The 136550-nt window shown below is 40.0% G+C and overlaps 1 long non-coding RNA gene across 2 annotated transcripts; it reads left to right on the plus strand.

The window, feature by feature from the left end:
- Positions 1-24632: 24632 nt before the first annotated feature.
- LOC133217029 (uncharacterized) lies at positions 24633-75526 on the plus strand. Of its 2 annotated transcripts, XR_009726796.1 has the most exons (7): positions 24633-24711; positions 27213-27329; positions 39082-39224; positions 45656-46569; positions 64799-64841; positions 65874-66042; positions 75208-75526. It is a non-coding gene; the product is annotated as an uncharacterized LOC133217029 (long non-coding RNA). The 2 variants fall into 2 exon arrangements; XR_009726795.1 differs by lacking the exons at positions 64799-64841; positions 65874-66042; positions 75208-75526 and adding an exon at positions 50881-51780.
- Positions 75527-136550: the final 61024 nt, after the last annotated feature.

Genomic DNA, 136550 nt, shown 5'->3' on the forward strand with positions numbered 1-136550 from the left:
TTCAATCTTGGGGCCCCATTTATGTGAAACTCTATATTAGCAATAGCACTGTTGAGTCAGACTAAGAAATCCCAAGCTGAAATCGTGCTAAGTATTGTACAAATATATTGCAGTGATCGCTGGCTGGAAGAATTTATATTATAAGTAGTTCAGATGGACAAATGGTTAAGATAGGTAGGAGAGAGGAAGGATTACTTGCCCAAATACATCAGATGAGAAACTGAAGTGTGCCATGATCCAAGAACAGATTTAGGTATGTAGAAAGTTGAGTTAGGAACCTGAAGGTCTTCGCTGTTCTGGTCCTTGTGAGGATTTACCTACCTTGCACGTGTAGCCTTGCTCAGGGTGCTGGTCAGTGAAAGCAGAATTTCTTAGAGCCTACTGCAGTGCTTCCAACCAGAAAACCGTGGGTCAGGTTTTTTTGTTTGCTTTTGTGTTAGCAGTGACTTCTGTAGATCTGTGGTCTGGCTCCCTAAAAACAGACAATGATTTCCTCATTAATCAAACTTGTATTAAACCTAGAAGGAACCCATGTCACCAGGCAGCCTTCCAGACCATTTTGAAAGCTGAATACTATCAAGATATATTATGCCCCTCTGCTTCAGTCTCTTTCTTGGAGTACTGAATGTAGCATTTAACTTTCTTTGATTATTCAGGCTATTTGCTCTTCATATTTTACATTTCTGTAAAAGACAGAAAAGACCCCACATTTTCATAAAGACCACTATGCAAAAGGCAGCTTTTTTGAACCATTGCTAGGAATACAAAGGAATTAGTAAGTAGGAAAGGTTATTTTTCTGACTAATTGGCGAAATCAAGTCCAAAGATTTATCTGTTTAAGATCTTCACAAACAGCTAGTAACTGACCAAGAGTCAGTGGACAGATGCCTTCAGTTAGGTGCAGGATTTGGCCTAGTGGGTCCATGCACACAGCAGAGTAAGTTTAACTGGTCAGCAGGGAAAGGGAAATCCTCACTGGCTTAGTTGAAAGTTCCTGGAGCTATCTGTCTGCATCCACATGAAAGTAAGTCCTTCATGATAAATCAACTCTAAAAAGGCAGGTGGGGACAAAACTAACCAAATGTAGTTTACAAATCTCATTTAAGGGTTTTGGACTGGGTTTGTCACTTGAATGCTTTATTTTAACAACATCCCCAAAACCATAGGAGTAAATAGCAAATTGGTCGCTTTTCTTCTGATTCGTGTAGGGCTTTTGGAATTCAGAAGCAGATGTCTAAATGAATATATGTATGTGTTCCTTGTATTAACAATCCCATTAAACTGTGCTGCCCTTCCCACCCACCCCCTTTTCCAGAAATATATCCTATCATTAGCTGCTATCTGGAATTGACAGCGAAGTAATTTGAACTCTGGCTCCCAAGGGCCTCCTCCTTTACTTCCTGCTCTAGGAATAAGGTGTGTATTGATTAGATATCAGACTGTAATTGGGCTCCAATCTCTCTGCTTCAAGATATATGATGGAGATGACAGGAAACAGATACTCTGTTGCTACTTGTAAATAGTCTGGTTGAACAAAATGGTTTGTAACCACTTCAGTGCCATAGTCTGTTATTACCAGAATGGGGCTGCTTTATCACTTGTTTTGATGGCTTTTCAAAGGGAAATAATATCTTTCTTTCCAAAGGAGCTACAATAATTTTAAATAAATTGAATCCCCCTTTTGAGGACCAAAAATAATTATCTAATAGTGCACAGCTTGGTGTAATTACACAGTGAGCATGTCACAGACATGAAACTAATTCAGTCCACAAACCCAACCTGGCAGCCACTCACTAATTTACAAGAGAAAAAAAATATGGTGTTCAGAATGAGGATGACAAAGGAAGGTGCTTGTGGTAGTTGAAGATCTGGAATTATTTATGGCTATCTGTATAGGACAAAATATCTTGGAACAACAAACTGTACCACGCTAAATATGAATCTATTGAAAACAAAAGTGCAGAATAGTGCAAATGTCTTGCTTCGGTAGGTCACAAAAGCAAGTTCGTAAATACTGGTTTAAGGGAAGGTGTGCACAGTCCATCTAAACTTCAAATGAGACCCAAGCTTGTAATCTTAAAAGTATATTCTGATTGTTGGGTGACTGTCCCACAGCTTGAACAAAATGCAGCTTCCACTGTTCATACTGAAGGCTTGGAAAAAGATAAATCCAAAATACATAGACTGAGGGTGAAAACTCATGGCCTTTTGAGAAGTAACAGACTTGGGTTTGTTTTCTGAACTTATCTTTTGGGCTTTTTTTAAATCCCACAAAGACAATCCAGAATAGACAATCAGTTTATCCTGATCAGTGATTTATCTGTGGGATTCCTGAGGCCTTGCGTGAAGGTTTCAAAGCTGTGGACCAAAGTAACTAATGTGTTGCAATAATATATTTAGCGCATGATTAGGCAAACCACAGAGAAAATAGAGGGAAGTGGAGTAAAAAAAAAACCACATTCCCTGGCTGAGAAGTTATTCAAAGTTTAAAGCTTGGGAACAGATAATTTAGGGAGAAGTAGATTTCAATGACTTCCACTCTGTAAATAAATTGCGAAATCTAATGCTCTAGTACTTCATTTCTGTCTTTCAAGCGTATTTTGGATGGCATTTGTATCACATTTATACCCCAAACATAGTTTGATTTTGCATACAAGACATTTATATTCTGCTGCTCCTCAGAGTGACCTTAATGTGATTTATTGACAAAGGGAGGTAGAGCTATTCTATTTTTTGAGCAATAGCAGAAGGGAGAAGAAAATATTTGTTTTTAATAAGATCTACCATGCATACATATATTATCTATTATGAGTATTTCATGCATCTCTGTTGTTATTGAAGGTGTAATTTTCAGTTTCCTTTCCTGCAATGCCTGAATGTCTTTTTAATTGCCCCAGTATTGTAGCAGTGGAACTCCACATGCTTCATCTGACTTCTTACTAGCTTTAACAGTGCAGAGATGGGAAGGTTTTGTCCCTTCCCTCTCCCACCTGCATATCTTTGCTACTGACACATTACACTTAAATCATATAATAAGTCTCCTAACCGAACCCCTGAAAATCCAAGTTCTTTGGCTGTCAGTCAAAAAAGAAGCAAGAAATAACTTTCACAGTGACTGATCTATAGTGGTGTTAGCCCTGTTTATGAAAAGTCAGAAAGCAGTCCTATGAGTTCAGCATTCTGCTTTTAGACCTGAGGAGTTAGAATAAGAAAATCAATATGAGCAACACTGAAGCAGGAAGTAATGAACGGAAGGGAAAGCTTTTAACAGTAATCTGCTTGGATCTCAAAACTAGGTGTCTAACCACAGCAAGGTAGCAAGTCTGCAGAGCTTGACACACACGGACATGCTGAGCAGATGCTGTCACCTACCAGCTTTTGACGTTCTCCTACTTTGTCTCAGATGGTCCACTCTGAGTTGCAATCCAATGAAGATGTGTTAGACTGTCCTTTTAGATGAACTGAGCATCCTGACTCCTATTTGCAGATGAGCTGGTGGAGATGCTCTATCAAGTAATTCCTGCCCTCTGTGTCTCTGTGCACCCTGATGCCTTCCTGGAAGTTGCTGCCTAAGTGCAATGTGTAATGAACAAATAACTTTTTAGTTTCAATCATCAGGGTTTCAGACCTGTGCATTTCAACCATTTAGGCTGTACCCTGGTCTCCCTCCCTCTGCTGCTCCCCACAAAAATTCCAACAGAAATCCATCAGAGAAGGTTTGGCTGGGGCACTACTTTAATTTTGTATGTTTATAGCACTGTCAAACAAAAATGAAGCAAGATGAGATCCACTTCATCACATAGCTAACCATAAAAGGTTAACATTTCATACTCATTCATGATGTACTTGTGTGCCTGAAGCAGGGACCAGGGAGTGAACCATCTTGTGGGCTCATATGGGCTCGATGGCTTTCCTCCTAACAATTCATCAGGATTGATTTGTGATAATGTTTTTTTTACTTATTAGGACTAAGTAGAAGGGGCAGTGCAACTGTATTAAACACTCACATGCATGCAAACAGATCCAGGCAAGAACTGATACATGTATTCCTCAGAGAAAGCAGAAAGAAGACGTTGTACTTTATCAAACTGCTGGTGTCAGCACAGTATCTTCAAAATCCTGTTTGGACCACAGAAAGGGTAGGGCAGAAGATCTATGGAAAGAAAATATTAGGAAACTTGGATCATGGGAATTTATGGATGTCAAGGTTAATTTCCAGGGTTATAAATTATGGAAATTGTGGTAAATACAGCTTTGTTTAAAAAAAAAGAAAAAGTCCTAAATTTCTGGTTTGAGTTGTGGGATTTGACATTTTCGCTTGCTCCTCTGCCTGATGCTAACAGTATTTCTAGATGGCAGTAGCTGTGTTGCATTTTATTAGTATAATTACTCTTAAAGTAATTTGTCCCATTCCATTTCTGTGTCTCCAGGCAATTTGAGACAGTCAGCAGGCCAGTCAACTACAGACCAGTAGAATACACATTTTATTATGAAGGATCAACTAAAAGCTGTCAATATGGGATGTGCTTACCCTTTAGAACATGTCTACACAGTCAGATGCTGTCACAGGTTAGCTTCAAGCCACTTGAGCATGAGCCAGCTTTGGTCAGGAAGTCATTTAGATGCATTAGAGTGTGAATGTGTCTACAGTAAAAATTTTGCCTTTCTGGTGGATTTATCAGCATCTTCACATGGCATGTGCCTTTCAGACTAGAGATGACTGAGGCTTTGGTGATTTGGAGTCTGGGCAGTTCTTAATGTGTGCCTGTTTATGTGTGGCTGTAGGCTAACTGTAATTCTCTTGCAAAATGTTCTCCAAGAGTAGGTCTGTTGGCTTGATCTCTTCTTGTCATGCAAATCAAGCTGAAATCAGCAGAATTAGGTAAAAGTAGATGAGATGAGTAAGCCAGCACTCTTAATCCATTAGGACTGCTCACTTGATTAGGATGATAGATATGAGACAAGATTTGCAAGATAAGGCAAATCATTAGAAATCCACATGGAAAAATCTGGTTAATCTGGAAGTCTCCCAGGGAACTGGCTGAATAGCCAGTGATTCTAAATAGCTTTGATTCTTAATGGGGACAGTGATTCTGTTTAATGGGAATATCTTCAGATGATTTAATGTTGCTTTGGGCATTTTATGTATCTTGGTCTTATGCTGGTCTTGTTTGTTTGTTTCCTTTTCTACTAGGAGCATTTGATGGTTTTAATGCTATGATATATGCAGGAGTGTGTTGGGGCACCCCTGCCAGTTCCTAGCTGTAGGCTAGCTCCTTTCATACCAATTACACATGTTGGGTTGCCTTAATAGCAACTTTGCTGCACTTAGTGGCTTTGGAATGCAGAAGTCTGCATTTTTGCATCTGTGGAGAAAGTAACTTCACCTAACTGCGTCACCCCCAGCGCATCACCAGTGAAAGCATTGTGGAGTGGGTACTTTCTCGTCATGGGAAGATGCACAGCTCTGTGTCGGGTGTTTTGCCATGTCAAACATTGTTGATAAATCAACAAAAGGGAAGTAGAATGGTGTTTGGATAAGGACATGCTGGGTATCCCTAAGGAAATGGGCTTTTCCACAACATATCACAGGTATTGAGCCGTGTGCATCTGTCAAAAGCCAGCTGTGTCAGAATAGATCAGAAGAAAATAGACCAGTGCAAAGAGGAGCAAGCAGTCCAGGTAAGTATGAAACTCAGTAGACTTACCGTCTTAGAAAATCACATTTGGTGCTCATCACCACTGCTCTGAAGATGAGCTTTCTGTGTGAGATTTGGCTGTGAATTTGCAGATGCCCCAGCCTTTCTTAAATACTGGGTGAAACAAAAATCCTGGAGATGCTTTGATTTTGCAGATGCTCTGATATATCGTGAAGCACAAAGCTCAACTTCCCCCACTGTCACCAAATTTCCATAGTTTATTATCTTCTAGTGCAAGTGCTAGATTTGCTAATGAAAGTAAAATGCAACTGAAGGATAAAAAAAAAAAAAAAAAAAAAGTTTATTGCCTTTCATCCTTTCCCTGCTGTCAATTTCTTAATATAAGAACTACTGCTTGTGTCCATTATTGCACTCTATTTCTTCAGGATGTAACGATGGGAAGGAAGAGCCTAAAGGATAGGACAGTTTGATAAAGTTCCTCTGTTGGATGCCAGGTTTTGGCTGGGATTCTTGGAAAATTTTGGTCTATTAACTGGTGTGTAATTCAGAGCTGGGAGATATTGTGTGCTGGTTTCTGACCTTTGTAAATACTAAATCATGAAAATATCTAATTTATTAAATTTCTCCTCCCTTCCCAAAATCTTGCCAAATTGGTCATGACCACAGTAAGTGAACTGAAGTGACTTTGGTATTTGTATCATATATAAAATGTTTATTTTGGGACATAGTTTGTGAAAATATTAATGCAGGATAGTTTTGGCCAGAATGAAGCTTATAAAGAAATAACATTTAATCATTAGAGACTAAATTGCACTCAGGCTGAACAGTGGTGTTCAGGATGACTTCTTGAATCAATTTATTCTATTTCTGTATTAAGCTTCAACCTGGCAGAGTCCTAGGGTTGTCCATAATTCTGTAGATGGTACTGTGTCAGTGTGCTCCTAAGTGCTGTCTGTAGCATTGGATTTATTAGAATGTTACTATTCTTAAAAAAATACGGATTTTTTTGTTCTCTCTTGGCTTGAATAGGCAATAGCATATTTTAGAAGAATGATACAGGTCTTTCTGTTCTGCACCAGGCCATTAGCTCATTTTTTTTAATACCAAATACCTATGAAGACGGTAGAAACTTGAATTAGAATATTATGAATTAACCTCTCTGTGGAGTAAAGTCCATCTGAGTCTTCATCACGTATACTTTGGCCTTATAAGACATGAACTATTCTGGTGACAGCTAGACCTATATATAAAATGTACTTAGTTTTAAACATATGTACAATTCTGCTAACAGACCTGTTGTGCCAGAGAATGGCGTATGGACTTAACACATGAATTTTCATCTTCCTTTTCAAAAGAAAATATATACTGAAATTGTAATCTGATTTCTTTTTTATGTACTTGTGTAGATAGACATGCAAAGCATGCAGAGAGCTTAGAACCCTAATAAATGAAATGATAGCACTATTCATACATTTGCTTCTCTTTTGCTATCAAATGAATTCCAAAGGCAAATTTAGAACGGTTTGTTTGGGTTTCAATTAAATTTTGAAAGTTTTGCTTCTGAAGTTGTTCATTTCTGTAGTCCCTCCTAACATGTACATCTTCCCTGTGATCTATTTGCATGTTTGTGCTGTTCTACAGCAAAAGCAGCTTTTTGGTCATTCAGAGCAGGAGGAGACTGGACCAAGTAATCAGTGCGTAGTGCTGCAGGCTGGCACCCAACCCTAACAAGAACCTTGACAAGTTGCTTTGAGTACCATGGAATAGGAATTGTCATCTTACGTGTTTGGGGAAGTTTTGGATTTGGTAAATGGAAACTGGGGAGGGGATGTAGTATTTGTTTATAGGTCAGGTAAGGTTATGCATTGCCTGGAGTGACTTTGTTTTGCACAAGCCTTGGATCATCCATATTCTGAGGCTTAGCTCTTCTTTTTTACCCTAAAAAACCTCTCTCGGTTAGCCCTTTGGAAAATGATAACGTCAGTGAGGTCATTGCGGAATTAGATGTTAGGCAAACCACTGGATATTTTGTTAAATAAAATGGTCCTTGCCAATATTTTGCAATCAGTACTTTAAGTTTAAACCACATTTTAAGTTAAAATGTGTCTGTATCTATGGATAGATAAACTTGAGTATGTATACAGTGAGTCCTAAACCCTTCATTAATTATAGTTCTTTTTTTCATTGCAAAGGTCTTTAAAATAGATAAACAGCAGTTCTGAAATCTGAACTGTAGGATGAAACACTTGTAATGGTTTTAAGACACTTAGAAGGAGACATATACAAGGAGTTGGCTATTTCTTAGCAAGAAAAATACCTTTGAAAATCTTTCCATAGTCCAGGTATCATCTTCAAAACCACATCTGATAGGGATCTAATCTCTATATTCAATACCATCATCGTTAAACATTAACACGTCACAAGATGCTTATCATTTTAACATTACTTTTCAGGATCAGTTTTAAATCATGGTCTGTAAAAACAGCGTATGTTCTGTTCTTTGTCTTTTTTATGTTTTTTTGAAGAAAGATGTGTTTTTTTCCTATAAGATGAGTATCTAATACCAAGTGAGAAGATTAATTTCAAATGGTCTTTGTTGGCTTTAACACTTAGCAGTGATGGATCTGATAGGAGAAAAAAGCTGCATGATTAAGGGACAAACAAAAAAAGATGCACAGTTAACAGCAATCTGAAATAGATGACACTACATTTCATACAAGCTGTTACTTATTGCGGGAGAGAAAAGGGCTTTGGTTCACAAATGCTCTGCATATATTTTTCTCCGTTTCTGATCACAATAGGCCATATTAAAACTTGCATCCAAGCAGGCCTGTATGCAACTTCTGTGACTTCCTCAATTCTTGGACTTAAAATGAGAGCTTTAGATTTCTAGAACATATGAAAAATAGTTCAGCAAGAAGTTTTTAAAACACTTAAAAAAAAATCCTTCAATTTAATTCTTCAGCTGCTGATTTTAATTATTTATTTATAGAAGCTTGCAGGTATCTTTTCAGCCTCAGTTCAGCCACTCCCTGTAATGAAACTCTTTTAAGCAACTAACGCAGGGCTGCAGAGCCTGCAGTGTTTTCACCTACTTATTCTTGATCTGTGTGTTGGTTATGTAATGGATTATAAAAGTAAACACAAAATTTCACAGCATTTGTAGCAATTAAATTCTCTGAATTCATCTATAGAAGCTGACATAAATACACAGGTGTACAGGGTTCTGTTCAGGGTTACACCCATTGCACATAGCTTGTCCATGCATGATCTCAGAAAGATCTCAGATTTGAGAGGGTTTCAAGGCTTTTGCTTCCTCTGAAAAATAGAAATGTCCTTATGTGAGTACCAGGCCTTAAAAACACATTTCAAAATGAGGCTTCAAAAATAATGATTAATTTCTGGCTGTTTTGGTCACACGTTTCTTCATTTAGACAAAGGAAACCCTTCTGAAGAAGGTCTGAGGATCATCAAGGTCCGGGCAAGTGAGGTCTTGTCAAACTTTTATAAACAAATGTTCTTAAAATTGAATAGCTTGTTTAGTGGCAAGAACCATTATTTCTTTATCTCTGCTTGTTCCTTTCTTTCTTTACTAAGATACTGCTTTCCTGTGTCCTGTTAAATCCCTCATCCTGTTAGGAGAGGGGGAGAAAAAAGGAGAGAAATATTGTACTGAACTGCACAGACGTATTGTCATTGTGGTTTCCTATTAACTTTTTTCTGATTCCTGCTAACTTATCATGTGCTTTAATGTTCTGTTACACTTTCCAGCAGCAGTGTGTCTCTAGTGCTTTGTCTCTGAAGCACTAAAACTTGCTGTTTGCTGTTTTGCTGTTGTCTTCATGTAAAATAGCCTCCTTAGGATCATAAGAACAACGGGGCCAGTTCTTTTTATCAAATGATGTTTTTCAGGATCTGGAAAGGTTGCAATATCAGCCTCTGCTCTGACCCCTAAAACAAAATCACTTCCATTCACATTATCTTTGGTGTGTGGGAAACAGCCAGAGTCTGAATATTCTTTTTATCCTCACTCCATATTTTTTTCTTTTCTTTTTTCCACATTTGCTCGGTTCCTGTTGAAAATGCATCTAACCTATAAACGAACAGCCTCCTCTGTGTTCATTCCCCAGCATTCTCCAAATATTCACATTCTTAAAATGCCACCTTCTTCCTTATTTTCTCAATTCTGTATTTGTTTATACTCAAAAGCTTCTTTGTAGCTGCCTACACTGAGCTGGGAAAACATATAGTCTAGTCTCCTTTATTTAAATGTACAGTGGATTGTTAATGTCTTTGTTACCAGATTCTGGCAAGCTTTATTGAAGACAAATCCATATGCCAGTGAAATTGTACATGAATGTTCCCAAATGTATGTGATGTTCTTCAGATTAATTAGATTCCATGGAAAATATTCCCATCACAATGCTTAAAGGATTTAAACATATAACTCCCATTAATGTTAATGGGAGTTGCATGCTTAAATCCCAGCATTTCTAGACAGGAATGGCATTGCTTTAAATAAAAACAGTGTCCACCTTAGTGTAAATTATTACAAATTATGACTACAGTTTTCTTCTATAGATGGGAAGGGAACACGTGCTACCAGATCACCTATTTAAAACACTTTGTACTTTCTAACATTGCTGGACAAGTAACCTGAACTTAACTTCATTACTTGCTACTGGAAATTTTGCTCTGTCACATTAAAAAGGTAGTCCAGCAATTGGCCTTAAAGAAATAGAAATGTGTATAAAGCAACATTCTCTTCAGCAGAAGAATCATCATCTTTCTTGGTAGCATATATGTTGTTTTCATGAATTTGAAATTATATGTATACGTAACTGGAACATCCACTCACCAGTAAGAAACTTATTGCTTCTCAACATGGCCTGTTTAATTACATTTTTCCTATACCAGAATGATACTTTTGTCGGCAGTTTTGTTTCTAGGCATTATTTTACAGTAGTTAGTAATACAGTTTTTTTAACAGTGCTGGAAAGGCAGCAGACTTGCAATTATCCAAATGAACAAAATCACTTACTGTGGACCATAAATAGATAAGTAGAGAAATTGCACTCTGGGATTGTTAAGGAAGTTTTGGATTACTTTACATCAGTCTTCTCAAATTTATTTAGCAGCTGCATGTTTATCAGAGTAGACTAGTCATTAAGGGAACAGGTAACAATTTCTTCTGAGATACAGTGCAAGTAGGGTAGACTAGTGTTTTAGGTGAACATCTTTGTGTCTTCCTGGAGTCTGCATGAGGAAAGTGTTCAAACCAGCATTTGTTCTAATGATTCTTGTGCCCATGAGCAGCTGTGCCTTTGAAATCCTGCTATGGAGTAGGGAGACCAGATTTCTGACATCACATAGATTCCCATAGAAACTGATTTTTTAGTCTCCAGGGCAGGATTATGTTTTACTTGCAACAGGATGCAAGGATGGCCATGGAAGTAGAAACCGTTTATATAGCAAGAAGCAAATGTAGCTGCTAATGAAAATGACAGCCTTTTCTCTATTCTTCACTTGCTCCTGCATGAAAATATGGCTGTAATGTTATGTAATCTTAGGATAGGTTTTATATTCCTAAACCAACAAAGCCACAAACAGAAGGGACAGAAAGGGGATAATTCTGTGTAACATAATTACATATGGCAGTGAGCCAGATTGATTCTCTACTGGTAAAATCCCAAATCCTGTGTATGAAAGATTACTATGGGAAGGAAAAGCAACGTTGTTGCTTGGTTTACATGGCATAATGTGTCGGAGAGGCTGAGGAGCAGAGCGCAAAATGCATCTGGTGTTCTCAAAAATGTCCTTGATTGTCTCAGAAGAAACACTTGCCCTCCTAATTCTTTCTTCTGTCAAATGTGTAGGGAAATATGGTTTATCTAATACACCCATGAGCTGGGGTTGTTGAGCGGGTAATCTAGGGGAGGAAGCCTTTAATCCTGAAAAGTATTTCATCTGATTGTCCAAATTTGGGTCTCTTTTGGTTAGTAATGAACTTTTTCCAACTACTCTATTTCATCCTCCAACATCATAGTTTTTGGTCCATTCCTCTGGTGCTGTCAGTCTCCTGTTCCACAGAACAGCACCACTCGGACAAGTAGTAGGTCTGCTGGTTTGTACAATCGTAAGTACAGGGAAGCATTCAGAGGCTGGGAGATGGCTATCACTGATCACGTGTCAACATCTTCAAAACTCATCTAGGTATGAGCAAACTGTTGCTCAAATAAAGTGCAGTTCCTTCCTGATTATTCAGTGCTTTGCTTATTATACTAATTTGCAAGCTTTCTGACTGCAGCATCATCTCCTATAGCTTCCTTACAATCTTCTGATTCATTTGCATCTCAAAACACCCATTTCTGTTGCTTGAGTATCTGAGACGCTAATTTAACCTCAACACTTGTGGAAACTGGAGGTATTACATAGTCTTCAGCTTTCTCCTACCATTCCATCAGACATTTTACTTATTTCTGCTTCTACTACTTCTGTGCTTGGAAAAGGTGGAAACTTTTTTTTCCTCCCCCATCTTTTCTCATGATGTCACTGCATCTTATCGCTGATTGATTTGCATTGCATGAGTCATGGCAAAAATGGAATGCCTCATCTCCTAAACCAACCACTTCCACCTCCACTTTCTGTCCTGTCTCCCAGTCCTGCCATGTGAGTTGTCATGCTTGATTCATCTCTCTTATTTATGTTTCTTCATCACATGAGTGGTCAAAAGTCCTGCTGAAACATTTACGTTGACTCGTGATTAAGTTGATAGATAAGAGGTTCACTGGTACTTTCCATTAGGTTAGACTGTTCCAAGAACTAAATCCTTCAGCATCCATCAGATAGTATATCTAGCTAGTGTTAAACTGGGAAGAGATTAATTGCGGTGGTTTGAATGATTTACCGGGGGGCTGGGAAGGACAGTCTACAGAGCCATATTGTGCCAGAGTGTTGTTTGAGTGGAAGCAAAGGCACCAAATTATTTTTCTTCCCTTCACTGGTTTGACATACAGTGTCCCAGAATGAGTGTGTCCTTGTAGTCCAGCCAGATAGAGAAATTGTTCCCTCTGAGCATCCTTCTGCAGACTGCAAGCAAAGACATCAGGAAGAGCAGGGGTGGACTTCTGGTGGTTATATAGGTACAGTTCTCAGGAGTGGAGTTAGTGCTTCTGGATATTTTAAGGTAATGTATTAGTCTAATTTATCAGTTGTGTGTATGGCTGGAGTCTAAAATGAAAGGAGATATGTGAACATCAACCAGCCCTCAGTAAGCAAAACCTGGACAAAAAAGTCTGTGTTCTTGGTCATAGCTTGCTAAAGAATTTTATTCTTATTCTGATTGGCACTGACCAACACTCTTACCTAATTTAAAAAAGCATAACAAAATGCATTTCCAACTTAGCGGAAGTAAGTTCAGTAAGAGGATTGGTTGTATTACAAAAGCTTTGTAAAACAATGTTTGTTTGGCTAAGATGGGCTGGGCAACACATCCTGTGTGATTTTGCATCACTCTTAACTGCAAAATGGTATTTTCTTTTCTGATTTGCTCAAGATAGACAACTCAGTGCAAGACACTTGAAATCGCAACAGGCAGGATGAGAAGGAAGTCCCCAACCTAAATTCTCCTATACAAAGTCGTGGTTGGATTTGCACAGTCATAAGAGCAGAATCCACCTCACCACTGTGAAAGTATCTGTTGAGTCCTGCTGACACTTACGTGCCTCCCAGCTCTTAGGAGATGCCCAAGGCCCATTGGTTTTGGTTACTGAGACAGCAGAGCATGGGATATGCACTGAGGAGTGTTGCAGGAGTGTGAAAGGAGGCTGGTCAGCAGATGATACAGAGGATCTATTGGGAGAGGGAATGGGATAAACAGCATGGTGTCTTTTTTTGAGACATACAGAGGAAGAGAGCAGGGGTATAACTTTCTCCTGGCTTATTGTTTGTTCTGTTTTCTCGTTTGATTCCCTTATTGATAAAAGCATTAAATAAATATAAAATTGATATTATTGATAATGGCATTATATAAATATAAAATTACATGGGAAAGCTGTGAAACACCTGACTAAGGTGTTCCCATCTAAGCATCCCTTTGTATGTGGGTAAAACATTTTAAAGTTACAGTGGAGCAAGGCAGAGGATTGATGCTCTTTATTTGGTATGGATGCTCTTTATTTGGTATGGCTCTTTAACACTTTCTTTGGACTTTCACATTCCCTCAGATAACATTGATGGAAAACCTATTTATGGAGAAATGTTGACCATAATACTGAAGGATGCGTCATCTTTATTCCTTCTAATCTGCTGTTGTCTGAGTGCCTTCCACTGTATTACAGCTCTCATTGTTCGTCATTATACTTGGGAAAAGTGCTTGCTTGTTTAAAGAGAGGGGAAGAAAGAGAGGTGGAGAAAGAAGGGCTTGTGAGCCTATGGTGAACTTAATTAACATCACTGGAGGGACAGCAATAAAGTACTTAACAGGGCTACAGTAAACCTCGCAAGACGTGAACAAGTCAAAATATTATTGACGTTTTCAATTATTTGCAGTTGTGGGGGTTTCGTTTTCTCTGATGACTCCTCAAAATAATAAAGCACTTTAAAGTTCTGCTCTCACTTGGCTGACCTGGCGCTCCTGCAGCAGCACAGCGTGTTACCCCGGGAGGGAGCTGAGCCGGAGCCAGTGTGGGGCAAGGAGCGCTGAGAAAGCAGTACATGAAGTCCCTCAGGAGGGGAGCAGCTCACATTCATCTCTAGGGGCTCTTCCTGCCTGCCCTGTATTATTTATTTTACTATTATTAGCATTTCTGAGACACCAATCGCTATGGTAACTGGGTGCCCGTAATAACTTTGCATTTATGTAATTCTTTTCACCAACAGTTTCTCTGTACTTCACAGTTACTAATTACTTTCACCCTGCACACATGGCCCATTGCACTTTCTAGGTTATTAAACCTGAAGATTTCTTATAGATGGGAAGACTGAGGTGCAGAGGATTTAAGGGCTAAGTGTTAATGGGTCTACTCACTCCTGGACCTGCCTCTCCTGCGTTTCAGCTTCTTTTCTTGGCTTCCCAGAGGAGTGTTGTAACAGGGACTTTAAACCAACAACCCTATAGGTTTCATCTTTAAATTGTATCCATTGCTTTCCTTCTGTTTGCTGAACCTTTGAAACCTAGTGATAGGAACCACCGAAGGCTTGGGCTGAGTGATCTTGATGCAGGTATTCCACACAGCAATTCAAGAGTGCATTTTGCATCCAGCCTTGCGCAGACATAGTGAGCATCATGACCCCATGGCAAGTGTAAAGGACTATGGGAATACCTCAGTGATTGCACAGCTCAGCTGTGCCCCCTGTCAGCTTCAGAGATGCAGCCACACAGTATTCAGCATCAGAGACATTCGTTGGGGGGTAACTGCTATGATGCACAGAAACTTACTGGCAGATTAGCTTGATACACCTCAGAGGAGAGATCCCACACACAGTGGGATTGCAGGGCAGCAGCCTCATCCCTGCATTTTGCCTCAGTTTTCATCAGCACTTGGGACTCTGTGGTTGCAGTCACCCACTGGCTCAGTAGTGTCATTTTAAATCCTTTTAATATTTCTCTTTTCAAGATCAACTTAGCTCGGGGGCCACATGGAGGCTGAATGGCAGGAAGCCTGTAAACTCTGGGGTTGCACAGGGGAAAGGCGCAGTCTGCAGCAGTACCACTATGCACATCACTGGAAGAATTATGGTTGATTTTCACATATATCTGTAATATCTGTGTGGCTAATAAAATTGACGGAGTTTGTCATAATCAGCCTGTACTCTCCAGTCAGAGAATTATGTCTGAGCATTTGGAAATCTCATGCACAGGCAGTTACTGAGGGAATATGCTGTGAAGATTAAGTTGTTTCTCCGTGGCAATGGATGTTCACACAGAAATGCAGTGCCACTTCTGCCCCCACAGCAGGTCTCTCAGAAAGAGGATATTGTTAAGTGGGACACAGGTATTAGCTAAAAACATACGTATGTGCATGCACCCACTGTAATAAGTGTGTGCACTCACACAGATGCACTAGAGTAGCATATTTCCAGTGCATCCAAAACTAATCCCAGAAATGTTGCACTGAACAGCCCAGTCCCTTAGTCTGGGTGGCAAAAGGAAAGCCCCGCAGGAAGAACAGCATTAAAGATATTGCTCTGATTTCCTACCAAACCCTCACCTGCTGGCATGCCTCACATTGCCTGTGCCTCAGAGTTGGCTCCCAGAAAGTTGTAAGCTCTGGACTGGCTCTCTTGTGGGGTGTTGTGCTAGGCTGTCTGGTCACTTCCACGCTGGTGTTTTCTGAAGTCCAGCACAGAAAAATAACAGGGGTTGGTAAAATCCATGTTCTGTTGCTGGATTTAATGTAAAATCAACTGATAGCTGTCAGGTTTCTGGGAAAAAATGGACAAATAATGCTGTGATGACAAATTCTGATCACATTCATTTTATAAACATTGATAGTCGAAAAACAGTACTCAAGAGAGATTCATACATTCTATATTTATTTACTGCATTTTGCTGGCTATGGACTTAAACAAAATTCATTTTGCATCCAAAATGTAACACCATGAGCACAAGAAGGCACACGACCACAGGTCATTTGGGCATCCAGTTCCTTTGCATGTGCATGTAACCATTTCTTCTTAAAATATCAGGGTGGGAGACATTTAGGAGTTTCCTAAAAATGCAGGCTCTGATTTTTTAAGAGGATGACTTGATTTGGTACAAGTCTGGAAATCATTTATTTTTGACTGTGCCAGTTCTGTGTGTCCTGCCTCTTTCTAGCCCTCTCAGTGCTGTGACTTGAAAAGCCTCCTGGAGCACCATGTGGTATTGCTCATTTAAGTTCAGAAAGAATCTAAACTAAGAGAACCTCTTCTGTAGCTCCCCTGTCTTTCTGGAATAGACATAGACATTCCTGCTCCACCTTTTGAGAGAGTTTTGGGGCCTGACCCAGAACACAAGTTTCTGAGGATGTTGGATCAAACCCACGTTGCTGTAAGAAGTGAGCACAGAACTGCCATTTAAAAGTGAGTTCAAGTCTTTTATCGTTTCAGATCCAATGAAAATAAAGACAAATGCATTGGGTTAATAATGCTTCTACCTTCAAATTTAATTTAAAATCCCTTGTAATGTAATCACATTTGGGTGTGCCATTACCCAGATGGAGAGAAATTTGTTTTGTTGAGAAATTACTTTAGCATAAGAATGACTTGTGTTTATTAACAGGGAGAAAACATGACTCCCCTCCCCAACCACTCCCTGTGCATTCCAAAAATAAGAAACTCATTTCAACATGAACATTACTGGTTAAAAAATAATTACACATAATGAAATGTCATATTTCACACATACTCCCTGCAAACCACGCTTCTTAGTCTTCCCCAAAACACTGCAGGGTGTAACCAGCTCTTTCTTCCTCCTTCATGAAAAGAATATTTCACAATGGAATTGTGCGATGACAAAAAAAAGAAGAAGAAAAAAAAATGATGCTGGAAGAGCATCACTACCCAGTGACATAAGGAATTGCCACAGGCCACTGCGTGTAATCCCACACAATATTAAGTAGTCATTGTATCTCTTTCCAAGGCTTCATTCTTCTTTTGTGACCTACAGCCTCAGTGAGAGTTTTTACAGAAATAGAGCACTATGGAATGGCAAATTTGGGAACCCTGTCATTTGACAGAAGTTTGGCTTAGAATGTTGTTTTATTTTAAACATATCTTTCAGTTGCTGTCATTAAAATTGTTAAATAGCATTAGAAACGTGTTTTGTCAATTACCTTGGGGACAAGTATAAAAGACCTGTCTGTTAAGTGTGTGCCACAGAAAATAAGACTGCCCAATGCTAACACTGCATGAAGAACTACTTCAGGTTGGTGTTTGCAGGGCCGGACAAGCGTCAGCACACCTCACCCTCCTTATGGAGCATTTCCCTGTGGGGACAACTCTGATTAATTGTGATTAGATATTCACAGACCAAGAACATGCTTTCCATAAGTGTTTGTTTGCATTTAAAGCAGATTTCTGCAAAGATTCTGGTGCTGACAGTTTCGGTCCAGGAGTGGTTGCAGAGCACAGGTGCAATACCCAGATGTGCACAATGTGTGCAACCTATGGTGTTCATTTACCAGATAAAATTTGGATTGTTTCTTCAAGTAGGACTTTGCTGGCACTGGTATCTATTTTGTTAAATAAATTTAGAATGTGAAAAAAAGTGTACATTGTTCTGCATAAAACTGAATTGCACAAATTTTGTGCTGAATAGCAAGAGTATTCAATATACATTAATGCTAACTAATTTCTAATCACGTGTTTATTAATATGGGCAATACTGCTTATTTCTGGAGACACATATTGCAGTTCTGTGAGGTTAGGTTTGGGTGGATAAAATTATATTGTTCCTACAATATTCTCTTTTAAAGAAATATATATAAAATAAGCTTGCGACATTACTAGGGGAAGAGACTGCTAAAGATTATAATTACCGTAACTTCTGTAGACTGGGATAGTGGTGCTGAGTTAAAGTTCCTGTTGCAAGATTTTTGCATACTCCAGGCTGGCAAGAGGGAAAACAAAGACACTTGTTTTCTTAACTCCTTAGTGTTCCATCCTGAACTAAAATAGGTAGAAATGTTGGAAGAAATGAAAGAAAAACAAAGCAGGCAAGTGAGAAACTGATTGGAAATCACAAGAACAACATAAAGATAGGGAAAGAAATTTAACAAAGTTTTTTTTTTTTTTAATTTTTCTCCTTGAATGAAACAGTTAAGAGGGGGGAAGGAACGCTCACTTAAAAAAAAATGAAATTTTAAATATCCTCTGAGTGTAATGCCCATCCTTTTCCTTCCTATAATTAGAAGCACCCAACGGTAGCTCTTATTTACCCTGGTAACATTTTGTTTAAAGAAATATTTCGTAAAATTGCAGTCTGGATTTTATTGCTGTGCTTTGCTGGATGTCTGGGAGAGGTTATACAGCCACCCCTAACCCACTCCATCCTCAAATCCAAGCGTGCTTTAAATTCAGAGCTTTGAAAACCAGCTAAATTTACACCCAGCTTGCTCTGGAAATAAATCTGCTCATTTAGATGAGGTCTCATTTGAAATGGCTTAGCCCAATAATTAATCATTTCATTCTCTTTATATATTTGTGGGTATTTGAAAGAAGTTTGATTAGTTACCAGTGATTACACTTCCTAACACCCTGCAAAGGAAATAATAAAATAAAACCCATCAGGCTTTTAGAAAAGATTGCTTGGGCTCGATTTGGGCTGAATTTAATAGTGACTTACTAACTGGCAATTATTTGTCTGCCTTTAACAGGAACTCTCTAATGAAAGAGATTATCATCCAAGAGTTATACCAAGTTTCTTTTTAAACCCTGTCATGGGAAGATAGGAACAAAGCAGTGATGGCTTTTCAGTTTCCCCCTAGGCAGGGATGGCACAAGGTGCTGTTTCAGGTCACATAAGCACAGGTACCCACCAACCCCCTGTCTGGCCCCCTGGGATGCTCAGCCTCCTCCTGCTCAATCATTTGGGCTAGTTCAATACATGCAAGAAAACAGGCAAGCTTCCAGTTGCTGATTTGTTGTTTCTAAATGCGCTAAATTGCTTTAAGGAGTCTTGAGATTCAGGTTTAAAGATGTTTGCCTAATCCCATGGTGTTTTGCTTATAAGGAGCCGCAGAGGGGAAAGATCATGTCAGTCTGTGTAGGCATTGCACATCTAATACAGCCTGTCATTTCTTATCGATATTGTGGCCACAGTGGATGAATGTCAGAGTTCAACATAGCCATGCTGTTTAACCTGGTGCTATTATCACAATGACCTTAACCAGCTAGGCAGTTCACAGAGCAGGCACTAAACAGAGCATGAGATGAATTTAATGGATTACTAGGGAGTATGTTATTGCAAGGAGAAGCACCTGTGGAGCAACATATTTACCTCAGTTCCACTGAATGAGCATGTTGAAAGTGAATTGGCACAGCTTTCTGCTTTATGAAAGGAAGTATATTGTCATTCTTCATGCTTTCATTAAGAGGATTTAAGGCAGAGGATGCTGAAATGGTTCTGTGTTGGCACCAAAAAAAATCACAGATTAATAAGTGAAGCTTGAAAATAGTAAAGCATCTGATTTTTGCTTTTTCATCAACAAGCTTAATAAACCAGGATGAAACTATTAACATACAAATAGACAACCTTCTGATTAAAACAGCAGCAGCCAGCTCAGCCTGAAAAAGACCTCTTCAGGCAGAAAGCAATTATGATGGCGAATGTTGCCTGATTCACTTCCATTTACAACAAACCTAGAAAATCAAAATGTAACCAATCATAATTTTACAGAAAACACTGGTTTTATTAAAAAATCAAGATGCTCTTGATTTTTATGCTCATGATTGGCATTTTAAAAGCCTCCAAATCTACTACAAGGTTTTACTTCTTTGAATTTCTACTGTAGATGTATACTATAAAGAAAAGTAAGCCTTTGGGATAAAGTATTGTGGGAAACCTTCCCAGAGTAAAGGCAGAAATTATCCTAGATTGTATTACTATAGTATGTTTACTTTCCTTTCCTGCATCTCCCCTAAGATGATTTTCTGTGGGACGAATCTACTTTCTGGCTAACCATCACTTAACAATCTACCTCCTGACAATGACAATCTAGTGGAAAGAAGTTTCCTGATTTTAAAGTCAAGACATGACAACTGATACCACTAAACTATTTCAGCTTTTGCATAAAAGAAATTTTGATTTGTGATGAAATAAATGACTGGTAGAGGAGAATTTTTCCTTGTGACAAAGCAAACCCGGTTTCCTGTTTGCGTGGACTGAGCACAAGCCATCGTGAAAGCCTGTCCAGAAATATGCTTGCTCCTTTGAGCAGGGAGGCTTTCCAGAATGCTGTGCTGCCTAATTCCAGTTTATGCAAGCGGAGTATAAGTGGTACCAAGCCCTACTGAATTTCCTCTTGCCCCCATTCCAAAAGGGTGTAAATACGTGCCTAAACCACTCCTCATTCAGGATAGTGCAGAGGCTCATCTGTAGCTTAAAGCATGTGTTTAAGTGGTTTGCAAGGTGAACACATGCATATATTGAGATATATTTTTAACATATTTTTAACATATCTTGGACCTCAACGTATCCTGCTCCTCCTGGAGGAAGGAGTCAAGATGAATTTTTCCAGATGGAAATAGGAGTGCCTATAGAATTATCTGAGGAATCCCCTTCATTCCACCTGCGAGAAGCATTTCTCTTCGATATTTTGAAAAGAAGTCTTTACATGGTTAGCTCTGAAATGTTGACACTTTTTGGTATCTGCACTATGTTTGATATTGAGGCAAGTATGCATTTAATGTGTCTATGAGCTTACCCTCCAGTTTCCTTTTAATTTCATAAAACTTATTTTGAATATTCTTTTTGAGCAGGACATAAAGCTGCTTATGTCTCACTTATTTAGGTGGTCAGAAACCAGATCATCATGCATTATAAAAGATTTCAAGGTTGGAGCATGGTGGTATATGATTTCTGCACCAGAGAGAGTTAGAAACCTAATTAGACAGCTAAAGTAGCCTCCAAATGTGCAGACGCTCTTTTACACTCCAAAATAGTTGCATCAGCTGTCAAAACAAGTGGACAAATGATGCAGACAAGCAACCGAGGGTTTTCATTTGTGAGTAACATTAATTGTGGGTGTAAAATGAAAGATATAGTAAGTGATGAAAGTACCACTCAGTAGCTGGATGAAACTCTTTCTAAAGGGGGAGTTACAAATGGGACACTTTTATAAGCAAATCAAATTTCAGCTCTGGACTGACCCTTTTATGTTCTTGAAAAAATATATAACAGTGCCCACTGATTCTTGTTCTCCTTGATTTTGGTTTTCTAGCAGGGTATTCTGGCTCAGTGTTCATTAATCTGCAGTAATTGGGCTGGGAGAGCAGTGTTCAGACCTCAGTTCGATATGCAAGGCAAATAAATTATGCAATTATCTGATACAGAGTCACAGAGTAGCATCAAATGGAAAGTAATGGTGCCAAATCAAGACCACATGTTTTTAAGAGGATTATGAACTTAAGTGATATGCAGCTAAATGTCATCTATTCGCAAAGAATTGACGAATTTGAAAAAAATCCTTTTGAAGATTCTAGTGAATATAGTAATTGTAAAAACACTTGCCAGGATTTTTCTGAAGTCAGTGTCAAGAAGTCTGAAATTCAGACAGAAATTACTCTGTTCCTGATAATCCCTTCTGAATGGCTCTCCTGATTGCTCTTCTCTAGGGTCTGATCATTTCCCCAAGGAAGAGTGGACATCTGAACCAGATTTCAAGCAGTGATTGACCTCACAAGTTTTCAGAAGTTTAAGTTTCTATAGAATGGACCATTCTTCATTTGCAAGGATTTAAAAGCTAAAGATCTAAATGAGATGCTTTCTGCTTCCTTTTTTTTTTTTTTAATAGTGGCATTTATGGCACTTAATGCCCTAAGTTTGCTGTGTCTTGGCAAAAGACCTTTATATTTTCCCTATCTAGATACTGAGCTCTTCACCTCACGTCTGTCACTGAGGTCTACATGCGGTTGCTAAGCCTCCACTATCACATACAAGGGTGGAGACAGGGTAGCAGTTTTCCCTGGAAAAGAGACAGATAATCATGCCAAGTTGCATAGAAGTATTGGCAATAGCTTTCCTGGGGAGAGATTGAGACAGATTTTGACAGGAGCCAACACCCATTTTCAGATGAGAAACGTTCATCCCACCATCTAACTCCTTAGACTCTTCTCCAGCAGATACTTCTCTGGGAAAACACCCACTGCTGCATGTCTGAGGCCGGTGGAGATCCTGTGACTTGCTCTGCTGTTCCTAAATCTGATGTACCTACTCTGCCTGTGCTCATGCTCTCTACTGCATTTTTGCCTGCATAAAATACTATGAACAACCGATTAGCTACTTTTAAATGTAAGGATGTGAGCAAAACTGGTTTATCCGTGCTTGTTGTCTTGTTTCTAGAGACTTTATAGTGGTATCTTGTTTTGTTTGTCCTAGTATCAGTCTGGTCCTCTTTTTATATAGTCTGGCAGTTTGGGATTTAGAGTGTCCTACCTGCAGGTAGTAAGGAGTCTAATGTGGCTAACATCTCCTTGGATTGATGTAGGAGAAATGAGAAGGAGCCTATGGTTGGTATATACACTGCTGGTTCAGTCAAAATTGACTCTGTGTACACGAATGATGTAATTTTGGTTACATTCAGGCACCAAAGAATCACTGGTTCTTTCTCATGCTTTTATTTTTAGAGTAGCTGCATTTTGGATGCTAGCTTACATAAGCCCCATTATCTGAATGGTCTGGAGTTTGGTGTTAAGACAGGGTCATATAAGCCTGTTATTCAGCTAACTCTGACAGCTCAATTCAAAACAATTTGTACAGGTCTGCTATAAAGACCTGAAGCACATAGCCAAGAGGACGCAATTCCCAAATAATCTAAAAACTCACTGACAAAGGCAAACAATTTTAAATAATTTAAAAAATTAAATAGTTAATTTTAAGGCTTTTGCATAGAATACACTAAAGACCCTTGAAACTAAGTCAAAATATGAGTGAGAAAGGATGAGAGAGTATTCCTGAATGCACCTTTCCAAATAGACATCACACAATGGCCAGGAATTTTTGGAAATTGAGCAGATAGTATTATCTCCCATTCAGATAACTTAGCAGGCAAAAAGTGCTGCAAGCTTTGGGAAGCCTGTGGAACACAGGGATGGGGATAGGAATTCAGAGGTAAGGGAAGGGCACTTTGTGGGCTCTACTGTGTCCAAGATTCTGCATCCTATTTGCTACAGTAAAAGAACACACAGTGTTGGTTTTCTGCAATAAGCAGGATATTGTTTAGATCCTTTTACAACACAGTATTATCAAGGTTGTGTTTTTTTGTTGTTTTATTTTTAATTGAGAGTAACAGCAAAGTTCAGAGTACCATATGCAGATGTTACAGGGACACGAAAGTACAAGATAAGGTGCTTCCTACCACAGGAAGGCTATTTTAACAGTTGGGTTTTAAGCTGATATTTACGAAGGAAGGAAAGTCAAAGGCGACAATAATTAATGTCATCATAATGGTCCAGATTTTCAAAGAAATGTTCCATTAGGAGCTCAGTTGCTTCAACCTTTCAGAAGACTTTAACACAAGATTAGGCAGCATTCAAAAGACAATGAGGGTTTTCTTTTTTCCTAATTTTTTATATAAGGAATCTATGTGTGTTCAAGTATATGGATTGCAGATGGGAAAGTGTGTTAACAGAAGAGAAGGTAAATTTGCAGGCCTCACCAACTTCCCTCATTAATGGTTTTCAGCAAAACATGCTGAGCTTTGTGACTTTTTATTTATCATTAAAACAATTTTTTTTTGTATTTGCTGAATGGTTAAAATTTCTTTTCCTGATAATTTGGGTAGGTAGTTGTTTATCATATGGAATGATAAACAAAAGCGACAAAAGTATTTTCAAATGGGTTAGTTTGCAGCCTTATAAAGCTATGCTTCATGAGTTTATTTGCATCGTCAGTAGAATCTAAACTAATTTAATTCGTGGTAGGGAGTGCATGTTAATGACTGCACTGGGTGGTTAAAGGTACCACCTTCTTACTCAGTGGTTCTGATCTACAAGCAGGTCAATAGATCAAAACCACATGCTATCTCATGGGTGGTAAGGACCCTGTGTGAAATGAATTCATGTTGACCATGTCATTCTCTGTGGGTACTTCTATACATCAAAAAATATTCTACTGTAGTTTGCTACCATATAAAACAGTCCAAAGGTTGAATTAGGTTTAGAAATTAGCTATATTCTTACTAGCAGGATGAGATGTTTCTTGCCAATGGGAAAGGAAGGGAGTGAGCTCTGTCGTCAGCAAACAGCATTTATGCTTTCCCAATTTCCTTCCTTGCAGGCTTGTTCTGACTTCAAGAACTCTCTGGCCTTCACAAGCTTGAAAAACTGTATAAAGGAAGCAAAAGAAAAGGTATTTCAAGGAACGAAATTAAGAATTGTAAAGACCTTTGAATAACTAGTGTTTTCAAACTGGGTTAAAGCAGACTTAGAGTAATCTGACATGATGTAATCCTAGTGAAGTTGCAGGAAAGCAGAAATTAAGTATTTATTTGGGGTATTACAGTGTCTAGTGTAAGATATTGTTAAGTACTGTCAGTAACTCATTATATATTTATTTAAAAAAATAAGAACTTAAAAGAAAAAAAGAAATTTCAGATTAGAATGCAGTTGCTGTACATGCATTATACATGCTTCTCCTTCTGTTCCACTAATGGATCCTGACTGCCAGAACAGCGAAATGAACTATTGAAATTAGCGGAACTAAGACCCAGATCTATTAAAAAATTTTATTTGCCTCTAGTGTAGAATTTCCAACAGATCCCTGATTTCTATGAAGCATTTCTGAAGTATCAGAACTATGCTGTGAAATGAGTTTTCTGTCAAAGGGAACAAGCTTGGTGGTGGCAGAAGCCATTGAAACTTCTGTTTCCAAATGGCCAGCCTGCAAAAGACATGAAAAACAAAGGATGAAGCATCTCTAGTGGCATATCATTAATGCTGGTGGCAAGTTGAGGAACTACTGGGGAAAGAAACATCAATAGTGGAGGAGGCTGAGATGAATGAAGCAGTAGTCATCAGCATGGAAATGCCACCTTAATTATTCTGAGTTCTAAAAAGAACTAAATCAAGGCCAATATATTGTACTGAAAGCTGAAACTAGAGCCACAAGCCATCCATTTAGATTTCCCTACCCAATCTTATCAGAAGTGTATCACAAGTCACCATGGGAAAATAATATCTCTTACTTTTCAGTCCTTGGTGATCTCCCACTGCTTAAAGAGTCACTAATCCAAAGAGTTTCAAATTCTGAGCAAAAATCAGAGAAGAAATACTATTGCAGTTAAAAACTTATTTATAGGTCTCAGTTAAAAACTGAATTTATTGGCTCGACCTGTTACCTGCTTCAGAAATACTGGTGGAAATAACATAATATACTACAGAATTATCAACAATCAGATCTTCAGTACAGAGCACTTATCAGGAAACCTTTTAGTATTAAGTTATGCATCATTTTTAAAGCTGCCCAAGCATGCTTTGCTTTTGCCAAAATAATGGAAGTCTGAGCCTTTGCTGGGAATTTCCATACTTCTGTGGCTTTAAGTTATATCCTTCAATTTTTTAATTTTTTGGATTTGTTTTTTTTTTTCTTTTGGTAATGGGAAATTTTAGTGTCTGGAAAATTTGAGATGCTAAAGGAACCCCCAAAAATGTATATGTAGGAGAGGGTTTGGGTTTCCTCTGAATCCTGGTCAGAATCTGGAAAACAGAACCAAACCTCAGAACCAAAAATTCCTTCATGACTTTTCAATATTTCTGCTAATGCTGAGTTCCAGGGTCTGGTTTACATTGGGAAACCCTGACTCCTGGCTCCAAAGGGTTCAATTAGTCAAAATGGTTGGCAGATGGAAAAAATAATTAAGTTCCAGCTAGTGTTGTGTACAATAAAAATAGACTCAAGACACAATGGCCTTACCTTGAACTTTGCAGGCCAGCGTCACATAATGATAAAGAGGGAGTCAGCTTTTAAAACCTGGATTATCTACCAGCACATGGACAGAGTGCCAAGATGGGCTGCAAAGGGAAGAGGCACCAGAATCCAGCAGCCTGGGCGCGTGATTATTAACATGACCATTTTTAGTCCAGATTGAAGATGCAAATTCTGCCAATGAGAAATAACTTGACATGGATATTATGAGATTACCAAAACCTTGCATGGTAGCAATAACAATAATCATCTGTTATTTGAAGAGACGCTGAAATCCGTGGAAATTTTAAAATGTAATTCTTAGAAATCTGTTTCCTTAATGCTTTGTCTTTCCTGAAAATGGCAGAAAAGCAGATTGATAACACTTTTGATGAACAAATAGTTTTTAATTTATACTTAAAGACAGACTTAGATGACCTACTTTAAGAATGAGATTTTGAAAATACAATTATGGAGCAGAAATATAAACTGTACCCTAATTTGACATCAAAATTGGCTTTAGTCCAAATATCCTATAAGATAGGTGGGTCAAATAATTATGCCTGACATTACACAACTCATCATTCTGAGTAATGAATATATTCACAAAAAAGGAGAGGCAGATGATAGGGAAAATTTGCAAATTGGGAAGTGTGACATTACACACATGATTTATTACAAAATAAGCTCTAGTGAAAATTTAATGGCCAAGCCAGTGATTCAGGTAATAAATGATATAATACAGACAATAAAAAGTGGACAAATTCTCCACCATTGTCAATGACAGCACCTGATTATACAGGGCACATAGACTCGTTATCTCAAGGTATAGCATGAAATTCCTACCTGGGAATTACTAGCACACAGTTGAGGTTCTAGACTGTAATATTAATAAAGTTTTCCAGAAAGTTTAATAGCTCCACGTATCCACACTTGTACATTTGCAGTTTTACATCTGCTCTTGGCTGTCACTCAGTGTTGGATGCAACTGGATACTTAACATCTAAGGAGATGGAGAAATAAATTGCATTGCTCTCAGTGCAAGTCTGATCAAGCTCTGAAAGGTGAGGTAAGACTGCTTCCTATTGCTCATGTCCTTCCTTTTTTTCCCCTAGACCTCTACCAGGTCCAACTGCTGTCTCTTTCACCATCTCACTCTCTCCCATATCACTACTCTAAGGTTATCCTTTCCCAGCAGGACTGCAGCCCCATTGCCCCCATCCATTTTTCCACGGCAGCAGAGCTTTGATATGCATTTGATACGCACCCCTGGTGCAGGGTGAGGACAGGCTTACGTGGGGTGGCTCCCGACATGATATCATAAAGTGTTTTGGCAGCGCTTGTGCGGTTGAACCACGTGACCGGTGCTGCAATGCCAGCATTTTAAAGCAGTGATGTTCACATGCTTGTGATCGCTCTGATGGTTTGGACTGCTCTGAGTGTACAGGAGATGGCCCCCACCTTTACCTTCAGGGAGTGTCTCGTGTTTATATGTGGTGGGAGTCCAGAAAAGCCACTGGATCTATCCCAAATCTAATGGTATTTAGAGGGATAGAGATGTTCAACTAAGCCTGGGAATCATTAGGTGGCTGCTTTGGAGCCAAGCACCCTTGGATGGGGCTCAGTTTCACAGCTGGCAGAGAAAGAAGAGAATCTTTTTCTCCTTTAGCTGCAAACAGTGGCAGCATCAAGCTTGGTGAACCACCTTATGGTTCTTGGGAGTTTGCGGGATGCTGGAGTGCATGTTCTGTTCAATGATCTCTCAAGACATCTCTTTGGTACATGGTTGTGTCTTTAAATTTGGAACTTGCTGCCTGGTGTTTCACGGTTTGGGTCAGAGCATTGGATGTGTCTGACAGTCTCCTAGGGATAATAGTGGTGGATTCTGGTATTTAAATTAGGAGGTGGCAAGGGTGGAAGGTCTCAAGGCAGAATTTTTCTCTTGAATCATAATACAAATTCACTCCACCTGAAACCCCAAGTGAACATTCAGAACCCTGATTTCTCTAATCTCTCAAAGGCCAGGCTCCTGGATTCAGCCTGTCCCAAAGCACATGCTTCTGACTTGACACAGCTGTCCTAAAGTCCAGGAAAAATCAATGTATAGCGTTGTGTTAAACCCAGTGAGGATTAACAGCAGGGATGTGCTAATGAATTCCATGTGAATATGCTGCAGTAGACCAGTCCTACAAGGAACAGAAATAATTCAGCAGAAAACCTGCCTGGTTTGCTCTCCACCTTGGACTGATCACTGGGCAGGCTGTTACTCAGAGTAAGGGCTATTCCCTGTGATGCTGCTAACATCACCAGGGTGGTGTGAGGTGTGGTACCCTGCCCTGTGAAGGCAGAGCCGGCGCTGCGCAGATCAGAGCAGGCAACACATCTTGATGTCTGCTGCAACTCATGAGGTTAAGGCTTTGATGTATGTCCAGGACCTGGCCACTATGATGCAAGATGCACTGCAAAACCTGCTTTTCAGGGAGCACATCTGTAACCATAGGATCTTTGCAAAGAAAGTCTTGTCCATCAGGAAGCCTGTATCAATGACTGATCCATGGGAGTTCCTGAAGAGGAGTTCCTTGTCCTAGATTTGATGCTAGTGTCCTCCACCTCCTGGAAGCCCAAGCCTGTCTCATGCTGTTACATGAATAACCTAAGCAAAGGCTTTAGGTGTTGCTTCCAGCTCAAAAGCACTTAAATTCCAGCATCAGTACTCCCATAGAAAATGCTAAAATGCCTTTTTGTATGATATTTTATAATTGAATTTAGCTGTAATACCTCACAAAATACACTGCACTGAAAGCCTCTAGGTTTTCACTAGCAGAGCAGCTATGCCAGCTAACTAACAGAAACTGTAGTGATATTTTTTCTTACTTTTCTCACACACTTCCCTATAACTCACTATCCCCAGATTTACTTCTTTTCACTAGCCTGGCTCCAGCTCTTCTCATTGGCAATGCTGCTGGTTGCTCCCTCATGCCCATGTGCCTGCATGCACACACACACAGGCTCAGGCAGATGCTCGTAACCTGACTTCACAATTCACCCCTCTCCCTTGTTAATTGTAGGGGAAAAAACAAAAGGAAGAAGACTGAAAACAAAAGTGTTACACAGAAGAATAGAGGAACAAGGCAAAAATAGAAATCCAAGGATATGGTGGTTGCAAGGGATGCCCAGAAATTTCCTTCTGGAGTCTCAAGTCTCTTTTAATCATCTCTCATACTTTGCTTCACTGCTCTCCTTTCAGCTATTCAGGCCAGGTTGCTTGGTAGACTTGTACTGCCAAATGCCATTATAACCAAGCTGCTCTGATCTTTAGCCAAATCTTAGGAAAGAAGTGGGTGTGCTGAAGCACTGGTGAGCCAGTGGGGGAACTCTTTACCATGGCTGGAATGGCAAACATGACTGTACAGATGAGAGCTGCTGCAGTAGGGCTATAATGCTACCGTGGGGTCTGAATTCAGCTGCTACATGAGGAAAGAGCAGTCCTGAATGTCTAGGATTTGTTTTGGCTACAACCTCCCTGATATTAGCACACGGCACAAGCACCATCTTTTAAGGTATAGGATACCAACCGTCTGGGCTTTGCTGACGTGTCCCTTGGCTGTGCTGACTAAGTGCAGATCCCTGGTAGGAATAACTGAGACTGCACTGAAACTCAGGCCCACGCTGTCCTAGAGAGGACTCATCAAGCAGGTGAAAGGGCTCCTATTGGGCTGTCAGGGCTATGTCTCCCCTTCTCAGAGGTTCAGGGTGGGCTTCATGGCTGTGCCTGGCCAGCTTTGGGCAAGGAGAGTTGGAAATGTGTGGCTGGAGTGTGACAGGCAGAGCTAGGAGCACAGAGGCTGTAGAAGTTCATCCTGTAACAGCATGTTAAAGCAGGGCTAAAATACCACTTAAACATATTGATTTCTGCAAGACCATGCTCCATTCTAATTAATAAAAGAAATATCTGAGCCAAAGAACAGAAAACTGCAAACATCTTATTCACAAATGCAATGAGCTTGCTGGTTTCCAGATCCTACACTGACTCTGCCATACATCTCTAATAAGAGTGTCTCTATTCGCTTAGCAGATGCAGTGGAGTCACGCAGAGTTCAAATTTACTGTACCCATCAAGACACAAATCCCAAATTTCGTTTAGCATTGTCCCGTTGGTAGGGATGTTATGTGCAGGTCGGGATTCTGTCTCCCCCCAAGACTTTTAAATGTGTTTATTCATTTTGTTTATTTTCATTTCCCAGTTTCCACATGTCACTCAGTCAGATTTTCTGTTAGCAAGACTGAGAGACGAATAACATATGTTACCCCAGAACTGACCTTGAAGGAGAACTGAAGAAACCATCTTCCCTAGGGCTGAGATGTAATTCAGACACAAGCTTGCTCTGTAGAGGTCCTTTTCTGAAAAGGCATTGCCAACCACATTGCAAGCCCTGGAAATATTTCTGCCTGCATCGATAGCAAAGTGTAAAGTATGTACCAGGGGGATGTTGAGGATTTAGCCTTCTGTGCCATCCCTCCCTCGGCTCTCATAAGCAAAGCAAACAAATTCTTTGTGTCTGAGAAGAATTGGATAATTCAGCCAACTCGAGTTGTTCTCTCTCAGTCCTGCCTTTTCACCTGGGGGAGTAGGTTTGCTGATCCTGCCCAGGTTAAAACGACTGAAAATCAATGTGGTTTGACAGCTGAGGGGGAAAAAAAAATAAATAAATGGATGTTCAAGTGGTTGAGCAACAAAGGCTCTTCAAGCAGATACAAAATGAGGCACAAAAAGAAACTGATGTCTGTGATCTTCCTACAGGCTCTTGATTCATGGCAGTCTGGCCAGTCCCAGCCCTATCTGATAGGGTCAGTCTGCCTCTTCCTCATCCCATTGTTCTTCCTTGCACACTACGCTTAGGAAAAAGAGACACAGACTCCTCTCCCCTTTCCTTGTGTGACAGAGGATGGGTATGTCTGTGTTGACTTAGCCTGATGTTGCAGTCTGATTTGATGATAACCCCTTCCCCACTGCTGAGCTCAGCCTTTGAAACAGAAAAATGCGGAAGCCCTCATCCGTGGAGCTCAGCTCCTGAGGACATCTTTAGGGGGGTCCTATGGGTGGCACTGTGCAATGGAGGTTGTGTGAGAGCCTGTGCAGAGCTGGAGCATAGCACCAAGGCTGCTGGTTAGACCCACTCACCTTTATCACTTAGACCAGTGGTCCACAACAAGGTCTGGAAAACCAAGTCTAGGTTTAACTCAGAGTCAGCTAGCTTGTCACTTCACTCCCATATGCCAGCTGGATGCTCAGAAGTTGTCAAATTGAGAGTCTTCCATGCTGAAGGCTCCACCTTTGCCTGTCCACCCCCATAGACATCAGCTTTTGTGGTCCTGCCACCCTGAATGGACCCCAGGAACTCATATAACTTTCCCTCTTCCAGTGTTTCCAGGTTGTGGTCAGTCTTCATCCATGGTTTACTTCTTTACCACGGGAACATGATTGACCTGTTTCCTATGATAGCTCAGAATTCAATTTTGTCTTTGCCCCAAGGACAGTGCCATTTGGGAAGGCCAGTCCATGAACAGCATTCCTTGCTAGCTTGGTGTCACCCTCCTGCAAAATTTCAGATCGATGCTGCATTGCAGCACAGAGGGGAGATAAATGTTGCATTCAGCATGACTTGCCAGTTTTGACACACAGAAACACTAAACATGTATCCAGACAAAATCCCAAAGTCACGCAAATTTGAATCCAAAAACCTGTCTCTCCAATTATTGCTTAGTAACAACTTTATATAATTTTTCCTGTGTAATTAAAATGTCTTTCCTGAGCCAAAAATGATTTATTTATTTTTTTTTTTTACAACAGGCAAGTCTTACGTAAAACTGGTTTTGTCTTTGTTTTCCACCATTTGAATGCAATCTTTCTAGCCGTACTTGAAGAAATCCATTTTGGGAGGTAGCACATTTTTTACCCTGGTACTTTAGGGTAGTGAGGAAGGAGAAAAGTAAACTGTGTACTTAAATTTCATGTGGGCCTGGCTGCGTTGCTAGATTTGGTGGATGTTTCCACAGCTTTATTATGGATACCACCTATGGCTGGCAATGAATATAGGCCGACTATCGCTAATGTAGCCTTTAAAAATATTTGTTAATGTTCATGGCAGCCCAGTAATGCCTCCTGTTATGACATGTATTTTAGGGAGAATTGAGCGGGGTCACGTACACATTTTCTTCATATTTTTATACTGTGGCTGCTGATTTTGGCTGCTTTCACTTTTTTCAGGTCACCCATGCCTCATGGTCTCCTGTAGTGCTCAGTCAGCAGCTCTGGGAGACCTGGAGCATCACCTTCTGCCAGTTTGGTGTTTAGAAATCCTCCCCTTGTTCCTTTCCCCCTTCACCTCCTCCCCAAATAGCAGTATTTCAGTTTAGTAGACACTTTGGAGATGTGGGTTCCTGTGATCTCTTGGATGTGCCAATGGGCTTGCTGGCATTACAGGTCAGGATCTCTGTCACCACCCTGAAAATGGCCTTATTGGCAAAGGAACAAAGCTCAGAAAATAACGTTTTGAACCTGTCAAGTCTGATTTACAGAAAGCTTCCATGATCTAGAAAAGCAGCAACAAGCAGTGATTGCTTTCTGCTCCACCCTAATTTTAATTAGAAAAAATGCTAGTATAGTTTTCCAGTTGACATCCCTGTAAAGGAAATAAGTAGAGTTGGAGTAAATCTTCCAAATAAACATATTTCTCACACATAAACGTGGTAAATCTTTTCTTTTGAAAAAGATACAAAGAATGGTTAACTTAAAATATGCATATAATAACATCTTACCCACAGCTTCTCATGTTTAAAAAGATTCCATATGCTGGGAAAACCCATAAAATAAAACCTAAGAAATGCTGCATCCTCTTTCTATTAATTTGAAACAGTCACTTAATGGGAAAAAGAAAAAGAGGTAAAAAAGGAAAAATAAAACTGGTAGAACAGAATTATTTTATTTTTTCTTAGAAAATCACAAACAAATCAGTAACTCTAACATTCCAATCTTTTCATCCTGTTCTTAGTGGTGTATTAATATGCAAATTCAATACTTGTGTTGAAAAATAGCTTTGGGTAAGGAAAAATGGTAGCAAATTCCAGGGTGGCCTTGCTAGCATTTTTGATTGAAAAAACTTGGAAAAATGTTGTTGTTTTAGGATGATGAGAAGTGCTGCCATCTTTTGTGGTTTACCCAGGATTGTCCCAAGTTTGACTGTTGTATCTGGTTTGGTTTAAAACCTAAAAAGGGGCCAGTAGTCGTGGCTGCCTCTCTCCCCCATTCTTGCCCTCTATTTAAATGAATAATTGGCTTTAAAATAGTCTCACTGAAGAAGCTTTCTGTTCAAGTGCCATGGATAAAACAATCTGCTTTTTCAATATTTTTTTTATTTTTTGTTTTAAGAGGAGTTTGTATCTCCAAAAAGGTCTATTCCATATACATGCTGCATAGCTAACACGGTATCTGCTGGTGAATAAGAGTGGGACTTAGTGGATTTGAGCTCTGAGCTAGTTTTGCTCTTGACTTGGTTTATGAATTGGAGCAAATCACCATATTTCACTTGACTTAGTTTGTGATTCCCCCTATTTTGTCTGACATTATCACACTGAGAAACTTGATATGCAGATTCTGGTCACTCCTTGGCAGGGGCAGCCAAAATGTTCCTCTAAGGGATGGAGCAGAGTGTGAGACTTTCAGGAACACAACATGGAAATCACAACTGTCCTCTTTTATAGAATCATAGAATGGTTTGGGTTAGAAGGAACCTTCAAAGCTCATCTCATCCCACCCCCCTGCAACAAGCAGGAACATCTTCAGCTAGATCAGCTTGCCCAGAACCACATCCAGCCTGGCCTTGAATGCCTCCAGCGATGGTGCATCTCCAACCTCTTTGGACACCCTGAGCCAGTATTTTACCACCCTTCCTCAGAGACCTGTTTTCAGCCTTCCACCACCTTCAGTTTTGGGTGTTTCCAGTTCTCTTCCATCCTGCGAACCTCAGAACTTTTGGCTTTGCAAGGGGGTAAGGCTCCCACCCAGCTGCAAATTCAAACCTCATCGTGCCCCAGGGTGGCCTTGAGCAGAGCTGGGAACACAGTTGAGCTAGGCAACCTCAAGCTCCACTCTAAGAGAAGCAGTGTGCATGCACACCCCACGCTTAGCAGTCCCTATTGAACAGGAGGGTGTTTGCAGTCTGAGGCAGCCAAGCAGGTGCTTTCCCAATCTGAGCATCCCAATTCCCTCTCCATGCCCCTGCATGGGGCTCGCTGTGGGCTGCTGCAATGGAGGGGGTTAAAGCAGGCTGAGCTGAGGACTCCCAGCTGCGTGCACTGGCTGCCTGCGCTGTGTGGGGAGCTGGGCTGCACCAGATGCACAGAATTAAGTAATTCCCCCCAGTCAGCTAGAAAAGGGCTGTGTCTCTAGCACTGGGATTAGCACTGGGGGAAGTTAGGGTTTTATGGTAGGGAAGGAGTTGAAAAAAAGCTGCATTCGACTGATTCCTTGCTTGCACATTGTCTAGGGAGGATTTGGGCTACGTGAAAGCTGTCCTGAGAGGAGCTCTCTTGGCAGCAGGGTTAAGAGAAGCCTGACCCGCTGACTTCTTCATTTAGCATCTAGGCTGGGGAGAGATGCTCGTTTAGCCCAAAAGCTTGGGTGAGGCTGTCAGCTGGAGTTCAAGATCCAGGGACTTAATGTCCCATGACTGAGTGTAGCTTGTTTGACCTGTAGATCTTGAGAGTAAGGAGCAGAAGTATTTTTATGGTATATGCTGAGCCTGCTCTCCCTGACTCAAACACCTCCTGGAAAAATGAATAATTGAACCTACATGTGACTGTGTATAGCCCCTTCTTCAAACACAACCTGAAATAGGGCAGAATATCTTCTAACTTCATAGGCTTTTTCTCTAGCTAACTGTATAGGACTGGCTGTAAACTCCATAGGGGCTGAGTAAACTGTATAGGAGGGAGAAGTCTTTTTAAGCCCATGCTTTTGAGCAGTAGCCTTCAATTCTGATTTTTTTAAGCTAAGCAGTGTGGTGAATTTCTGCCTTCTGACTGAGCTTAAGAAGGAAAAAACAAATCAATACTGATTCTTTTATTTTTTTATTTGCCAAGCCACACTGCTCCCTCCTAAAATCAAGAGATGTTACTATTGGCACAGTAGGTTTAAACTCACTTCTGTGTTTTGCATGTTTAAATAATGAAGAAACTGATTGAATGAGATTGTCTATTAGTTGCATTAGATCAGCAGTTTTTTCTTTGAGGTGATGCAACAGATTGTTTGCTGAATAATACAGTAAGAATAGACTCATTGTGCAAAGCCCTATAAACCGTCTGAAGAAAAAACAGTGTCCTTTTCCCCCCATGACTAATTCCAAGCCACTAGCTGCTTCTGATCTTCCTGTATCCAGCATAAGCCCAATGCTGTGCATAACACACATCTAATGGTTGTCAAGAACTAGTAGTAGTTTGTTAGGAGAAGGAATGTTGAGAAAAACAGACCAGAAACAATAAGGGGGATTGGTAGTGTGAGGAGCTCCCTAGGCTATGTTTTGGGGTAGCTACATTCAGTCCATGGTGTTTATACATCATTCTCATGTGATCTTGGGAAAGTCTCTTAATCTCTTGTGTCAGTTCCACAGATGTGTAATAAGAGGCACCATCTTGTCTCTAGGATGTAGTAAGTATTGAGTAAATGTCTATATTATGTATTAAATATATGCATTTAGCATGTACTAAGGTGGTAAAGCAAGAACCAATTCTGTAAAGACATGTGTAATGCTCAGGACACAGGGTCCTGATTTCACAGTGCATCAGTTGTGATGTAAAATCCAAATTAATTCTCTCCTAATTCTTGATAGTGTTCATTATCTCAATTCAAAGTTTGGGTAGATGCTTATTTTTAGCTTGTGCAAGGGAATGAAAGGGGAGGATCTCCCACACCAACCATTTTGGTTTCCATATAAATACCTGTCTCATAATGTTACAGACAAGTAAAGGGTTCTTACCACACATAAGGTGTTACAGTAATCCTTCAAGGACTCCTTTTAATGAATAAACCAGAGATGCTTCATATGTCGTTTATAAGTTGTTTATTAAGGGTTAATGATGTATCTTTTCTCTTTGGCATCATTCCCAGCCTAAATCAAGCCTGCTTCATCTCATATGGATATGAAAGACAAACTGTACAGATTGAAAACATCTGTATACTGAGTGAATGAACCACATGGCAGCAGTGTCATGCAGAGATTTACTTAAAACTGTCCCCTTTTGTTTGACTTTAGAGGAACAGCACAAATAAATACAGTAGGTTCTGTTTAAACAAAGAGGACTCTGATCAATAGAGGTTTGTATAGCTTACGACCTTACGACCTTCAACTATAAACAAAAAATTGGGGTAAACCCCACATGTCTCAGGTCAATTGCTGTCTTATTTACTTTATTACGCCACTAATGTTCTAATCTGTCTTGCATATAAAATGCTTTTTACAAGCTGTCTTGCTTTGCTTCTCTGTATTTGCCAGAGATAAAAGGGAAGGTTGCGTTTGTTATTCAGAGCAACCTGTGAGCATGGGTATGAGTGTGCTGCAAATTTTGACTGCCCGTGTAAGCCGGCAACTCAGACCAACCAGTTCAGGCAAATTTCAAACTCCAGTAAATTTTGCTCGAGGTCTCTGATAACTTTCTGTGCTTTTTAAGGGGGTTCAAGCATCCAGAAAGAAACTCAAAATGGTTTGTGGCTCATCCTAAAAAGACCTGTGCACAAACCAGAGGCAGTGCTGAATAGAAAGTGGTTGCTTTGTTCTGGCTGCAAGCTAGGGTTATCCTTTCTGCACTGACACTTGAAAACATTTGCAAATATCTGGTAAGGACTGACCCTAGCTGTGAGATTTTATTATTATTATTTTTGTTACTGTCTCCCAGCAAGATTAAGCCATTCCAAATACTGAAGGGAAGACACCCCTGTATGTGTTCTGCCCTCCTATCTCCAAATAACTAACTTAAATCATAATTACTTTTCCTAGGACTTTTTCTCATTTTCTAGAAAGGAGAGAGTGTTACCATAACCTGTTTCTGTTCATCTTTATCTACCCTGTCTAACTTTTAATCCTTTTCACCAATTTTAACAAAGACAAAAAAAGAGAATGCCACAGAGAAAATGTGACTATACAGGTTTATGAAAATAGCAAGGTAGAGGAGAAAGACCAGTCACACATTTCCCAGTGGATGAAATTACAGTAGGAGCCCTCACAAGACATTAGAGGAGCCAGTCAAGACACAGAAAGCCATGAGAAGCCAAATTTATTAGTCCTGCTGCTCAGTTATTCAGATGTTTTTCTTTACTGGGGCATTCCTGTTCCCATTTACTCCATGATTTTCAACTTCAGTAGTATCTCGGAAATACTCCACTTTTGCTTCAAGTGCATTTTCTTGTGGAATTCAAATACTTTGGTGGGTAACAGAATAGTAAATCCCATTGGACACGTGTCTTTCCTCAGAGCTTTGAAAGATATGGAGGGATATTTTTGGGGGTTGTTTGGTTTTGAATTTATGTAATTTTTTCAGTTAAAAAGAAAAGAGCACTCAGGCTGCTTGCCTATCTGCATTCTCATTCCATTAGCTAGATGACTTCTGATCCATCAAGCAGCTTCTCAGCTGCATACCTCACTGGAAGAAAATCCTACAGACATTTAGGTTTTGCAACTGAGCAGTTGTGTGCTTGTCTTGCTTCCAGCATTTCTTCACCGTCCCCGTTTAGGCCCAGAAGCTAGAGCTGCAAGTTCTAGTCTCAGCGTAATGTCTCCCCTGTCATTAAATTATTGAGTTAGTCCTGCAATCTCCAGCCCAGCAGTTGGAGACACTACCTCATAGCTGGTGGGTCGCTGGCAGCAGGTTTGACAAAACCCTTCAGGGATGGCTAGTGGAGGATCTTTCCTGGCAGGTCCCAGCTTGGTTTGTTAGGTCAGTGGGGAGACAGACGGGGCTAACCACGCCATGCCCGTGCCAAAGCCACGCTGGCCAAGATTGGTTAAGTTTGGCTGTATCTTCTGGCACAGCTTTGGAAGTACTGAAGAAGAGGCTGTGGTCCTTTGACTGAATAAGGGAAGGAAATTTAGGTATTGGAGTCCTCGGGAGATGCTGTTTTGCTGCCCTCTAGGCAAAGATTGAAGCTTAAAACATGAAAACTGCAGAAAATACTGTCCTGAGCACACCGAAGCAAAGGAAAGGGTTGGGGAGGTTGAAAGACTTCTTGTGGAACTTCTTGAAGGTGTGACTATAAAATCTCTAAAAAGATCTCTGGGCTCAGATAAGGAAGATCCAGTGGTGTACAACAAAGAATTATCAGTAAAGGCATCATAATTACAAAGTACTTTTATATTAAAATGATGTCATGTAATAGGTTGAAGAACAAGAAATAAATAAGCTGTGCAGATCTCCTTTATCTAAATAATTGTTTCTTATGTGTTCAGCTGCAAACTTCTCATGTAATTCCTGTCCTTTAATGGTAAAAATAGAATTAAATAAAGACAATGAAGCTGTTTTAACGTTTCAGCATTATGCTTCATTTTCAGGATCCTGAAGTACATCACTGAAATGTAGATCCAAGGGAATTGTGGAAATAGAGAATACGATGTACAGTGAAGGCTTAATACAGAGTGTGTCATCACAGGGCTCTATGGCAAATATATAACCTCATTTTAAAATATATGAACTACTGTATGGAAATTCAAATATTTTTATAGAAAATATATAACTGCATGACTTTGACAGTTGAATACTCTTTTGTAGGTCTTGTTTCCTGATGTCTGTTCACTGAGGATAAATCTACATTTCTCCCATGTGAGGAATTATGCTGAGATCTGCCCATGGAAAATTACATTCTAGGAGCAAGAATCAGAAAGGACCTTTGCTTTTAGACTTTCCTTTAAGAGGTACACAACATAATGAGCAAAATGGAATGAAGTGTATTAACCTTTGGAAGACGAAAGATAATCAGGTCTGAACCAATGCTCCCCGTGGTTAGACCACAAGCTTTTATGAAAGCTTTTTGATCGGTCTGTGTATCTCAACATTTCCTAGGAGGGCATTCTCTTAGGTCATATATTATTGGGGGAGGGGTATCAAAACAAAAAAGCACACCAAAACTAAACAGATAAGAACAATAGTTGATCCAGAAGTGTTTAAGTCTCATCTCCTAAACCAAAACAGATACAATGATTTTAGAAGCAATTGGCTTTTGACTGCTACTACAAATACAGAGAATGTTAAGGAGGTGGAAAATGAGGTCAAGTTCCTATTATTTGTGAATCCACACATTATTGTATTGTGAATGCTTGCTCCTTTTTCATCTTTGTAGACAAAAGATCAAATTATCTTCTCAGGTTGTCAGGATAGGAGAATGTTCTGGAGGTAATTTGGAGAATACAGTAATCTTTTCAGCATGGCTTCAGTGGTTTCTTTGCCAGTCTGTGGCACCGAGACAGCTTTCCTGTGAACTGCAGGAGAGCTGAGAGCTTGGTGACCTGCCTCTGTTCACTCAGTAGGGGCATGTCTCTGCACTGTTGCTGGATCTTTTTATCTGCTTATGCTACTGGTGACCATGATCCCCTTCTTTCTCATCTGGGCTTGAGACTGACCTGCTTGACTCCTGAGCTGCATTTGACTCATTGTATTTCTTTGGCTGCCAGGACTAGGAATCCTTTTTACTCAGCCCTGCTCTACCTTAGGCAGCTGCCGGTGAGCAGTTGTATTTTCTCATGTAGTGTTGTCTACCCATAAGGGGCATCTGTGTCAGTTTTGGTATCTACAAGTTTTTCAGAGCTTTCAGTTTGTGTATAATCTTGGAATTTACTTATCATACCCTGCAGATTCTGAAAACAGGATATTGGAAGGTGCTGTTTGTAGGTGTCTGCTGTATTATGAATGGATTCAAATGTACTTACATTTAATTTGTCCTGTGATTTGGTCACTTTGTTTCAATGGGCAATATGGATGTGTGAGGGTGGTCTTGTGAACCAGAAGTGTATTTCCAGAGCAGGAACAGGTTAGGAATGTGTGCTGTTCTTCATTAAAGAAAGGATGGATATATAATGAATGCACATTTGTAAAAGAACTTGTATCGCAAGAACATTAACCTGCTTTTTTGTATTGGCTGGGAGGATGTAGGTGGCTTGTAGGGAGAAAATGCAGGAGAGGCCTCTGAGATGCTGGAAGGAAATAGTATTTTTCTAGAGTTTCCTTCTAGACTAAATTTTCCGATAAACTGTAGTTTGAAGGTATTACTTAATTCCCAAGAGTGGAATGGAAATAAAAACAAAGAAAAGTATCCAGGAAGAGCTGCTGGAAACATATAAGAGTAAGTAGTCGCTCACTCTTCTCATAGCTCCATAGTCTCCATTCAAAAAATGTCTCCTCAAGCAACAAAGCCTCTGTGTTTTAACCTGTGCTACCAGCAAACAAGCAGTCTTTCTGAGCCAAAACTCGCTGCCACAGCCACAGTTTATAATCAGGAGCATCTCTGTACAGACATAGAGAGAACACAGAACATTTCCTTGGGGCACAAGTGTTGAGATTGTACCCTTGGAAGATGAACTCTCTCCACCTGCAGAGGTGACAGTCCCCAAACACACAGGGACAGCTTGGTCTTCTTGCAACACCAAAGCCTTGCTGCACTGTGCTCTACATCAGCATCTAGGGAATTTCCATTATCACCAGATTTAAGATGTGTGAGAAATTTCCCCCTTATCCTTACATCAGACTCTTGGGCTGATATCATTAATAATGATCTCAGAGTGATTAGATGTTGAATGCTGGGAAGGCTGAGTTAAGGGAGGGGGGAGAATAAGAAAATTAAAGAGAAACAGAAAATTGTATATCTCTCAAAAGCAATGGATTCCTTGCCACTAGCAGGTAAAGGCAATGGCACACATTGCTTGCTTTGGCTCCTCTAGTTGATTTAAAATTTCAGCAAGGGAGACAGTTCAGTTCAAATTGCTGTCATCCTGGCAAAAAGCTGTTTACCTGTTCAGAAGAGGAGTACTCATTAGTACTGGATAGGTTTCATATACCTGGTCTTAGGATCTCTTTCCCTCAGCTGCTGGAACATGAAACCTTCCAGCTGCCTCTCGCCACACTTTGCTCAGAGAACAGAAAATACCACAAACGAATTTTACTAAATCCCTCATTCAGTGTACTGAGAGCCAAAGCCTGAAGTAAGACTCCTGATAAATATGGGGATCCAAATCTGGCCTTTGGAGAGCTATCATCTATTACGCTCTAGCGAAGGAGCGACTTGATGTTAGTATCTGAGTGCTCATTGCAAAGCTTATTTTGTTACATCAGCAGGCCACAAGGTTCAATAAACTATGTGGCCTTTATCTGTTCCATATGTACTGGCCGCCTCCTGTAGTTCCTATGTATTTACACTGTACATGAGCTTTAATGCAATCTGATGCCTTTAGACAGTAGAAATGCAGATAACTCTTTGGTTTGTAAAACCCAGTTTAAGTTTGATTCTGCATCAAAAAATAATGCCAGTAACTGCGATTTCTGTTTTCAAGATACAGGTTTCCAGAGGGGCTTATGACTCAGAGGATTTTATAGGCATTGAAATGTGATGGATTAATTGTTAATAAAAGTTAGATTGGGTAAGTGAATACGAACATCATACTGAGTTTAATGATTACATTGGCCTCCAAACATTTTAAAGGGCAGTTTTGGATTGGGATCCCTGACTTTTAAATTCTTTGCCTAGAAATTTATTTAACTGGAGAACAATACACACCATCCAAAACAGCATCTTCTTCTGTTTTATTTGTTTTGCACTGTGTTATCACTGTCTCCTATCGGGATCTCACTGTACAATAGTGACCTCTGATGTAAAGGAATCAGGAATGCCATTTGCAAACCCTACCATACAGCCTTACTGAGCAATTATAAACCTATTCATCAGCAGCCAAACAGCTTAGAAAGGAAGAGACGTGTATGCACACACACACGTACACACACAGCTGAAAGACCAGTGATAAAATTGAAGAGCACAACACTGAAGGATCTTTAGCCATTAATTTTTATAGCTGATACAGATACTAATATTTTATGAGGTTTTGAGCTATCAGTATAAAAAAAGTAATATCTAGCCTTACCGTTTTTGTTTTAATTCAAAGATAAAGCTGCCAATCACATAGAGCAGCGTTATAGTTAATAGACCTCCTCTTTATGAACAGATCTGTTTTCCTGTTTCCTTTTGTCAATATTTATAAAAGCAGGATATTTTTGCCTAATCCTGTCCAAAATCCATGGGTTGGTTTCTTTAAAGAAGCACCTCCCCTGCTTACTCGTTTCTTAAGGTATACTTCAGTTAAATAGCAGAGCTGGGTTGATCCCAGCCAGCTGTTATATGTTGTAGTTTGTGAAATGGCTCCTTTTAAAAGCAAATTCTGAAGTGGCACCAGGATATTGGATAAGACACCACTGCAGAATTCGCATGATGATGAACATTGGAACTCCTTAAAAGTGCTGTCCTGTTTCTCTAGGGACGCAGGGGGGTATCTCATTTGAGTGCTCTCCATCGTTATTTCAGACAGTTACAGCTGCCCAAAGATATCGCTGGTGGGCGAGGTAGGTGATTTTGCAGATGCTGCAAAATAGTCCTTGAGGTCAGGGGAATGAATTCCAACAGGATGGAACAGAAACCAGGGAGAACCCTGGCCCCTGGTCATGTGATATGTCTAAGACCATGACCCTTTAGAATAAATAATAAATGTGTCACCTTAGGGAAAATAACACAAACATTTATTTCCAGCTCACTCAACAAATGATGCCAAAGGCATATTTTTTTCGGAGAAATGGGGTATTCAAAGAAATGTGATATTATATTGGATGCAACTTTGAAAAAGATCTTAGCATAACAAAAGTCTCTCAGTAAGATGTGGTTTTATTTGTGTAGAGCAAGGGTGATCTCTGAGGCAGGATGCTGAACTGGTACTCAGGTGATCCACCTTCTGCTGTCACACAACCACAGACTTCCTCTGTGACTTTATTTATGACCTTATTTACCCCTTACTACAGTTTGACAGTCTTTGAAAGTATGATAAACTTCTTAGTGCTCCGTAGGAAAGTTATACTGCAAGACACACAATTTGCAAAGTTTTCAGCTATTCAAATGCTGAAACTATAGGTAGCTCAGATTCCTGGAAAATGCCACTAGTTCTGAGTTTGTTGCAATTTGCTAGGCAAACATACAGTAAGCAGGAGGCCACAATAAAACCTAAGCTCTGAATTGTCCTTCTGTGAGCTTATTCTTTGTTTTCTTGCAAGATTTTATTAAAACTGCTAAAAGACTGAGAAAAAAAAAAAAAAAAAAAGAAGTACTATGAAACAATTATGCCTTCAAAAACTTTCAGTAGAGTGATCCCTATTTTCCAGCTTCTGGGAAAGTTTTCCTGAGTCATTGTAACATAAACGTTTTGGAAAAACACATATGTTTAGGAAGTGTTTTGATGATATATAAGGTTGAATGGATTCTTCAATATATTGAAAGATGTGTATGCTTTGTAATCTGAGTCCTGGCTGGGCATCAACCTTCCCATAAGGCATTCTGTCCTAGCAGCAGCCAAGAGACCTGATACTAATAATGCTCCAAGAATTCAAGGTGTTTGTTAATATTTAGCTATAATGAATGCAGCATGTGTCTTTGAATAAACTACATGCTTGAATGAGGACCTCTCATTCAAGAAGGTGAGGTGCATAGTATAGTGATTAGACTTAGCAAAAAGCTGTTGTTTTGTACAGATGACACCAGGCAGCTAATTGTCATTGCTAAAAGCACAGCTCCTCCAGCATCACTCATAGAGTCGAGAGGCTGAGCTGCTTTGTTATCCCAAACTGCACCACACTGGTAAATCTTAAGGGAGTGCAGTGGCAGAGAAGTCCCTGCAGGTTGGCACAAATCTGCTTTTTGTTAGAGCACAGTTGTTTCAAGCTTGATATATGTTTGGCTGAATACTCAGCCTTTCTCACTCTGTTTGATTTGTTAAAATTTTACTCTCTTCCAGTAAACTGAAAATGGCTTTGCTTTCTAGAAACCATTTGTTTGAGCTTTGGAGGCGAATGAGTTTCAGCTACACCAGATCATCCCAGTAACCACTAGCAATGCAGAAGTTTGAACTTGTTATAGAAGTGGAGAGGAGGGCTGGAATAGATCCTAAGCATTTATCCTTATGAGACCTGAAATTCCACCAACCTTAGAAGAAGTCTTCAAAGCAAGCAGGATCTGTCCTCCAGTAATCACTTAAGTCCAGTTTGTGGAGAATATTTCAAGTGGTGAACATGCAAGGGAGGTGTTTTCATTCTGATATGTGCAGGTTTAGGGCCAAAACATCTTCTCAGTTGCATAATGGGGTATTAGGGTGGAGACCTTCATTTCCATACTGTTTAAGAGATGATCTTCATACAGGGAAGTGAGATGTTCTAATACCCTTATCTTACCTTACATAACTCCAGATGTTAATCATCAAAAAAAAAAAAAAAAAAAAAAAAGAAGATCCAGCCCTTTTTAATATTAGAGAATGAAATGATAAGGCTTGATTTAATTTTTTAGCTTTCTCCTGATAAACCTTGAGATGCTGCAGGAGGTGGATTCAGTAGACTTCTCAGTAACTTTCAGATGTAATTACATCAGCCTAAGCATATATGTTCATCTTTTGTTCTTCTAAAATATTTTTGCAAAAAGTTTAGAGTAGTAATTCTTAAAGAATTAATTGGAAGAAAGTATTTAATACTCTCTTTAAGGGTAAGAAGGTAATATTAAGAAAAAGCAATCTGGAAGTATAATCAAAATACATTCATAGCATTAAGCAAAATTTTTATCATCTTTCAGTGTTTCCATTTCCAGTCAATCAACTTCATCAGCCACCAATACTCCTAAAAAGCAATTTAAAGTGATTATTTGCTTTGGTACTATTCCTCATTAAATGTAGAGTGAATGCTTCTGAAACCAGTGTGGAGGGGGGTTCAAAGTGAAACCATGTTATTTTAACATATGACTGCATACCTGTATAAAGTTGCTTATGGTTACACTTTCCACACCCTATAAATAATAATAATAATTGCAAATAACGAAAGCTTCCCACTCAGACCAATTTACTGCAATTTTTCTTTCACCATCTTATTCAGTTTATTTAATCTTTACGCTACCTCTGATTGCCTCTGGATTTCAGACACATGAATGTGGATAATTAACATAGATGTAGATACTACACAAGATGCTCAGGTTTATAAGATACAGGCATTTCTAAATTGTTGGTCCTTTACAGTTCCTTTTTAGTTTCCCACTCTCTAATAACAGTAAATTTTTTTTCAGAGGACATAATCCTGGCCTCCCTTCTCCAACCAAAGTGAGAATATCTCACAAGATGGGATTTAAATGCAGAATGAGCTCTTAAGGAAAGGCTCCAATCTGCATGCCACACCTCTGCCCCCTCTTGTATACAATGGAAAGCCAGTCAATGTTATTGTAAATCGTGATGGCTAAGTCCAGAAAAACCATATTTTGCACCTCATCTGGTCTAAATATTGAGTTTACGAGTGAATGTTGCTTTGCATTATGTGTTATAGATGCTTTATGTTTATTTAAGAACTCAGTTTGCAGGAATGTTTTCCAGACATGCGGTTTACCGCAATAGACAGTTGTTGATATTCTGATCCCAAGAGCATTAGAATATGTTTAGAAATTGCGACACTTTTAAAACCAGATGTTCTACATAAGCTACACAAAAAAAAAAAGGGGGGGGGGGGAACAAATAGAACTGTCATTTGGCATGAAAACAGCCTGTGTTAAAGCAAAGGCAAACACATACCAAGTGAAATAAACGTGGTGAACTGCCCTCAACCCTTTCCTTCTTTTCTAAGTAACTATTTTAACAAAAGATGGAAAATCCCAGCTCACACATGGTGTGGGAATGGAGAAGGAAGGCTTTCAGGTCCAAATTCACATATGAAGGAAGCTGATGGATCTTGTTCCTGGGATGGATCAAACCAGAATGACAGAGCTAGGCAACTTCAGGCAAGGAAAGAATGTAAATCTGGATTCAAAGCTCAGGACAGAGATTCATTTTCTGTTGTTTCTAAAGGTAAAGAATCATCAATGAGGAGGCAAACAACATTATGCCCTGCATGGTGAATCACCATGAAGAGGTTCTTGCCAGCAGCTGCAGGATGGTGGCACATGCTGCATTGTCCTCCAGGATGGTTTGATGAAAATACTTCTGTAAACAGGTTAGGGGATCATCCTGCATGAGACAGTTCCAGAGACTGTCTCAAAATACCTCTGCTGTGGGTCTCTGGTGTGAAAGCATAGTTGAGTAGCACAGTAACTGGGATTCACAGCTGTCTCCAGTTGATGATAAACTGTCTATTTCCATTCAGTCTGTTACTGTTTTTGTTCCTAACTTTGAGTTCTTTCCCTTGTTTATTATAAAGGAGAAGGCAAAAGAGTTTCACTCACACCAATCTCAAGGAAGTTGGCCTGTATCTTACTACTCTGAATTATTATTCTCCTCCTATCACAAGTTAACATGTATTAGAGTAATCAGTGATAACACTGTAGGTCCCAACCTAAAAATAATAAGACCAACTGGCAGCCAAAAGAAGAGAAAACAAAGGCACTCCTGCTTTCCTTTACAACAGCATCCCACGGCGATGGAAACATGTTACCAGCAAGTCTGGAGTAATTTGCACAAAACATAGTGGCTTAAGTAACTAAAATGATGCATACTTTGCCAAAAGGTTGAAAATGTTGTATTTGTAATATGAAAGTAATATAAAGTCTGACAAACAGCACTGTTTGAAAGCAGTTCAAGGAATGCTGTGAAGAAAAGCGCTGTGTAACATGCTGTCACCAGCAGGTTTCCTGAGCATTAAGAATCAGGTCTGTAGGGTACAGGACCCTCCTGTATTTTTTCTGGGCAGTAGCAAAGCTCCTCTGCACACTGATGCTGTATTTTTGCAGTCTGCTTGACTGCATAGGAATAAGCTTATTTGTAAGTTTGTGGTTTCATGGGAAGTCAATTTACTTATGTTAGTAAAAGGACCAAGCTGTCCCACTAGCTTAGTCACTCTGACTTCACTGAGCAGAAGACTCCTACTAACTTCAGTGGATGTTGGACTAGTTTGTTAGTCCAGCTTCAAAGAATTAACGCCGTAGTAGGATCTGCCCACTGACTCATTCTGCTCCTCATGAGTACCTGAAAAGCCAGCTCTGAAACTCTTACTAGGTCTGCCTCACCAAAGACAATTTATGGCGGAAGTTCATGTACATATTTATTTTGTTGCTAAAGAGTTTGCTGGCATACTTCAAAGTGTGGGCTATTACCTGTTCAGGTTTATTGCCTGCTCGAGTGAATTATTACCTACCTGAACAAGCCTGCTGAGCAATAGTTCAAATTAAAACGTGTCATTTATCATGTTCACACCAATCCAAAATGACCGCAAAACCCAAGGTGTAATTATTGCCAGGCTCTGAGCGCAGAGCTATCACAGCAAGCTCTCAACCAGTGGGGAATACTGGTTCATCTCTTTGAAGCAAATCCTCTTTCTTCATATCAGTATGACCCTGCCATTAACAGTAATATTGTTTCAACTGCTGATATTCACCACAGAAGCCGACTTCTAAACATGGTGGAAGAATGTGACATGGATCCCACCCAAGATCAGTTTTTCTGCAAACTGCAATTTTAGACCAAAGGTTTTTCATTAATATTTATTCTAAAGACAAATCTTGTACTTCTTACCAGTATTCAGAAAGTAGGTTTTTACATGGCCTGGAATGATGATGCAATTTTTATTTCCATTATTATTATAGCTACTTACTATTATTATATAACCCCACTTTCAGAAAATAAGTGGAAGTAGGATCCCAGTACCAGCACGGGCTGTGAACAATCCAATGTGCCTACAGCTGTAGCAAACCAAGCCTATACACCTGTGTTCTGCTCCATCCTCTTCTATCCCTGTTGCTTGCTGTGTCATCTTTTCATGTTCTTTGATGTATCCCAGGGTTTGTGTACCATTTTACCCTAAGCCTTTTAGGGCTCCAGGTGCCTATGATATGTATATGAAAGTAGTGAAGAGCAGCAATATATACAGTGTGCTGCTCCCTCACATCCCTCCCCAACCCCTCCTGGCTCATCTAGGGCTCTTGATCTTTTTTTGGATAATCTAAAGCTTCTGAAGTAATAGAGAAATAAACCTGTCTGTCTACGTCTTAACAGAAGCATAGTAAATATATATTGTAACACTTCTATTTTATTTTATTTTAGTTTATTTATTTTATTTTTATTTTATTTTATTATTTTTATTTTATTATTTTATTATTTTATTTTATTTCTTTATTTTATTGTTGTAGGATCTGAAAGGAGAGGGAATAATCAAACAAAACTAAAATCGAAAACAGAAATCAGAAGTATGTGCTTTAATGAAACAGTTTTGTGACAGGCATGTTTTTTGTCTGTGCAAACAAGTAGGTAGTAAGTACAGGGAGAGAAGGGGGGAGGAATGACATCCAAATGGGTCTTTAGGCTGATCATAAAAGTTCTCTGGGGTGCAATTGCTTGTGCACAGGGATTGAAGATGGACCAGGACTACAATGTGTGATCAGGCTGTCCACAATTGATGTGCAGACCTGGTTTTGAGCATCCTGATTCCTGTCTCAGTTTGTGAACCAGACCAGGTCTCTGCAGTTAAACACTTCCCAAATTATGGAGTTTGCATCCTGATCTGAATTTTGCAACTCAAGCCTACCTGTGGTTGTACAGTCAGACAGAAAAGCCAACAAGCCAAGAGCAACGCCTAGTCACTGACTTTGATCTAGAAATAGTTATTATCCAGCTATCTCCATTACAAAACATCCAGTTTGCTAAACCTGGGTTATCTACTGATTTGGCTTCATTTGATAGACAAGAGCAGGTCTAGCATGGGAGAGCTTCATATCCCGAAATGATGCATCTTTCAAAAAACTGATAAGTGATAAACCTTGCAAAACCTGTGTCTAGAGTTAATCCTAAATAGCACTACTGGAAGCCATTGCAGATGAGATGGAAAAGTGAGTGAATTAGTGCTTTGCCCTGCAGAACTGGGACTCGCTAGTGGGCAGCGACAGGAAACATATACTTGTAATGATAAGTACATCAGTGCGGTTATGCAGAGGATTTCAGTTTCTCAAGCTATAAGCTTATGCAGATTTTTCATGAGGGTAAATTACTTATTTTCAAGAAGTTTCTCTGAATTTCTTTTTCTTGGAAGCAGAGTGGGAAGTTACTTAAAAAGGAAATCACTTTGAATTCTCTTCTTTTCGCTCCAGATTAGAAGAAACTCTTGTTTCTCTGAAGACAGAATTTGGGTCACAATGCAGTAGCGTTCAGTCCTCATGCTGAATTACTTGCTGAACATGTGGTAGTGTTTTGTGACATGGTCTGTGAACTGGGAAGTAAGCTGAGCTCACCCAACCCATTTCATTTATGGCTTTACACAAGTAAATAAGTATGTTTTCAGCCACTCAACACAAGAATGGCTTGCAAATTGCAGCTGCCATTGCCTGGCAGGTTAAAGGTTAAGCTTTTCAACAGGTCAGACTACAGTGCTAATTCACCTCAGTAGCGAGTCCCAGGCAGCCTGTAATGCATATTTGTGGTGGTTGTGTTTGTATAGCATGCACATAAAATGAAAACCGTATGACAGAGGTTAGTCCTCTTAAATGGTTGTCACATTGGCTTGGGTAACTTTTGTACAGTTATCCATATGCTAGCCAAGTTTCTGGTGGTATTTTCGTATAAATTTTATTGACGTGGTGAACTAAATTGAGTAATTTCATAGCTATTATAATCAGCCAGTGGCCCAAGCAATGCACTGCTGTGTTTATCATGAAAATGTTGCTAACTGGTCTGTCCAGGTTCAGCTTTCAGTGGTGGCTGTCTTCCAAATCTGGAAAACCCCTTTTTTCTGACATAGAGGGTTCAGACGGATAATCCTTGTGTGCTCAATCCACAAAAGCACTGATGCTGTGGGCTGAGGGCTCAGCCGCTGTCGTCAGATGTATCTCCTGAATGTTACACAAATAAGGAGGTTGCTGGAGCTTCTAGAGTTCAGTTCACAACTGCCAAAGCTTGGTCTAAGGCCTGGACTAATAAAATGTCTAAATTAGGAGCCTAAATTAGGCACTTAACTCTATTATGTATTCAGTCAGGAGAGATAGGACCTCTCAGGCATAGCTCAGGGAAGTGTATTTGTCTCTTGTGTGTGCCTGTCCATTCATTGGCTCCAAGAGGAACCCAAGGTAACAGATAATCCTAATGCACATCTTAGTTGGGCTCTTGTAGGGCTAGGGATCTGGACCTAGATAGCAACATCAAGGCAAAAATTCACTTCAAATTGGTTCTTCAGGGGGCTTATATTCTTATGTGACCTTATGTACTGCTTGGTGGACAGCCATTAGATGCAGGCATAATCCTGTGGATAGTCCTGCCAATATTAGTTCAGCAAGTCAAACATCTGAATGACTAAAAGGAGTCATTTAGTGTCTTTTGTTGGCAGAGAAGTATTAAAATTTCCTCCTCTACAAGGCAGGAAGAGCAGACACAGCCCTGGACTTCCTCTCCCAGATCCTTCCTGACCAAGATGCCCTTCTCCAAGGGAGGAGCCGTGACCTTCAAAGGCCATGTCTTGGTAGATCAGGATGTACTCATATTCATAGCACACATCAGTTGCTCTGTTGCAAAACAGGTGAGTTAATAAACTTACTGTGTTAGCCAATTTTGAGACATTTCTGCTGGAAAGAGAAATACATGGTGAATTAAAGAGAAACCTGTAAGTGCATGTAATAAAGACAACTGAGTTGTTTGGGAAGCTCCCATTTCCAGCTCCCAGAGTTCCTCTACGTCCCTGAGAATAAAAGATGAGCGGTCCCCATCTTTGGTGAAAGGCTTGATGGAGCTGGCAATATCACTCTGGTTTAACACCGACTATAAAGGATGCTTACATTTCAACAGCATTTTTAATAATATTTTTTGTAAGCAAAAGCTAAAGGAGTTACTTTCCACCAGGGTCATGAAGAGTTCACTAAATGCTGATAGACTGTATTCTGTATTAATGGTGCTAAGCTAACTGCCTCACAGAACTGCCAGAGCCCTTTATTTAAAGAAATAGCACTGTATTTCACAAGAAAATATTTTTAAAGCCTTCTCTGCTAATAATTTGTCTAAAGAGAGACAGGTCTAATTGTTTATATTGAATCTGGAGGGCGCAGTACTGGATGTGTTCAGTAAGATACATGCTTTATTTGAATATATATTTAAAGCAGCATGCAACACAGATCATTAAAGCATTTTATATTCTTTTTATTTAACAGAATACCAGCAATTAGCTTTTCCAGCTAATTACTGGATTCTACAACTGACTCTTCAAAAAGCTATGAGGTTTAAGTTGAGGCCTTTATACCAAGCTCTGGGTAAGGAGTTCCACATACCAAGAGGAGAATCACCTTATTCAGTTCAGGTCACAGTTCCTTCTCTTCAGCAAGGGAAAGGGATCTGCAGCTCATCTCTGGCTGTGGGTAAGATTCTTACTCCCTTGCATGGGTAATGCAAGTAAAAAACTAGTCCTTGCTGATACTTGTGCAAATTCCATTATGCTGGTGATCTGAAAACTGTGGTACTAGTTAGAAACCAGAGCTTATTACAGTCAAAACCATGATAACTTTAAAGCAAAACTACTAAGAAAGTGACATAGACTAGATGACAAACGAATCGCTAGGAATAACTTCTCACTTCAGTGCAACCCACTGAAACCCACATGATTTCACTGATTAATTCCTTGACTCCTCACTGGAGGGTGAATCTGTAAAGAACAATCTGCACACACTTCTCCCCTACCATGTCCCATTTCAAACCAATGCAATTGTAGTGAACCAATCAAAGCAAAAGCCCCAAAACAATACAAAAGAGCTTCTGCTTTCCAGAAGTCTTTTGCCTGCCCATGATGGATCAATTTATGAAGCTGACAAAACTTGCCATTAAAATGTGAAGACCATGAAAGTGTTTTGTGTAACACCCAGCTAGACAAAATGACTCTTTTAGCTCCAACTATTTGGTTTAACAACTATAGCAAGAGTGTACACAAATGTTCAGAAATATTCTCACTATATATGTCTCTCTGCAAAGGGCTGGTAATGCAACCCATACCCCAGCAGCACCAAGGTGACTTCCAGAAACTGTGGTATCTTGAGAACTGCAGGTTCAGCTTCTCAGGTGGTAAACTGTCCATACATGTAGAGATAGAAATTGAGGGTCATATTTAATGAGGAAACAATTCCTCAGACTCTAATCTATTAGCTTCCCAGTGTGTGACACTGATTCCAGTGTACTGGTTTAAGGAACTTGCGCTCTTGTGTATCTGTGTAAAATGGCATCAAGTGACCCCAAAGAAACTTGAGTAAAGAGCACAGGGAGAGAATTAATCAGTTGTCAGCTTATCACTTAAGCATAACCTTAATGTTAAGCATGGAACTAATTTTGTTAACATGAATTCAGTAGTATTATCTGTATGTTTAAAGTTAAGCACTAAACTTATCTATTATACTATATCATGGCCTAATAGCTTGCACACTTACTTGCAAATTGAAGGTGCTTGATATGTTTATACTGGATCTCCCTGTTGTTGCACATCAGAAATTGTTGCCCAAGCAAGCAGGGTAACAAGCATATAGCAGTGCAGCCCAACTCTTTCTAAGGCAGGGACAGAGGGATGGTAAAGAGCTGAATATGGACAAGGAAAATGTATAAACCAGGTCTTCCAGAGCTCTCAAGCAGCAGATCAGGTTTTCCAGAGCCCTCAAGCAAATGTCGCTAGTTTGGCCTTAGCCCCAAGGGCAGCAGGGTTACGCCACTGCTGAGGCTTTTGAAAGTTTTTGCTCACTGGATTAGAAACAATAAGAGGGACATTGTGGTTTACATGCAGCTGTTAGAGACAGAAGGGCTGAGCTCTGGTCTTGCTCACTCATGGGTGAGCATTTGTTCAAGTCCTCTCACTGCATCGCTACTCTGGGGACAGCTATATTTTGCTGTCATGACTCATTTTTACATGTCACTCCATGTGTGCAAAGATGATGGAACCCAAGACATTAAACCTCCCTGTCAGAGTGCCATGTGAATGGGGCCTCTCCACCTGTCTCTGTCTTGATGTGTATAGAAGGAAGGTCTGGGAGATTTAGGCAATAAACTGATATTCTCACTCACTAATGACCAAAAAATAAATGTTCTGAGTGATGCAGACAGAGCCTTGGGTGACATGGTCTAGTGTGAAGCATACCTGCCCATGGCAGGGGGGATTGAAACTTAAGGTCCTTTCCAGCCCAAACCATTCTATGATTCTATATACTCAGCACCTTCTATTCTCACTGAAGTAAATAGTTCCTTTGGGACTACTTTCATGTGTCTTTAGGGGATATAACCAAATTGCACCACATGAGAGCTGGTAATTTTAAAGTTATGCTGTAAGGGAAAAACTATAAACATAACAGGAAAGACTGGATGTTTTCCATTCATATTTTTAGAATGGTTGCTTCTCATCTGTACACATTAGTTTTTCTACATCTCTGGCAAGCTTTTAATGAATTATTTAACTGGAATTGAAAAGCAAGTCTTGCTTTTAAATTAAGGCAATAAAAGCTGTTGTATTTTCTTTCTTTTTTTTTTTTTTATTCTTAGAATATTATCATAGAAGATAAAAATCAAAACCAGATCCAAGAGGCAATAAGGCTAACAAAACACCCAACCTCTAACTGCATGGACAAGAGATACATCGTTCTAGAGAAATGACTGGCTATGATCAGAAGTCTGATTAGTAGAGACTGTTGAATCCATGAGGTTTTAATTGGAAGCCTTTTGACATTGTGTCAGTCTTTCGTGATGGGGAGCACAGGGCGTGTGGTGCAGGGCCATGTGAACAAACCACTGCTGCATGAACCAGGCCAAGTTTTGCGCAGAACTTGGTGGAAAAGCTGAGAGTGGGTCTTGTATAAACAGACTGGCTTGAAATTTCCCATCTCCTTGGGTGAGGCATAGGTGGGATCCACTTGCTGAAAAAGTCACTCATCTGAATTGTAGAGCAGGAGAGGTTCTGTGCCCACTTCCCAGAACAACTCTCTTCAGTATTTCCATCCTTCCCCTTTGGCCATTAAGACAAGATTGTCTCCTGCAACTGAACAGTAAACGTTTCTTGAACAGTTCCTCCCTCTGCAAGCAGACCTTGAAAATTGATTATTTCTTGTTTGTTTCTTTTAGTCTCCAAATGTTTCTGCCATTATAAGGCAGGCAGTTATTTTGCTAGGAAGGAATGTGAAGAATTAGAAAAGTTGAAAGTGATTAGGATTCTGTTTTTTAAGACAGAGCCATTCACAAAGCCTGGCTGGCATTCAGCCTGCTCAGAGCAAGCATCATAAGACACCCTGAAGCCATGAAATCCCTCAGTTTTAAACCCCATGGGGTGGCTTTTGCATTATCAGGAAAGAAATGATGTTGCGGAGGCTATTTTCTTCATATTTTTAAGGCCTGTGAGTTAATATTTGTTCTAAGTCGATATTTATTTTTGGATACTTTTATTGTTTCTAAGAAGGCCACAAAGGGTTCAGTGTTGTGGAGAAATGGTTACTTTGTATTTATGGTTAAAGAAAAAAGTAGAAGAAAAAAAAGAAAGTGCCAAACAATCCTGCCCCAGTTCTTTATTTAAGGAGACAATGTACTTTCCACCCATGCACAGGCAGTGCTTTACAGGCTGTATAATAAAACGCTGTTCCAGATATTGTCTAAATAGAAACAGATTTAACCCTGCTGTTGTGACTCGGATTGCTGGGTAATGAAAGTTTTCAATCTGGTTTTACTTTGTTTTATGCTCGCTGGAGAGCTGCACATCCACAAAACCCTGCTGCCTTATGCACAGAGACCTGTTGTTGCAATGCCATCTGTTTGTGTATATAAGGTGAACATCCCCATAAAAACAACAAAAAAGAAACCTATTTGGATTTGGTCTTTTCTGATAGGTAACGAATCCTAATTCAACCCTTAAGTGATACTTCCTGCAAAGACTGCAGGTTATAGAACAGGACCCAGTGGTTTCAAGTGAGACTTTAACTGACTCATGACAATAGGTGGTGGTTCCTATTGCTTCATTTTGTGCCAAAAGGTCTGAAACTCAAGAATTTCTAACCCTAAAACTCCATGACAATGAGTCAAATCATTTTACTATGCAGTCATCCACTAATGGCATACTCAAAACTGCTGAAAAGACTCTTTAATTTAAGTTGGCTTTGAAAATTACCCATTGCCGTGTTACCTAAAGCAACCTCCAAGTGTTTCTCTGTAGGGGAAAAAAACCTGTGATAAGAGATAGTCCCTGAAGATCCGAGAACAAAAGATGGGCTTCAGAATATGCATATCAGGAAACGGTCCATTACTCATTAATTGCTCCATTTCCGTGCACCAGTGAGGGTCACCCTGTCACTGAGGAGCAGAGAGATTATAACAATAATATAAATACTGCTTTATTTACAATTTTACAAGAAAACAACTTTCCATGGTTATTATGTAGAGACTGGATTTTTTTTTTTAAAGTTTCCACAAATAAAGCACTCTCAGAGGACAGTAGGAAGTTTGTAATTTGAAGCATTTTGCAGTGGGACTAGAGGCGTTATTTCCATATGTCACAGAGACACATCCAGCTGCTGGGGCATAAGCTAACAAACCAGGAGGAACCAGATTCTCCTCCTAGCTCCCCTACATATTTCCTGTATGACCTTGAACAAGTTACTGAGTTTCATTGCCTGTGTGTACAGGCAGTACTGTATTTATTATACTTCCTTTTACACTCCATGATACTCTCTTTTATATTCTTAAGTATTTTATATTCATAAAAGTCACCCTTGTTCAGGTCCCCTTAGCTCTCGTGCCAGCTACCTGCTGATGGTGGCCTATGCAATTACCTGCTCCAAAGCAGCTCAGTCCCAAAGATGGTGATGGAGGAGGATGAAGGGAGGGTGCCAAGGCTGAAGCACTGGCAGCCTGCACCCTGCCTGCCTGGGGCTGCCTGGGACTTGCTGGACCTGGGGTTATTGTGGTTTTCCCATCTGCACATCAGAAGTAACAGGATTCACCTACTGCATGAGAAAATATGTGTGGGTAAATACAAGTGACACTAAGGATAGGCATTATTATCATAATGTGTGTCTTATGAGTGTTTGAGGTAGTCACTATAACAACATCGCCTAAAATTTGTGTCCACTTGAGCTGCTCTGTCTCTGTAATCGCAGAGCAAGAATGGGCAGGTATGACTCTGATTCTTATCATCTAGGATTAAAACACAGCAATCACCCCAGCCCACCTCTTAGTATTCATTTTACTTATTAAAGCTTCCCAACAAGTCTCTGCAGTGATGTTATCTGCTAAATTGTGTGAGGTTTCTGATCATTAAGTGGATTGGTCTTCAAAGAGCTAAATGAAAATGAGCAATAAATATCAGTGTTACTTAGGTCATACAGTGCAAAATGACAAGGAGACCGAAAGACCTTCTGGCAATTGTAGAACAAATGTGAAATAGATTCACTGAAGCTTCTTGTGGGTTTTTTATAAAGTGTCTTAATATTTTTAATTATTTTCAAAAGCAAGTTAAAATGAAGAAGCAGACTTAGTCTTAAGGAACTCCTAAAAATCCTGGCTTTTTTGTTCCGTTGCTGTATCCTGAAGTTATGTACTTTTACTCCTGCACTTTCTTCTCTGCAGAAGGGACTTTGTAATATTTATGTATGCACTGGAGAAGGTATCATTATTATGGCAATTTCTACAGTGCTTTGCACATAGACAGATTTATTTAAGGAGGTGAGCCTCCCGCTGGTGGGTGTAAACATGAAGTTTTGCACCTGCAATTCTATTTCCTGTATAAAACTGAGCACTTGTACGGGTAGCAACCTGACTGCAGAGGTAAATGAGGGAGCAGTGGTTGCAATAACTTCTGTTCATGTCTGTGTTTGCATTCGCTTAGAGAAATAACCAGCCACAACAGTTGCCAGGGCAGATTGTATCCTCAACCAAATGCAATGAAAATCTTCCACTGCGAGTAATATGAAATGATTGCGTGATTTCTTAGATATTATTTTAAGGTCTTATTTTTACTCAGTGAAAAATAGTAATTAAAAGATATAAAATTCTGCAACTTCTTATGTCTTGATTACTCTTTTAGTCCCTTTCCCATAGTGTAAAATTATGACAGCAGCCATTGTGACTGGTAACTTTCTCCTTGTAAAAGCTGCCTAACCCTGTCAGTATTGCTCTGGTGGTGAAGCCACATAGTCCTCCTTTGTAGCATGGCAAGTGAGCAGCTTTCATAGCAAGGGCTCTGAGAGCCTGAGATGTCCATGCATGCTCCAGCAAACCAGGAACAAACTCCTTACTCCACTATGAACCCACTCATCCTGTTGTCAAAGGCCATAGTTTTGCTCTAGCCAGGAGAAGGATTTTCCTTGTCCCTTCACCAGCTTTTCTCCTTACAGAGAAGGAATGAGAGACTCTCTTGTAATGAAAACAGCAAAACAGGACTGTACTTATTCTTTTGGTGCCTTTAAGGTGTTAGCTGTTGGCATCCCTTTCATGGTGGCTTAAAGTCTTGAGCTAGAAATGGGACCGAAAAGTAAGAGGTGACTCAGTTCAAACGGAGTTGAAAGATGGAGGCAAAGAGGGAGATGGAAGGAAGATCAGTTTTAGAAGCAGGAGAGAAAGAAAGCTATAACCTGAAACCCCACAAGCCTGAAGGTAACAGTCATTTCCTATTTCTGTGAAGACTGTTGGGGTTTTTCTAAAGGAAGTGGGGGTGGGGAGAGGACAGTTCCTGGTATTTTCCTCAGCTTAGAAAGCAGAGAAAAGTCATTGGGCTTCTTACATGACTAAAAAGAAGTGTTACGGAAAGCTTGAACTCTACTGTAACACCACTGCAGTCTGTATGGTAAGGGCTAAGGTACCATGATGTTGGCTGTCAAGCAGACAAGAAATCTTGACTCATACTTGACCACACAGAGCTGTTCCCTGTGTATAAAGGAAAAATTCTAGTTCAATGCTGACATGATTCTGGGAAGGGTTAGAAGTGCCTTGACTCCATTCTTGCAGCTGCTTAGTACTACTTGATCCTTCTACACCTAAAGAGTGTGCAGTCTTCTGCAGCAGTACACCTTCCAAACACATATGGATGGTGGGCTACATTTGCCATTCAGTGACTAAGACCAAACACACCCAAAAACTTTCTCCACCTTGGTGAAATGTTTATTCACAAAGGGTCACAGCAACAAAAATGTCAGTATGAGATTGCTGGAGAACACACATTAATTGGTTTCAGAAGATTTTCAAATAGGACTCAGAAACAAATCAAAGCAGTGTAAGGTAACTAAAATGTACAGTTCAAAAGTAAATTATGCAGTACTTGTTAAATATAATATTTTAAAATTCTGTGGAAGCATCATCAGGCTTTTAAATTATAACCGAGATCATGCATGATGTGAAATACAATAGCTGCCGTTCTGCAGATAGGTAAATCGGGCACAACACAGAGTGGTGAAGGCTTGAACGTGTTTCCTAGGTACAGACATAAGGACACACATCACATATGTTCTCTGGTGTCTGTCTCCTGTCTTCCCTTCCCTGGTGCATCTAGAGACTATGCATCTGCACAGCAGCAGAAAGGGAGCCAGCTACAGAGGTTTTGGTTGCTCTTACAGGATCAGATCTCTAGTGACTTGGGTAAGGATATGAAGCTAAGTAGCAGTGTTATAAGATGAATGCCAATGATTTCTGCTCCCATTTTCCAGTTAATAGATATTCAGCTGGGGAGGGCAGTTCTGTACAGGGGAAAATTCATCGTATATATATGTACTGAGGAGAAGCAACCCAAAGGAAGATTAGAAGGAAGAAAATTCTGGTCTAAGGTCTCAGCTCCTGAAGTGTGAGATTCTAAAGCTGAAATGGTTTGACTTGTGCTAAGGCCTGGTGTGCAGAGCCCATGTTTTTAAAGATGCCATTTTGCATTTGTTGCATCAGTTAGGATTTACATAGCCTTCAATAAAATCTGGGCCATAAATGTTGATTTTAAACAAAGACATTTCCATAGGATCTTTATTGTCTGTGTAGTGGTAAAGTGTTATGAATAATTTTTCCCAGGTGCTTAAACAGGTGGTGTCTTCAAGGGAAGCAGGGCTTCTTTCATGTTGCCTGTAATTTGTACTGCCTTAACCCTTCATTGTCAATGTCCTGGGTGAACGCTTATAGCTGTTTGAACTGTACCTTCCCCACAAAGATGCTGGATACCCAGCTCCATGACTGGAATGTGAGTGTTACAGATATTTATTTACAGGGTAGGAAATAACACAGTGTCTCTATTTGCTGGTCCTAAATTTATTTTCTCTCCTTTTGTGCAGTGTAAAAATGTTAGTCATCTCCAATGGTCCTTGGAAATAAGCTTTCCAAATATATTCTCATACTCTATATAGATGCACTGATGACACTCCAGCAGTTCAGCAAGAGGAAATCTGAAAGAGTGGCACTAAATGACAGGGGGAAAAAAAAAAAATCTCTTGGGAGAAAACTCTCCATAAAAGTCTGAGGATTATTATGGAGCATTCGGAAATGTTGCCAGTGCTGGACTGCATCCTCATTGAGCCCTCATTTCTCAGACATCATTGATTAAAGGTGGATGGGAAAGTACCATACAAAAGAGCAGACTCACGAGCTTCAGTTTGTTTCCATTTGCTTTTAGGCTGCAAGTTCAAACCAGTCTTACAAAACTGGGATTTTTTAATCTTGCACTTAGGGCCCAAGCAAAAATGGCTGGACTGAGAAGCGGCTGGATGGCCACCATTGACACACAATGCTCATAAAGCTGTGCCACCTTCGTTAGGAGCTTATGTTCAGAAATGGGCAGCAAGCTGTGATAGCCAGGTTTGAAAATGGGGATTGATATGACTGCAAGATACCATTTCATCATTCAGGTTTTTTAAAAAACCATAATACTTCCTTTCCTAAGAAACATGTGTCATGAACTTGGATTTATCAGCATTTTTAAAAGCAATGTATATATATGCTTGCTGAGATCAATGAGGGCACACATAAGCTGTATAAACATTTCCATGTGGTTTTGGGGTCTCCCTCAGTGATGTCCTATGTCCATCCTGTCCACGCTCATTTATTCTGACACTCAGAGAATCCTCCATGACTGATGACACTGCAAAAGTGAGTGATTGACCTTTCCCTGGTGAATTTGTGCAGAGATTATTCATCTGCACAGATAAAGGAAGGGGGGGAATGGCACACAGATTTAAGGGGGATGCTTGAAGAAGTTAATACTGTAACAGTTCAAGACACTGGTTGTTCAGCCATACACCTCAAAGAAATAAGCAGTAGAAATATGGTAGTATATGAAAATATCACCTCTGCTTCTCCAGCCACATGTAGATCATCCCTAGTATAATACAGATAGATATGAATATAAAATGTGTTTATTTATGCCTGTATGTATGTGTATATAAACCTTTTTCCATTAAAAGAGAAAAGCTGTGATTAGGGCATGGAAGCTGAAGTAAGCTACTGAGTATCTATTTTGTTCAAAAACTCTGAAATAATTTTTTCTTCTTCCTCATCATCATTTTTCCAGCCATATGGATTTGCCAGTTCACTGCATCGTTGCATGTTTATAATACAGCATTTCTTCAGCAGCTGTCACTACCTCATATTGCCATAGTACATCTTGCGTGCTGAATTACAGGCCACAGTATGATAGAAAACAGCTTACACTTAAAGAAATAAAGACCTTCTCTTGATGTCCATTCGAGTGCTGGTTATGGACTTAGAGAAGGCAGAGAAGGCAAAGTTCCAGCTTTGTGTCTGGGCTGCTAATTCACCACCAATCCTTGACATTTAACACAATACAGTTTAGGGTATGTTTACCAGGAGCATGGTTACTCCATCCTTTTGCTAATGGGTGACACACAAGTTGTGTGGAGCTACCCCAGCTGAAAACCTGCCCGTATTGGCTGTATTGGATGCAGATGTTCAGGCTGTGGCACTTTCTCAGAAGTTTGGTGGGTGTGACTTTCAGCTTGTGCTTATCATTTGACCATCACCCGAACAGGAAGAAAGGTTTGTCACTTCCCCACACACACACTTTTTTTTTTCTAATGAATATTATGACATGATAGCTTGAACTGTCAAAGTATCTTATAACATGTAACATACCTTCATAGAAAATAAATCACGTACCTGGTACTTAGATTAAGTGTGATTAGATAGCACTGGATTGCAGGTTGGTGTTGTTAGCACCTCTCATGTGATTTTGTGTGATGAGATTTTACAAAAAAACAAACACAACCAGGAAATATTTCTTCTTGTAGTCAGTCATTAGCAGAGAAAGAGCAATTGTACAGTACTAAGATTATCCAGCAGTAGAAAGAGCATCCTAATCCCAGACATGAGAGACAGGATGTCCATTAGGAATGGTAGCCACTGATCAATAGTCTAATTTAGCATAGAGAGGTTTTATTGCTTTGGGAGCTGGAAGGAGAAGAGTGAGGTATTGCAGTGTCTTCAGTTCTAGTCCTGCCTCTGCCGCTGACGCACCCCAAAGAAACACTGGCTGACTCCACTGCTTTTCCACAGCCATAGGATCAAGCAATAATTTTAAACTAGCAGAGCATTATGTATTCTGAATGTGCATTTGATTATGTATGGGGCAGCACAAAGGAAGAAAATCCATTTCTGACAATGTCAGGAGTAAGCTGACATTTATCTGCAGTTCATTTCAGATCAAATCCAGCAAATTTCTAGGCCATCAGCAAAGAAAATAATTATGGATGTCTTTTTTTAGACATTTGGTGCTTTTTTTCATATATATAAAAAATGTGGAGACAAAAAGCAGAACTTTATTTATAATTATTTTTCTACAAATATGCAGATGTTTTCTACAGTGTATTTTCAATGTTTTTAGAACACCTCTGTCCCCCTCTCCCTTCCCATGCTGCTCAGAAATGAGATTTGAAACTGTGAGCTAGTAAAGTGCATCACCTTCAATGGGGAACTCGGCTGCCAAAGGTTTTCTAACTGGGTGAAGGGGTAAAAGTTGCTATTATTACATGAACTAGGCAATTAAAAGTAAGCATTACCAGTAAAAACTTTGTGCTGGAATTTATATAAGGGTCAGGTAATCACATGAGTAGGAGGTGGCAGGTGGTATGGTTCTCACTCTTGTTTTTCCTCCTCTCAGGAATTGCTCCTGGTTTAAAGCTTGGGGAGGGCATGTCTAACTTAGAGCAGGGAAAGTGATAAAATGGTGGTAGCAGAGCCTAATGGATTTTCAAGGAGATTGAGCAGGAGCCACAGAAGGTAGCAGTGAGGCATTGAAAGCAAAAGTACAACAGGCCTCATTTAATTATCCTTTTCACACTGCATTAATCATCACAAAAACAGGATTATGCCTATTTTTATATCAGTGTTGGAGGGTAATCCAAATGTCATTTTGTGAACTGTCTGTCATTAGCAACTGTTAAATTAAAGGTTTGAAAAGCAAAATAATGAAGGCAAGCTGCTCCCTTGACCTATTTTTTCACCAACAACTTTTTCCCCTTTGACCTCTGAATCTGAATTTCCCTTATCAAATCATCATCTGATTTCCTATGACTGTTGTCACTTTCCCCAGCCCCCACAGCCACCCTGGTATTTGTTGTTCCCATGACCTCTCTCTTCAGCTGTCTTATTTCATGTGCTGGTTTGACAGCCAGTCATTTTTCTTTTCTTCCTACAGCATACATAGCTCCTTGCTTTCCATAATCTTCCTCCTCAACCAGTGAACTCTTCTTCTAGCAGCTTCACTTCTTCCTCCATTCCTACTTTTCCCTCTGACTTCCTCACTCTCCTCCAGTGTCCCTGTTTCCTGCTTTTTGCCTCTTCTTTGAAATAATTTAAATAACTCAATTTTTTGCTGTGGTCTCCATCCAGATGTGGCCATGATGTTCCAAAAAGAAGCACATAAATTTGGTTAGCTATATGCTTAGACTGTGGTTTAATGATGTGGGATCCTTTCTCACCCCCACAAGGGCAATAAATGAGTTATGCAGTTAAACATACATGTTACTATGCTTGCATAATTATTCTTCCTACGCTCAGGGAGGTAGAGGTTCTGTATTAAATTTTACTGTAGCAGTTGTCTCTATGATGGCTCAGGCTGGCTGCTGCAGCTAAACATGCAGTTTTCAGTGTTCTTAAGTGACGAGCCTTGCATTTCACGAGGAATTCCCTTGGTCTGAATTTATGAGAGAGGGCTGAAAAAAAGTAGGTGCATGATGTCTTCTCAGGTGGAATTTATCCTAGTCTTTTCAACTGCATATACTCCTGTATCAGTACAAATACTGACATATAGCTCATGTTTTTTCCTGCACACACCTTTGATTGCTGTATATTATCTCCGGCTTGGAGGTATGGAGGTGTGAGTATTGCATAGTTACACAAAATTCCCGGCTGGTGTATAAGATTCTGCGTTTTTCATGGAGGTAAAATGGTTGGACATAAGTCTGAAACCCAGACTATGACAATTTCCAGTGATTTAAGGATGTGAGATGAATCAGATCAGTCACAGCTCTGATTTCGGAGGAATGCGTAGGAATATATCTTCTCACATTAACATCCCCTGACTGTGATCAGTCTTTATCACCCATACCTCAATCTGAACAATGGACAATCGACTGCATCTGTTTCTACTTTATTAATCTGATCTACCCAAAGAAACTACTCTTGCAGGAACTTTAAAGATGAAAACTAGCACAAATTATATTCTCTAATACAACTGATTTCTAAGTACCTATGTGTATATTTCTGATTCTGTACAATTCCACTGTCAACCCCATAAGAAGGGAAAAATCCTTTCACAAGACTACATAAATACACTGCAAAGCCATATATATAGGCAGATACTCCAGAACTGTTGGTAAGAATAGATAAGATTAACTATACGGAGATCCAAAATGTTGCCCATTTGTACAACAATGGGTCAAATAAATATAGCCAAACCTCTTTTTGGTTCCTATCTTTTCCATTTTTGTGTGCACTATGTGCAGCCTTGATTGTAGTTGGCACTAAAGGCAAATACGCTCTTTTGCTACTGCACCTGTAACAAAGGCATTAAAAGATAGTTGAGATCCCTCATGGAAAAAAGAGTTTTGTTCTGACGTTATTTAATTATAGAGTGTAAAAGACAGTACATTTTAAAATTAACCAAAGCAGATATATTTCGATACCATTGAAAAGTCACCTCTGAAACTCACTGTCGCAATAGTATAGCCTTAGTTGGCAATAGTTAAGTGGGTTCGCATTATAATAATAGTAAAGCTTATAATTTAAGGTTTTAAAAAGGATATAAACTTTGCTTTTTCATTCAGGAAGCCAGTATCTGGTTAGGCTCTGAAGAAATGCCTGTAACAAGTAGGTTATTCCATCAGCATGGTGCAGCAGGTATTTTTCACCTTGCTCCAGAGAAGGGTGGGTGGATCTAGTAACTGATGAAGAGAGGATACCAGACAAGATGGAGTGTTGGCTTGATTCCATATGATAATTTCAGTGTAATTGTTTTGCCTTTAGGCTGCTGTATCTGATTAGACCAGTCTTCAGCTGATCCAAGGTTAGGAGAATGCAAAACCACTGTAGTGTTGTGCTAAACGCGGTGCAGCCAGACCAAATAATCTGGGTCAGTTATCCGTGCAGATCGGCAGATACAGGCACGCATGCAGTTTTGCATGAAGAGCACAACATACAGTAGCTCCAAATTTGGAAAAAGAATTAATAATTTGCTGAGATAAAAGTTGTGGCCTCTACAGTAGGCTGGGTAACCATAAATAAATTTAAAAGCCTGTTTTAGAGCAGCGTTCTTTTAATGCTAACTGGATGCAAAAATCTTATCACATTAGTAACCTTCATACCTTTATAATAAGTCTTTTATTGTATTAGCAAGCTTGGTTTTCACTAATATGATACGAAAGACTTGCTAATATATTAGGAAAGTCACTAACACTATTAATTTACTAGATAAATTACTTCTCTATCTTAGAACTTTAAATGAAATGGAATTCACTAATCCTAATTGGTTTGCCTTCTACCAGAATCATTTCCCATTAGTTCAGCATGTTTTCTTTTTTCATACTTGAACAGAAGAGATTTCTTAAACTCAAAGCCTTGGGGTACAGTATATGGGTTTATTAATTATCAGGTATTCATTCAAGGGGGTTAATTAAGCAATAACTTTCCATTGACTGGAATATACAAAGGAATAAAAGGCTTGACTTGTCCTGCTGATTAAAGCACTGAGGCCTTTGTGTCATCATTTTGCTCCATTTGGTTGTGGGGGAATAAAGATTTTTCCACTATTTAACATAATTGGTCGAGAGCTCAGAGACCCCATTCCTTATGTATAGCAACTTTGTTGATTTTTATCCCTTTTTTCCCCTTGTCTGCCTGGAGGAAAGTGCTGTGACCTTTCCTTGTAGCTGTGGAACTTGGTGCTGTTATCCATGGGTTTGCCACCTGAAGACTTGAGAACTGCAATGCAGTAAAGGGAGCTAAATCCCCTGGGAAATGAGGAACTGGTGCTGAAGGCAAGCATCCTGCTGATTAAGCAGGGTATCTCATTGTAGGTGCATGACACCAATGTTGAGGAATCGGTACTTGGCTGCATATTGGCTTCCAGGCAAAGTTTATGGTGTTGGCTTTGACATTTGGGCCTAATTCAAACCTCTTTGGAATCAGTGGAAAGACTCACCATGTGCTTCAATTGATTTTGGATTAGGCCCAGCAGTCTTGGAATAGCTTGTCTATATGAGAGACACCCTCTCCTCTCAGGGGATGTTGCCTCATGGTTTGAGAGCAGCAGCATGTCAGCTAGAGCATCTTTTTTTGAGAAGGACAGTGAGCTGCCCTCAAGTGAGGACTTGAGACTCTTGCAAGGGTTACTTTGGTCTAGGGCTCATCCTGCAGGGACTTGAATCTGTTGGCTTTTAGGGCATACCTGTGAGTAATGGATCTGTTGAGGGCATAAATTAATACATTAGAATAGGAGGAAGAGAAAGGGGTTTTTCCTAGAGCTTCCCTAGGTCCAACTGAACTCCATTTCATGTAACAGCCTCCCCGGGGCTGCGGCAATCTGTTTTAATTAGAGCAGCCTCTGAGCATCTCTCGATTATGCTGAGGAATGGGGCTTCACTGAGAATTTAGCTGACCCAAGCTGTGGGAGCACAAAGGCCATCGTTGCGCAGGCCTCCCACGTACCCTCATTTGCACTGTGTGAGTCTTCAGCCCAAGCCAGCTCTCTGCCATCCAGGCTCTGGAATCCATTTATAAAAGAAGCCTGTGGTTGTGTCTGTTTGTTGGTAAATGCATATTATGCACTAGCTGGAGCTGGCTGGCTGGCTGAAACTGCTGCTCGCAATCAGCCGTGCATCACTGAGTCAGCACATCCCAAAACCTGAGCACATCTCTGCCCAGGGGAAGCAGGGCTGGGTCCCCACCACGCCCAGGAAGGTGGGGCCTCCGGGTACCAGCACAGGAGCCCACTCGTCCCAGGCAAAGAAGGAGAAGGAGGTGGAGCTGCAAGCTGGAAAAGTGTGTGATGTTAGAGTGACTGCTGAGTTTATTCTCCAACAAGCGTTAGCATGCTTTTCTTGCTTGATTGTTTTGGTGATTGTGGTAAAGTGCAGATGTTATGCAATGGTAGGACTGGTAACACTGGCCACTGCCAACTATAGTGCCAGGAATCATTTATAAGCTTCCCAGCAACGAGCTCTGTCAGCACATGCTTCACCTCCTGCTACCATTGCAGGCACCACCGCTGAGCCAAGCCATGTTGTGACTGAGACACCCATTTCATCAGGGAGGACTGTACCAGTCTTCTGAGAGAAGGGCTTCTTGCCCCCATGAAACCACTGCACTGTGCCCACACCATCCTCTGTTAACTCTTGTGAAATAGCTTTGCAGCTCAGTCAGTGAAGATGAAATCCCTGCACTGCCTTACCAAGAGGAACCTTTTGGTAAAATGAAAAGATTTCGAAATCTCAGCAAGAAAGGCTGTAAGGTTGCCTTGAGTGTTTGAAATAATACATGTATGCAGATATCTAGGTATACCTGTATAGCTACATGAGCCAAATGACTTGCTTTGGCTTGCTTATCATTCTAAGACATAAAACAGGTAATCTAGCTTTATTTGACACCTACAATAATCATCCAAGAAAATGAGAGGCTCTGTAATGGAGGTCTATAAACAGGTCTTGCAGGTCATTCACACAAGCTGGCTCTGCACGCCAGGGTGCTATGGAAACATGGCTATAAACACTGTGTTGGATCAAGAGCTTCTCTACTGACAGAAAAGATGAACACTAAAGCTGTACAAAACTGAGTAAGTCTCAGAAAATGATTCACTCTCTTAATTAATTTTCCATTTTGGTTGGTGTAATGCCCTTAGGTAGCTGCAGTGGGCTCAGATTTCTTCTTTCTGGGCAGACTTCACCTTTGCACCAAGACTGGGAAACTGTACTCTCCCACCTTCCATGCACTGAGGAAGCCAGGCAGGATTCTTTAAGGGAATATTTGCCTCTACCCAAATCATTCTGAATCACAGTATTTTCTTAGAGCACAGTCACATGTGGCTCAGAGGCTTATTTAATTGCCAGCACGGTGGTATGCTGGGAAGCCTGTAGCCTTGCTTTGTTTAGCAATGCCCCATTCCCATCTCATAGAAAGTATTCCCAAGTGCACCACTGCAGTTTTCTGTCACGACAGCCCGCAGTAAAAACAGCCGTACACATAAGCAGCTTGTCTTGCAAAGGGTGCAGCATTCTCCTGGTTCATTTCCCAATTGCCTGCACACTAGAGAACTGAATCAAGCACTTGTAAAATAAGGCAGAACCAGTGAGCAGTCAGGTATGCATTTCCTAACCGTGCAGGATTCAAATGCCCATGGTCTGCCATCTTATGCTAGTACAGCTGTAGCAAACTCATGCTGCAGCGTGAATGTTCACACACTGCTTTTATGTCCAGTTTGTGTGGTCATTAAAGTTCAGTAGAAACAGTTTGCTTGCTTTCAAAAGCAATTGAAGGCTTTGCTCCAGCCTTTTCTTCCATGATTTACGGTGACATCCTTGGGCACAGTTTTCCCACTGAAATCCTTTACTGTTATCAGGAGACAGGATGAAAGGAGTGGAAAGAGCCCCCATGTCATGCCCCAGGCCATCCTAGGGAGGGAATAGGCAATCCTGTGCCTTATCTTTCCCAGTTCTCCCCCTCTGATATACTTGGAGAAATGACTAAGCTGGGGAGAGGAGCTGGAGCAACACGGAGTAGGTGCGTAGGAGGTTGCCAGTGGGGTTGTTCCAGCTTATGCTGGGAGTCACCTTGACCCAGCACTACAAAGAAAACGTAAATCTAAATTTCTTCTTTCCATTCCTGCCCCACAAACTGCACAGCATAAAATGTATCACTTTCTGATTTTCAAATAGCATTTCTGTATGCATTATTAATGTAACTAAAACCCAAACCTTCAATTTATCACTCCCTGGATGCTCGCACTTAGAGATGTGTGTTATATCATTGTCTGTTTAGAGGTGGTGTTAAGTTCTAGCTAGAAAAAAAAGGTGTGGTGTAGAGAACTGTAACTTCCCCAGAAGGAACACCAAACTCTATTTATTTTCTCAGGACAGCAGTGTGTCAGGGTGTCCCCTGATCTCGGTATAGGGGAACAATAGGGTAATGAGCAGGCATGGTCCATTTTATTCTACCCTATCAGGCAGAACCTGTCTGCTTCGCCACTGTGCCTGCATTAATCAGTGATTTCACTGTTTTCCCCTTTCCAGTATTTTCCTGATAAACATCAGTTTAAAACCCCAAATGTAACCCACGAATAAATCATGGTTATTTTGTTTCATAAAGCTTTTATCTGGTTAAGCCTTAAATTTTTGCTGCCCTTAGGAAGACTTAGATTAAGGTGCTCAATATGGTGCCAGAGATGGAAGAAGGTTTATGTAACTGGGAGGTTTTAGCCGACCATCAGAAGCTTTAAGGTTTCACTTTACTCCTGAGAGAAATTGCCAGCAGAAGATTAGGTTGTCATAGTCAGATTGGCAGGAAACATACTGACACCCCTAAGAAGCCAGGTAGGAACTCCAGTTTTGGCCCAGTAAGATCTTTAAAGTCAATATTCCTATGAAAGCTGCATGAAGTCAATGAAGATATTTCAAAAGGCTCTAAGGTATTATCCCATAGAGTAGAAATCACACACTCTTCAACACCTGAGTTAGGAGGATTTGAGCAGTAGGTCTGTGCTAAAGGGGAAGGGGTCATCCACTCCTTTTCTCTCTGAGGAGGAGAGAAGGTGCAGAATATCATAGAACCATAGAATCATAGAATTGTTAGGGTTGGAAAGCACCTTAAGATCATCAAGTTCCAACCCCCTGCCATGGGCAGGGACACCTCGCTCTAAACCATATCACTCAAGGCCTCATCCAACCTGGCCTTGAACACTGCCAGGGATGGAGCATTCACAACCTCCCTGGGCAACCTATTCCGGGGCCTCACCACCCTAACAGGAAAGAATTTCCTCCTTATATCTGATCTAAACTTCCCCTGTTTAAGTTTTAACCCATTACCCTATGTCCTATCACTACAGTCCCTAATGAAGAGTCCCTCCCCAGCATCCCTATAGGCCCCCTTCAGATACTGGAAGGCTGCTATGAGGTCTCCATGCAGCTTTCTCTTCTCCAGGCTGAACAGCTCCAACTTTCTTAGCCGATCTTCATATGGGAGGTGCTCCAGTCCCCTGATCATTCTCGTGGCCCTCCTCTGGACTTGTTCCAACAGTTCCATGTCCTTTTTATGTTGAGGACACCAGAACTGCACACAATACTCCAAGTGAGGTCTCACGAGAGCAGAGTAGAGGGGCAGGATCACCTCCTTTGACCTGCTGGTCACACTCCTTTTGATGCAGCCCAGGATATGGTTGGCTTTCCGGGATGCGAGCACACACACTGAATCCAGCTCATGTTCATTTTCTCATCCACCAACCAGCACCCCCAAGTCCCTCTCCGCAGGGCTGCTCTGAATCTCTTCTCTGCCCAACCTGTAGCTGTGTCTGGGATTGCTCTGACCCAGGTGTAGGACCTTGCACTTGGCATGGTTAAGCTTCATGAGGTTGGCATCAGCCCACCTCACAAGCGTGTCAAGGTCCCTCTGGATGGCACTCCTTCCCTCCAGTGTATCAATCGAACCACACAGCTTGGTGTCATCACCAAACTTGCTGAGGGCGCACTCAATCCCACTGTCCATGTCAGCGACAAAGATGTTAAACAAGACCGGTCCCAACACCGATCCCTGAGGGACACCAGTAGTTACTGGTCTCCAGCCAGACATTGAGCCATTGACCACAACTCTTTGTGTGCGGCCATCCAGCCAGTTCCTTATCCACTGAGTGGTCCATCCATCAAATTGATGTCTCTCCAATTTAGAGACAAGAATGTCATGGGGGACAGTGTCAAACGCTTTACACAAGTCCAGGTAGATGACATCAACTGCTCTACCGCTGTCCATCAGTTCTGTAGCCCCATCATAGAAGGCCACCAAATTGGTCAGGCAGTATTTCCCCTTAGTGAAGCCATGCTAGCTGTCACCAAGCACCTTGCTGTTTTTCATGTGCCTTAGCATGCCTTCCAGGAGAATGTGCTCCAAGATTTTGCCAGGCAGAGAGGTGAGACTGACTGGTCTGTAATTCCCCGGGTCATCCATTTTCCACTTCTTGAAAATGGGGGTTATATTTCCCTTTCTCTAGTCGTTGAGAACTTCACCTGTCATGATTTTTCAAATATGATGGCCAGCGGCTTAGCAACTTCATTTGCCAGCTCCTTCAGGACCCATGGATGGATTTCATCAGGACCCATGGACTTGTGCACATCAGATTTTTAAGATGGCCTCTAACCAATTCCTCTCCTACTGTGGGCCCAAGGTCTTCATTCTCACAGTCCCTGTGTCTGCCTTCCAAGACTTGGGTGGAGCGGTCAGAGCCTTTGCTAGAGAAGACCAAGGCAAAGAAGTCATTCAGAACCTCAGCCTTCTCCAAATCCTGTGTAGCTAGTTCACCCAAAAGCTGTTTTTTACTTGCTATGTACCTGTAGAGTCCCTTCCTGTTATCCTTAATATCCCTAGCCAAGTTTAATTCTAACTGGACCTTAGCTTTCCTAACCTGGTCCCTAGCTTCCCGGACAACATCCCTGTACTCTTCCCAGGCCGCCTGTCCTTGCTTCCACTTTCTATAAAACACTTTTCATTTTCATTTTCAATATGCAAGTGTTTGCTTATCCACAACGCGATGTGGCCCTAGAAAAGCCACTGCTCATAGCAGGGAGCTAAAAGGGATGTGCTACTCCTCCAGCCATTGTCCCTCATGAGTCCTCCCCAAGACTTTCCCTCTGTAAACTGTGCTGCAGTGGAATTACCAGTGGTTTGGAACCTATCATCACAATCTGTGCAATGTCAGAGTGAAAGCCACAGCTTTTTGGGTCTGCCAAATGGGAATATAGCTATTCTGTGGAAGACTGAAGGATGGGAGCCGACCAGCATGAGCACGCACACCTTGTGGAGGCCTATGCCTTCAGGCAGGAATTAGACAAGGTAGCTGAGTTGAAAGTGGAAGAAACTGCTCCTGAAGCATTTCTGTGGTGGAGTGTAAGGTTTCATTTCTAATGTCTAGAACTTGAACTCAAATGTGTTTGAGAGAAGCCGGCTGTTTAACTCTGGGTACTGTCATCAGGGCCAGGATCTCGACTCCCATAGTTAGCAGCTAACGTCAGGACTTCAGTGTGCCAGGCAGCAAAGGGGTCCCTTCTCCAAACATCTGCCCCCATCACCCCACTAGGAGGGGAAAAATATGAGCACAGGGAATTAAAGTGACAGCCCCTGCAATCTGGCATATGTCACTGCCTCCGAGGCTGATTTAACTGGGCAGCAGGTAGAAAGAGAAATATTCACTAGAGGAGCTGGAGAAAATGAAGGCAAGGCAGAATGAGATAAAACCTATTAGAGAGAGTGTTTTACAGTGTGATTCCTTGGGGGGCTGGGAAGGAAGGAGAAAGCTCACCATAAATGGAAAGAGGCTTGAACTATAATTAATTTACCTTGTCTGAGCTTTTTACCACATTTACACCGTATTTCTATGCATGAGAGAAAAAAAATGCACCAAATTCACATGTTCTGTATTTTTTAAGTACATGACAGATAACTGTCTTACAACAGATTAACACGGTAGCATATTTGCTCAGTATATGTGCAGGCTTGTAATGGTCTTGGGCTTCAGCTTCAGATGAAATAACCCAGACTGAAAGGCAGTGGAAGAAAGATGTTGCTGCTGTCTGAACTGCCTGACTCTTGCAAATTAACAATGTAAAGGAGAAGTTCTTTTGGAAATCTGAAGGGAAGCATCTAATCTCCACTGCTTGCACTTAGGCAAATGGGTATAATCAGGAGTGCTGAAGGCAGCTCCCCTCCCAAATCTGCTGGTCATTCATAGTCAGTCTGAGATTGTGACAATCAACCCAGGCTCTCTCTGGCTCATACCTTGACAAAAAGAACCTGGGAAATCAGACTATATTTAACATTTCTATCACCAGATTTAGTAGATTCCAGCACAGTTACCTGTGTGGGTTCTGGAGGTAGATGTAAGTCTGTACCCAATGTGATTTGTGCCTCTCACAGTGATAGCAGAAGCAGAAGAGACATTGAAAGGTTTGATCAGCCTGAAGCCAGAACTCTCATAGTTATTTTTGCTATGTAGAACTAAAGACAGTAAAAATGACAGGATTCCAGGGAAGGTCTGAATTGTCTCCAGCTTCAAAGATTCTTGGGTCAGGGGCTGGAGTCCACTAGGAAATTGAGGCTAAAGTCTGCACTTTTCCCTTTGTAGTGTTGACTCTACAGAAAAAAAAAAAGGTATATGGGAGGAAGCAAAAAGTATATATATACTTCTGCAGCCTAAAAGCTAGTTTCAGTACTGCATACTTTTATGTAGAACTCAATAAAATGCATTTCAAACATAATTACAGATGCAGCAATGTTCTCTAATAATGGATTATATAAAGCATGTTATGAAATGCATTCATATCAAGTTCTTGGCAAATTCTACTATCTACTGTAACGAGGTGTTATAAAAGCAATTATGGGTATATAGCAATTATAGACACAATGTGTGTACCCCTTGAATACAGTACAATTTAAGGTGGTTGTAAAACATTTTGTAGAGGGTGGTGGAGTTGTTTTGAACATGCTGGAGCCAGCAGCACAAGAGGGAATCCATTCTTGGGGAAAGCATGCTGATAAATGGTTCTTCAATACATATTGGCTGACTCTTGGCTCAAGACATTTAGGTTGATCCAGCTGTCCTTACGTGCCACAATATTTTGTCCTGTTTTGTAGTCCTGTAAATTCCCAGCAAAGTATGTGGCACTTTGCTCACCTAGGTAATGAATGAAAAATAATTAAGACCCTAGTCCTGAATTAGTATCAAGCATTTACGATGTTGCTTCAGTTTGCTGGCTTCCCACATGAAGACTTTATCCAAAGCTTTTTCAGTTGAGTGGAAATTTACTATGAAATTGGGCAATTTCTAGATAAAGTCTTGGTTTAATTGTGTCAGATTATTTCTTTAGGGCAGAAGGGATGTTATTCTGAGTTATTAGGTTGTATATTTTGCTGTGTCATGAGAAAAACAAATTAATTTCTTATATTCTACTTCCTCATTACTAAAAACAACTTCTAGTAAAAGATAAGCAGAACCAGTACAGATAAAAAGGAAGACCCTTTTCTCCCTGCAATGAACCTTTACCCAAACTCTTTTTTTTTTGTATGGTTCCTGTTGCTGTTCATGCATTTCCTAGCTCTGCCTAGGACAGGGAGCACAGTCACAACCACACAAATTCCCATCATCTTGTTTCTTTGCTGTTGAGAGAGATCTTCTCCAGCCTGGCTTTTGTAACAACGGATGTTTGGGTAGTTTGTGAAAGCAAATAGTGCATGGACCATGGCTTCCACATCAGCAAACTGCAGCTTCAGCTTAAGCGTGCAGCTGCAAAAACATATCCCTCAATACATCAGCTAAAGATTTTTGAGAATGAAGTTCACCATATGGCATGCCCAAAGCCCAACTGTCTGGATCAAGGGGCCTGGCTGCAATTGAGTGAGATGCCCTTTCATGCTGTTTTCCTGCATATTTTCCCTATGGGGTGTGGTGTATAACCACTCGTATGCAGGCTTGAGATTGGGATGAAGCTGGAACAAATGCTTAAACACAGAAACTTAGATTTATTTCTGTAAAAGCAGCTATGCTGATAATTTGCAGTACTTCTTTCCTCCAAGGACCTCAAAGTACTTCACAAATATTGTTGGAGGTTAAGAATGTTCTTGCACTTGGGTAAACTTGGTCTTAGAGAGGTTAAGTAATTTACTTAAGGTCTCCCAGTAAATCAGAGGTAGAGGTAGGAAGTGAAACAGGGTCATGACTGCAGATGACATCCTTTACCCTTCAGAGGTGCTACTGTGTGCAAATAAAGGCCTGACCCTGCTAGCCTCCCTCATGTGAGCAGTATCTCTGAAATTAATGGAATGACTGATGTGAGAAAAGGGCTGTAATACTGGCCTCTTCAGGCCTTTCTCTGTGAAGTATTTAATATTTCCCAAGAGGTGTTGTTTGGCTTCACCTCGTACTGATGTGTCTTATAGCAACAACAACAACAGCAACAGAAATCTCAATTTAACTTTTTTCCTTTAGTGCATAAAAGCCAAGATCCAATGAGAGATCTCTCTTTGGGTAGGCGCTAAGCCACAGGGACCTGAAGACAGTTGGTGTTTCTTGGAAATGGGCTCTGACTCCTCTACTTTTCTGGTTCACAGGGAAAGAAGATATTTTGGGTCACAATACAGACCTACACTTTCTCGGCTGGTAAAACAACATAGTCCATATTTCTTCCTAGCAAAAATCTGGCCCTACCTCAACTTCATCAGTCACAAAGACTAATATGTAACAAGGATTGCATTAAAAATGTAATGTAAAAATATGTCTTTAGTAAAAGGAAATGGGAATTGAAAATTTTTTTTCTTATTTCTGTGCAGAAAAAAGAAGGGGTTCTAAATGCAAGACTCTTTTTGCCTATTTAAGTCTCTGTGCTTCTTATTCCACTCCTTTACCAGGCTTGTAATGAACACAGAGATAGAATATGGGAAAGTGACATAGGTAGTAAATTGTGTAAGTTATATAAAGGCATGGCAATAACAAGCAGATTTCAATGCTAATGCAGACAGCAGAGATTTCTACAGTTAAGGAAGAAAGGAGAGAACCTGCAGCATCTGAAGAGAGATCGGCTGACTGAACTCCAGCGCCTGCTCCAGCCTGTAGAGATGGGAGACAGCCACAGATGGGGAAAGTGGAAGCAACTCTTGAAACCTGCAGAAGTAACAATCAGCTGAAGCTTGAGCTTCGGTAATAAAGGGAAAGAGATCATTAACCATAAGAGAGGAGAGTTTGTGGAGGACAGAAGGAAAAAGAAAGGAAAAAAAACCCCAAACTCTTTAGAGTTTTTAAAAGTGCCCTTGTTTGTTTTCTTGGCAGAGAAGCAGAGCATTTGGCACCCATCCTTGGAAGGTGTCCCAGCTGTAAAAATGCTGGGGTTGGCCCTTTCCATGCTGTTGCTAAGCGGATGGCCCAATAGCCGGCAGGGCCCTCCAAACCCCACCCCGCACTCCGGACGGATTCAGGCTTCAGCCTACTTGCATTAAAAGCCCCTCTTCTCTCACTTGCTAATAATAATAATTTAAAAACAAAACAAAAAAAAAAAAAAAGAAAGGAAAAAAAAGCCAAAGAAGTGCCGAGTTTATGCAACCAAACCCGACTCAGCTCATGCCAAGAGCTCAGCAGAGAGGAGCTGGTGAGCACCAGCCCGTGCCCGGCTCCCGCTGGGGATGGATGGGGCTCTGCACTGGGCTCCTGTCTGACTTGTTCTGCTCCCCCTCCTGCTCTGCTCCCACAGCCTCAAGGTATAGGGCAGAAGGAAAAGGTTTTATTTTTCTTACCCCCCCTTCTTTTTTTAATAAATTTATCAGCTCCAAACCCCAGGATGATTTGTGCGTTTCATACTCTCTGTGCTTTTAGTCTCAGTTAGAATTTGGATCCTTTCCATTTCTCAGTTAAAAACTTTCTTTTTTTTTTTTTTTTTTTATTCCCCCAGTTGTTTGTGGTTTTGCATGGAAGGGCATTGTTAACTCTTTCACTGCCCTTTTAGAAAGGAATGTCTTGGCTCACTTGTTACAGGAATTTCTGTAAGAGCAGAATAAAGTGCTGGGTTTTGAAACTGGAAGAAAGAACAGTAATGATGAAAAAAGTTTACAGTAAAACTGCTACTGTAGGAAAACCTGCTCTAGAAAAACAGAATGCCTATTATTTATTTACAAGAGCCCTGACCACTTCTGCAAGGCACTAGATGAGGTCTTTACAAGCTGGTGACAAAAGCATCAGTACAAGGGGGAAGAAGGGATCAGGTTTGGTAAAAGCATGTCTCAGCTGCCTTGCATGGACACGGGAGCCAGGCTACCTTGTGCTGCTGTGAGGGTGGCAAAATGGAGAATTCTGTGCTTTTTTGCCATCTAAAAATAAACGAAGTGAAAGGTGTGCTTTTCCACCGAGGCTGTGTTAAATGTAGCATCACACTTGTAAACAAAAGGTCCTCGAAATACCAGGGATACACATAAAGTGTGGGAAGAGCTGGGGAATTTTTCACTGGAAGTTGTAAAAAGTGGAGGATTCATTTTCCCTGTTGTCCATAGGAATGAGAAAGGGGAAAGCTGGCATCTGTAATTTAAACCTTTCTTATTCCTCTTCATCAACAGTTGCAGCTGCAGAAAGTGGGTATCATCTCTCTCCCATGGGGAGACTGACCTGGGTGCGCATGTCTGCGCTTGCACTGCTCACAAGAGCTTTCCCAGCCGAAGTCCTTGAGCTTTGAGTGAATGCTAGAAACAGAGATGACTTAAATATTTGGCAGCAGCTAGTATAAGTTATATTATTCTTTTAAAAAATAACATGCTATGCAAGAAGATTTTATTATATTTATGGATGTTTATTATTTCTTCTTGTACATGGTAAAATAATCTTGTTGGAACCAATAGGAATGTAAATTTAACATGTCATGCTGTGTGTGAGTAAATGACCCAACATTTCTCGTGTAAGTTTTAAGAGCACATGAAAAAAGCCCTTCCTATATTTGCACATCCTGTGGTAATTAATACATGAATATTTTCCATTTTTAGTCTTTGAAAAAACCCCAACTTTTATAGTGCTTAAAACAAGTGCATATATTTCCAGTGTCCGTCCCAATATGATTGCTGTTCTTAAATATTTGTATGCACATTTGTATGTATGTTTATTGTGCCTGTTAGTTCAGCTTTATAGAACAAATGGAGAAAATGAAAATATAGATTTTTAACCACAACAAGATTCCCTGCAGACAGGACTTTTGTTTTGCTGCTATAGAAATGCAGCAACCCGAAGGAAGAGCACAGCATGTAAGTCTATATACATCACAGCCCTTTTTTATTACTCTTACCACACCAGCTGAATGGAGAATTACAAAAACTATGTGCCTGATTCTGTAAAGATTTTTAAAAGAGGCTTAACTTTAGGCGTGCAGGTAACTTCAAAGGGAATTAAGTGAAAATAGAAGATGTGAGTAGTTCATGACAGATGAATGCATTAGAGAGAATGATCTACACAAAACTTGATCCAGAAGTTCTGGAATTACATTAATTGACCTTGGTGGGCTAAACAAAAGCTCACTGGAAATTATGTTCAGAAGTTAAACGCAAGACTTTTACACAATAAACCCCAGTGTAATGGATATTCATAATATTGCATATCCATTGACTTTTCTAGAGGTAAGGGGTAAAATCCCAGCACTGCAGAAGGGAGTGGGAGTATTGCCATTGGTTTTACTGATGCCAGAATTTTGCCTAAAACACACTTCCTCTGGCTTTCAGGTTTTTGGTTTTTTTTATTAGTTCTGGCATTGTTTTCTGCAGCTGTGCTGCCACATTGCATGGATGTAAAAGCATTTTAAAGTTAACAGTGGGCTTCAGCTGCAGAGCATGGCTCATTGATCAAACCTCTGCATCCATCTCCACAAAATCTGATTAGATGTTTGATTCAAGCCTACTGTATAGACACATCTCTCTGTGCATTCACCATTTTCTTGGCACACCTGTTGTGGCCCAGTTGGGATATATTGTGCATGTAGCAAATCCTGGTCTAGTGGGTAAACCAAGCATCAGTTTTTTTTTCACCATGTAGGAACAATCTGTGTCAACTACTGCACATCACTTTGTGATCATGCTAAAGCCACTCCGACAAAAAGCTACCTCAGCAAGCTGTCATTTTAATGTTTTATCCATTTTCTTTTTGTGTACGTTTGCTCCACATTTCAGTGAAGCCTCATCTTTCCTGTCCATGGCCATAGGCTACAAGTCTGCAGCAAAACTCAGTCTCAAACATGTCACATATAATGAAATGGGAAAATTCCACCCAAAACATTCTGATCACTGGTTTTCAGACTGAAATCCCCTCCAGGTCAGGAAGAGAAGAGGACAAATAAGGCAGTGGTAAGTGGCACCTGCACAGGGGCAATACTAGACCTCTTGTAGCCAAGAGCATTATCCTGGTTGGTTGCTGTGGGACATGGGACGCTGTCACTGTGCAGTGGCTGCAGTGGGAAACCCTACCTGCCTTTTGACTGCAGCCACGCATGGGATGCCCATGTGTATTTATCACTTTGAACAAAAACAACTGAATTGTAAAATTGCAAATTAAAGGCCTTCTAGAGCATAATTTTAAAGCACTTAAGCTTGTGTTATCTTTTAGCTCTTTCTTCATCTGACTAGTTAAGATTTTTAAGACCTAATCTAGTTCCCATTAAGACAAAGACAAGAATTCCTTTCTCTGTGAAGTGTTGTACCTCAGGAAGCCAAAACCTTTTGTGTCTGCTTTAGACGTTTATGCCTTAGATGTTTATATCTTAGATGTTTATATCTACAGGCATTAACAGCTCAACCTATAGATTTTTCTCCATCAGTTGGGGAAGTTTTATTCTTATCCCCATTTTATAGGGTGAAGTCTCTTATTCAGTGAAGTATGTGAGCATGTGCCAGTTTCAACAGAGCTGGTGGAATCTCTCCAGGATAGACTTAAGTTTGCCAAAAGTGCAATTTGAAGTGGAAAAACTATTCATAATTTCAGGTTGAATGTAATGAAGAGGTTTGTCAGAAAGAAAATCAGGGAAATTTCTCAGGAAAGTTTAAATGCTTCATTTCAGTATTTTCAAAACAAACTGTCATTTTGACCTTTCTTAAACCACTTACTTTACAAAGGTAACCTTTTCTGTTCATTATTATTTGGAAAGTAATATGACAAATATAATATTGGGCTTTTCAGTAAGAGAGTGAATTGTCATTGCTTTAAATTTCATTTTGATGTTCTGAAATAAGGGAGTTTTTCAGCTGGAAATGTTTGTCGTTTAGATTTTGGGTTAAAACCAGTAAGAAAACGTCCATTCTTTACCAATCAAAGCAACCTGAGTTGATCCAAAATGAAACTTTTGGGGGCTTTTAAGTCTGTTCCACTGACACATTGTGTGTTTCAGGTTCAACCTGACCTGAATCTTGTTTTCAGTTTGCTGCTTAGCCACCAGACTGAAGGAAACACGTTTGTACAGCTCCGGCTCCGACAGCTTAACAGCCCTATTGTTTTCGGTTGACTCCTGTGAAACTACCTGTGCTGGGAGTCAGCCACATGGCTTTGAGTCTCCCTGAACTGATGCCTAAACAAACTATGGGAAGTCAAACAGGGTGAAGGGCAAAGCCCCAGTGTCCTGGCTGGCCCTTTTGGTGCTCTGCGTTCAACACTCTTTTCCTCCAGCAAGTTTGCCGAGCTCTCTAGAACACATCTGGCTTAAAAGAAAAGGAATTATTTTCTTTGTGTCTTTCAATGCTTATGACCAAGTTGGGGCAACAATGGAAAGAAGTGTCTCGGTGAATGTGAAACTGAAGTATCGGCAAAGATTTTCAATGGTTCTTATGTTAGCTGAGAATGTTCTCTTTCTTATGAACTTAACTTCCTTTAAATAAATACCCATATAGCTTCCATTAGTTCCCAGCAGCTTTCCCATCTTCTGTTAATAGCTCCTTCTAATAATGCAAAGTAAGTGATAATATAAAAATGAGTTGAAATAACTTTGCAAAGCAACTTTAACCAGTTAGTCTGTTAAGGGAACAGAGGGAACAACAAAGACACAAATTTTAGTGTATACCTCTAAATATTATAATTAAACTCTTAAGTTTCAAAGTGTGCACATGAAAAAAAACAATCCTACCAGCCAAGAGAGAAGGAAACATGATCCAAAGGATGCTTACTACACACCAGAATATTTTCCACCAAACTAAGTTTTATTAACTTCCCAATGCCATGTGATATATATCTGCAGCTCACTCATACTGCCTTAATTTGTTGCTCTGTGTGACAAGTTGTAGTCTGATCTATCCTGACATGCCATGGTATGCACAGCACACATATATCATGATAAGCCAGCTGAAAACCAAGCAGCTCCAAAGAGAGAGTTAAATAGCGTGATCCAGCAGGGGCCTGCATCAGTCAGAGGGAGAGTATTTGAAATGGCACACCTTCCACTTGCAAGTAAATAAATACTGATTGCATGCTGTAGCTGGGAGGGAGCAAGATAATTCAATCCAGTGCTTCCACGGACAACTTTGTTTCTTTTCCTCCCAGTATATTAGTTAACATTCTTCATAATGACATCTTTTTTTTTTTTTTTATCAGTGTGTAGTGAAAAACAGGGTGTCTTGGACCTGTGAACCACACTAAAATGAGAAGGGTGGAATCACTTGCTGCCTGCTGGAGAAAGAGATGAACCCAGCTGCTGCTATTGTAGCACAATGCTCTGTGAGTGAAGATCTGTTCTTTATTATGTTGGTAAAAGCACCAGCATTCCAACTAGCTTCATTTCTGGTCAGCTTTGGGTTCCCCTTCTAAGGACACAAAAGTATTTCAGGGCTATAACTAAAGGGTTTTCATTGTCCAGGATTCCTCTGGTGAAGTGGATGAGCTCTTCAGTATCTGCAGGTTCACGGAGAAGCTACTGCCCGGTTGAAACAAAGTTGCATTCACATTACTAGAAAAAGTGGTAGGAAACAGGTGATTGTCATTTAGTGAATGAAGGCTTTAGTAATTATGGCAATGAACTCATGTTGAAGGGACCACTATAAAACACCACAACACACATATAAAACACATCTACTTTGCTCCTTATGTCTCAGTATCATATCTGAGGTGTTTCTGGGGTCTTGGAATCCAGAGACTGGGGCATTACACAGATCTGATTTGCATACCTAGAAAACTGATATGCTCTAACACAGTGCTTTTTATCACCTATATTTTGGCCACAAAAGAATATAAAAATCCAGGTAAACAGGGCAGCAATTTTTAATGAATTTTTCAGTGCTTAATTTTTATAAAGACTGGTTGTTTAAGCAAGCGAAATCTGCCTTCACGGAGGTCCCTTTGAACTCAGCATTTCGAGGGTCTAGCTGAGAAACTGAGAATTTCAGTGCTTATTCAAGTTTATGTCTTAATGTGTTCTTAAAGCTGTGTCTGTAGTGTTGTAGTGCCTTGCTCTGAGTAGCCGGGATGATGAACTGGGCATGTGCTGCATCTGGTTAGTGTTTCTACAGACTGCGCAGGATGATCACTCATCCAGAAAGGAACACTTTCCACTCTACATGAGCACAAGTGGAAATGTTGAGAGCATTCAGACTGATCTCCTTTTATCATAGAAAAGTGACATTCTCTATGGACCTGCTCCAAAGCCTGATCGTGTCAATGAAAAGACTCCTATTGATTTCAGTGTGACTTGGATTGGTTCCTAAAAATGGGAGCAAAGCAACAGACTTCATAAATCTTCTGATGTGGTCCTTAAAGCAAGAATTCAGATCCCATGGGGCAAAGGTTTGTGATTAGAAAGATGATTTGGCCTTCAGTTCTTCGTGAACTGAACCATTCAGGTCTTATTGAATACTCGTTCTTTGAGAAAAATCATATGCCAGTCAGCACAGGAGATAGTTAGTCTGTTAAATGCTATATTATGCCTTTTTCTTTCTGTTATGGTGTGAGAGTTGATTAAGGCAGTCAATGATTCTGTGCCTGGGAACAGAATAGAAAAAAAAAATAGTCAAAGGAGTCATGGGGCTAAAATACACTGCTCAGAAGTGAAACAATTGAAGGTGTGGAGGTGGACAGAAGAATTATCACTGTGCTGTTGGCACCGAAGCAGTATTGAGAGGCTTTAAACTACCATAAAGCATATGCTGGCGCTATTTTATCCTACACCTTTACCATAATGCAGACCTTCTTTGTGTAGGAGAGCTTCCTGGCATGAGAGAAAAGGTGCACACTGATGCCCCCACTCCAAAATCACAGGTGATGCTCACCAGCAGATGCTGCTCTCTGCAATCCATTGCATGATTATGGCTACCTTCCTGGACTTGTCATAGGGAGTTTTTAAAGGTACTTAGGAAATTAACAGGAGTCAAACCACTATGTTCCTCTATGCCATTGACAGAAACACAGTTTTATTTGCTTTCCTAGCTGATGTGACCTTTCCTTCTCTCCCTTTAGACTTGCTGCAAGACCTCCATAACTTAATGCTGTGCATGACTACCTTAAAGCACTTTGGGAAGGGAAAGGCTGATCACTATACAACTTTGTCACGACCCTTTCAGCATTTGACTCACAAGTATAATTTGGCTTTATCACTCCTAAGTGCACTGTAGATGCCTGATTTGCAAGGCACATAATGCAAACCTTCATGTTACCGTGTGGAACCTCTTTTCCACACTGCTGTATATATGTCATTCAACCTTTTAATTTGTTTAGGAGTTAATTTGCATGGTACTGTATGTATTCTTTTACTGGAATATATATGTACTATGAAATGTATGATGTAAGTTAATCCAAAGCTAAAGAGGCCAATAAAAACTAGTTCCTTAAGGAGGAAGAAAAAAGAACACAGCTCAATGGAAGTAAAGCTTGGTAGGAGTCCAGAGTCCTGACTCATTGTTAGCCTCGAGAGCGTCCTGACTAGAATCAACGTGTTCTGAAAGCAATGTGATTTTCCTACTGTATTAATGAAAAAATAGTAAAAAGCAATGCTAAAACAATGGGACAGACCAGAAAATTTCCACAGAGGAGTGGGGCTCTGTAACAAGTTCATGTCAGAATGATTTCCATCCTGTTCATAGAATCTGAGCACATTCCAGAGTGACATGACTTTGTGCCCATGGCGGAAAAGTAAGCAGTTCTTTTAGGGGTATAGACTTCTTTACCAAGTGCTTCAGAAAGCTAGGAGTCTGAATATGAAATGTATTTCTGTTCATGGGAGCCACCCAATCAAGGGGGAGCACCAGGAATGTACAGTGTAGCTGCAGAGAAGCATTAAGCCCTCATGGAAGTCTGAAAAATGCCTCAATGGCTTTGTAGCCTGACTCTCCGTAACTATAATCTCAAAAATACATATAATTTTGAAGTGGCGGTGTCCTGGAAGCTTGGCTAGTGTGAGCTCACAGTTATCTTTTACTTGATCCTGCGAAATAAATTATATGAAGCAAATCCCAACTGCAGATAAATTCTTCTCCATCTGTTTTCCTATAAGAGAAAAATATGTAGAATTACTTTCATGCAACAATTGCACCAGCATGTCATAAGCTTAAAGATGAAGGAGAAGAAAGTTAGAATATTTTCTGGTTTAATGCCCAAGATTTTAAGCTAAAAAATTCTCTGAAAGTAACTGCAATAAACCAATGACCATTAAGCTTAAACAAAACTCAAGTTAATTTAAACTCAATTTCATTTAAATATTTCTTAGGAGAAAAAGAAACCATAAATGCAGGAAAACAAGATCTTTATGTCTTGATTGTCATCTTTTTCCCACAATGTCTCCTAAGCTGAAATGAGGTCATTTGGACTTTAGTAACAATTCCAAGTACAGTGCAAAATATATTTCAAGGCAGAACTAGACTTCACATCTCAAAAGCAGAGTCAATAAAAATACAAAAGAGCAAGAGAGAGAAAGAACTTTATGCCTAGGGAAGTATAGTTTCACCTGTCAGGAACAAAAAAGTTTGTCTGTATCCATTGCATAGACATAAACTAATCTCAGCAAGGGTTGCGTAGAAGCAAACAGATGAAGCCTGATCAAATAAAATCTAAACTTAGCAGAAAAATTCCTAAATCAGAGTTGTTCTTTCTTTTTGAGGAAAATTTTGCTACATTTAAAAATAAACCAGGTACAATCTTGTAATTGTATGAATCAATGTATGTTTGTAGTAAAAGTGACAGAATATGCTTATACAGTTATAATTATAGTTTGCAGGTCAATTAAATGCCTTGCATGGACAGTCCATAAAAAGAATATGACAGGGTGCTATGAATAATAGCCTGAATAAATAAGGAAGTTGTAGAAATTAGGCTAATGAAAAATAAACATTCTTTTTGGGAAATGGAGAATGACAGTAAGAATTAAAGTGGTCCAGTGTTTCAGGTATACAAGTGACTGAACACATACTGCAAACACTTTATACGAGTATCTGAGAAATCTGGAAGAGGTCTAAGAAAAAATAATTGTTTGATGGTAATGTCTGCCCCTCTTTAATCACAGCATGTCTGTTTAGGACTTTGTAACCAGTGAAGACCTTTTCTTCTTTCGTTTTTGTTGTGTTTTTCAGTCTCAAACGTTTATCAGAAGTGCTCTAACCCCACTCAAAACCCCAAACCCAGAAATGCATAAAGGAGAAACTCTGAGCAGTTAGTCAATCCATCTGAATGAAAGTAATCAAGCCACATCCTTCTCTTTCCTCTCTAGAGCCTCACGTATGTCTAATAATAACCCACCATGAACACTTTAAGGGAAGGGAAGAGACAGGGAGCTGTGAGTTTTGACCCTGTTCTAACAAACAAATCTCCAGGCATGTTGGTGTAACTGTATCAGCCTGTGACATCCCAATGTAAAAGTGTAAAGCTGGAGCATATAGTGCTGCTTGCAATGTGTGTGAGCATCTCTGAAGGCTCTAGCAGCTGTCCTATAAGCATGTCTTCTGAATGGGTTCACACACAAGCCAGTACTGGAAAAGCCATGAAAAACAAACAGATGAGGTTTTCTTCTGATAAGACAGGCAAAATATCCTGCTGTTTGTGTCTCTTGGGCACTAGGTCTCTAACTGCCCTTGCCAGTGCTGTCCTATCCAGCAGCAAGGGATGGTAATAACACCCATATAACTTACCTGCAGCCGTTATTTAAGTGTGTTTACAGAAGGTACTTAGGTGACAGTTTGGGGGTAAACACTTAGTTTTGTGTTGACAATCTTGCACCAAGAACACTGGAAAGAATTTCCCAAAGTTAACTGGTGTGGTGGCCACAGAGGCAGGAGCTGTGCGCAGCCTGAGGACTACACCTGGCATATACTTTGTGAAGGCGAATAATCCCAATGGGTTGACCAGGACTCCTCTTATGTGTGAAGTTAAATATATGCCTGCTTGCAGGATGAGGGGCATTATGTATTTATACCTCGTGTCCTAGAAAATCTAACTTTCATGTGTAAGTACTTTATTAATGTGGTTTATTTTGTATGTGTGCTTTCCTGTGTGTGAATGTAATAGAATCTACCTGAAATTGTCTTTTGCAAATGTGTTGGTTTCAGTCTGTAAGAAAGTTGTTCCTGTGTGTACTCAGGTATTTCTTTTGTTCATTTTCTTTTGTCAGAAGCTGACAGTACACTGGCTGCAGTTTTCATGTGATCATTCTTGAAATTGATTCGTGCTTGGAGAAATGTGTAGGTTCTTTCTGTATAATTTCTTTAAATAGTAAGCGAAAACCATACTATAGGGATAAAAGAATAAATTGCCATATTCTGTCCTTTTTTGCCATTTTCATCTTTCATTCATCTAATGAGCTTATTTTTACTCCCTGTCTTTCATCCCCCACTCAATATTAACAAGTTCTTCCTTGACTTCATTGATTTTTCTTCCCCACAGTGGCCTTTTTTAATAATTTATTCAATATGTTTATTCTTCTGAAAGTACAGGCTGCCAAGAGAGGTTGTGGAATTGTCATCATTGGCTCACCTAGACACACATCTATTAGGGATTATTTAAGGATAAGGAAATCAATCCTTCTGTGATTCAAGGGGAGGAGGGGGCGGATTAAAAATGACCTGGTAGAATAGTCCCCTCTAATTCAAATTATTCTGTTTTTTTGTTGTTGTTGTTGTTATTGTTCTAAATTCTTTTTGATCTCAATTTCTTAATTTTTTTAGATAATGTTCTCTTGTGTTCGTGTTCTTTGAAAGTATGGGAATTTGCATGAACCAATTTTTATTAGTTCCCTTGAGAATGTTAAAAACTTCAATTAGGTCACAGTGAAGTCTCTTTTCCAGAATGAAATTCCTTAATCTTCCTTAATAACTTAAATCTTTGAGAAGTGATGTTGTTCTGCAATGCATTTTCCTCAAAAGTAATTATATACCAGCTAAGTTGCTACATAATAGTCAGTTCTGTGTTGTGCTCTGAACATAATCAGTCCATGGGTTTTGTAGAGCCTATTAGCCCTGATGGACTGGAAACACATGACTGTCAGTACGGAGTTGCAGGCTGCAGTTGCAGGAGAGATAGGAATTTCCAGTTTCCAAGAAGCCGTCATTTTCTATTTGCACAGGAACCTCTCATGGTGTAAACTATTATTCTGGCTGTATTTCTTAGTAGATCTGCTCAGCTGTAATTTTAGGATTATTTTAACAGCGGCCGGCAATGAAATCCATGAGGCAAATATGAGTTAACAGGCTGAGGAATGATGCAAGCTCTGCCTTTCGCTTTGTGCATGTATTATCATCTTTGCCCAGTGTTTGCTATGTTTTCCAGTAGAATGCATCAAGCTGTTTAATACTGTAAGTAATCAAAAGCTGAAATCCTAGTATTGATCCTGGTGCAGTAGGAAGCCAGCTTCTCTCAAGCCTGGCAGATCTTCCCCTTTGTGGCTACCCTTGTGCTGTTTCTTCCTTCACTTATGTCAGCTTTGGGGTCATTACATAACCACTCTGAAACACTTCTGCTTTCTGGAATTAAGGTAAAAGAGCCATCCAAATCCTCCTAAGAAGCTTTGAAGGTACTGCTGGCTGTGTTGGGTGCAGCAGTGAGCGCACTGTTACTGCATTGCCAGGAGCAAGAGCACCTCTGCTCTCTTTCGTTTACCTCTGTTTTCTGGCCATGAACAGTAAGTGTTTCTATGTCAGCCTCCAAAGCGGTAAAAGAGACATATTAGGCTAAAACATAAACGTAAATTTAATGCCAAAACTGGTTGTTCCTTGAAGAGTTTTGATGTAGAACAAGATAAAAACCAGTTTTGTCTCAACTGGAAATATATGGTGAAAGTTATGTAGTACTCCGTACTCCATATAGAATAAAAGCTTCCTGCCAGCACTGTTGTAAAGATTGGGATAATCTCATTGGGAATTTAGAAAGAAATGAGGATTGAGGATGCTGGGAAGAGAAGTGAGGTGCAGGGAGCAGCGTGTGATCTAGTTTTCCCTTGCTTGTCTCATGCACACAGTATTGCTCTTTTCTGGTCTACATGATCTTAAAAAATATGGAACTGAGGCAAAATCTTATGGCCCAGCCTGAAAGACTGCCATTGAAGAGTTTCTCTTGTTTTATAATCCTTCTGTTTTATGAATTCATTTCCCCCCTGGGTGTCTTCAAAATGTGTAACCATTTGGTGGACTATGAGATGCTCCTGTTTTGCAAATAGTATAGACATCCCCCTCAAGCAATAAGGGTTTAGAATATCTTTCCATCTTAGCTTCGTTGATCTTCATGGGCACAAGGTGATTCAGGCTGAAGTTACCATGTTGATCGGCCTTGTCCTCATTCCACATTTAGTAGAGTGGGTTTATTTGAAAAAAACTACTAGAAGTTTGATTACTTTCCTTAAACACTTCCACTTGAAGAGAAAATCAAGTGGGTTTTGTATAACAGCAAAAAAACCTACTTCCTGCACCCACCCTTTTGCTGTCACACTTCCTTCCCCTGCTCTGCTTTCTCCTGAATGTTTTTGCCCCTTCTGGAGCATTGTCTCTGTTAATAGAGGCAGTTTTGTAACCCAGATTTCCATGAAGTCATGGTGAGAAGCCCTGCTCTTCCAGTCATGACTTTTTCTCAAGTAATGACTCTTTAATCATTCTGTAATAATTTCAGCAGTGTTTTCCCTTGGTCCTGTAAGCATTATGTTGACAGCAGGCACTGGTGTGGCACTGACATTATGGATGTGTGTGATATTAGCAAGAAAAAAGCCTTCAAATATTTCTCTTCTCCATTTCTTGAAAATCTCCATACATCTTATTTCTGCTTTGTAATCTCAGATCACATTCTTTTGCACACATTTGGTTACAACAGCTTGGATTTGGCAAAATCAGAGCTCAATCCTCAGCAAGGCAGCCCTGTTTCTGTCCCCTGTTACAGACACACAAATGACACACCTTAGCTTTCTGTTCCACTTGGTCCCCCAAGAAGAAAAAGACACTGAGGGAAAGGATGGGACCAGAAGATCTAAAACACACCATTTCTACAACACAGCAATATGTAATGGTGCTGGGATGGGACTTTTATGGGGGATGAAGCCATCTCCTGCACCAGCAGTTGCCTGTCCAAGTGTGGCTGGGGTCACCCTCCCATGAAACACGCTTGTTAACTACTGGAAATCAAATTCAGAGCTGATGCAAGGAATGGCTTCAGGACAGTGTCTTCAGAATTTGTTTTGTATCATATCACGCTTCAAGTATTATATAGTGTTGCCATGCCAGGATATTTTTAGTGTCTTAGAGACTGGAAACAAAAAAATATTTTGTGTCTTGGCTAGAGGATTTGCCCATATTTGTTCCAGTCTAATTTAACTGCAGTTGAATTCAGCGCATCCAGTTTCTAGGCTTAGCTTAAGTTTGGGACATACACATATTCTGCTATATCTATTTACTTCAAAAATTGTGCTTTAGCAAAACAGTCCCTGCTTGTAATAACTGAATGGCTGCTTTCTTACAACACCCACTGAAAAGCATGTGAGAAAAAGAGGTCAGATTCACAGGGAATTTATTTCTTTTTTTTTAGCCAGGTTAAAAAAAAATAAAGAATGTGAGTTTCAAAAGTTTACATTGCAATCTTTATAAAAGTTAACACTAACAAAGTTTGAAGCAGAAATAGAAGTCCAATTGCACTCAATACTATAAGGAAATGCAAGAGACTTAAGAAGCCTGTTGTACAGCAATGCATTGAAGTCCTTAGTAGGAGTCTTAGGGGTCAAGTTTCTGGCACTGTTAGTCATGTTATTTATATATATGTGAACACATATTTATGTATATGTATTGCATGTGCACACACACATTCATGCACCCCAGCCATTACTCAGCCCTTAGCACAGAGTCGTGCTGCAGGGAATGCTAATTGGAAATCCTGCCTAAAAAGATCATGAGATTTGTATTTGCAGGAGAATTGTAAGGAGCGGGGAAGCAGAGTGTCACTACTCACAGGGCTTGTGCTACTTACAAGGTGCTTCCTGTCTTGCTATTAAGAGGTAAATAAACTGGGAGAAGGAGGTGTATAAAGAATGGATCTTTCTCATAGATATATTGCTGGATTTTGAGTTTCAAGATTATGATCCTTGCATGAATCTGTTTCAGCTGAGAAGAGAGACTCTTAAAGCTGATAGCATTTTCAGACAACTAAAACAATCCTCTTTAGGCAAGAATAGATGTCCATGTTTGTAACACAAAAAGGGATAAATATGTCAGCATGTAAGTATGCTTTTTTTCCAAATAGCCAAAATGCCATGACTGGGTATTGCCGACACTTTCTCTCCTGAAGTGAGACCACATGCATTCTAACACCCACAAAGATTTCAGACATACCTTGTGATGAGCTACCAAGGTGCACTGGATAGGATGCTTTAGTTTAGCAGAAACTAATTACAATGGATAATATGGAAATAATTAAATTGCTACAGGTACAAGTTTAACCCTGTTGCTTAAGAGGTTGAAATTACTCTCTTCCATATTTTCCTTGATATCTAGGATGTGGCACACAGATTAAAAGTGCTGAATTCAGACTCACAGGTTTCATAAGAGATAGTTTTGACTCACCAGCATGAACACGAGCTTTGATTTGAAACAGGGGGAGTTCTACAAATACATGAGGTGACAGCTGGCCCCTAGAGAAGACCTTGTGCCTGAGATCAACTGGGATTCTGTGTGTGACCCTTGGTGTGCCTGTGTTTTATAGGACAGCTCTGTAGTTGTCCTTTATGCAAACCTGCTGTGAGCGGGTTTTGGTGCCTTCTGATATAGTACTGAATGATCATGTCTCTGATGTGGAACAATATGTTACAGATTGGCTATAATAATCTTTGGGAAAAAAAAAATATGGTTCTTCATTGTATCAGTATTCCTCATAATGTGTTACCTACAGGAGCTATTTAATCAAAACCATTAACAACCTACATTTTTCAATGCTGAAAGCCAGTCAGTATCATAGAATCATAGAATAGTTAGGGCTGGAAAGGACCTTAAGATCATTAAGTTCCAACCCCCCCACCATGGGCAGGGACACCTCTCACTAAACCATCTTACCCAAGGCCTCATCCAGCCTGGCCTTGAACACTTCCAGGGATGAAGCATTCACAACTTCCCTGGGCAATGATTCTTATTTTGCAATATTTATGATTCAAATGCTATGGGACAAAAGCTGGTGTCCCAAACCAAGTCTGTTGAATGTCTATTTGTGGTGGACAACCGTATCAGCATGTGCACTCACGCTGAGTACAGGCATTTCAGCTCCTCCGAACAAACAATGCACATGCTAAACTCCAAGTGACCCAGTTGTCTTTGCTAATCACTTGCTGATTACTAGCTAATCAGTGCCTTGTTTAGAGCAACTAAGCCAAAACCACTCTCTGTTATGCTGCACTTGGAAAATGGGATGCATCTTTTAGTCATCATCATCACTGTGCTATGACTGTAGTAGGGGTGGACGTTTCTAATGCAGACTTGTCCTGTGAAGAGCCCCTCATCTGTAGACAGCTCAGTGATATCTGACTTACCCAGTCCATTGCTCTGTAGCCCCATGCAATGAAGAAAATGGCTTGTGGTCATTTGTGAGTGAATGTGCTAGAGTTAACATCGTCTCACAACTCTATAGGAAGTGAGGCTGGAGAGCAGGACAGAAAAGTGCCCTTTGGAGCCAGTATGATAAATTTTACCCTCTAACAGGCATTGGTTCAGTGGATCCTGACTGGAGGTTGTAGTCTTGGTTCACCCTTATGATGGAGTTGAATTCAGCATGGGGCCAAAGGGGAAAGAGAGCATAGAGGAAAGGAATCTAAGATCAAATAAGTCACCTAGTAGATGTTCGAGAGAAAGAACACTGTTTAAATGTGAACTTATCTTTTGTTACTGGATTTTTGTGCAGGCAAGAGATGGGAGTTACAAATGTTCCTGTGATAGCTGCTCCAAGCAAAGGATCCCCTTAGGCAGCAGGCTGCATGCATCAGCAAACAAAATTAACCTCTTTAAAGCTAACCTTATCCTTGTCCTTGGCCAGAAGAGTGAAGACAATGTCTTGGCCTCTTTGCCAGCATGTTTGTTAAATGGTTAATCAGCCATATGAGTTAAATTTCACCCAAGGCATTTTTAGGATAGACTTTCTGGTGAAACTTACCTTTCTGCCAGACAAGTACCTGTATTTCTAAAATAGGAAATTGAGACGTTTTTGTCTGTTTTACAACTTTTCTTATGATGACAGACACACCCATGACATGAGCTATCCCACAGAGCCTTGTGGTCTAAGAAGCACTTTATTGACAGCAAGAACCAATGAGTTAGTGCAAAACCAACAGTTTCTACTTTTGAAATCTTGAGACTCATTTTTTTGCTGCAGATGCATTATGCTCTAATGGGTATTTTTTAATGAGCGTGAAATGTGTTTTTCATGTTGTGGGGTTTTCTTTGTATTTTCCCTTCAATTGTTAATTTGCTAATGCAGCCACAAGAATAGTGTGCACTGAAAAGCAGAATGTTTTGTTCTCTAATATGGCAGGCTAGCTAATGTGTCATACATCCATTAACTTTTAACTTCTTTAAGTCTATGTAGAAAGGCTTCTGATCACAGGTGAAAATTGGTTTAATGTATCACTTTATTAAAAACACTATACCTTCTGATCTTACTGGTAGTTTCTGTTCATTTGAGGTGCCAGAAAGGAATAGCAAGATAAGAAATAGACTTATTAGCAGAGCTATTGTGTATGAATAAAGCTATCAACCTTCAATTTATTCTCCCTCACCAGTAAGCATTAAAGTGAGATGGTTTTTATGGGTGTGTATCAGTGTAAACCACCTATACCTGATGGTTTGAAATACAATTAACTCTGAAAGGGGACCTGGTCTCTTTATTATCTTGAGATCTATAGACTGGATTTCCATGGGCCATAGGGAGCAAAAAATAGGGCTTACCCCCAAAATCTGCAGATTTCTAAATTGGCTGACATTCTGATGGGGCTGTCAGCTATAAACTTGGATAAATGTCCATTCACATGTATCAAAGAAAAAGTATAAAATAACAGGGCTGAGCTTTGTTTAAGAAACTTGCCATTAGAAATATCCCAGGACTTCACAATAAAAGGCAAAATGTATAGAAATTTATGGGGTTTAAAATTTCCTCACAAAGTTTAAAGTAGGCTTGTGTTTGCTTTTTTGCCTGACCCTACTCACCTTTGCCAGTGAGAAGGAGCCAATTTATGAAGGAAGTTGGCTTTTCCTAAAGGCAGATTTGAAATTTCGTGCATGATGTTAGAATTTCCTAGCATTTCTGCATGCCAAAAAGAGCTCTTTCCACTAAGTTTCCCAGAAAAAACACAGCATTCAAGGTACATACCCTTCAAAATGTTGAGATAATTCAGCTACAAATATTTGCAACATTCAGCCCTAGTTGTTAAAATAAACATTGCTTGGGGAATAGACGTCTGCTTGGGACTAGGAAGACCAGGACATCCAAGTCCCTCATTTTTCTTTCTGATTGTCCTCTGGCATCCTGAAAAAATCACTGCACCTCTATTTTCCCATTGCTTTTCTCAAAGTGAAGGATCAGAGACTGCATTTTGCTCTGTTTATTTTTGCCTTGCATATTATAGGCCCAAACGCCACTATTATGTATTTATTTTCATGGTATTCAAAATATATCCGACAATTATACTGAATAGAAAACTGGACTGGAAGGGCAATGCACAATGCTTTTTTTTCCCTAAACTTGCCTCATGGTTTGATTTTACTCCTTGTACTTTCTTGTATAAGAAGGCTACTTGCAGTCCACTTTTAATCCTTTCTTACTGGTAGATGAACCTCTTTCCTCCTTTGGTGCTAGAAAGACTTTTTGGTCATGGGAATTCATCTCTTTGTTTCATCTTAAATCTCTTGCACTGTGGAGCAGATTGTTTGATAGAGCAGGGTGACACATGTGCTTTTTTAAACAACCGTTGTCTTTATTCTTCTGGCAGCAAATGCCACTGCTGTCAAATAAAGTAAAATTGACTCCCACAGGAAAGCTTAAAGAGTCAGATATGCCACTGCAAATTCTGGCATAGACTGTTTGGAAACCTTTTTCTTCTTGTTTGGCAGGACACGTGCTCAGTCCCTGAACACACTGCTCAGAAGCTGTTACAAAATATAGAAGACAATAAATACTAAGCAAGTTAAAATTTTATCTGTTTTGAGAGATAGGAGTCTGAATGTCTAAGACACTAGGATTCATTTGAAAAGAACAAGAGATCTCATACCAGTCTTGTAAATGAAAAGCTGTTAGGCCGGCAGTACCTTCCCCAGTGTCATGTTTTTCTTAGAACTGGGGCATACATTACACACAAATTTGAGATTATCTCTAACAATTATCTAAAATTAACTGTGGTTTTCTAATGAAAAACATTAAGAGGAGGATCTGATAAGAAGTGGGCCTATTTATAATACTTGCTACGAGAAACAAAGGTTTGCTACTCTAAGTGAAATCAAAACACACCGTGTGTCAGAATATAAAAGAACACTGGCTTCCTTTCCTTTACTTGCCAGCAGCGGCTCTGGGATTTTATCATATCCATTGGTGGTTAACTGAAAAGAGCCAACTTGAAGTAGTAGTGTTCCCATTTCTGTGTTTGTTTCAGTATTGTGTTAGTTGCTCTCTGAACACCCCTGCTCTTACAGAGCTTGTACCCATCGGCAATGTCACACACTGCAACTCTGAGCCGCCTTGTAGCTTTCTTAGTACAGTGCATGTCAGAAAGGGGCACTAGCTTGGACAACTAACACATGTTCCCACCTGTTGCTACTGTACCAGAGCAAACCCCATATGCATTTCTAGCTTGATTAATATGAGACTACCCTGGTGGTGCCAAGTGGGCATCACATGGGAGTATCCTTGTACAACCACCATTATCTCTGCTCATGCAGCAAGCCTGAGACAATGGAACTTAGAAGCTAAAAACATGAGCTGCTAAAGAGCCATGGGGCCAAGTTCTTCTGTAACACCATATTTATCGGGGCATGACTTGACCAGGGCAGCCAGTGATCGATTCAAAAGACTCCAAAATAAGTATTATGTCTGCTTGGATATGATGTCTATCTATTCTCAGTTATTGAAGGCTGTTTCAGAGCAATTGCTGTACATGCAGGGTCCATGTGAGATACCAGCAACAAGGTTACAGACTCTTCAGATTAGCCCCTCTGAATCTTCCCAGCACAGAATGACAGAGCAGAAGCAAACCCTGGCATTACATAAAGTGTGTTTCCTTAGTCCAGGCACTGTATGCGAACCTAGTCACTGCATTTAGGGACTCCTCCATGCTATGAAGAACACAAATCATGGGAGGGTTTTGTCGGCAGGGAGGATCAGTGCAGAGGCTCGTTTTTTCCAAGGCACACTCCAATACAGGCCAGAGAATGAGTCTCCAAAGAGGTGCTGTAGTTTTTCTTTTGGATTTCTGCACAACTTGGACTGCACAGAGCTGAGTTCAGGGACCAGGTTCACAAACAAGGGAGTTACAGTGAGCAACATTTGAAAGCTCTGATTTCTAAACCCATCTGAAATTCAGCAGTTTCACACCATGGGTATCTACATGCACACCGACACATCTAAGTTCTTGCATTCCTTTCACGTGAGTTTGAAAGAACCCAAAGGCAGTAAGACTCACAAAAATCATGTCACCTAAACTTCACAGGTTGAACAAATTCACATGCCAGTTAAAGAAAAGTTACAAGTTATTCCACTTATCCAAAAGGCTGATGGATCTTGACAAACCCTTCAACGAACCTATTGTGGCTTTTCATATGTAGGAGCCACAGAAATCAGGTGGATTTTGTTGTGAGACATTTTCCATAGTTCTGCTTATCAGTCATGTGAGCATGGGTAATTATTTTCACCTCATGTTTGTTAGTGCTGATTTCCTTCGCATTTGACTTGTCTTTAAAATCTTTAATCTAAACCAAACAACCCTTAATGCAAGCAAATGTTTGGATGAAGAAAGGGCAAATATCTGTGTGTTTGTGAAAGCAGCACCAATAAAAATAACACAGACATCATCTAGTATTGTAGTGCCACCAGGCAGTGCAGAATAACTAAAAAAGGCAGACGTAACTTTGCAAGGCTGAAAGAGGTTGCACTGTCTCTTCAGGATACTGCCATTAACTGGTGAAGAGGTTTTCAAACTTCAGATGCAATTTCTCCAAAGGGTTTGCAAGCTGACTGCTTCTTTTCTTTGCTTTCCATTTTTACAGAACAACTTTTAACTTCCAGAAGTTTCCACATGAGAAATGTTTTCTCAGCTGGTAAAGCTAATTAGGAGACACAAGGATCACTTTTGTTATATTTTCTTCTGAATAGGAGTGAAGTTATTTCATGCAATTTTTTACACAGCTCTGCTGTGTGATGGGCTGCATACAGAGTGGTTTATTTATACCACTTTATCTAACACCTGTTTGGATACTGGCTGTTTTATGGTATTTAAACATACTATTTCTTGCCAATTGCTTTATCTCCACAGTTCCTGCTTTTGCTGCAAATGTTTCTTATTAACTTTAAAAGAAACATCAATTGCTCCCTGAGCATTATTAGTGAGGACAAAAATAACATAATTGTTAGTTACTTCCAACATGTTATCACTGCAGACCTATAAACCAGGCATTCTTTCAAAATACTGTAGGGGCTCTTTTGCTCTGTTGAAAATAAATAATACGTGTTTTAAGGACTTGTTATTTTGCTGGAATTTTGTTTTTTAAATGGAAAAAGATCAAATAAAATCACCCAGTTTCACTGCTGTTGCAGGATGCTTTTCTGAGCCATGCTGTTGTGCCATGTCTGAGCACACCTTTCTAGGTGCCAGAACCCAAATGTGTCAGGCAAAGACCCACAAGGGGGGCACACAAGATTATTCATGCAGAAAATGCATAATCTCACGAGAATCCTTTCCTTGATATGAATATTTTTCCATATAGCGTTAGTGTTGTAGGCCGGATGCTAGCAATTTTGAAGCCTTTCTACTGAACGTTCTATAAGGTTCTGCAATGTTGAGAGCCCTCAGGGTTACTGAGGGATTTTTAGTCATCAGAACTCCTCTGAGGAGGAACTGCAATGTCCAGTCTGCAGTCAAGTGAAGTGATTTACCTGGATTTAGGTAGGTAGATATTATTGGCAAGGAGGCTACGTGCATGCTTGTATTTCTTATCCCATCACTCTGTCACATCAGTACCAAAACCATAAGCTGAGCAACCCAGGGCAATGGTCCTGTATTCATCCTGTCCTTTAAGCAGCATGTCCTGGCACCACTGTTTCTCTGGCAGAGACTACTTATAGGTTGCACAGGCTTCTAACAGATCAGCCTGGGTTGGAGTTGAACATTCAACCTCTATTAATTGCCCATAACCCCCTACTGTATTGTTACATTAATGGCCAGATAGATATCAGCCAAAGGGAAAAGGATTGCTGAAATGTTTGTCCATGGCTGCAAAGGCTTGGATATTTGCCTCAGGATTTGCCTGTCTAATGCAAATCCTTATTTCATTACAGTTGTCAGGCAAATATGCCTCGATCACAGATGGGACACAACAGGATTGCCTGGAGAGAGGAGTTCACTTTCAAAGCAAACTGCTTCAACCAGGATGCCTCACTTCATGCCTGGTTTCTGAAGTAGGTTCTTTTATCCACAGCCAGAGCACACACCACCCTCCATCCTTCTTCCCTGGGTGGTGTTTTTACTGGAGGCATTGCTGGATCTGAGCTTTATATTATTCTGCCTTACTGCTACTGCTTAAAAACCTGCCCAACTTGAACACACGTGTCAATTCTACATTTGGAACTCCAGCTTATCATCTCTTGTTTCTATATAAGCAAAATAACATTATTTTAAACAAGCTAAACACCTGGCTATGATTGGAGCCCTACATGAGCTCCTCAGAGGGAAGCTTGCCTTACCAATCTGGGACTTTTACTACAAAATCAGAATTTCCAAAGGGCAGAATTTCTAACCTGAACTTGCCTTGGGTGATCCTCAAGGGCTGGAGTTTACCTCTGAAACCACAAACTAAATAGGGTTGTTTTTTGGCTGGGTATTTTTGTCATTTCCTTCAGGCTTTGCTGTATCAACATGAAACTCAAAAAGCCCAATTTGCATTTACACTCAGGTGCGTTTGCACTCCCCTTTGTTGAAACAAACAAACAAACAAACAAGCAAACCAGTTTTTCAAAGCTCATTCCCTAGAAGCCTAATGAGAAGTTTCTTCCACTGAAACATCTGGGTTTAGTCACTGCTGGTTGGAGAATACTGGCAGTTCCTCTGTTCTCAAAATGCAGGGAAAGTGGTGTTAATCCTGGGCCTGGGGAACTACCATGAGCCCAGCCAAAATAGCTCTCATGACTATAGTCGTTCATTGCTCTTAGATCTTTTATAGTGCATCAGAAAATGGTAACTATTTATATGAGCATTTCTTAAACTAACAGTGAGACTTTTGTGTGAGTAGCAGCCTCCGAACCTGTGCAAATTAAACAGAGATGTGTGAGTGATGAATCACACATTAACCAACAGTGCCTGATTTCATTAGCTTTATTAATTTCTGTAATACACACCATGTAATAGAGGCTTCATCTTCAAGGAAAGGTTTTTAAATATTTGCAGAGCAGAAAATAAAACTTAACTTGGTCTGGATGAAAAATATACTGAGCTACCTGCACAGCACAGCATGGTCTGGTGTCTCTGCTCAAAAATGCTATAAAAAGGTTCTCTCGTGCACTGTGTGCAGTATGCTGCTATTTGTAAGACTAGACCTGTAAATCACACTTTGGTCATGAACGTTTTCTAAGTACTTTCCAGCAATATATCACATTGCTCAGCAACTTAAGACTGTCTGATAGAAGACCATGTATACTAGTAGCAAGTTAAGTAGGCACAGGCTGGTGATACAGACCCATCATCTTTCCATGGTTCAAGTTTAAATCTGCTTTTTCACACTTTCATAATGTTTTAACATATTTTACTTCCCTGAATTTGTTACCATTAGGGAAGAATGAGCTAAGCTAGATTTTGAAATCTGAACTCTGAGGGGTTTTTATGTTCCAAGTAATTTTCAAGCCCGAAGGACCTTTTGTATATGCTATACACGTAATCTCAGGAAAGCTGTGATTCTTAGAAGGTTTTGGCCAAAAGAATTTGAAATTCCTTGAGAATACTCTGCAGTTGAACACAACCCTTGGCTTAATTAAGTCTCTCAACTGAACCTCAAACCCCAGACTAAGCCTAAATTGAATCAGTCTCCAGGCATAAATATTTTTCTCACTGCTCCATATCTTATGCTGCATTTATTTTGGACACTGGTTAAAAGCAGTCTTGCTCCTTTGGTATGGACAATCTTCTTTGATTCTCAGATGTGCACAGGTTGCTTTCTGATGGCTTACAAGTGTTGCTCAGCACAGCAAACAATATATACACTCAGGGAAAGAATTTTTGGTGTAAAAGAGTTTGTATAGTCTTTACTGCCACATTGAAGATATAAATCCTGCTTTAGTATTTTCATCATTCTACACAGTTGCTGCAATTATTTATCTATAGCCAGAACTATAGCTCTTGTTTTACTGTTTAATGCTTTAAAATCCTTAACAAATGTCAAAGCAGAAACAAATGATGTTTTATCTATTTCAGCATTTGTGATTAAACTGCTTTTTCCCACAGTAAGACAAAACCAGAAAGAAAACAAAGCTTCTATCACAGATGCTCACCAATTGCATATTTCCATCAATGTGCTGCAGAAACCAAAAGCAGTTAATACAAACCTGGGTATAATTATTTACCAAGCAGTATGCAGAACATCCCACTCTGTTTTGTAAACTGGCCAATATTTTGACTCACTTAGTAGACGCATGTAAAATGCTGGATATCTCTGTCATAGGAAAGCTTCAGTGTAAATAAATAAATAAAACTACGTAGGACGTCTCCCACAGTTTACTCAACATCATAACTCATCTTACACAAGACATCTGTAGGCACAGCAGAGATACCAGCATACCATCCACACCTTCATCATCCCTTTATCACAGGGCTGGTTAGTGCTCTCCTGTTTGTAGACGTGTACCAAAGCCAATATAAAGTTGTCCGTCCAGCCTAAGAACTGAGCAGACACACATCATGTATAAATCACCCTCCTCTTCAGCAGGGCAGACGAAAGCTCAAATGTAACTCCTGTCCTCCCAGCCACAGCAGGTTTACAGCCCCGTAACTCAACTAGCCCTATGCTTTGTGCCTCGCTGTGCTCTGCACAGAGGGGATGGTTAATTCCTGCAGCACCTCTCTCAGAAAGTCATCTCTTTGGAGAGCAAATGGAGAGAAGAGGCCCCTGGCTTGTAAGGGAGATGCTGTCTCTATGCGTACCTCAAGGAGCAATGAAAACCAGCTACTAAGCCCCTTGTGATGTTGCGACCAAACATGGCCATCGAGGAGCCCTGTCCATAGTGATGTATCCACACAGTCACTTGCCCATGAACACCATACTGCCTAAATACACAGCTCTTGTGCACCAATGCCTTGTCCAGGACCAGTGCTGCTCAGAGCTGAATATTTCAATTCTCATTTTGGAAAGGGTATAAGGGCCTGATTCAAAAGCCGTTTAAGTCAAAGGTGTGAATTGCTGCTGGCCATTGCTGCTCAGGGACACTGGTAAAAAAAGGTTTCCTCCTTTCTAAAATGCTTTGGCTCACATTTTGTATGTAATGTTTCAAAAGCTTTTCATAGCTTTAGAGAGTGTTCTCAAGTCTGGGAGCTGAATTGCTGAGAATTTGTTTCTAATGTAGGTAATTTAAACCAACTATTCAAACGTGATATTTTAAAATACTGGACAATTCTGACATATTTCAGATCTTCGATAAGACTGTATAAAAAAAAAAAAAGGCTAAGAAAATATCTCCTGTTTCTGTTTATAAACTGAGGTTGAGGGGAAAAAACTTAACCTGTCTACTTGCTTCGTTTGGTAACAAATCAGTTTTGGTCAGTGAAGGAAAATAAATTCATGATCTTTTAGTTTTTGAAAAGGGGATTCCTTTGGGAATAAATGTTTTCTAGAAGCCTTCTACAGATAATACATGTGCTTTATCTCTTTAACAATGACTGTTGTGATGCTCATAGAAAAACAATTGCAAGCTGCCCTGCAGCTTCAAAAAGTTGTACTTTAACCAATGGCTATTAATGAAACACCTGGAAAAAGATTTACAAAACCAGGGCATCTCTTCAATTATTAGCTGTGCATTTTTCATTCAGTAATTTTCTCCATGACCTCACTGATATTTGGGTAAAACAGTTCATTCTATTGAAATCTGTGGAGCTACATTGATTTGCATAGACTGTAAGAAAAGATTTCTTCAGGAAAAAAAGAAGATTAAAAAGAAATTTAAAAGCACACTCATTAGAATAGCTGCATCTCCATTAAAGTCTACTTTTTGGTCCTTTATGGTTTTCAAGTCCCTACTAAGAACCAGATTCTAAAGTAAGATTAGAGCAGTGCATCAGTTTCTAATTGATTTCCTTACAGATGTTTAAAAGGAAGTATGTTATCAATAGAGATTATTATCTCAATCAAAATATTCAGTGAATTCTAATGTTATTCTTTTCTCATTTAAATACAAAGATCAAGCCAAGACCCTGCTTGCTTGAAGTAAAAAAACTCCACTATCAGTTGAACAACCTACTCTACTAGTATTTTTATTAGCTATTTTTGCTTAATTTTTCACCTGGAAATCAGACAGAACTTCATGCCCTCTTCTAAGATCAATACTTGGAAGGAGATGATTGCAGTCACGCATATACCTAGGCCTGAAAAACTGTAAGATTCAGAAAGAGACCAGATTGATTTAAAATGATCTTTCTTGACATCTTTCAATGAAGAAAAAAAAATCAAACCAACAACCTTTTTTATTAACAAAACGTTTTGAGTCCAGAAGTCCACTATCCCACAGCAGCTGGGAGGGAGATTGGTAAATAACAATATATTTTAAAAAATAGATAAAGAAAATGCTTCTGAAATCAAAATATTAGTGTTTGGTTACTAATATTTTAAATCACACAAATTTCAATTACATTTAAATTGCATAGCTGCCAGCTATGCCTGGCAGCAGCCACGAGCAACAATCAGAAAGCAGCTACTGAAGATATTTGCCATCTTTTCTTATTTTTGTCAAAATTTCACTGACCATATTTTGTGCTGCTTTTCAGTCCACCAGTATCAATAGATCATATTCGATTAACACTACTTTAGGAGGTAAAAGTCTAAATGACAAAACTTAGCTGAATTCATCACATATCTTGCTTGTCTTTGGAAAAAAGTTACCAGTGGCTTATTCCTCTGTTACTTGTGTGTTGTCCAGACCCTTTTTCTAACAACTGCTTCAAACCTGAGCTGTCACCCCTGTTTTAAAGGCAGAAATAACAAGATGTAGAAATCTTCAGAAAGGAATAGATTTAGTGCACTGTTGATGGACCAAATCATAAACATCTCATTAACCCCTCAGAGGTTTGTTTCTGCAACCTTGCATAGAGGGCAATGTCCCAGGAAAATACAACCCTAGAACACAAATAGGGAGAGACAAGACCAGTATGAAACAAATAGCCAGAATGTCATATGCCAATTATAAAAGCAACCTTGACCTGATATGTCCTTCATGATCTGCTTAGCCTTTGAGTCAAAAAGAGGAGAGAAGCTCTCAGATAATGGCATGTGGTCCTCACAGACCCAGGAGTGGGCAAAAAGCATCACTCATTATTCTGTCAAGGACTCCACATGCCAGTCTATGCAATCTGATTTGCAATCAATTGCAAGTGATTACACATTGTTTATCATCGATTGGCACAAGGAATCCTTGAGAGAATAATGAGCTGCAGCTGATGACAATCAGAGACTACTGTCTCATTGCAAGTTTGATTGCACATCCTTCCACTGCTGCAATTGAGCACCCACCACCACCACAAAGCACCAGAGCAAATAAATAAAGGGTGGCACCAGAAAGCGAAATGTTAAAAGCTCTTTTGAAAAATGAAGGCTGAATGAATGTTCTTCAGTGTAATATTAGCAAGGTTAACATCATTAGAATGCTTTGGATTAGAAATGAGATGAAAAGGTTTCAGTAGATCTTGCAGCTTATCTTTTGGCGAAATAAAATCTGGACAGCAGGCAATCATTCCTTTAAATAAGCATGAGAAATGTTGGACCGAGGCATCTAAAGGAAATCTATTATCGTAAAGCAAAGCATGCAGCCAAGTTTGAACCTTGCAAAGGAAGAAGGATATTTCAGATGATCTTCTAATACATCCTGGTTACTAGAAATTCACCTGTTTTTCATGACGTGGTCTGGCTTTTTATCAACAAATGCACAGACAGCAAAGGTAAATAATTATGTCATGTTGAAGCTGTGGGCATTATCAATTCAATGGACATCTCTTTCTAAGTGAGGTACTCAGGCCTAAATGTTCTAGAAAGCAGCAGTTCATGGCTAAGACTATCAGATAGGGAAGTCCATCCCTGACTTTGTACTGTAAGTAAAGGATGGAGGCATTAAGGATGGTGTATCTGTTGTGTGCCCAGAGTGTGTACACAATAATGAATGCCTAAGACAAATCCTGGAGTTACAGATTTGCTTGAAAAGTAGCAGCAAATACAATTATGTGTTGTACCTGACTCACTACCAATGGAAATGTGACGAAAAAGATGCAGATTTCTTCACTATGGATTTAATTTTTTGGAAGTTTTCCTTCAAGTTAAATCTTAAACTTTTTTGGTGTCCCAGCGGTGTCAGTGGGAACTTTGCCATTGCCTTTGCTGGAATTGAGATCTTTGCCTTCTGATCTGGAAATCAGCTCCATGCAAATGAAACAAAAACTTTTTTTTTTCTTTTTTTCTTTATTTTTTTTTAAGAACTTGTGTTTCATATGGCTATCACATTATTCTCACGGCCTCCCTCATGGTGAGCTGTCCACCATTGACATCATGGGATTATTCCCCATGTTCCCATATGTTCTCCAGGATCTGAGACTCCTATTTTTAGCATTTCAGACAACATGGATTCTGGTTGGGTTATCTCACATTAGATGATTATTCAGAGAGGCTCAATATACTCCCTCACACAAGATTTTTTAGAGTAACTGAGTCAGGTACCAGGAGATCTTGATGAGGCTGTGAAAGACAGGAGATAAAAATTGTGTCTTCATCTGCCAGAGAAGCATCCAGGTGATCAGGTTTCATTTACACCTTTTTTTTTCATGGGTCTCCCCATACCAGACTCCTTCAGAAACCCTGTTTGCAGCACTACAGGCTCTAAATATAAACCTGACACTTTCTTCTAATTTAATCATTGCCCACTTGCCCAGGCAGAACAGACCTGTGTCTACAGGCTCCCCATTTCACATCCTAATGTTAAAATACACCCACAAAACTCAGTGCTTTCTAACAAATGCCATCAAGCATGACTTAGCTCTGTCCTTCATTGAAAAATGTTGAGTAGAGTTGTACTGGCTTGTTAGCACGCAATACAGTGTGCTTGGTCTCAAACTGTAAATCAATATCTGTATTTGAGAGGTGACATTTCAACAACTGTGGAGTGCTGGAACCTGTTAGGATCTCTTTTTTAAGTGTCAGATTATAAACTGCATAAATAAATGATGAACACACCTCTTACAACACCATGTGTGTTTATGTGTGTGCCTGTGTCAGCACCTTTCTGGATGTAAGCACAGTGACCCTGCAAGAATAGTCTCTACAGGTTTATACACTTACCCTGTGCTGTAAAGTTCTAATTAAGCATTGACATACCCTGAGCTCTTTAAATACCCTCAGATACTGGAGAGGTAAGAAAAATCACACAAACATAAGGATGGAAGAGATCTGAAGGGGTCACCTAGTTCATCCTCTTGCCCCAAAGCAAGACCAGCCATACTTAGGAAATCCCCAGCCCATCTTTATTGAATTTATCCCTTAAAACCACCCTATGTGGAGCCCCTACCACCTCCTCAGGCAATCTGTTTCGATACTTCTACTGTCTGAACAACTGAAGAGGATTTTCCTGAAATTTAACCAGAATTTTCCTTCCTCCAATTTAAAACATACATAAAAAAAAAAATAACCAAACAGGGCAAGGAAAAAAATGGGTGGGGTTGAAGAGGATTTCTATTGAAAAGGAGGAGCTGAGCAAAGAAAAGAAAGATGTTTAACTAGAAAATTAACTTTAAAGGCAGTGAATGTAAGAAAGAAGGGCTATGCAGAGGAGGACATGTTCCCTGCACAGGGTAGAGCCTGTAAATAGATTTGGGGGGGGGGGGGGGAGTGAAGGAATGGGGCAAAGAGTCTCTGAGAGTAAGAATTTTCCTTTCAAGCATTTTCCCTTTCCCATTTTATCTTTCGCCTACTCCTCTCTATGATGCTCAGCATTCCCCCTTCCCACTGTGCTATAGTTTTTTCCCTATACTTATAGATTTTTTTTCTTCTATAGGTTTCACTCACCAAACAATGTATTGAATTGCTAGGGTGCAGCATGCCTAGGGAATTTCTGAGGCCAAACAGGCAATGAGCATCGGTGACTGTAGTTGAATGTATACACCAGTGCAGAAAATTTTCAGAGCTTTCTTTCTTTGCGTATATTAATGCTTACTTATATGTAGTGATGAAGTGTAAAAAGCAAAATGTTTTACTAATCTTACATATTTTACATAAAAACTGGCTCTTGAAAGGTTTTTAAGTGCCAGTTTATGAGCCCTCCCAACACCTCCCTGGAGCATTGGCAATCCTACTTTACATGAAACGATAAGCAACCCAAATGGATACAAAATGAAAAAATAAGAAATAAAATTAAATCAAAGATGAAACACTGCTAAGAAAATATGATTTTATTATTGTTAAGCTTCTATAGAAGATAAAAATAAAGTCTTCTTATTGCTTTGACCTCTCGGATGTTGCAGCAAAATTGTAATTTAATCATAAGCTAATAATTTACCAGTTTTCCACTTCAGAGTAAACAGAAACCCATTGTGAGAACAAGTCAGTTTTCAACCCTAATTGTGTCTTCATCCCACCTAAAAACTCTCTTATTTCAAAAGACCACAAGAAATCTGGTGAGGTAATCACACACAATAGGAAGGTTGAAGTTATCAATAGAGTAATTTGCAATAATTGTGCTTGCAAATTGAACACCATTACAATAACAATAAGTATACAATCCCAAAAAGATACTTGATGCTCTTGAGTAATTACATGCAATTAATTTGTATCTAATTCCAGACTCTGGCATGCTCTGTTGTACCCTTTCTCAGAAATATTTGCTGGCAATGAAAAAATAAGATGCTGCCCAGGCTACCTCTGCTGGGAAAGCTTTATGTTGTGCAAGAAGGGTTCAGATTTGGCAAAGGGAAATGGTTAGTCTGTGGGGAAATGTCTGAAGGATCACAGTTTGTCCCTTGTGCATGTGATAGTTGTATTTATGCTCTTATTCCAGTTCAGGTCTTCAGCTCCACCTTCTTACATTGCTTCTGCTCTGTCATGCTGAACTGTGCCCCTGTAGACAGTATGGACATAACTGTTTTGCACTGGCCAAACCAAGACGGGGAAGAGGAGACCTTCACCTATCTTAGCTAATGTTTTCCTTTCCCGTGCTGGTGACTGAGGAGAATTTGAACCTCATCTTCCCAAATGGCTGAATATTTGTCTCCAAGTAGTTTATATTCCCACAGCTTAACTGAAGAAAGAAACTGAGGACCCTACATTATTTCTGGACCATAAATCTTCTGTGGCTAGTTGTGGGAAGGTTTATGCGTATCTTCAAAGACAAAACTAAAAAAGCAAAATCAAAACAAACAAACAAAAACAAACAGAGGGAGGAAGGAAGAGAATATAGAGAACACAAAGATTTTAAAGTAAAAAGTAAAAATTACTCAAAATGCAAGGGCTTGGTTTCATAAACATATATTTTAGATAAATCAATATTATTCAGTGTGTCTTGGCACAAAGTTCTGTGTTACAGATCACTATTAATATTGATTTTCATCTACTCTTTAATCCAGCTTTTAAAGGAAGAAAGGGGTTGAAGCGGAGAATAGGGAAATTAGAAAGATGGTAACAGACCTTCTGCTTTAATTCTTGATACACTGACCTAGTCATGGGTAAGATGATTGAAATAATACATTAGTATACATTGATTTTTTTTTTTTTTTTTAAGTCAACCTATTGGACACAAGGAAAAGCTGTGTGTCTTTATGAGCAGATAAGCATTCCAGGTGTACAAGTGGACTGGTTTGGTTGGTTTGGGGAATGCATGATTTATTGTACACAAATACACCAAGTGGTACACTGGATGCGGAGAACAGTTTGATCTTAGCCTACCAGAAATGATGTCTTGCAGATAGGATTCACCAGAAAGCTTCTGGCAAGCATCTTGAATTATCTAGCACAGTACAGCTGTCTTGGAAGACAGTGGTGATCATCATTAAGGCATCCACCACCTCAAGTCATTACCTGTGCAGGAAGGTGCAATAAAGAGCTGAACTGACCTCCAGGGATGTTGGAAGAGGTGGACTTCTGCCTTATACTACTGCTAGGAGAAAACGGGATCCCCCTGGGGCAGAAGCAATGGCATCTATGCAGGCAGCAGTGCAGCAACTGGGACTGGCTGGGTGAGGCACTACCCTGGCAGCAGCCTGTCTGCCCCACATGTGGATTTCAATATGAAAAGCACACAGACATGTGCCTGCTGCAAGGTCCAAAATCGCAAGCATCAATTGTTGTTTGCTGTTATTATAAGCAGCCTTGCACTGCTTTTTTCTCTTGGGCAAGAGTGCGTGTGTGTATCTGTGTATGTACATATATATATATAAATACATATATGTATAGGTATGCATATCATAGAAATGAAACCAGTACAACCTACAATCTTGGCTTTGATGTTAACAACACATTTTATTTGAAATAGCTTGTGAATAAATATTGTTTCAGGCATCATATAACAAGCGAACTTGAAACTGCTACACACTGTTGCATTGAGGCTCTGTATAATTAGGTCAGTGATATAGCTAAAGGGAGGAGGAGTCAGTTCCTAACAATGCAAAATGCTAAAGTTTTGAATTATAAAGCTTTTTTATGGGGTAACTGAGAGCTACCTCCATCTGGTTTCAAGGGAGATCTGTTCAATGTGTAAGCTGTTTCTGGAGAAAGCTCTATGTGACAAAACAATGATTTGCCATCATCTGCTTGCTTGGAGTAAACTCTAAAAACAATCCAGATGAAGAAATGACTGCCCGAGTGGAAGAAATGGTGGGTAGAGAGTAAATCTCCCTGAAGCAGAGAAGGTAGTTTGCAACAGAGCTTCAGCTTTCAAGTTTTTACACCTTTGCATATGCATCAGATGCTCCCGGGAAGGCTGACACTCAGAAACGGAGTTGTAATTATTTGTTTTGGAAATTAATTTATGTGTTAAAGAACACATGCACCTCAGGACTTTTAGCTCTAACAGCTACTTGGGTTTCAATAAACCAAGCGGATAAATGAACTAAGTGAAACTGAGACGAAAACTTCTGACTCACATCCTCTCTCTCCTGACTGTAATAAGAAATGTCTTGAAAGCAGAAAGTACCATTTTATTTTATCAATAAACTCCCCATAGAGTTTATGATAGAGTTATTTACCTCCGTCTGAACACTAAGGAGGGGTCAGGGACAGAAAAACACACTATTTTTTGAGATGTTTCGCAAATTTGGTTGTAGTGAATCTCAGAGTGAAACTGCGCTCAAATAAAACAAAGTATAACCTGAGAGACCATAATTGGTAGCTGGGTGACTAGAGAACTAATTTGGCAGGTTGGAGACCCAGACAGAAATCCCCAAACTACCTGCAAAACCTTTGTCTCAAAATTCATACCTTTGGGCCAAAAATTGTGATTTTGACAAGGTAGATTTTTTCAGCAAGGGTATTTTAACCAGCTCACCAGCATGTTAAATCCACCTCTTCTCATTCTCCACTTGACTTCCTCCAGTGTTTTGGGTTGCAATGCCAGAACAGCAGTAATCAATAGCCCAGAAAATTGTAGTATTACATGTCGCTATAATGACTCAAATGCTAGTATCTGTGTTAGCTTCTTATCCATCTGTGTTGATGCCTACCGATAGGAAAAGAGGGACACTTGCAGCAGAGCTCCTCTGAAATTATTCTCCCAATGTGTGCACAAGGCAGCTGGGAACCCTGTGGTAACAAGCAAGCAATATTCACTTTCTCATTGTCTTTGTTCACTCTCACCTGCCCAGAGGTGACTTGGTAGAGAAGCTTTCCTGCAGTTGTCTCTAGGAAAGGAGGTAAGAGAGACTGGGCTCTTCTTCTGTTTTGGGAAACAAGTTCTCCACACTGGTGGAGGGTTTTGAGATCCTATCTATTCATTCAGAGAGATGGAAAATATTGAAGTGTGATTAGAAGGAAATCAGAAATGTGAACATACATTGACTGTGGATTCTGTTTTCCTGGTTGGTCGTGCAGTGGGTTCTATACTGCAGTTTTACCTCCGAGTAAGAGCTCTCCATGTCTCTCTTTATCTTCTGAACTACTGTATTCCCTGGTTTTCAGTTCTGTAATATCCAGAAAGTGCTGTAAAGGCTGTTCGTAAGCTCTCAGATCTTAGATAGCATATGCCTCTTGTGCATGTGCTGCAGCGCATTGGTGTGTGAAGTGAGCTGGAGCTATGTGAATGCATCTTGGCAGCTTCCCTGGTGCCTGTAAGTGGGCTGCTTGTCTTGGAAAAGCAGCTGGCTCCCGGCGGGCTATGACAACACACAATGTTGGGGATCAGCCCAAGGGCCTAGCTCCCACCCGAGACAGGCTGCAGAAGGGCTCAGCTCAAGGGGAGCAAGGAGTATTGCATTCATGGAGGTTATACTTCAGAAGTGAAACAGAGAACTTCATGTGACAAGGAGAGCAGTTGGGTTTTGGCTCTAATGCCAAATCTATGTGAACATACAAAGAGCAACAAATATGCAAGGTTATTTAGGAGATTCTTGGTGGAGTAGAGTAATGGTGCTTATTACCATGGGCTTGCAGGGGGCAAAACCAGCCTGCTAACGAAAGGAGCATCTGTCATTCAAGTGAGTTTTTTTCTTCCTTTGTTCTTGTTTCCCTTTAATGGGAGATGAGAAGGCTTTCCTAATCGATTTCTTAACGAGAAGAGAAATAGAAACCTGATTTCTTTGCTTTCTATACTGCTTTGAGAAGTTGTTTACGGTGATTTAAGTGGTTAAATGGTTACTGTCCTCTGCCAAGTACTTTCCAAAGGTTGATGCCAATGAGGAGCTGTTTCCCTGTCCCTGATGGTTTTCTGGAGCAGAGGGTGGTAATCAATGTAAACCCAGGTTCTGTGCTCCCCTTAGTAGCAGAGGTGAAAGATGCAGTTTTATTCCTGGTCAGTCCTTCGAAACGTGTGCATTATCACATCCCAAGCTAATGCCAACTCTCTTCCAGAGCTTACAACGGATGCCTGTGAGCTGAGGACATGATGCAAAGTGTGATGTCATCAGGGCAACCTTCCTAGGGCTAGAATGAAATTCTGGTGTGATCAGATTAAATCATATGCCCTGCTTTCAATAAATTCAATAAATTTCAATAAATTCAATAAATTTCAAACATCTCCAAGTTTCTCTCTGGAGGTGACAATGAATTCCTTTGATACAAACAGATGAAGATGGAGCAACTTCTGCTAAACAGTTTCATAGCAGCTGTTCTCCCTTTTTCTTTTTTATCTACGAATACCCACCCCCCCCCCACCCCCCATATGTATGCTGCACTCATTATAGACAGAGCTCTTCACTGAGCATAGTCAAGACACAGCATTTTAAAGCGTGAAACTCTTGTTTCTTCTCTTCAAGAGGGTGTTAACAGAAGGTTGCAATTACACATGCATTTTAATATGTAACTCTCTAATGTAAACTGTTCACTCTTAATATGTCTGGCTTTTGTTTGCTGTAAAGTTATACATTATGTTTGGGTTAATGATTCACTTGGCTGTATACTAATTTCTCTGTATAGGTATAATCTCACTCCAGTCATCCTAGATTATTTTTTAGTGCAATCTAATTTAAATAAGAAAACCTCCTTCCTGTTTATAAAAATATTATTTTTTCCTGGCTTTCATACATATACTTGTAGGAAAGAAATGAGTGATATTGAATAACAGCTAGCACTCACTCTCTCAAACCACAAATTATTCACCTCTATTTGAAATTTATTGTAAATGTTCATTGTTGCTGGAGTTTTTTTAAACAATTTCTATTTGTGTATTCTCTCATCTTGCTGTGATTCACGTTCACAACTTCCCTGAATCCATACACAGAAACACAAGTACCCAAGCTGGAGTGTGGAATGTGAGCTCCTGTAAAGTCACGAGGGGCAACCAGGCACTTGTATGGCTGCTGAGAGATTGGGTTTAGGCTCATAAAATAGTGGGTGGAGAAAGACAAAGACCAACTATTGCACCACCCCGCACAACTTAGTTGATATAGGAATGGGGGTGTGAGAGTATCTGCTGCTGGTATTGGAGCAAAACAGAAATAGGGAGGAATTGTTCCTGTGCTGCCCTAGGATGGAATAGCTTCCTCCCTCTTCTCTCCTGGGGTATGTCCTTGAGATATGATTTAGCTCAGTGAGGGAGAACACATAGTCTTGCCTATATATAACAAATATTCCTGTAACATAAATGTAGACAACTATCTGAATATGATCCCTCATGACAAATCTATTATGCAACAATGCAAGACAAGAATCTGTGGGTGGAAATGCAGCAAAACACTGCTCTTCCCATTGGAGGAAATATTTTCTTCAAAAATGCTCTATATGCCTGATTGGGGTAATGACAGCCAAGGACTCTAGGGGTTATCCCACTCAACACATGCTGTATGTGTTTCCGTAATGTTTAAAGGAAAACAAAGAATACTCTTGGTGTCACCACAGAAGCAGCAAAGAAATGGGGCTAAATTATCTCTGGTTGTGGTATCCCACCGTTTTTGCCATTGGTGAAAGTGAAATGGGAGAATAGTATTAAAACAGTTGAGGTGTCTTGCTGAAGATACAGAGACAGGAGTTTAGGCCACAGGAATAGTATTTTGTTTGCTTAGGTAGGGAAGTATATGTTTGCAATCCTTAGGTTTGGTGGTGGGGGGGGGGTTATGTAGAAATAAAGGTGCCTTAATCATAGAATCATAGAATACTTAGGGTTGGAAAGGACCTTAAGATCATCCAGTTCCAACCCCCCTGCCACGGGTAGGGACACCTCACACTAAACCATGTCAGCCAAGGCTCTGTCCAGCTTGGCCTTGAACACTGCGAGGGATGGAGCATTCACAGCCTCCCTGGGCAACCCATTCCAGTGCCTCGCCACCCTCACAGTAAAGAACTTCCTCCTTGTGTCCAATCTAAACTTCCCCTGTTTAAGTTTTAACCCGTTACCCTTTGTCCTATCACTACAGTCTCTAATAAAGAGTCCCTCTCCAGCACCTTTATAGGCCCCCTTCTGATACTGGATATGACAGCTCACTTGACATCCCTGTGTTGGATTTAGGTGATCTTGAATAACTTCATGTTTGTGTGACTACATTCATGGCTTCTTGATCATGGTGTAACTGCTCCAGAGAAGCTATGAGCTAGATGCCAGGAACGGAAGCAGCACCAGACAAAATCCTGTCTCCACCGAAATGAAGGGCAGCATTCCTCAGATAGCATCTCCTACTAGTCCAAAACTCCTCCTGCCCTCTCCCAACATGAGTAACATTGTGAACTATGAAATGAATCAGTTCTGCTTAACGGCATTCTCTGATCAACCATAAATCTAATATCTGTAGAACCAGGGACCCTGAATGCCAATGTTTAATCTGTTACAAAGAGGAAAATGCAGCTCTGTCTTTTCAGACAATACAAAAGACCAATTTTTCAATGTCTCGTGTTAATTTCCTATATAGAGGTTTTGCATAAGTATTAATTAACATTAATACACACTTCATATATGGTTTCTCATCTATTTTCTGTTCCTTCTAAGCAAGATAAATAATACTTTCCAATTCCAGCCTTTCAGAAGTTTGTAGGTCCAGCTTAATATTATGAAATGGAGAGAACTGTCTCTATTTTTACCCAGAAATAATGTATAGCATACTGAAGTCCAAAGCCAAGTTAGCTGATGGTAGGGAATACATTTCATTAATGATCACCACTGGCTCCAGAGTTAAGCAATTTTAACATGGAAAGACTCCAGGCAGATCTGAAAACCAACCGAGGAGTTTTTTGGCTTGGGAAATACAAGCATGAGGGTTTATGGGACTGAGATGACCTTTCATATGAGCACAACATGGTTAAGAGATGAGTGTGCAGGGTCTGACTTGACTTAATCTTACATCTGCGTTCTCTGCTGAGGAACACCAAGCTACCGTACTAACGTAAGCCCTGGCCTGATATTTCCATGGCTCAAGCTAAGAAGCCAAGGTTTCAGACAGTTTGTGACTCTCATATGTGGATGAGAGGCATGTTAAGACACTATTTAAAGTTCAAAAGCCAGTAAAATGAGCCCATATAGCTAAAGGCCTTCAGTTCATGGATAGCAGAGCTGAATACATGCAGGTGTGCTCAAGCAGGAGATATGTATATGGGGAAATATAATGTAGGATTAATGACTTCAAAGAGACTGAGGGTAGAAAGGTGGCTACAACAGAAACACAGTAACATGGAAAGAAATGGTGGATGTAGCTTCCTTGTGTGCTAAACTAAGACAGTTTCCTTCCCTCTTGAGAGTTTTCAGAGTTTAGTGAAAGTTTCTTGTACTAAAGGAGAGGAAAGTAGAAAAGAAAAGAAAGAAAAAGAAAAACAAACTAAATTAAGAGCTTTGTTCTTTTAACATATTAATATGCCAGCTACATTAAAAGTAAACCTTTCAGAATTTATTGTCACAGGAAAAATACGTTCATTGTGTATGGCTGTGATTGATAGAGAGTGAGAAACCAGCAGCACTACCCCCGTCCCTTCCCTTGTCAGGCTGGTTCAGTGAAAGCAACATAGTGTTTTGCATTTTGGAAAGTGAAGCCACTTATTTGGGAGGGTTGAATAAACTTGTTTACTCAACCCTCCCAAGGTACAAGTGTCTGTGCCTTGAGTTCTTCCATTTAAGGCCCGTGCTTACACTACTTTTCATAGCCCCAGCAGACACAATGGACTGCAATTACACCTCAAAGAGGTTACTTTCTTCTAGTGGATACTCTGTTAGGCAGCAGGCTCTAACAGCCTGACTCCTTGCAAGTATTACACTTTATTATAATCACTTGGACCAGTGGTCTTGGGAGTCGTAGTAGTGTAACAAAATTATTTCGTCATTGGATATGAAATTTCTTTAACTCCCTTCCACTGCAATCAACTGAGTTATTACCTCTAAACAGGCATATTTTCAAATCTAGTTGTTTTCATTTTTTGAAGACATCCAAAAATCATCTGAATTTTATTTGTTTTCAGATACATTTCTTGAAATTGAGAATGTCAAGATTATCTCCTGAGGTGGGAAACCTAATTTGCTAATTCCTGAAAAGCTCAGATTTGCTAATCACAGTCATACTAGGCAATGTAAAAGGTGCCATCTGCAACAGCCTTCTCAGAAATCTAACTTCCCATCTCCTACAATAATATTGTCTTCATAGTGGCTATTTACATGGTGTTTACTGACTTTCCTCCTGCCTTCAAGGGCTTCATCCAAAGTACAGTGAGAGATTTTCCACTGCCTTCAAAAAGAGTAAGATAAGGCACTTGAAAAGATCATTCATTTAAGGAAAATATGCTCTCTCTGCAAGTACTTACATGCATCTTTGCTAAAGGGGTTGCAGGCTCTATACTGCATGTGAGTCATGCTGGTGAATCAGAGTTTTCCCTGGGTTTCAAACTGTGGTTTTCTTTGTAATAAAGCATACATTGTATTTTCACAGCCAAAGCTCTACCATCACTACCCATTCACAGACACACATATTAAAGGGAGAAGCTATCCATGGGGCTTAAGTATCTCATGTAAGTAAAAGCGGCAGTACTAGGATGATACATTTCTGTTTGCTTCGAAAATAGATCTTTTAAAAGGTGCAACATGAGTTTCTTGATAGCTTCAAAATACAAGGTCAGTTAAGCTGCTAGGTAGTTTCAGCAGGAGTCAGGCAGTTTTATCAACTAAGTTACCTTCTAGAAATCTAACCTTTATGAGGAAAAGATGCACCAATTTTTCCTGGGAGTAGCTCACTGCTACTCTGTGGTGGATGCAGAGTTTAACAAAAAGCATATGATGTAGTGCATGCTGCTAATTATCTGGTACTTTGCTGTTCTGTCTTCATCCCTCTCTACAGTATTAATCCTCTAGGCATTTCTGTTGTAGAAACAGTCTTGAAACCATAAAAACAGATGTCATTTAAGACATTGGGCTTAGGCTCCTGGTTAGCATAAATCAGCTCTGGATGAGGTGTATTTATATTGCTGTCTATCACCTGAAAAAACAGGCTGTTACCATCTTCCTTGTCCTTTCACAAGATGATCTGGGATCTGATCCTAGAGAAAATGTGCTGCCCCCACCCCCTGCATTCCCTGCAATAGTGCCCCCTCAACAATTCATGCGTTGATGGGTGGTGACCTAAATGTACCTCTAGGTCCTCTCATTGATAGACATTGTGATATGTCAAGTTGTTTGCAACACAAAATTAGTTCATACCAGAAAAAAAAAAAAAGAAAAAGAAAAAAAAAAAAGCAGCCAATTGCCTTAATCATTAGCAAGAAAATGAGAACAGAAATAGAGGAGAAAGATCTGAAAAGATTTTGGAACAACAGTTTTTAGGGTGTTTGATTTACTATTCAAGTGTGCACAGCTGCTGCTCGGGGGAGAAAAGGCACCATGCCAAGAAGGAGAGACAAGGGTAGAACAGCAACAAGAGAGGAGAAGATTGTTTGCAGACTGGGCTATTAAATGGGCTTGGAAAAAGGTTCCCTCATTCCTCCCTTCATACAAAAGCTGTCTGCTTCAGAGTCCCACCAGCTCCCAAATATGCCATCAGGGATGGCAGGACCACAATCCACCCTTCATTCCTCTAGTCTGGTTTTCCTCAGAGGTAACCTTATCTTCATTAAAAGCTCCCTTATTGGTAGGATCTCTCCTGCATGCTCCATCTCACTTCTTTCAAACAATCAGCTCAAGTGGGAGATATGTAATCATTCATTTTAGTGAAACAACAGCAGTCAACACTGCTTGTCGGCAGCAATTCAGGCTCTCAGCATGGCAGTAGCACCATTACATGGTAAGGCATAAAGCTTCAGGACATGATACGTGATGGGAGGGGTCCATGTATGGATCAGAAACGCTTGCCAAAATCGATCACAGCAGCAGCTTCCTTACTTTTCAACAAGGGGAAGGATGTCTCCCTTTGGACCCAGAGATTTGTCATCATTCAAGCACCACTATACTTGTACAGACACAGATTGACTCAGTATTAATAGCATTGATCAGCTCATTCTGGTGACAGTCCTATAATGCAGCCGTTTATCCTGCTGCTCCCACCACTGGGCAGCTAGCATTTTATTCTGCTTCCTTTGATGGTATTTTTGTTGTTTCAGTCTCCTTGGCTTTGCTCATGTGTTGCGCTGATGGAAGGTTTCAGAAGCACTCGCTCTGAGATACAAGGCCATGGGCTGATCCTTAAGCAATGGGGCCAAATGCCTTTCTATCAGTGAAGGTGTGTTTGACTCAGATTTTCCTGTGCTCCACATTTGTCAGTACTCAGTGAGGGAGAGGAACTGGGTTTATGTTACTGGTCTGGATTACTCTGTTTATAAGAATCTCACTTGGTGGTTAATGACTGCAGGTTATACAAGAGCAGCTTTGAATTTCTCTTTGACACATGGCTCTAGAAATACCACCAGATGATATTTCTTCCCAGGTGAAGGATTCCTTATCTGTGGACAATGGGAATGCTTTTTCAATTGCAGAAAACCTTAATATGGTACAGCGTGTCATCTTATTTACAAACGCAGGTTCTTTATTCCAGTAGGAGGTGAATACGCTGTTCAACATTCGACTGTTCAAACTTACCATAAACTAAGCTAACACTGCCTTCTCAAGTAACCAGTTCAAACCATTAGCCAAACTAGCTATTGAATTTCACAATGAAGGGTCTAAACAAAACCTCTGCTCTTGCCTAGGTTCTGCTAGTAACAGCATTCTGATTTTCCGGCACTCACAGGGGAGCAGGCTTTGGATAAGATGGAACTACTTCAGTCTGGTTTAACAAGTTTGTTGTTTTTTTTTTAATCCCAGTGGTTTAGTCACAATTTCTCTTACTTTTTAGGAAATATAATGCCTTAAGGAGACATTTATTTAATTGCTATTCTTACTGGATTTTTGAGATTTGATTTCTTGTGCTCAGTGATCACGACAAACACAGTATAACCAAGTGCGAGAAGAATTATTTGAATGCAGATTGACATGAAGGAAAATTTTCAGAGGAGCTTATGTGACTAAGGTGTACAAATCCCATTGACTTTGAAGTTTTTACCTAATATCTTTCCAATGATCTTAAGAGTCTGGTTGTCTGGTTTACTAATTATGAATCCAATCTTCAAAAGCATCTCTCAGACTTTTGCAAATGAGACTTAAATTCTTAAATCATTAAAGAACTGCAGCACTGTATGTTAGTGGGAGCCTTAGTTTTCATTGGACTTAAAAATGCATCAGCGTGACTGACAGGTAAATTGAGGAACTATGTGTTAGGACCTTAATTTCCTCCAGTTGTCTGCTCAGATGGTGGCTGTGGGCACACAATCCAAACTAAATGACGTACATCCTACTTTCATCCAAACCAGTCTACTATAGTTTCATTTTATTCTTTCTTGTGATTTGCTTGTTTAATTTGATGTGTACTATTTAAACTCAATTTCTTGTCTATGATAATGTAACCATGTTAACATTTTGCTAGAAACCTCCCTCAGAACTCTAAGGTTTTCTTTATCGTCATGCTAATGGAAAAAGATCTTGAACTTTTGTTCTATTCAGTTTCAAAAGCCTCAGATCTCATTTTGAAGGCCATTGTTCAGTGTAATATTGGTTACCATGTAGAAATTTTACAAATTTTCATCCAAAATATTTTTTTTATTTGATTTCAGTCTCTCCCTTGCTTTTCTTGTTTGACTCCCTTTTCTCCAAAGTCATGCAAGTTAAAATCCCACTTTCTCATTTGCTGAGTGTAGCAGTGTCAATGGTTAAATATGTCCTTGGAATCAAATCTCCTGGGACCTTTACCTACTAATGGTGTTCCTGCATAGATCACTCAAATTTGTTGAAGTACTCATACCAATGCTACATTAGATGCAGTTATCATCTGACACTTTTGCCTATGGCAAAATATCCCTACAATTCCTCCAAATTGCTTCTCAATGTAACAGTTTGGAGGAAGCTTGACACCAGATATTTTAAAGCAAGACAGCTTTATTTTCCCTGTTTAAAAAAAAAAAATATATGTTTATGCATCTGCCTTGCAATCAGTTTGTGGTCATTTGGCTGTTTATCCTTTAAAACAGAGCAATTCAGTTGGACTGACTGAACCAGCTTTATAACAAAGGGCAAGTCTCTTTGTGAGGCTGTGATTTTTCTATTTGAGATTTCAAAAAGAAAGGGTCTTCTTACTATAAATTGTGGCCTTGGACTTCTTTTTCCTCCCCTTTCCAGTGCTACACGTTTTTTCTTTTTTCAAATTTCTGTAAATAATATGACAGAATTAAGGCAAATTTTGATCCACGTTTTAGTGTTTCGAACAAAACTACAGGCTGCTGATCATTATGTATATAATTCTGCATATCCTCCTCCCTGCCCACCCCCTTCTCTGCTCTCCCACATAGGACAAGTTTCTGGTGATTTTCTATGGTCACAATTGGCTTCCTGAGAAGTTAGCATCTTTTTTATATTCTTTCAGGTGATTACAGAGAACAGTCCTCCGTAAATTCACTGCATTCTGGGAAATGAGCTGATCATCAGTATAGCTGCTTGCTTTTCTGTAGAACTGATATCAAATTCATCAGAACAATCCAAACACTGATTAAGACAAAGTATTAGTTGATTTTGGTTGAGTCATCTTTTGTTTTTATCCTTTTCCTATCTGGTATCTCAATCCCTTAATTATCTTTGAATGTCACACATGGTACCGCAACTGAAACACTGTTTAAAATAAAACATGACCAATTATTTGCTTATTTGCTACTAAATGAACATTGTGAAATTAAAACATTATCTTATTTTCCAGATGTAGTAAAGCTGAAGGAAAAGTAAGGGAAATGGTCCAAACTCTTTTCCTACAGGGCTTTCTGCAAAGAAATCATTGCAAATTACTTGAAATATGCATTTGTTCCAAAGAAAGACACAAGTATATCCTATGTGGTAGGGAGGATTTTGAAGACAGCAGGGTGTATGCAGTGCTAGAGCTTAGCATATCCTTTCAACTGTGATTTCTTACTGGTTTACCAAATCTTTGGTTTGGATCTAGCTTGCCCCCTTGATCTTCACATTCAAAGCTTTTCTGCAGAGACTTGGGTTTCTGCAGGCTTTGGAGTAACCCCACAGTAACCCAGTTCTTTGTGTCAAGCATGTGAGAAATCTTGGACTAACTTGGTTTATTGGTTCATCACAAAATGAAATAGAATTACTGAAATCTATGTATCTCTCTGCAGTCTTGGATATAACTGCAGCTTAAAAATAAGAAAAAACCCACCTGTCTTGCAAACCATCAGAATCACAGTCATGCAGATCCATACTGGGAGCTATGAGGAGCCACAACCAGTGTGATCTGCACTGGATTCAGACAAACTTCCCAAATAAACATAGTCCCAAGGGATCACCTTTTAAGGACACAATTGCAAAAAATGCTTTTTATCTACCCAGATTAAGTGAGCAAGTCTGGTGAGACAAGACAGGCAAAATTGCAATAGGGCTTCCTAGTGTGGTTCAATGCATCTCAGCTCACCAACAGCCCTTGGTTTAGGGAATGTGAGGCTATTAAGGGCAGTTTAAAGCACAGAAATAAACCCTACATTAAACCAGCTAGCAGCCACATACGCCTACTTCATTGCAACTCGGCTGCACAACCTTCCCTATATAATGGGCACCATTCTCTGTGTAGGAAAACCCTTCCCATAAATGCTGTTAATCTCATTCTAACCATACTTTTGTAAATACAATGACATGGTCAATGGTCCCACTGAGACCACATTTCCCAATAATGAGGGAAAAGGTATTTACAGGAAGGACTTAAATATTTCTTTTGTACTGGAGCATGCATTTTTGCATGTAGTATATGAACCCCCTAATACAACTATGACTAATATACCCATCTAATTAAATTTTTACAGCATTCCAGCATGTCAATGTCAAATGTTTGCCTCCAGTTACCCTCCTCATAACACTGTCAAATAAACTTCTGCTTTTTATATTTAGTGTCTGCCTCTCTCCTTCCACACCAAGTGAAATTGAGGCATCATCATCATCTTCACGAAGACAGGAAAACTGCCTCCTGCTTCCTCTTGTCCCAGCAGTGACCCTTAAGCTTTTAACTTGCCATTTCAGATCTGTTGTTCTGCAGGAGGGTCCCATGTAAGGGATATTCAACACAAGGATTAGAATTTGTAGTTAGAAGATGACGTGTATGAAAATAAAAGAAGGTGTATATGTATATGATCATACATAAAACTTCATTTAGTTCACTTGCAATTTTCCCTTCAGAAAAATGAGGCTTTGCCACTAGCCAGATAGCTGCTTGGAAACAATTTGAGGAAAGATAAAACAGGAAAACAAGATTAAGTCTAGCAACTGTTAGGACATCAAAGCCAGGTGAAAAGGTCCATAAGGCACCTCTAGGTTATATTCCTCTAAATAACAAAAAGGTTTATATTTGGGATTAAAGTGGATTTACCCCCCAAATCTGACTTCACTGGGAAAATAAATACATTGTTTAGTTCAGTCTTTTTAATCTTCCCTTTACAACACAGGCAGGTCATCATGCAATCTCCCTGAATCCCTAGGTAAGCACTAAGTTGTTGCCTTTAATTAGTCTGCAAGTTATAGTTTAAATGCAGTGGTCTGACATCTCAATTAGGTATGCAAGATAAGATCCCAATAAATTATTTCTCAAGTCTAACATTCTACAGTGGGACCTTCTGGAGTACGGACACAATGGGTATTCTTCTCACCATGCAGGAGATGCAAACAGGGCCATTCAAAGTGTGCCGCTGTAAAAGAGCACTGCATACTGCCTTAATCCCTTATCTTAAATGCTTGTTATTTGAACAGGTTCTAGAAAGTAACCCTTCATTAATGTCATTAAGAGTAGACTGGGGCCAGCCCTATTAGCTGCCTAGTAGCTGTAGGTATGATTGAATAAAAAGTTTGTTTTCAGTTTGTTATCAATCAATTGCCAATGAGCATTTGAAGTTGAAAAGTTTCTCCAGCAGCAGATTTTCACCAATGAGTAAACACAGATGAAAGCCAGGACTTCTGGTGGTGCCAGTTCCCTCCTCCTCCTGGGAAACATCACAGGGCAGGGTTTGGTACAAACTTGAGCTCTGCACCTCAGGGTTTGTGTTTTGTTTTTAGAGATTTGGGAATATTAATTTTTTAAACGGTTGAGCCTTTGGCACTTACAAAAAAAACCCACCAAAAAATGTCAAAAGCATTTGTAAGCATGATGGGGCTTTTCATACAAGAAAATTGGCAAAATATAATCCAAGAAACAATTACAAACAAGTCAGGCTTGTTCTAAGAAGGCTGAAGACTTTTTCATTTGGACCACAAAACAAGGTTTAGGTTATGTCAAAAAAAATTAAGTGAGCTCCTAAATGCAGGGTGCTTAATAATCCTGAATTTGGTGCTTAAGTTGCCAGTGAAAGTGTGTGCAGATAGCTAAGTGTCCAGAAATGGGATTCATATAGGTGAGGACAGTAAGCAGGGGACTGCCTAGGCAGTTTTATGGAAAATGCTAAGGGAAGGTGTGGACATTTTAAGGAGTTAGAGGTTTTCATCTGGACCATACAGAGCTTTCCTGTTTTAAAAAATTCATGATCTTGGATCTTCCATGGACATTCAAACCCTGACTCCTTCCCCTAGACGAGGAGAGAGTAAAGCTCTTCTCTGCCCCATAACGGAGCTGGAGGGAAAGGTGGGACCAGCATGGGAGAGGCAGGGTGGTGAGAGCACGGCTTCCCTCCCGTCCTCTGCCTGAAGGCATTCAAACCCACATCTCTTACCTCACCCTGCTGGGCTGCCTCCCTATACGACTGTAGGACTTGTCATTTACTGCCCTCCCTACAGAAATGCTTCCCTTCATACCGAGCACTGCAGACTGCAGAGAGGAGGCAACCAGTGCCAGAACCCCAGCAGATTTTAGGTTGCTCCAAGATCAGGAGGGGGAAACACAGAGCCTATAAACTAGTGCATGAAAAAAAAAAACCAACAAATGCTAAATTTCACATTTGGTGATTAAGTCCTTTGGAGAGAGTCCTCAAATTGCCGTGTCAGTGGGTAAGCAGTGAGCTGGTTCAAACAAACAAGTGCTTTTCAGCAGGGGCTTACTCATAAAAATTTTCATATCTCATTAACCAGTTGATTCTGCAAACCTCCCCCACCCGTTTTGTTTTTTTTTTCCCCCATCTCTTTCCCTTGGCATGCTTTCTATTTCTCACAGCAGCAGCTGCACACAGTTGAATAGTAAATCAACACCCTAAAAACTGTTGTTTTAATACAATGTCTAAGATTTCCCAATTCTCTTTCTCCCACATATTTTACTTGATAACCATTCTGGCTCATCTTTGTCTAGTAAGAAAATAACTAAATCTGGTAGCAAAAGCTGACCTGTATTTTTTTTTTTTTTTTGGTAGAAATTAGTGGGTAGGTTAGTAAATGAAAAGCAAGTAATCCACAAGCAGTTTAGATAAGTGGATATTACAGACTTATGTTGTTAAGTAGTATTAAATACATCTTTTAAATTACATTTTGGTAGCAAAATGACTTTTCTCATCAGACTCTCTTGAGGCAGAGATATTTCTTTCTTCGTCATGGTTATAAGTCTTTGGAGAAATCAGTGTTTGCATCCCCCGCAGCCTTCATTTCATCCTCGCCCTGGGCCGTGCCATCTGGCAGTGTCATCTATCTTTAAGTCTTCAGGTGCCTCTGTTGGCCTGAAAAGCCTTCTGAAAGAAGGTTGAGTTCCTCATGTCTGAAAAGGCGTCCTCTCTAGGATGAAAGCACCCTCATGGGTTCCTAAATGTGCTTGGAGGCTTCCCAGCCCACAGTGCAGCATCAGAGGTGGCTTCCTGGCTCGAGAAAGGGCGAATGAAACCCCACTGGCAGAGCTGCAGTGCTTTGAAGCAGATAGTTTGCAGCAATCAAGAGCTCAATCTGCTGAAGAAGTTATTGAACTTCTGTTATCTCTGTACGACTTGGCTTGTCTAGTGTGGGATGCGCAACTTCTGGGTTAGTGTTCACATCCCTGATTACACACAGCACTAGGGTTTTCTGTTTTGCTTTTAATCTGGCCTGTGCAGTGGAACCAGCCAAAGGTAAACCCATCTCAGTGAAATGTCATCGGTTATGATTTAGGAAGAAAACTGTTTTGATTATGCTTGCAACGTGCAAAATGCAAGTGCAGCGCAGTGCAGTGACACTCTACCAGTGTAGTGAAACTGCATGACGGGGAAAATATCCTTCCCTTCAAGAACAGCTTTTTTGTTCCCTTCTCCTATGAGAGGGGGACTGGGAACATTGCCGAAGACAGAGGTGTACATGCAGCAATTGCTCATCACGTTCTGCAAGCAGCTTTTTCTAAGCCTCCAAGAGTAACAGCAGCAAAATCTCTGTGTTGCTATCAGCACCGCTGGGTGAATAACATCGCCTGTGTGACTTGATCACTGACAAAAGCCAGGAAATTCAAAGATAAGGCCAAGACCACATCCTTGACTCCAGCCATTCTGAGAAAAAAAACCTGACAAGACTGAGAGAGGAAACACAAATGTTAAGCTGTGAATCCTCACAAATCCCACTGACATCCCTCAGAGCTGGACAGAGAGGTGACGGCAATGGCCATGGCCATGGCTATGAGGAATGCAGCTCAGCTGCTATTAGTTGTTTTTTTGCTCACTCCTGTATGATGGCTCTGGTGGGGATTGAAAGAGGTCCCCAGTACTCACTGGAAGTCAAAATCTTTTGCACGTTTTTTTGGAATCAGTGCTGCAGTTCTGTATCCCCATGTTGAAGGTGGGAGCTGGAGAGACTCTGGGAACTGAGAGAAGATGTTGAGAGTTAACCTCTTGGTTGCCCAATTCTCTCTTTTTGTAGAAAAGCACCACTACTCTTTATGCTCCTGCTCTCTTTTTGTGGGACATCATGCTTTTTGTGGCTTTTGGTCTTTTGAAGTTAAGTTTGTTATACAGCCTTGGTGAGTGCTTTGTGGCTTGTGGCACTGTGTAGGTGAAGAAAAAGGACAGGGCTGTGCTGAGGCAGTTTGGTCTCTGTCGGTAGAACCAGCTGTTAAAATCAAAGCCAGTTTCCTAAATCATCTTTAAAAACCACTCCAGCAAGCTCTGCTCCCTGCTGCTCGATGCCCCAGTCTTCTCAAAGCCACACCACCCATGCTTGTTTTGGCAGATCTCTCACTGTCCTCCTTCTTTGCCTGCTGAAGTCATAATTCCAAAGCCTCCACCCATAGTCCCATGCCTTGCACTGGTTTTGGCTGGTCTGGCAGCATGGCCAGCAAAAGAATAGGGTTGGGAAAGATCTGCAGACTTTTCTGGGCTAAATATCTATTGTGTGGGACTGTACTGACTGACCAGCCCTGAAGTACATGTGTTAACAGCATACAGTACTGCAGCCAACATTGATGATTTGTGGACACACCGTAGAATTTCAACTAACCATATTAATACCTCATCTGGTACACAAACTCTGTGTAACAGCACAAGTTACACACTGTCCCCAGAAGGCCATAACAACTGTTCTAGAGCCATTACTATCTAACTAGCAAATAAATACTTGGGCACACAGGCTCATTTGGAAATGTGGGTTATTTCCTGCAGTGGCTCCTGTAGGTAAACACTCGCTCAGGGCGCCCTCTAAAGCTGGTATCTGACCTGGTGGACCTTGACTTGCGGGCTGGGCTTCACTGGGAGTACCGCAAGCCCCAGGCTGGGAGCAATGTCTTGTTTCATCAAATAACGTATCTTCCGTTTTCCACCCTGCTTCTCACTTATTTTCCATTTCTCTTCAGAGGAGACAAAGGTACTTTTACAAACAAAGAAATAAAAAAGAATAACTATCTTTAAAGTGTAAACAAAACAAAACAAAACAAAGAAAAAAAAAATCAAAACCAAACAAAACCAACCAAATGTTATGAGTTCAAAATTAGAGTTTTTCAAATGAAGCTTTAAGAAATACCATATTAGGGCTCTTTTTCCAGGGATGTTAAATTTCACTTTTGCATGTAAGGGCTGTGTTTTAGCAGGCAACTAACTTCTCCCCTCACAGGACACCTCCAAATTGACTCTTAAAGGCTCTTTCTCCGTGCTCTGATTTTTTGTTTTTTCAGTTGAGTTTCTCCAAAGCACATTTCCAAGACTGAGGGAAAAGTTCCAGAAATAGGTTAAGCATTATGCTCCCATTAAAAAGATTGATTTGGTATTGAAGTTATGGAACCAGATAAGCTCAGAGGAATAAGAGCAAGATATGGAGCTCTGCCTCCCTTAGCAGTTGTCTCCCTCAGTTAGGGCTTTGGTGACTCGTACCCTAATCCCTGAAGGCTGTCTGGTGACTACACTGACATCAGCTGGCTTTGATCCATGGCACTGGGTGGTGTCTGTATTGTATTGTATTGTATCGTATTGTATTGTATTGTATAGTTCTCCACCAAAACTTTCTGCTGAAATACCCCTTTAAGCTGAGATCAGAGCTACTGGCAAATAGCTGAGCACTGTCCTTGTTTCTATCTTCATCTCAAAAGCACAAAAGGAAAATGTAACCCCAAAATCTGAAGCTGGGTTTGTTGGGACTGGTAATATTCAGAGATGCTGAATATTTTGCTCTGTCAGCACAAATTGGATTTGCAGTTCTGAAAATCAAGGCACTTGATTTGTGTCACTGAACACTGAGATTTAGGGCTTCTCTTCAAAAAGAGGTTTCAAAGATATATCCCTAGAAAAGCACAAGCATATTCTAGGTGATATTAAGCCGTAATTGCTCTTCTGTGGTTTTGAAAACCTTTCCCACTCTCCCCTAAATTTGAAAACATTGTCTTCAAGTGCTGTCAAGCTAGAGCTCCTCAGTAATGCTAACATTCACTTGAAATAATGTATTTAAAAATGAATACGCTAAAAGATTATGCGCAAGTTCATATGCATGGATTCAAAGACATTGTCTCATATACAACAACTGCAGCATATTGAATCTCATATTGAGGAATCATTTCACAGTGCTTTACTGTGTGTTTTAGTCCTATCTCTTTGCATCTTTATCAGAAGCCCATACATGTCATCATTCATCTCTCTCCTTGAAACAACAGGATTACAGAATTTGCTTGCTGAAAAGCACTGAGGTAAACTTTTCCTTTTCTCCCCCTAAGTGATCCCTCTGCCTCTAAAAGAATTGACCTGTTTGGGGATTTTCCCTTTAAGGAAGGTTGAAGGGTGCAGCTAAAGTTCAAAACCATCTGGGCTTGGGCTTTATCTTGCTTTCTCCGGGCCGATGAAGGCACAAGATATCTGGTGAATTAATCTGCTCTGGAGGGGGACGCTTTGCCACAGACACCAGATACACAATTGTGCTCAGGATGTTTTTTATTATGAGAACTTGCACTCTGCGGGGAAGGGGAAATGGGGGGAGGAGGGCTTCAAGCAGAGACATGCACCAAACTCCATCAAAAAACTGAAGTATTTGCTAATATCCCCTGCACCCCAGCATGGAAAAGGGTTCTTGGGGAGACTGTTAAAAAATCAACAGCAAGAGTCTCTTCTCCCCAGCAGTATTTCTTGATGATGACAGAGCCCCCTTTCCCTTCCCCCTTTGCTATCAGCTGGCTAATCTGCCTGCACATTCTGACACACAGCTGCGAGAGATGAAAACTGTACTGTTGATAGATGAAACTTTGGATAAGATTACATGGTTTTGAATATCTTGATGACATATTTGTCTGAAAAGTCTTTTAGAGGACAGCCTAATATAAATGCACGGAAATGTTTCTAATGACTAGCATTTGTCTACGTACTTGGTTTGGAAGATTAACATTCACGTGTTCTTCGACTGTCATTTGCATTTGTATGTGGAGGCAAACTTTTCAATAATCACTTCTTCATGCCGAGAAGAGTTAACAATTTATTCAAAATACACAAGGCCAAATTAGTCCCTTCTGTAAGGCTGGGAGCTTTGGTGGAGTTGTACCCATGGTGGATTTGTCTTCACTGAGCTCTGCAGCAGCCACAGATACATGCCCAGGAGACAGCATGCGCTGACCTTGCCTGTGGCAATGACAAAAATCCCCCCTTTAGAAAGATAGAGCACACCACAGAGCAGAAGGGAGGGGCAAGAAACCCAACCACCAAAGGTCAGGACAATTGCATCTTTCATTTGTTTTGCTGTGCTCAACCGTGGGTTGGTTTCTATTTTACCCTGATAAATGGATGCAGTAAGGCATACTACAGTGCGTTATGCTTATTTTCACTACACCCACAAATGTGGTTGGACCTCCAGAGTCCCATTTTTCAGCTAGGGGGAGGGCAGAGACCACCTTATTTTGAAGAGTGTCGGCACTGCCAATTAAAGTGTGGCATCCAGATGCTTTCGAATCCTGCCCTGGCCTAAAGCCTCCTGAATTTTAGGATTTTAGCTGCCTTGGTGACTTTAGACAACTGACCTTCAAAAACTTGAAAAAAAAAAAAAAGAAAAAAAGCTTCTATTCCTAAAAAACAAAAGTGCTTGTGGAAACTGGCCCCATTTAGGTCACAGAAAAGACGTATCGTTCATTCACCTCAGTTTTGCCCTGATGAAACAAATATTGATGGAGGAACCTCCTTACTGAGGGTCAGAAAGGCCTTTGGTGGAATACCCATTAACCTTTACATTGTCCACTAGTCATGAAAAGAATAATTAGAATTCATTTGTGCTTTAGTAATGTGAAGACTCTGTCCTCCTCCTACTTGTAGGCAGCATAAAATGAAGATACCCTCAAATCTGGCCCCTAGATGATACGTTCCAGATGCAAGGGCTAAAAAATCTTAACGCTATAGAGCTGCACTTCTGAAATGGTGCGGTGTCCTTTCCAAGGGGATGCAAGAAAGGGAGCTATGAGGAGCTACACATCCACAACAGTTGGATGAGGAGTTACAAGGCTGAATATTTTATGAAACATGGTTAGGGTGAGGAAAGATGAATGCTCGCAGAGACTGGTGGAGCTGTGCATCCCTGAGGGCTTTGGCCAGTTTTTTAAACATGAATGAACCTTTTGATCTGCCTTTAGTGAGCTCAAACCAGCTCCATGAAATCAGCAGGTACCACCATGCACCACAAGCATTATTTGTGTACTGATGTTGTGGCATATATGGTCCTTTCTAACAGAAGACTCGCACCTTGATATTACTGGCTGCTGTTCTGAGCAGCCCACATGCTGTGCAAACCCTTAAGAAAGACCCTGCACCCTCCACTGACCAGGAAAAGGCAGGAAGAAAACCTCTCAAGACATTTCTCTGCATGAGGAGAGTGGTTAGGAGGAGAGCAGTGCACTTCCCAATAGGCTGTTTATCTGTCCTCTTATTTAACACACACTACTATATAATTTTCCAATCACCTATCCTTGCTTCTGTGAGACTTCTGATTACAGATGAGGCATTTTAGCACAGAAGAGTTATTTAGAGCTAAAGTTTCCTTAGTACTTGAAAATATCACAATTACCTGGTTGCTTCCTCTTGAATACTGCACATGCTTCTTAAAAGGCTTCTGGGATGAGCATGTCTTTGTCTGGCAGTGATGTACAATCACAGATACAATTTCATGTTTTCTTCCACTTCACATACCACTGTGTCTCTGTAGACTTGCACTGACACTCTTTCCCCTTTCGGAATATGTTGACATCTTGATGTCTTCTCCATAGACTCACACTGACACAGTGTTAGGGACTTTGTGATGACACTACAGCCCACGTTGGTGAATGGTGAAATAGCCCTGTCACAAACTATACTATGAAATATTGAAACTGTTTAAAAATGTAGTTTTCAAACAACAACAACAACAACAAAAAAAAAAAAAAACAGGAAAAAAATCCTGAGGGCCTTGAGCTTACCTCGAGGACTGATCTGCTCAGTTGTATACAGATATGGATGCTTAAGTAGAGCATTTTAACCTATGACAAATGTAAAGAAGGGATTAATGCTTATACATTACCAAAATTCACAGCAGGTAGCAATTATGTCCTTGACTTGTGGCATGTTTTATGATATTTTCCAATACAAGTACTTTGAAACTCTGGTTGGACTATTTGATACTAAATGTGGGTTTGTGGTGGTTTTTTTTGTTGTTGTTTATATGGAACATAATGACCAAATTTGAACTGGCCAAAACTGTGGGGTTTTGGTTTTGTTTTTCAGCTCTGAATACTCTTTATGATAAATACAGAATCAAGTTTTCTTCCTTTCAGAAATGGTGGCATAAGTTACTCCAGTGCACCCAGTTAATTTCTTCTGAAAATGACTCTAATACACATTATTAATTTCTGCTGAAAATGACTTTGATGCTTGACAGGGTTTTGTCAGAGTTTATTAATGAAGGCCTTACTATGTATAGCAACAGTTGGTTTCTCTGTTTCTTTTGACAGTCATGAGAATCTAAAATAGGTCAGGTGAAGATGGGCGAGATTGCCCAGGCTCTTTGCTGCTTTTTTTAACCATTAAAGAGTGCAACCAGTGCAATACAAGATTGAAGAGAATAATAGCCTTAAAAGAGGTACAGCTGTTACAGAGAATTTTTCCTGTTAGTATTCAGGACAGTCATTAGATCTGGGATGAGATAACTTGGACAAATCAACAAGTTAAGACAAATAGTTTTGTTTTTTTTGTTTACGGAAAAGAAAACCAAGCTACATTTGCTTAAGAATGTTGGAGAGGTGATTTTTGACTTCTAATCCAAAAAGTGATTAATAGTAGGGCAGGCAGACATGCAGTTGGAATTTGACCACACAGGACAGAGTTCATGAGACAAATTCAACCCTAGTTTAAATGCTACATGGTCTAATAAGCCTCAGAATCTAGTTATTTTCTTAAATGTCTCCCTTGCAGACACCTCAGATCTGGAATCACAAAATCCAGCTGTTCTCTTGCTGCTTTTCACAACATAGTGTAATTAGAACGTGCTGATAACTCTGTTGATGCATGACAGATAAGAATCCATTCTGCCTCATGCTGGTGGTAAAAACGTGGTTTCATCAGGAAAGACAGCAGATATGGATTAAAAACACACTGAAGACGACAGTATCATCAACACATTTCTCTGACATCATGAACATCTGCATGTGCTGTACACTGTTACTTTATCCCTTGCATGGCATTGATCTCAGGCACGAGTCAAGACTCCATGGTGCTAGGCACTGCAGTCCTGGAAACCCTCATGTCAAGAAACTGCCTACCCAGTGCCTCCTGCAGCAGATCTCATGAAGAGCTAGCTCCTTCTGCTCTGGAGTCAAGCCTCTAATGGAGCTGATGTTTCTTGGGCATCCTGGGACAAGCTTGTCAAAACTTTTATATGAGTAGAGGGTATGATGTTCAGTCAAGTTTTCCATGCTAAGAATTTCATGTTACATATTGTTAAAAATGACTGAAATAGGTTATGTACACATCAAAATAAGTGAACTTTTACCTTTCCTATTGCAAGTTATCCGTGACATCCTTGGAAATCATTGACTTCTCAGCTATTGACATTGTTGGAGGAAGGGGAAAAAGGTTCATCTTGCAAGAAATGCTGACTCAGACTTTACTCAAGAAAATCTACTTTCTTAGCTGCAGAAGAAAGATTCATTATTTGCTCATCTTTGTGAAATCTAATTGTGATATTTATATTCTGTATTAATTTGATTCAGTAAAGATTTCCAACTCAGGCAGAGAAGCCAATCGTAATAATTTGTTCTGAAGCTTTTATTACTATTGTGTTTTGAATGCAGGTATTAAAACAGCAGTGGAGCAGCAGATGCTATTCTTTGCATATTGCTAAAGATGCTACCTATGCAATTCCTAAATGCATGAGCCTTTCTAATGGGAGGAAGCAGCAAAACCCCCATTGACTTCAGCTGGGTATAGATTTCATGTAGTAAATATGGGGTGGCATTACTTGCTGAGGAACAAAGTCATTTGCAAGGAACAGTATATTGTAGCTTTGACTTCTCCTTTGTACTTTATAAAATAGAGTTGCATTCCATATAGAAAAGTGACCGCTTTACATTAAAAACAAGCTTTCCTTTTAAGTTGAACAAACCTGCTTAAAAAGAGTAGACAGTTGATACCAATAGCTGTGACTTACTGTATATTTCCTCAGCATTTTCAAATACTCATTACAATTCCTACTTATTTTATGGCAATATTACATGATAAACATTTCTTTTCTGATTAAGGGATTGAAGGAGATCTGAATTATAAACAGTCTTAATATAAGAGGGAATTTCTATCCTGTGCTCTGTAGGCCTGAGTTTATATGACCTTAAACAATCAGCCTGAAGAAGTGACATCGGCTGCTGTACACATTCCACATTACTGAGGAATTAAATTAAGCAGCTTTAATATCTGTGAAATGGCACAGGCGTGAAAGAGAATCGTTCCAATTTATGGACTTTGTATCTGATTTACTAGTGCATGTCTAGCAATTTCAGAGCCACCAATTGCTTTAAGACCACCTCCAAAATGTTTTTATCACTTACAGTAAATGTGTTAACATAATGTTTTAATTAAACATTTAAAGTGCATCAAACAAATTTATTGATGCTGCCAGAAAAAGAAGGAAAAAAAAAAGAGAAATTCTGCTATTTGCAAAATTACCTGATCTACATACCATGTTGTGACCCTCATAAGATTGCTTTTAAACATTTCAGCTAACGTCCATAAATTAACAAAAAGCTTCCCCTCCCTTCCAGTTCCCTCATTTTCCATCCCCAACCTCCAAATCATGCTTTGTGCATAAAAACATGGTAAGAGCTTGTTGAAAGCTGTTCAGCTATAATATCAAATGGTTGTGAACACTGCATTTATTTTTTCTTCTTGAACACAGGCCTGATATTGAAATGATATAAAAGTCCCAGCAGCACTTTATATTGATGTTGGCATTAAAAATGCTTTTTCCGTTAGTGAGAGAGGAGTTTCCCCTTAAAAAAATAAAAGCCAATACCAGACCTATCAAAACTTTATCATCCTGTTACCACTTGGGCACTGTATTAAATATACACAACTGAAGCTGGTTTTCATTAAAAATCCTTTTCCCTTCTGCACCGGGGATCACAGGCCTGACATAGATCCAGAATTCCTTTAACCCTTTAAAAAAAGAGAAAAGAGAGCTTTACATTGACATCACCTGAAAAAAAAAAACAACAAGCTCACAAAAAGCTACATTCACATTTCATCCCAGTTGATTCCCAGTTTCATGCTTGCAGAAATGATTTAGGTTGGCAGGGCCAAAGACTGGCCCTAGAAGCTCTGCAGTCCTTGCCACCTCCTCCAGTTCTGCTCATCCTTTTCCAAGAAGGTGGACCTCAGGGAACATGGCACAGGAGTTCAGTGCAGAGAGGCTATTTGCAGAGGGCTAAACTATGATTTATGCTTTATGGCACTAAAACTACAGGCATGTTATTTGTGTACATAATATAGCTTAGGTTTTCCTAGATAGGAGAAGAGCATTTTGTCTTCCTGAGTAAGCATTCATTTAGAGGCTGATAATCATGGCAGGTTTGCTTTCCTACATATCTTTTCTTACATATATCTGTCATTGTGTGTGAAGGAACAGCTAAACACAGTGGGTCCTAATATGAATGGAAAGCGTATTTCCATACCAAACAGACCTACAGATGCTGATGCCTGGAGATGGGCTTCTAAGCAATTCTTGTTAAGGTCACTACTGCCTGCTAACAAGCTGATAGACAAATGTAAAGTGCATTATAATTATATTATATATATTGTATTGTTTTATATTGTTGTATATTATATTGTATGTTTTATATTGTATTATGTTGTATATATTATGTTGTATATGATATGATATGATACGATATATGATATGATATTAATTCCACAATCCAGTTTGCTCAATCTTTTCAAATCCAATAACTATAAACATCACATGGCTGGAAAGGAAACAAGTGAGGAACCCAATAGTGGTTGGATCTGCTAGGAAATGATAGGCAAGTCAAAATGTCGTGGCAGACCTGAGAACTGGTTATTTCTGGGAGAGTAGTCTTATATTTATTAAGGGAAAAAAAGACAAAAATAAAAAGAAGGATCAGTAATTTCATAATCAGGGATCAGAATCCTCATTTTTGCATGTCATTCAATCACAGGTTACATAAAAGCTGCTGTGTTGTCTAACACAAGGCAGGATAATTATTTTAATGGCGGTAATTCAGTGATGTGAGATTCACCACTAACTTTTGATCCTTTGTCATCTCCTGTCATGTACTGGCTCACACAGCTCTACCTAACGGTGCCTTAGAAGGCAAATCTACTGCAAAGTGTTACTGTGGCCCATGGTTACCTTGCAGTCCACATCTATTTTTGTATCTGTTGTCTCCTGCTTTATATTTAGCTCTTTGGGCATTCTAGAATTTAGCATAATGGTGCCAATCAATGATGTGAGCCACTGAGCAGTAACACAGTGTGAATATGAAGAAATAATAATTGTGGCTTTCAGCATGAAGGTGGAGACATTTTTCTAGAGAAAAGAAATAAAGACCTCAGAAGAAGGGTGCAGCATTTCTCTTCATATCACTTCATCGTGCATGATTTACCATTGTGTTCTAGGGGAGTGATTTTCAAAAAGAATGAATTTTGCATTAAATTCTGAGTATGGTTGCTGCAGAAGATAAGATATTTGCCTATTCAGATGATGAGCTGGATGCATAAGTGATCACATCAATGGGTAATATGCACATTCAGTCATGAGAAAAAATTTGCATGCCCTATAAAGACCTAAAAGTTGAACATCTGGCCTTTTCTGTGGCACCTCAATTTTGTATCAATGTCTTCTCTTCTTTGAAAGGTTTATTCCTAAAACCGTCAGATCATCACAGTCTTGACACAACATTCACTGCACACTGCTCATAAATGAGCCAAGCTCAGCTGTTGTGGGAATGACTTTAATTGTTCTGCATTACAGATGTTGTGCTTGCCACAAAGTGTTTGAATTGCACATGACTGGACATGCATGAAAGGAAAGACAGTGCTGTTCCTCTGCCAGGCAGGAGGGTCTTAAGACAGTCTGCATTTTGTCCTAATGAAAAATCTTCATTAAACTTCTATAGCATATGCTTTATGTAGGATTGATAGCCAAAAGGAATAAGACAACAACCCTTTCCCTCTAACTATCTATTATATTTTCCAGAAATATATAGTTAATTGTCATGATGAACTGTGAGGTAAAATTAAGTACATGGTACCATTTATTTCCTGTTAGTTTTGTCCTGCAACCTGCTCACTTGATATCACATCCATGAATTTTCTGCTGGGTATTCTGACAAGACCAAGAGCTACACTAGCCCAGAATACCTTATATTGCAATATTATTTTTCTATCCCATTAATTTGGAAGCATGGTGATGAAAATTCCTCCTAACCAAACTGAGTACCAAGCACTTTTCTTGTGTCTATTTACTACTGCCTGGCTGCTGGTGCTAAAGACCATTGATATGCTGCGAGTGCTCCCTCCTCAGAGCAAGTCACCTCCATCTCATCTTCATTTTCGTAATTTTGCCCTTGTTCCAAATAATCCAAGCCTCTGAATAAGTTTGGATTTGGGCTTTCACAGCTCTGTTCATGAGTCACAGCAATATTCTCACACATGCCGGTATATTAGTTAGGGGACTTGTGAAACAGAGGAAGGACAGAGACTTATTAGTTGAAATTCCCAAATGAAGGGCCAAACACTGAAAAACTTCCTCTGTTTTTATTTGGCTTCAGTTGAGGCAAATTCTTGTGTAGCATCAATAAATATTTATCTGGTAACTAATAAAAGATAGTTATCCGCTAAGTTCTAGTCATCAGACTTTCAGTCTGGGTGGCAGTGTTAGGGGCTCTTGGCTTTTAGACTTCCAGCCTGGGTTTGCAGGACTGCCATTCAGGAAACTGAACCCCATTTTTATGTTTAAAATCACAAAGAAGCTCAAGCTGCTCATTGGAAACTAAGCTTCTAACCCTGCCAGCTGCCAAAGAGGAGGATGACTACCTCCAGACCCGGGTTTTGTTAAGAGCAGGTGATAGGGAAGATGATAGGGAGGTGGGGTTACGAGTCATTCCCACTTATTCAGACTCTACGTGCTTGTACTTCTGACCCCAAGATCAAGTTCCTGAAAGTGATGCATGTAAAGTTAAGTTGTCTTTCAGAGAAGCCACAAAAAGCCTAAAACTGACCTTTTTTTCCCATAAGGAAATCCTGTAGCAGCCCTACTCTGCTACAGTCACCGCAGCATTGCAGCACCTTTGCTGCAAATAGGCATCATAGGATTTCATGTTGGGTTTCTGGCTAGCAGTCAGAATGAAATCTTTACGCAGACAGAAAAAGCCTCTCACAAGATGGGTGCTCCAGGGAAATGAAAGGACAGACCCTCACGAACTGTCACTCCACTGATATAACAGCAGTTTGCCCAGCTGAGACTTGGCATGAAGTGTTTACTTATGTGCCTTGGCTCTGGAAAATGAGAAGGAAGTTAAAAATTAATCTTTGCTGCCAGCAACTACTGGGGTGAGGTGACACAGTGGTGTAACTTTTATTCCAATACCAGGAACGTATGTAGCAGTGGAATGACCAGACATCAGGGTTCACGTGTGGTAGCTTGACCCATTCAACTCCAGGCACTGCATGACCTTTGTGGCTTTAAGTATACCTTTTTGTACTGACCTGTTTAATTTGGTGACATGAAGGTGTTGGTATCCTAACTCTTGATTGTGACAATGTCCATCCAGATACAGTCAGTCTTGTGTTCCAACTGTATTTACAGAATAATATGGCACGATGGTTATCTCTCCTTTAAATTTGCAAGGCTAATTTACTAATAGCAGGTTATTTGAGTTGTCTGGAAAACTGTATAAACCTTATGGTATATATCCCCTCTTATTAGTGGCTCCTAGCCCTTGA

The sequence above is a fragment of the Neopsephotus bourkii genome, unplaced genomic scaffold, assembly GCF_033783945.1.
Source record: "Neopsephotus bourkii isolate Nb327-2 ecotype Australia unplaced genomic scaffold, CSIRO-AGI_Nbou_v1 NB_1082, whole genome shotgun sequence".
In the NCBI taxonomy this organism is placed as follows: Eukaryota; Metazoa; Chordata; class Aves; order Psittaciformes; family Psittacidae; genus Neopsephotus; species Neopsephotus bourkii.